The following is a 144,179-nucleotide window of genomic DNA, read 5'->3' on the forward strand; positions in this document are numbered from 1 at the left end:
ATGTCTGAGAATAAACTCAAAATTGCTTTTCCATATGTAGTTTGTTGCTTACTTCGTTGCTTCAAGACGACAACCATTTTTCTCTTAATTTACAGTGTGTGAAGTTCATGCAATCCTTAAAAGGTAAATTTCCTTCCTTTCTCGCCATTGCACTAGCTTGAGCAGCGCACAAGTTTGCTTGCTCTCTCGTTGCCTTTAATTCCGACATGACTGTACCCAGCGCAATTTTATGTTTTATCCTTGAGCTATGGCGGTTGTTATGCTATCTATAATGTCACCAGAGTGATTCCATGTTTAGAATGAAGCATGCAAACACACTTAGCCGGTATGTGTAAATAATGCTGTTTGAGGGGTGCTCACCATTTTTACTACGGCTATACAGATGGCTGCACACTCGGCAGTGAAGAGGTATGCACACTGTGGAAGCCTTTTTATTTCGTTCCGGTTCCCCTGAACCACTCCGCTTCCAACGCAAACATCTGTTTTTGATTATTCTTTGTAAAAAACGTTGGAAGTACTGCGCTTTTTCATGAGTGCAAGAAGTGCTTATAATATAAGTTGTGGTGGAGTTTGTTTTTTACGAAAATGTGTAAGAGCATAATTGCAGATTGCAGGAATATTTTAGCATGGAGGTAGTGTACCTTGTCTTTGCGCAATGCTAGGTAGTGTGAGTACACCAAGATTCTGGCATATCTCTTCGAATGGGAAGAGTATTTGCTTGGTAGGTCGAGGTTTGTTCTTAAAAAGTGTTCTAGATGGGCACTTTGTAGCTTGTGACATAGATGTTCCGGCAGCGAACACATTTTTAGATTGTACGAGCATGTGAGCGTTGCTCCTCTGTCTGTAGGTGGTGGTTCGTTTGTTTCTACATAAAGTTTGTTTATGAGTGACGTCCTGTATGCTCGAATGTAAAGACACAAACCTAGATAATGTACTAGGTCCCATTGTTTAAGGTTAGATGGTCTTGCTGACCAATACATTATGTGGTACGCTAGAACGTACTACAGGGCGGTAAATTCTAAATGACGTGTCCTGTCGGCACCCCAGTGTTTTGGGCAAGTTTGAGCGAGGAAAGAACCGCCGCTTTTTAGTGTGTGCTGAACTGGAACTCGTCCCCATTTGCCCACGTCACTAGTTTATCCAGTTTGAACTGTACGTGTTTCTCGCATATTAGCAGACTTGTGAAAGCGCTGTTTATTGGAAGACCATCAACCTTAGACATAATACATAATGGAGTTAGGGATTACTTAGTCTACGGAATCTATTTTTATTACAGTGAGCGTCGGGATTAAAATACACCCCTGAGGTACTCCATTTTCTTGAACGATGTTCCTTGAGAGCGTTGAACCTAGGCGTACGTGAAAGGAGCTGTTTGACAGGACATCGTTAAGGCAGTTTAGCATTCTGCCACGAATGCCTGCTTTGTTCTGCTATTTCGCGAAGAATCCCGAACCTCCAGGTTGTGTCGTAAGCGTTCTCTAGGTCAAAAAAGACGTCAAGGCGGTGTTAATTCTAGTATAAAAGCTTCTCTGACAGTATTTCTAAGCCGAACTAAAGGATCAGCTGTTGAGCATGCTTATTTTTAAATCCACACTGATTCATCTCAGAAATTTTACGGGTTACAAGGAGAAGCGTTACTCTTATATCGTGGACACTTTCAAAGCATATGGCGAGGCAACTGCTGAGGGCTATTGACCTGTAACAGTGGGGGATGTTCATTGCTTTCCGGGTTTCAAGAATGGTTCAATAACTGCTCTATTCCAGGATTCCGGCCGTTTTCCGAGTACCATATTTTATTAAAGGGCTCAAAAGTGCTACAGACGACAGGGAAAGATGCGCCAGCATTTCTTAATGTATACTGTAGCGAAAGGTACATTGGCCACAAACTGGGAGTTTTGCGGTGCTCGCAGTCCCACCGTAGTCCCACCACACTAAGTGACCAACCACGTGTCTGGTCAAGTGACTAACCGTGTGACGAACCACGTGACCAGCCACGGTGCCATCTCCTCGCTGTCTGGTGTGACGTCAGAGGAGAATCTCGTTTCGTCTTTAATGCAACAACAACTAGCCACAAAACGAGACAAACCTGGACTTGCAATCAAGAATAACGAAGGCCAACCAAACTATGCCTTAGCTTTCGCTACGTATATATTGGCATAGCCGAGCTAAGCCACATCTAATTTTTATCAGGGCCTATTGCAGTCTTTTTTTTCTGCCGAGAGATCTTTGTTGATTTCTTGAAATGTAATTAAACCATAGTACGGTTTGTTTTTTCAGCCAGTTGTTGGAAGTCTATGTCTCTACGGTGCGTTTTTATACTTTAAAAATCATTTTGTATAGTGTGAAAAACTGGAAATCCTTGAGAAATGATCGCCTAAGATGTTTGCTTGTTCCTGTATACTTGTATGTGTATCCGGAGCTGTTAGGAAAAGGGTCGTGAAACGAGAAAAGCTGCCATTTGGCTTCGGACTTCTCACTTTTATTTTGATAATATAAATTATTTATTTATGGATGATACCTAGTTTCTCCACGATGTTTCTTCCGCATTGCGACGGCTGTGCCGTGCTTTATTCTTGCCTTTTTAAAATATATAAGATTTTCGCGCACTGGAAATCTTCGGTAAACTCCCCCGGACTTTATTTTGTTTTTTTTCCTTTCTCGGCATTGTAGTGTGTAGCACACGTTGTAATTCTTTCATACTATACTTCACGACTAAGGAATAGGTTAGCGCGCGCCAGTAACAGTGTAAGTTGTGAAAACTTTGTTCAGGTCGTCAGCGCTAAGCTTGTTCGAATATATTTTCTCCGGTCTGGTCCTTTTTCGAAGCAGTTGCCAGTCCGCAAAGGATAGATCTCAACGGCGTGGTTTACTTGGGATGATTGTTGGCAGTGTTGAAAAATTAATCACGCCAGGAAGGTGTTCGCTTCCGTATGCATTATCACGGTGGCATCCTGGGAACAATAAGGAGTTTGTTCACGGGCATAGAGCATACATATATAGGAGAAGGTGACGTCACGCACTCAAAACCGGGGTGACGCTTCCGCGGCTGATAGCGCTCTGATAGCGCGTGCTGGTTGAGAACACGCGCTACAACATTCCCTCCTTCCAACAACCAAAAATTTATTTCGTGAAGTCCTTATGCTTAAAACGGTCTGAGGGTTTTCACGCACGGGAGCTTCGCCAAAACGTTTTCCTTTTCGCTGTTGTGGCTGGAAGGAGTGCTCCCTCGTTAGACAATGGAGACTTGTAACTCAAATCTGCCATAGGAGCCACCCACAGTCTGGCAGTGGTTCGGTATTTGGCGGCGCACTCGCAGACTCTTCGGGAGCAGCCGCGGTTGACGGCACCTGCGCGGAAACATCTGTAAGAGTCTAAGCTCGTTGCTCTTCCAGCTCTGGATGCGCCGCACTCGAGATGGGATCTGCATGCCGAGGACGCAAGTGGTCGGCGTGCACAAAGCAAAGCTGATTTAACACTTTGATAATTTAGGTCACCGCACTCACTACTTGACACAATATGCCTTCTCACCATAACACTCTCTCTCAGCGCACTGCTTTCACGAACACATGGTCCCCCACATCAAACGCACGATTAGCCCCGCACTTCATATCGCGCTGCTCCTTCAAATGTACCTGCTTCTGTTGCATGGAACTGTGAAAGTTGGGCTTGAGTAGCGACATTTACGAGGACGCCTTAAAAATAACTCTGTGGGTGTGCGTCCAGTAATGCTGTTTGAAGCATTGCGGTAGACAATTAGGAAACGGTCAATACTCTGCTGCGCCGTTTGATGCTGCATGATGAGGTGGAGAACGAATTTGCTTGATCTCATTCCGAGACAAGAATTCGGTAAACGGCGAGGATGTGAATTGACGGCCGTTATCGCTCACTAGGACCTCAGGCAAGCCGTAAGCTACTAAAACTAGAAACACACCAGGATCCTTCGAGGCAAAATCTAGACGCACGCGTGACCAACATTTCACCGGATAGTTCCAATGATGCAGTAGTACGGGATAAGCGGTTGGCTGAACCGTTTGGCAGATTTTGCACCTCGCTACATGCTGCTCAATTGCAAGATCAATGCCAGGCCACCACACGAAGCTCCTAGCCAGCATCTCCATGCCGCAAGTTCAGTACGCAATCCCACATTTCTTCTAGAATCAAAACTCTAACACCCCACGTTACACAACCCTGTTCTCCCCGCACGGGGGCGTCTGCAGCTGCAGACATACGGGTTCCAGAGCACCCGCGCTCCGCCGTGCGGGGCATCGCCGTGTCCGGGGAAAAGGGGGTCCTGGCGGTTCAGCCGATGCTGATTGTTTGGACCTTTAAGGCCCCTCGGCGGAGGCAACACACCACTTTGGCCTCAGCTTCTTTTAAACGGCACCTCCGGCCTGACCCGACGAAGGGGAAATCGGCAGTCGCCTTTTCCTATCCTCCCCTTAATAGTTCACTTTCCTATCTTCTTTCTGACAACTCTCCTGTCCTCTCCTCTCTTAATTACTTTTTCCTTCTTCCTGGAGGCGAGGGTTAACCTTGTGTTATAAACTACCCTGAGTTGTGTGATATTTGGTTATAGTTGCGGTGTACAGCTGGCGTGGGCAGGGCATGGTATCAAGTTCCTGTCCCGTCCCCTATTTGGACTCCATGCAAGGTGGCTGGCACCGTAGCCGAAAAGCAAAAATATACTATGGCTAACCTTCTCTTAGGAACTGGTCGCCCTCTCAAGTGAGGGCGGACCGAGGTAACTCGAGATTTCATGCAAAAAAAAAAGTTTCCCTAAGTTACAGGTGATTCAAAGCAAACAAACAGTAAAATCTGGCAGAATAATCTCGTTCATCGTTGAAAAATATCTAATGGGTGCCTTGGGCTTGGGCTACAAGGTTACAGAAATGGCTAGGTGAGACCGCGTGCTCGAACTCCGAGATAGTGTCCAACACTCAAAATTCCAACATTGTGTCGATGGGTGACATACCTGTCTCCTTCACTGCCCATGGATCCCTCAACACAGTCCGTGGTGTAATCTCTGAAATTAACTTTCTCCACGTCATAGATCAAGAAATCAAAGAAGGGCTTGCAGAGCGAAACGTCGTTGATGTCCACAGGATAAAAATAAGAAAAGAGGGCAAGGAGATCCCAACAAAACACATTCTTGACATTTGCCCAAAGTTCTCTCCCGGCTCATTTGAAGTGGGTTATCTGAGAATAAATGTGAGACCCTTCATTCCTAACACTCGATGATGCTTTAACTGCAAGAGGCTCGGCCACGGTTCACAGAGTTGCCGCGGTCGCAAAACTTTGCGAAATAGGCTTCAAAAGATCACTCTTATGATGACTGCGAGGCCACCCCACGCTGCGCAAAACTCTGAAGGAGGCCATGCTGCGTACTCCAGGGCGTGTCCGTCCTGGAAGAAAGAAAAAGGAATAATCACATTGAAAACTACTGAAAACATTTCCTTCAAAGAAGCAAGAGGCCGATACACGCAAACAAGCACATTCTTCTTCACCGCAAAAACAAACTTTGCTGATGTCCTGCGTTGCCGCGGTACGCTACACCAGGCTTCGGCACCTGCCCAGGCCACTCGCCGAGCCTGGCGCGGTCAGCCGCGCCCCTCGGTGGAGTTGCTAACACTACCCAGCCATTCTAAAAGGAGGCCTCGAACACCTCTTGGTCGCAGGCACCTAAGATCTCCTCCACAGCTTGAGATTTAACTCTAACATCTACGCGCCCTCTGCACGGTCATCCAGTGCTTCTTCAGAGGCGATGGACACGACCCAGGGCAGCCCCGTGCCGTTCACGTCGGACGGTCGGCAGAGCTCTCTGGATCGGTCAAAAAAAGTCAGGCCCCCGATCATGGAGCCATAAATAACTTTATCTAGTTTTTCAATAGGCAGAAAAGCAAAATTAAGATGGCTTTCATAATTCAATGGAACTGTAGAGGACTAATAAATATCTACAGTGACATAAAAGAACTTTTAAACACACTGTCACCGGTGGCTTTATGCTTATAGGAGACCAACTTAGGTCCTAAACCAAAAAAAATAATCTAGACAAGTACAATGTCTACCGGTGTGGCTGAGAGCAAGCAAACAAACCGTCTAGAGGGGTTTCTATTTTCGTTCATACTGGTTTTGCAACCCTGGAAATCAAACTTATTACCAAATGCGAAAGTGTTACAGTCGCTGTCATTCACATCAAGACGATGACAATATGCAACATATATCTTGATCTACTTCGCTTTTCAGCAGCGCAAGGGACAAAGGACGAGACAAGTACACACACAAAGGCTGACCTTACAACTGGTTTGATTGGGTAGATTTTCACTTCTTAAATAGAGTGGTAACCAATCGCAAATGAAAAAACACAGATACACAAAATACAGATGCACAAAATGGCGAGAACGAAAATTCCTGAGCACAGGGCTACAATGGCGCAAGACCAGCTTCGCGCGTTTTTATATCACCATCAAGAAAACGCAGTTCTTTTGCGGACAGAGCTATTGAGCCAACAGTTACACATTCATCGTTGAATCTATGAATGTCATGAGCTTCAGTGATTACCCGAGCGATTTTTGTTCGATTATCTGACAGCACGCGGCACTGACTGAAACTTGGATAACACGGCGCTTTCTTGTCCTTTTTCCTTTCCTCTGTGCAATCTCTGCAATGAATACCAAGGTGACGGGATGCTGTGTTGCTCACGTTGTTGTTGTGTTCCCGCAAACGGTCGCAAAAACCACTCACTCAATTTATTCTTCCTTGTGCTTTTCAGTGCCTTCACTGCGGCCTGGATTTAGGATCTCTCTGAACAGGTTCTCTGAAACAACCATCAGAAGGTCTGAAGGGTGTCCTGCTGCCTGTAAGCGCGCCACCTAATTTTGATAGCTGTCTTGCATCACATGATGGCATGATTTTTCTAGGGCACTTCGGAAACACAATTTACGATGCCGCGCTTTAAAGCATAGAATGTGAAGAAGCAAAAGGCGAGAGGGGCTTCTTCGCCAGCACACATGGCTATCGCTAAAGCACATGGAAAGATCTAAAAAACGTTACATAATTTCAGACGGCGTTTCATGCAAAGAAACAGGCGGGTGAAGACGTGTGAAAAATTCATAAAACTTTTGAGACCGAGCCCACTGCGACAATATTGTCAAATCTAAAAAAATCGCCGACAAACCTAAACACACGAGCAGCGCTTTTATCTTGGTTTACTGTCAAGGAGCCTGTCATGGTGCGCAAAATAAATGTCGCTTAGTATCGGAGTTATGCACGAACCAATGCAAACGCCATTTCTCTGGAGGTGAACCGATTCATCCCAGGTGGGAAACGTCGACTTAAGATAGAAAGTAAGGATTTCAAAGAAGTTTCTTTTGCTGATGCTTGCAGTATTATGGAACGCTACCGCACCCAAGGAGCAAGGCCTTTTTCAACGCATACTAGCAGTTTATTTTGCGGAAGGGCGTAATATAAATCTTTTATATCGATAGAGCAGGCCGAGAAGCCTTTCCCTGGGTTTTCATGCAAGAAGTCGATTACTTGGTTAGAACTCTTCACCTGCAAAGGGTCGTCAATGGGTAAGCTTGTCTCAGCTTGTCTTGCCAGAATAACGCGACATACTTTTTCCAAGTGCAATTCTCAGTGACAATTGTTCGAAGAGGGCAATACAGCATGTGTGGTTTTTCGTTCAAAAATATTTTCAAGCATGGTCCCTTGCTTTTCTCTATACACTTGGCTAGGTTTTCCAAGTTCATTTCTAGACACATTTTTCGTTCTCGGGCCTTCACTTTACTTAGTGCGACACCACTCCTCTTCTAGAAAGTTTAACTGATAGCATTTTCTGCTTTGCATATGTAGAGCACTTTTGGCATCACTGTAAATCCTCCTTCTTTATCAGCCTGTAATAGGGCTAGCGAGTTGTTCTTTATAAAGGAAACGGTGAATTTGAATGGAATTTTACACTTGGTAGGTTTAAACTTTCACAAAATGTCCACGCTGTCCGAAACACATCGGCCCACTTCAGGAGCCGCTGCTAGGCTGGATACTTGTCTCATCATAGTAAGAAGTTCCGGTGCCGATGAGCAAGTTAAAAAGGTACAAGATCTAGCTCTACACATCCTTGTAACACGTCTCAAACAACGCAATATAAGGCACTTTTGCCCATGAAGTTTGTGCTGAGAAAAAGGAAGACTGCACGTGAGGAGTAGAATTGAGCAGAAAAATATATTGCTAGCTCATTTTTAATCATTATGATATATATTAACAAGATCCACACCATAAGCTGAGCAGGAACAAACTCAATTAAATTAGGTCGAAATGAATGTACAATTCATTCGTGGTTTTTTAAACGTGTGACGCTGTGCAGCTCTCATAGTCATTTCATTACCTCTTGATAGTACTGCAGCGATGGACGGTAAGCGTGTTCACTCCGCAAAAGAACTGAGGACGGTCTCGAACATAAAATATAAATTGCTGCTCACTTACCCTCGCAACCTCAACTATTGCAATGTACTGAGCGCGAGTAGATGACTAAAATATCAGGACTCTATATCTTCTTTTAAATAAGATATCATAAAAACTATGTACCTTAATGACAAATTGAGCCTAACGAATATCCGTTTGAACCTTGTCTTGTAATGAATGAGCTAAAATTTGAAATAAATTCATTTCATGTCTCTTCGTTTTTCCTAAAATGTGCAAAAGTGACAGCTACGACGAAGTCATTTTTCCGCACCCCCAACCCTGTAGGTATCTAGAAGGCATTGATTTTTGGAATCGTTCCCAACACCACTTCAACAATGAACCCATCATTCTATACGGCGGGAACGACGGAGTGCGTCCAACCTGCACCTAACAAACGAAGTTAGATGAAACGTTTTATTACCATCAAAAGTGACTTTTCCCTCTAGTCTAGGTGAATCTCCTTTAGGTATTTGGTATCTTGTGGCCATTAAAAAAACGTAAATGCAAGAAGTGTCTGAAGTTTGTCGACATAGCGGCTTGGCTGACGCATTTTGAAGCAGTCGCAAACAATGGGGCATAAGCGACAGGAATATTCTTTTCCGTTGCAATGAATAGCGCCCCTTGTCCCACCATGCAACCATTATTGGTTATATACCAGAGCTTGATTTCAATGATAGCAGTAATATTCTTTAAAATGTAAGTAAATACATTTAGCTTTAATTAGAAATAAGAAGCATCTCCCGAGTAAACTTTGGTCTTGAAAAGTTCTTATTATTAGCGTATTCTTCGCTCATGAGAAGTCACCTTACTTGAAAGTAACGTCTAGACGAAATGTACACTCAGCCTTGCCTTCGATTCGTATTTTTCGTTACGTTTATTTAATCTACATGTTTAAACTTGCATACGTATCTTATTACTAGAATTTCAGACAATTTTATTTCGCGTATTGTGCTGCAAAAATGCATGTGTTTAAGAACTGCCTTTGTCATCCACCGCTTTGTGTGTCAACTGCCGGGTTGCTATACACGATATCAGGCTTTTTTGTTGTGCTTATAGCCGAACAACATCAAGGTATTCATAACTGACGCGTTGCACAGAACTGCCGCCTCGTATGCGTTTCACATAAGTCAACTTATCTCGCTTTCCATATCATCTGTGTCAGAAAAACATACCTTTCAAGATAAAACCAAAATGTCGCCTTAGCGGCTATGTATTAGGGGGTACAGCTGATTTCCTGTTTTTCAAACTGCCAATCCGCTGGGATATTGAACGTAGATACCAGTTGTGCTGCTAGAGCAGATGTGCGTTTCGCTAAAGGAACCGACAAAAAAATTGTCTGTGGTTTAGCTCTGGTTGAACCTGGCGTGACGAGCTGAGTGCAACTTGGTCACGTGACCAACCATGTGACGAACCACGTGATTAGCCACAGCGCCGCGCCGCCGGCAGCTGCTCCGCACCACTTGACCAACCACGTGACAGCGTGGCGGCACAGCCACGGTGTTGCGCGCAGCCAGATGGCGGCGCAGCCCTGCTGAACGCTTGAAATGCTACCGTAATGTAGCTAAAGCTACAAAAAAATCATCTCTTCCTCTATTTGTCACGTCAAGCTTGTAGCTGCATACCACTAAAACTGCTTACGGCTTGCTTCAATATGGGGAACTTGCGCTGAAGTTTGCCGTGCCGATTGCAGCGCCCTAGCACACTGCCTAGCGAGAAGATCAAGAAGTTTTGGGTAGTGCTCTTAGTACTTTTCCGCGCAACCTTCAGGCGCTTATTGGCGTCAGCCTCCGCGCTCTGTCGAAGGCGCACGTGCAGTGCGTCAGCTATCTGGGCTACGCCGAGAGAAGCTAAGCAATGAATTCTGTCAGCCAAACGCGGGTATCTAATCGCGTAGAATGTGTTCTCGCGTTTGCAGCGGACCAAGCGGTTGGCAAAAGCAGTTTTGAGTCACCGAATGGAACAATTGCAGTGCCACCTTGGCAGCGCAGGTTCCCCGAAGTCATCAAAGGGAACCCTTTCTTTTCGCCCATAGAAATGATAATAAAAAAGTATTTACTAAGATGCATGAAAATAATTAAATTTGAGGTTTCTATTATCTGTACATTTGGCAGCCCAGGAAATTTCACGTTATCATTCTCTCTTTTAGTGAACCGAAATTTTACAGCCTTCAAGTGCCGTAACGCCGGCCTCAATAATAGACTCACACATAACAAAAGTCAAGCAGTATCAATTCAGCTTTGTAATATGAACATATATTGCATTATAAAAACAGCTGAAATCTCAAACCCCGAAACTTTCCACCTATCTTCACCGAGAGGGGCCAACGATATCAGCACACGTGATGAATGCGTGGACCAAAGACGCCGGCTGCCTAACTAAACAAAGGACGCCCTCTTCGGAGCTAGTATACTCTACGGAGCTCGTCTACAAATGCCAGAGCTCGTCTACTGAGCCGATACCTTGGTTCAAACCCGACTGCGGAAGCTGCGTTTCAATGAAGGCGAAACGAAAAAGGCGCCCGTGTGCTGTGCGGTGTCAGTGCACGTTAAAGACCTCCAGGTGCTCGATTACGGCACCTCTCTTCCTTTCTTCTTTCACTCCCTCATTTTTTTTCTTATCTCACGGCGCGCCTCGGGTGTCCGCCGAGATATGTGAGAGTTATTTTGACATTTCCTTTCCTTAAAAACCAATTTTCAGTTTTCAAGTTCCTGAGTAAAGGAAATGTCAAAGTAACTGTCTCACATACCTCCACAAAAAAAAATTCCGTTTTCAAGTAACTTTTTATGGAGGCAAAACGCTAAAGCGCCCGTGTGCTCTGCGATGTCAGTGCACGTTAAAGATCCCCAGGTAGTTGAAATTATTCCGGAGCCCTACACTACGGCACCTCTCTCTTCGTTTCTTCTTTCACTCCCTCCTTTATTCATTCCCTTACGGCGCGGTTCAGGTGTCTAACGATATGTGAGACAGATACTGCGCCATTACCTTTCCCAAAAAAACAATTATTATTATTTTTTTTCAAGGATCTGCCGCGGTGGCTCAGTGGTCAGGGCACTCGGCTATTGATCCGGAGTTCCCGAGTTTGAACCCGACCGCGGGGGCTGCGTTTTTATGGAGGCAAAACGTTAAGGCGCCCGTGTGCTTTGCGATGTCAGTGCACGTTAAAGATCCCCATGTGGTCTCAACTATTCCTGAGCTTTCCACTACGGCACCTCTTTCTTCCTTTCTTCTTTCACTGCCTCCTTTATTCCCTCCCTTACGGCGCGATTTAGGTGTCCAGCGATATATGATACAGCCAAGCTGGCCGAGCTGGCCGAAAAGCTGATGAATACTGCGTCGTTTCCTTTCCCCAAAAACCAATTATAATTATTATCAATTTTCAAGTCACAGCACGACCAAGGCAGACCCACTTGAGAAAGTTTCTTGTACTATGAAACTTGGTGGAAAATTGCGGGAGAATAACATGCGGATTTGTTGGTGCCAAAATTCCTTCTTGAACCCACTCAGTCTTAGGTGACGATGACCATAGAAGGACGGCGGTGTTAATCTTGAATGCGATAACTCCTGTGCACTGCCGTTTACAACAAGCAAAACGACGGCTTTTCTGCCGTGAGTACAGGTAGCTACTAGTTGAGCTATTTGTTTATATCTTAGGAACTCTAAATTCTGCGTTTTAAATCAAGCCTGCTCTTTCTGCTCTGTATGCAAAATACGATACCTTTCAGATAATGTAAAATAAAGTGCCTTGCGTAGCCAATCCTTCTTGCATAAAGAGCGAAGCGCAAAAGAAAAGAAATTAGGTATGGTTTAACTACTGCTGAAAATGGTTAGAGAGCAAAAGCTGTGGTGTATCTGGGAACTAGACGCGGCTTGGCGTCTGTAACATGGAGTCGTTCCGCACACTGGATAGGCAGCGTGTTCACCCTGCCACCCTGGCATTTAAATTAATGGTTGATCGCGAGAGGTTGGTCACCCAATGAACGCTCCGGCCTTTAGCTGAAGTGCCGCGTGTCTGACACAAAGTAGTAAGCGCTAATGCATGCAGCCCGCATCTCTCTCTCACCACCGCCACGTACCTCAAAGGACGATTGAGGAGTCCACTGACCAAGGGAGGCAGTTATAGGTTCTTCCTTTCATCAAAATCGTTATAGAACGTTGTAAACGCCAACGCCACTGAACACAATGAACGCCGACGGCCTATAGCTTCAGTGGCATGCACCTCACATCTCTCACTACCGCCACGTAGCTTTAAGTGCGTCTGTCGAGGGGCCAGTTATGCGCTTTTCCTTTGCTTTCGGCGCTCCCGCTCTTCGTCGGTTTCGGCGCAGTTTTTCACCACCACGCGCTGAAGGTCGCTGAAGGTGAAATGTGCACGGTGGGCGGAGTTCGTGGAACATGCCGTAGTGAAGCTTTCGATTTAATATAACATGAGTGGGGAAAATAGCAGCGCAAACCAAAGGAGCACCCGAGTAAAATAAACGAAACAGCAGCAAAGACTTCGCTGTAAATTCTTGGAAGCCAGATTTTAGGATAAGGTGCAAAATATGCAGGCTCAGTTTTACAATACTGGGGATGGAGGTATGAAAGCAGAGACAAGCCTCGGCATTTAGTGGGAAACCTGTAACGCTTTCGCACATGACACCACTAGGAGAAACAAATTTCCTTAATCGTGCAAACCGATGAACTTCAATTAGCATATGAGATAACGCCTAAGGAACGTACATTTTCAGTATTTGAGCATAGGAGTTTGAAGATGCTCTTCAATGTAGGAAACTCCAAATATATTTAACTGACGGTGCGCTGAGAATGGGAACCTGAGATGTCATTCATTCTTGTCTGTTTAGGTGAATATAAATTAGCCACGCCTGACACTGTGGAAATTATTGGTGAATTAAATAATATTAGCCATTATAGGAAAAGAAAATATATAACGGGACTTGGTTCGTTTCAGGTTTCAGCATGATGAATAGTATCCCAGGACAAGAAGAGAGAGAGGCGCAACCAGCCTGTGTGGCCTTTGTCGCCGCTCGAAGTGAACTATAGCGAGCCCTGTACATTCGCTCTAACTCGAGCGAAAACTGCGCTTCTTTACTTTTTCAACAGCAATGTGAATGGCTTCACTTCAATCAACTTTAGATATTTAATCCTATTTCAATTTTCTTCCAAATAATAGTGTGCATTTTGCCATATGGATCGCCCAATAACTGTTTTCGGTGCTACATCTGATGATGTGCCTAATCTAGGATGATATATTGATGCCATGACTGCTTTTAACTTAGCGAGAAACAGTATGCAATATCAAGAACGTAATTTATGAATATATATTGTCACCGACCAACGGTTGACGTATGCAAGGCAAGTTTACTTAGAACTTACTGGATGCGCAAGACAGCAGGGAGCTCGAGACAGGAAGACAAAAACCTGTCGCGCCTAGAATGCCCTATGCTTGCCAAGTTCCTGATAAGGCCGCTCGGCCGCAATACAGGCCACTCGAGATGCAGTTGTACGGCATTACTCCCCCCCCCCCCCCCCCCTCTTAAGGGCACTGACTCGGTGCCCCAGTAATGGTAGGCAGGACGAGAAGGGAGGCCGCAAGTGTCTGGCACCTGGTGTATACACGCGTAAGGCGCTAGCGGGCGTGGTACGCCTCCATCCTGGCGATGCGGACAACTTCGGCCGCCTAAAATCTTCCTTGGGAAGAACTCCGTAGTTGATTTCACTCAGTTTGCGCAGCACACGTAGGTCCAAACTATCGGCTTTCAGGCTTTTCAGAGCGCCTTCGAATGCGCATTGGGCTTCGCAGCCAGACATGTCCGCCGGGCGGGTGTTTCACATCTCTGTGGCGAAAGTTAGATCAACGGGCGTCGTTCGCTTCTGCTGCCGTATTTGCTGTCGAGCGAGTTGGCGAGCGGCTTCGGCGTGACTAATTGATCAGCACCCGCAACTGGGGAGGTAGTACTAGCTGGAGGCAGCATTGCGTCCGGTATGGTTGTGGCTTCGCTACCATGCACCAGTCGAAACGAAGTCAAGCGCGTCGTTTGTTGGATCGCAGTGTTATATGCAAATGTGACGTAAGGGAGTATTGTGCCCCAGTTCCGGTGGGCCGCCTCTACATCTATGGACACCATTTCGGCGATCGTCGGGTCGAGTAGTTCGGTGAGTCCGTTAGTTTGAGGGTGGTGGTCGGTTGTTTGGAGGGGACTTGTGCTGCTCACTTGCTTAACCTCCTTCGTAAGGGCTGAGATGAGCGCTGCTCCCTGTTCGTTAAAACGCTTGAGGGTGCATCGGGACGAAGATCAATGACATATTTATTAATTTATTTTACACTCAGAGATTACAAAATCATTGTAAAAGAGAGGGGCATCAATACAAATGGCACTCTGCAATTTCATGAAAGGAAAGAAAAAATAAAGGTAAAAGAATAAAAAGAATATAAACGCTACAAGAACAACGAAAAAAACGACACGTATCTAAAACAAACGGGTAGGTTGCAATTACGCAATAATATAGTTGAACATAATATGGTATATAAAGTTAGGCGCTTTACCACCAACATAAAAAAAAATTTAAGGAACAGCCATCAAGAACATGACAAACGCCAAGTGCAAGTAATGAAAGAAACTGCAAAAAATGTTAGTAAGTGAAATACGAAAGCGATGGTTGTCGGTGATAGATATCAAAGCAGCAGGTAGCTGGTTCCAGCCGTGGAATGTTCTTGGCAGAAATGAATGTGCATATGTCATGGTGTTTTGACGAGGTATGGCCACTTTCTACTGGTGGTCGACACGGGCAGAAACATCAGCGGCATCTGTGATCAGGCGCGATCTGAGTTGGTCGTTATGATGATAAATCTTATGAAAGAGGCAAGCACAAGAAATCTTACGACGGACAGCGAGAGGGGGCAAATTTAGACAGGTTCATGTGAGAAACAGTTGGCGTGTGGTGGTAATTTCTGAGGATTAAACAAGCAGAGCGATTTTTTGCACTCTCCAAGGTAGTATTCAGTGATACAAAGTCACGGTACCACATAAATAAACCGTACTCGAGATTAGGTAGGAAATAGGTAGTATAAAACTCTTCTTGCGGCGAAAATAGAGCTAGTGAAAAGTTCCAATATAGATACCCAAGCATGCGATTGGCTTTGGATGTTATGTAGTTAATGTGAATCTTCCAGTAAAGGTTACTAGCAGTCTGTAGTCCAAGGTACTAAGAAGTCGAAACGGAGTGAAGTGGAGAATAACTAATAGAGTAGCTGGGAGAGGATGATTGGGTGTTAAATATTCGCATTGTTTTGCATTTCGCAGCGTTCAGTTCCATCTGGCAAAGAGAGCAGCAAGAAGCGATAACATTTAATGCCCCTGGCACACGGGCACCACAATAGGCTTTGAGAATCGGGTCCGTATATCCAAAGGCGTAAGGAAGTGCAGCTACACGGCACAAATGTTTCACCTTTGTCGCTAAGTGCCTTAGAGGAGAAGGCGCCCGTCTGAGACCTTTGGAGCCCAAAGGCGCGGCCTTCGAGAACCTGCGATCGCAGTGCCATCTAACGTCAAAAAGTAAAAGCAATGAAAAAAAAGATGCAGCCAACAATGTTTGAAAACATATTTTAAAAATACGAAAGGTGTGTCTGGCTTTCCTTTGTGTACGGGTGTTTATATTTTATGCCCAGATTTTAAGTCAGAAATATGTTGCAGCAACACCGAGTGCGCCTCGTGGCCAAGGCAATACACAAAACGTGCTGCTGCTGATGAGAGCAGCTGCTGCAGTTCTTGAAAGGAAGCGATTAGAATAAAAACAAATTGTGTGAGCTGAACGAATGAACAGAATTCATTACTTTAATTTTAAAACATTCTCTTCAGCCGGCTCGAGCACAGCAGCGGGTACTAAAGCCTCAACGACTGCTTCACCTTTGTGCTGCACCGTGTAGCGGCGTCGCTGCTCCTTTAAGCTTTCGCTCCTTTGGTGAAAAAAGGTGCCTTTGCTGTAAAGGCTTTAGACGAATGCCATGTGACAAGGGTATTAGTCAGTTTAGATTAACGTCCCATCAGAAGAAGCAGCGAATATACAAATAGGGAAAGAAACACAGTTGGGTAAGTCATTAATATAAATAAAAAATAATGGAGAGAAGACGGATCCCTAAGCACTCCTGATTAGACGGGTACCTCAAGGGAGCCCTTGTCGTTAGCTGGGACGTATTGGTTGCGTTTAGACAAAAATGCGACAATCCAGTAAATTACTACAGGATCGATGTACAGGACTGAGGTTTATAATGCGTAGTTGATTATTAATATTAATAAATGTCTTGGAAATATCTAGAAACGAGAAATCACTGAAGAACCCTGAGTCTAAAAATGAATCTAGATCGTTGCTGAACATAAGTAGCCCTGTTTTTCATGCGTATAATTTGCGGCATCCATGCTGGGAGGGATGGAAAAACTGGTTTGATTCGAGAAAGTTGACAAGGTTGGTGAACATCATGTGCTCAAGTAATTTGCAGGTTATTGGTTCCAAGGAAATTCAGCGATAGATGATTTGGTGAGTGGCCAGATTTGTAAACAGGAGTAACTTTCCTAGTTTTCTAGTCTTTGGCTGGGCAGCTTTTATTAAGGGATTTGGTAAAAAAGAAGCTTAATAAAATGGGGCAGTATTCAGTAGTGGTCTGAAGGAGTTTTGATGTGATTCCATCGACACCACATGATGGTGAAATTTTCAGTTGACAAATGATGGCTCTGATTCTGGCTGGAACAAAAGCGACGCGGTCTTTAGGGAAAAAATGATCATGACGGAAATACAGTTGTTGAATGGCTTTGGGACTAGAGAATAAGCGTGAAAACGTGTTATTCACTAAGAGAGCACATACATTTTCAGTGCACTATTGACTGTCTGCTAGATTCTTCGGTGATTTGCGATCGTTGGAGCTGTTTAGAATGTTCCAATTTTTTCGGATTTGTATATAGTCAGGAAGGAGGCGTGGTGTTAAACAAATCGAATTTTGCTGTTTTCAGAACGTTTACGTAGTTTTTTGTTGACGGATTGTATACTGTCCATCATTTAGGGCTACATCTCATTTTAGCTTGGCGAAAGAGCCTTTTGTCTTGTTCTAAAACCGTTTTAGATAGGCGCCGTACCAGGGACGTCAGATGAGTGATGGATCGTTCTTAGTGGAATATATTTGTCAGTTAGATGTAGAAGTTTTCTTTTAAAAGATTACCAGAGGTCGGCAGCCCAAAGCCTCGAGTAGGTTAGCAAAACGTCATAGAGAAATGAGGAGACCTCCATGTTTATAGCGTCAAAGTTGGGTTTGTTATAATCTCAGATAAGTTTTTTTGTCGCTTTGATCATGTAGATGGAACTGAAAACGAGAAGTGTAGTATGTCGTGGTCGCTGCGGCCTGGTACGTGTGACACCGCTGAACCGATGTCAGGAGCTGATGTAAAGATGAGATCAATCAAAGGCGATGACGATGATGTTAAACGCGTTGGTAAATTAACAAACTGGAATAAGTGAAATCAGAACGAACAGCGAGAAAGCTAAAAGCTGCAGCAGTAGTAGAAATTGTGCTAAAATCTGTCCAGTAAATGCTTAGAAAGTTAAAGTCCCCAAGGAAAAAAATAGGTGTACCAGGAAACCGCGCAATTATTGAGCGCAAGCATTGTGTATACCTTCACAAAAGCCTTTCTGGAACTTCGAGAACGGTAACAGGCACCAATGACAAGTTTTTAAAGCAACACTTACACAGCACCAAACTGTTCAGAAGTCAGAAACAACCGTTATTGTAAAATGCTGAGAACGTTCACTGATAGCAATTGGAACTCTGCCAACCGTTCTATCAGCTCGACCATAACGAAGCATAACGAAGTATTTGTTGCAGTCGAACAGTTAGTTTGATGATATTTTCTCAGAGAGCCAAGTTTATGTTAGGGCAATTATGTCTGTGTCATAGTCGTTGATTAGCGCATTAAGATCGTCCGCTTTCTTGTAAAGGCTGCGAATGGTCGTGAACAGCACGGATTCTTTCTGTGCTGATCCGCTTCCTCTCGAAGGTTCCTAACTATTTGAGGAGTAAGTACGGCCAGAACGTGAAGTCATAGCAAAAAGCGCCTCGTTGTGAACTGTTCAGCTGTCGGGTGGCATTTCGCGTATGTTGGTGGCAAGCGCTTTCATGAAGGTAGCACTTGTCGTTAGCAAGCCAGTTATTGAGACTTGTCTTGTACTTCGTTTTGAAGGAATTGGTGAACTCAAGAGGTTTCGAGGTTGTCGAGGAGCTGGGCAAATGTCCTCGCTCATGCTGAAACCGCTATTCTGAAGGCTGAACCGCTTGGAAAATACCACTCCTTTGGTCTTGTAGGTTAGGAATTTAACGATAGGCGGCCTGTTTCTTTCGGATTTTTGTCGGCATGTTCTATGAGCAAACACTACCGCATCTGATGTTAAGCGCAGTTCAAGTTCATCAGACAGTAAGGCTAAAAATGTTTCCTTAGACTGCTGGGGTGTTTCTGATTGTTCATTGCTAATTACGGAAAAACATATCGCCGCGAGAATGGCCCTCCATTTAATCAAGTCGAGTACAGAGGACTACGGAATATTGTTCAAGATGGTTAATGCTTCCTCGTGCTTCATTCATGTATGACTGCAAGTTTGCTGCTCGAAACTTGCTAACCGGTCATTTAGTTCAGATATGGTGTTCGAGAGGGAGACCTGCTCCAGCTTGATTTCGGTAATAGTCTTGGATAAGTTAGCTTGGTTTTCTTCTATCCTGATGCATCTTTCGTTCTCTTTTTTATATCAGGAGTAATCAGTCATGTCGTTACCTTTCAGTCTCGCGGGTTCTCTTCAAAATCACTACGCATAAACAGAAAAAGCCATCAAAACGAGGCTGCCATTGTTCCATGGCACGGAAGCACAATAATAAATAAATCATCTGATTAATAGCATCTAGTAGAGACAAATTTACGACTACTTTGCGCAAAAAGGACGATAACGTGTGAGTGCATTATCATCGTCGAGGTGCCTCTATTATGCCCACTAACGAAGAAGCACTCGGCGCCGGAGAGAGAGTGAGAAAAACGTTTAATGCATAAAAAGTTTGGGTAGGATCTCATTCCAGGAGTGCATTGAAGGGGCTCATGCTCAACACCGGCTTTTAAGCTCTCCGTTTTTGAATATTTTTATGTCACAGAGGATGGACTACGATGGATGAAGCCTGGCCCAGCAATCCTGATGGCAAACAAACCCTGGGATATCGGTCGAATGCGGCAAACCAGCGAAGCTTTCTTCCCCGCAATTCAGAAGCCATTTCACATTAGTAGCAGGCTCCGGCTTTGAAGAGCGTTCCTGCACCATGATTGCAGTAGTTAAAAGATAGCAGAAAGTTGTGCTTAGAATACGATAATGTGTGAGTGCATCACTGTCGTCGGGGTTTTTCCATGCTCATGAATGGAAGAGGTCGCAATTTCTTCAGCGGTATCATGCTGGAGAGCCTTAGTTTCCCAACATCTGTTGAGGTATTCGGTGGCGACCACACTGCAACTTTTACCCAGCGAGGACTGCGGACATGAGCCGAGTAAGTCCGTGCCGTCGTGCTGGATGGGTAATTGTGACGGATCAATAAGCTGCAGTAGTCCGGCAGTCTTAGTCAACGGTGTCTAGCGACACTCGCACTCCCACCAAGATCTGACGTAGCACTTCACATCTAAGGTGCCCGTGTGCTGTGCAATGCCAGTGAAGGGTAAACATTCTCAGATGGTCGAAATTAATCCGGAGCCCTCCACTACAGCCCATCTCTCTTCCGTTCTTCTTTCACTCCCTCTTTAATCCCTTCCCTTACCGTGCCGTTCAGGTGTCCACTGAAATGTGAGACAGATACTTGCTGATTTCCTTTCCCCAGAAACCAATTTTCTTTTTTTTCATATTCAGCAAGCCTGGGCTAGTAGTAATCTAGGGTATCCTTGCCAACGTTTGGGAAAACACCAGGTGACCAGAAGATGGGTGATCATGGCACGCTTGCAGGACTTCGTCGCTAAAGGCCGTAGGTATGGCAAGCAGATAGCTAGCTTCCGTGGAGCTGTATTCTTCGTATACAGGACGCCATCGCATAAACAGAATGACGACGAAAGGGGAGAGTGAGCGCTTCATTCAAGATGCTCAATGAGGGGCCGCAGTTCACTGTCATCTATTCGGTGTTGAATAAGAGTGAACGTGCAGATGGCGCAAGACAAAAAGAATCTTCTTCGGGGTCAGCTTGGTTGCTTGCGATAGGAGGGAATGACACACAGTCGTAATCACTGTGCCTCCTTCTGGACTTATGATCGCGACATCGAATTTTTGCAGCCGAAGGCTCCAGCGTACAAGCCATCCCGAGGGATATCTGAGGTTCGCCAGGCAACAGAGTGAGTGGTGGTCACTGACGACTCGGAATCGGCACCCATATAAATACGGGCGAATTGTGGCCAGTTTTCACAGAACTGCTGGGCGCTCTTTTTCGGTAGTGGGATAGTTCACCTCGGAACGCAACAAGGTGCGGCTTGCGTATGCGATCAGGTGTTCGAGATCGTCCTGCCACTGCACAAGTGCCGCATCTAGGCTGATGTCGCTGACACCGGAGCGAAGTTCAGTGTCTGTGGACTCGTCGAGGAGTTCAAGTATATGGGCGTACTTTGCAGACGCGTTCGACGTCTTCCAGGGCTTGTTGCTCCTGGCCCCAGAAGAACAGTTCAGCATCTTTCGTAAATGTGGGGGAGGGGCTCAGCGATATGGAAGTAGTTCTCCAGAAAACGCGGATATTAGGCGCAGAGGCACAGTAAGCCAAGCAAACTTCTCTTATCGTTTGGGGCGGCAAAAGCAGTGAAGGCAGCTGTCTTATCTGGGTTTGAGTTTAATATCTGAGCGATTACAATGTGGCCCAGAAACTTCATCTCTCAAAAACCGAAGGGACACTTTTCAGGCTTAAGAGAATGAGAGTCGGACGAATTGCTTCCAACACAGCGCGCCGTCGTCTCAAGTGCTCTTCAAGCGTGTGGGAGAAAATCATGACGCTATTCACGTACACTAGGCAGGACTTCCATTTCGAATTGGCAAGTACGGCGTCCATCATCCGCGGCAAGTTTGCAGGAGGAGGAGGAAGAAGAGAAAAGGAAGGGAGGTTAATCGGAAGAATAACCGGTTTGCTACCCTGCATAAAGACAAAGGGGTGAGGGGATAACATAATTGGCGGTGGTTTAGCTTTGGTTAAACCTTGAGTATAGCTGGCCAAGCGGAACTTGATCACTTGACCAACCACGTGGCAAACCACGTGATCAGCCACGGCGCCAGCAGCTGCTCCGCACCACGTGAACAACAAAGTGACAGCGCGGCGGCGCAGCCACGGTGTGGCAGCGTAGCTACAGGGTGGCGGCGCCGCCACCTGTTTGCATCACCGCCACAGGGTAGCAGCGTTACGCTGAAGGCTTGAAATGCTACCGTAAGGTAGCTATCGCTGCAAAAGATGAAGGAGAAAAGAGAGTAGTAGGAAAATGAAGTCAGCGTACTAAGCCAGTGCTTCATCATTAACTTATCACGCAGACAACATGTACACATTTCTTATTGTGTAAATAGTGCGTGTATATTACCTCTCCCCTATCCTGTCTTCCTGTCTCCTAACCACTCTCATTTTATTTCTAAATTCTGCCTGCTATCCTTCATTCCCGATGCGCCAGCTGAGGTGCTTCAGTATCGATGACAGATGCCGGGGCTAGCAAAAATCAAATCCTTTTTATTATTATTTTAATAAACCACTACAACTACTGCAAAGTCAGCAAGCGTTCGGTAAAGTTACATCCTATCGTGCAGGCCAGAAGTTCTCAAGAAGCGAAGCAGTACCCGAGAATCTTCATTTCCTTCAGTGGCCGTGGTTTTAGATGCTACAGGGCACGGCGGAGAGACTGCCTTTCGGCACTATAGAAAGGTCATTCAAAAAGTATAGCCTCGTCACACCCGCTTATGGAACTTTCAGGACTATCAGCAATACCGATTAGGAAGGAATAATGCTTGGCGAAAGCTACACCAAGCCACAGGCCACACAGCAACGTTGCCTGACGTCCTGTAGGCCGGATGCAAGCCGTAGCTTGAGATCTGTCTCCAAGGATTTTAAACGCGAATTCGAAAATTGGTCTGAATACCACGGGAAAAGCGTCATCTTTTGTGAAAGTGCACGAAGCATGCCCGCTGCGTCTGATCTTGAAAATGGGAATCACACGAAATTGCCGTTGTGATGAGAAATTCGCGCGACCTCGTCCGCGCGGTGATTCTCTGCTATGCCGCTGTGTCCCCGTACCAATTAGTAGTTAATATTATGCAATTTATTGATGGCATAGTGATGTAGCTGTCGGATTTCCGCGACCGGTTGTTCTTGGGCTCCACGGTGAAGAGCAGCATGTGAGCCTTCGAGGGCTGCTTTAGAATTGGTGAAAATAGACCACTGCTGAGGGCGGTGGTGACTGATGTGTTCATGTATTGAAAAAGCACACGGGGATTGTGCAGGCTCCAATGTGGTGAATACGGCGTAGAGGCGGGCGTAAACTGGAACCGAAGAATTTCGCAATGTGCAATATTGTTTGTAAACGATGTGCGCTGAGCACAGACCCAAAGAGAACAACTGGAATTCGGACAAATCGTCCAGTCTAATAAAATCGGTCTTTTCCTGGTATGGTTTGTCCAGCTCAATTTTCCAATATCTATTGTTTAATCGAACAATGATAAATATGTCACCTTGCGCAGACCTTCCGCAGAGTCATCAATACATGCCAGAAGGAAAAAGTATTTTTGATTAACTTTTTAGACACCTTTCAGTTATATCCAGTTATTCAAAACCAGGACAACAAGCGACACCCGCGGGCTTGTCGACGGCACTATCACATTGTCCTAGGCAATTTCTTGAACATGGACAACAGCGGTGGCCAAGTAAGTGGTTGTGCATCCGCCTCGCATGCGGGAGGTGCGGGGTTCGATCCCCAGTGCCGCCGGGTACCCACCGGTGATAAAATCAGTACAAGCTTTCCCCTGGTCTGGTGCTCGGCTTCCTTAGGGTTAAACGCTTGGGAAATGGGTCTTTGACCCCACCTTGAGCAGTCGAAAATACCTTGTGCCATGGCGCTGGCCAAAGATGCCCTTGCGCCATAAAAATTCATTATCACCAATTTCTTGAACTTGTCGGGAAATGACATCACGCTCCTTAGAAGAGTTCAATAAGGTGGTTGACAACGGTAGCTGCTTTGCGTCTGCTATAATGCGGTGCTTTGTGAGCGGAGCATGTCTAACGTTGGGGGTCGAGGCAAAAAAGTAGCGGCAAGATTCAATAATACTATCCAGGCAGTTTCTGATTACTCTGTAGGACTGTGTTCACGTCAGCTTTTATGGGAGTGGGCTGTGCCTGCAGTGATGACAAGTTTTCCGACAATGCGTGCTTCCCCGCCCATTCGCTTAGCTGATGATCGGGATTTTTTATGGCGCAAGGGCATCTGGGGTCAAAGGGCGTCATGGCGTAAGGTGTTTTCTACATCTTATGGTGGGGCAGCGACCCATTTTCAAAGAATCTTAACCTAATGAAGCCAAGCACTAGGCCAATGGAAAGCTTGTACCTAATGTATCACCGGTGGATACCAGTCGGCACCGGGGATCAAGCCCAGGACGAATACGGACTTTCTCTGGCTGCTTTGCGGTGCTGCAAAGGAACTCCACATAGTACTGTAAGGGGAGCGGCCCACTAGGAATTTCTCCCCACGCAACCTCTCTGTAATTTTCAAATAAATGTTTTCACCACCACCCCGGACCTCCGCATGCCATGCGGATGCTCAAACCACGAGGCCACCGCTGCGGTACGCAGCATTGGTTGTTTGATTGGTTTCTGGGGAAAAGAAAAGCACAGTATTTGTCTCACACCTTCGAAATACGCAATAGCTGTTTTGCGAGGCAAACATTGTGGTTCACCGCCAAAATTGCTCACCAAAATTTCGGTTCGCTCATTATTCAGTTCACTAAGTCTGCGAACTGCACGGACTTGCCGACCAAGAAGCAGCGACATCTTGGTATCAACGATGCCACGATTACCGGGACTGTTACCGCACTATACGGTAAAACCCATGCTGGCACTTGAAGATATCAATACGTGGTCGGCACTGACGCGTAACTTAGTCCTGCGCGGCTCACTATTTTTGTCAACAGGAAGTTGGGTGGAAAATAACACGGCTAGTTTCAGAAGATTGATAACTCCCCGTACACCCGAAGGAAACTCGATTGGAGCATCAGTTATTTGGAGCTCTCGGGCAGCACCGCAAAGCAGCAAGAGAAAGTAGCTCCGCTGATCCGTATTCGTGAAGAAGGGAAGCTAATCGGCGTAACCACAGGGCAACTGGCTGTGCGTATCTGCAGTCTAGACCAAGGGGTCAGAACCTTTCTAAGGGCGGTGGATAACATACTGCTCATTACAGAAAAATCCATTTCGATATCCACGCCTTTGGTCAAGTCGCAGTTGTCGCTGGCTACCGGGAGTTCGGCTGTAACCATTCGGTCACAGCACGGCGTTGTCATTGAGATCGTCGGGTCAGCTTATCGTCGGTCGGATACGTCACAGCGAAGATCGTCACCGCGAATCGTCAGAAAGAGGCTCTTGTGTCGGTATAGAAGCTGCGGCCCTACCCCCGGAGGACACCGTGTTCAGTTGTTCTGATGTGGGGACGTCCCTATAAACTGGCCAGAAAACAACGGGCGGCTGGACAAAGAGAACCGCCTTGAGGATGGCGATCCTGACTGGCATCACCGCGGGGTCGATGTCTGAACGTTATAGGACAGGTACTGTTCGCTATTCCGTGCACGTTCACCGTAGCGCGATGGAGGTGAGTCAGGTGAAAACACTCTAAAACCCATTTTGTGGTAGTGGCAGTGACGGAGGATGTCGCCGGGCTCGCCGCAGTGGAGTCTGATTGTTTGGCGTACGCCAAACCTGCGCTTTGCTCCTGGTGGGCATATTCTCTTGCGGCACGGCGGGTACAGGTGCGATTGGGTACCGCACAGAAGGCGCACGAGCGACGGTGGAAAAGGCTCGCATTACTGGCACAAGACGACTTCTTAATGCTTCACTGTATGCCATCAATAAAGCGCCGGCTGTGACGCCGGTGGTGGCTGTACTACTAGCCATATTTCATTAATGGCCACGTCCGTTGCCCGCCTCGGTGGCTCAGTGGTAAAGGCGCTTCTCTACTGAGCCGGAGTACCCAGGTTCGAACCCGGCCGTGGCGCCCGCGTTTCTATGGAGCCGAAAAGCAAAATGCGCCCAAGTTCTGTGAGATGTCAGTGTACGGTAAAGATCTCCTGGTGGTCGAAATTATTTGGAGATTCTCAATAATGCACCTCTTTCTTCCTTTCTTTCACTCCCTCTTTTGGCCCTTCCCTAACGGTTCATTTCGGGTGTTCACCCAGATATGTGAGACAGTTACTGCGCCACTTCCTTCCTTCAAAAACCAATTTTAATTTCCAAGTCCGTTAGGGCAGCAACAAGCAGACTGCCTGTCGCCTCATACACAGGAATCCATCTCCCCTAACAAGCATTGCATCGTGAATCGGGCATATCAAATCCAAAAACTCGCCCTGGCTGGATACATGTGCATGTGTCCCTCCCGTCAAATAGCGCGTTCATGTCACAGCCCGAGATGTTATCCTCCGGGCGCCAGTGGAAGGCCATTGCAACAAACAGATTGCGGATCCCCCACTCACCTATCCGCACCTACTCCAACACAAGCGACACTCCCACAGAACGCATCACCTCACAAAAGCTTACGTCGATAGAAGGCTGTCTGCTTGCAGACAAATCAGACTACCACGTTCCCCATCTTCCGCTTAGGCATGGAATTAATCCCATACACTGTACCCTAAACTACCCTTTTTGTCGCACACATCGAACTCTCTACAATTACACATGGGAGTGTTCCATTTGCCGCCATTGCCATCTATATCCAACCCGTACCTTTCCCAGACAGAAGCCGTCCTGTCTAGCATACATAGCCCGTGTAACTGATATAACCACCGATATAGCTAAGGCATACGGGGCCTTCAACTAATGGTTGCATCTTTTGGCGGTGGCGCTCTAAAATTTGCTCATTATAAAAGCGTTTCTTCTCTCTCTTTCGAAAAGGACTGCAAAAAATTGTTTTAATGGGCTCAACCGCATTCTGCGAATATGGGAACCCGACACTGCTGCTGCGGTACGCGCGGTATGACCTCTCGAGCAGTAATAATGCAGCTTGAAAGAGCTCATCGGACATAGCATTTTTCTCTGAGCAAAAATCTTGAACAGTGGATGAAAGTGCACCTACAGCGGTCGAACAGTACCATGTAGCCTTGAAAGGTGCACCTACAATAGCAGCTGGAAAGCTGCTTTAAGTAGCAATTATTCCAATCGTACACCGTCTTAATAGATTGTTTTGTACCCCTTCTAGAATTCAGATTCTCCAGAGCATATAGCATATTCAGCAATAGAAAGAGCTTGTAGGAACATGCACTTTGGGCTATCTGTAAGAACTTGACTTGTTACGAAGATAAAAAAATCAAAGAAAGAAGGAATTGTTTTCTGGTGCACTGTTTCTACGCACGACAGGCCTAGAATTTGAATTACGATGACGGTTCTCTTCTGTACAAAACTTCGTTAGCCAATTTAGTTCAGCACTTCCATTGAACGGCAGACATCACAACCAATGAAGACAAAGTGATAGAGTTGCGACAAAGGGCTCCATAAGTAGTTAAATATATATTCAAAGTCTGCCTGTGTGTGTTGAACATCCTGTGCCTTTGTTAGCTGCTGGCTTCCGCTTTCAATAAAGACTTACAGTCGCTAACATCAAGAAATAAAAGGGAAGCAAGTTTGATCGTTCATATAACAGGTGTGCCTGCGTAATGTGCCCAAGTTCCTAAAAAACACGGAATGTTTTAGCCCAGTGAAGCCTACTGAGAACTATTTAGAATAACATGGCCTCGTATGAAGTATTTATTTCGTTCTTTAATTAAAATATTTACTTAGTTGTAATTAGATCCGTTTTTAAACATTGACTTCCGGAATAAAATGGCAATGATAAAGTTGTATATCGCCTTGAAAAACAGCTGATTTAAACGATTTTCACCAAGGTATTGTTTACTTGAGTATTTTTTTACCGGCTTTAAAGCATAACTCGCTCAATTAAAGAACACTTCCACGTGAAAACGCTGCCACTTCAACGTCCCAAGTGGCGCCTTAGGGAACAAAATCTGGCTCTTTCTGAACAGGTCTCCATGATTAGCCCTTGTGGGCACATTGGGACAGATATATTACGCAGCAGCTCGTAACGTGATAGCTCTCCTTTTAGGGCAATAAATAAAGGTACGCAAAGCGTACCATGATAGAAACAGCGCTGCTTCCGCTTTTCTGAGACGATCCACAACTTTGCTTTTGACACTTTGTTCTTGAAGGCAGTAATAAAAAGATAGCTAATTAGGCTTAACTAATTAGCTAACTTTGAATATCAAAAAAATACTACAGACTATGCCACACGACTTTAACAACCCTCAGTTGGTTTTACAGAGCTAGAACACTTCGTCTTTTTTTGAAACATGGGTTAAATTTTCCTGAGACAACTGGTATTTACTGTATTATCGATTAAAATCCAACATGGGTGCCGACGATACCAGCCCCGAAGCGCTTTTGGTATTAATGACGAGACGTTAGAGAAGCTTTGCGCCCGCGGTTCGGACAACGCTCGTCGCGTTGTTTTTGACAAGGCAGCACGGCACGCGAAACATTCCGAACAGTGTTTGATAAGGCGCCGGTGCAGCAGGTCACGCACAAGCTTTGGATACTGCTCTTTTTCCCTGCGGTAATTGCTTCCTCGAAAAACGCGCCCTCTTTGAACAGGAGGTGTTCTGGGGCTAAACCGCAGTGTTGCAAGAACAAAAACTGTGCGACAAAATTGTCCATCGATTACTCCGTTATTTAGAGTGACATAATAGACCACTAGACAATATCGCAGTTACGGAATTTCTATACCTGTGGGCAATCTGAACGTCTCGAATAAATATTAATTGGGTTCCTACTTAGGTTGTCAGCAACTTTTAAAGTAAGCTTCTTTAGTTCAAAGTGCGCTTTCTTCAGCATAGCGTAGTCAGCGGTGCAGTGCATCACAAGACAGCTAAGATGTGCTAATTAGCGGTGAACGGACAAAGCGTACATGGTAGGCTTGCTGGTGTAGATCCGGCCCATGTGTTGAAGCTGGCTGAAGCCTGTGCACTGCCGACAGTTGCCTTTCTCACCTCATGAGTGCATTTCTCCTATTGTGGCTGCCAACATGTAACAACGACGCAGAAATTCACTGAATTTAGCGAATCCGCCCTGCACTGCATCTTTTGAACATTGCGTGTTGTTGGCCTTTAAGGTGAGGATAAAAGATAGTTCATGATTAGTATTCAGCGTTACAAGGCCGAGAAGAAAGAAAGGAAATGAAAGTACGAGCGCTGGGTGTTTGCACAATACTGAAATTACAATCACCTTCATAATTGTCAGCAGCAGCGTAAATTAGCCCACTGTAGGGAAAAGGCCCTTCCCATGTGTCTCTAATCACCTTGACCTGTGCCAGCTGCTTCCAACCTATATCCTCAAAGTTCTTATCTCACTGGCTCCCATAAACTTCCGCCGCCCCCTGCTATACTTGCATTCTCTTGGAATCAAGTCCGTTACTCCTAAAACTATCGGATATTTTGCCTTCGCATCATAAGCCCTGCCCAAGTCCATTTCTTCCTCTTGATTTCGACTAGGATGTTTTGTACCGAAGTGTTGCTAATCCTGCTCACCGTGACGCTTTGATGTGTGACCTTGATTGAATTTCTGGACGGTGTGATAAATGGAGCATGACTATTAATCTCCGGAAAAGAGTTCATAAGTGTTTTCCTATAAAATTGTCACCTTGTAATTTTCTTTAAAGCATTAACGCTGAGAGCTTCCTGTCCGTCACCGAATACAAATATCTCGGTGTGTACATAACAAGAGATCTGTGTTCGCAAAGCCACAATAGTTACACAACAGCAAACACAGGGCGATTTTTGGGTTTCTGACGCAGGGATGCCAAGTGTTTTTTTCTTCCCAGTCTAAATAACTGCTATACACCACTAATTTATGGCCTTTACTGGAGTATGCATGAACAATATGAGACCCTAAAACTAAATTGATATTGATATATTAGAAAAGATCCAAAACCTGGTTGTAGGATTTGCTTTAAATACTTACAAAAGAAATTATAGTGTTTCTGCAGCGTTGAAGTCGTTAGGATGGGTTTCACTGCAGAGACTCAGATACGTACTTAGGCTTAAATTCTTCCATAATATACACCATTTTAAAGAGGTATTGACCGTGACCATTACTTATTTGCGCACACGATATACGTGCATGAAGGGGTCACACTTTCAAAGTAAAAGAAATAAAATGCCGAACAGGTTTACTAAAAATGTCATTTTTTCCAAAAACAAGAAATCAGTGATATAAGTTGCCACTGGAAGTCGTCTCAACAGCATCTAATGGATTGTTTGCCGCGTTGCTGTAACTTTATACTTGCTTGTTTGTACCAAATTATGCTAGAATGTATTTTTTGCTACTTTTTTCTTCTTTCGCTGCCAGTATGTCGTATCATTGCTGTAACTCTCTCCCCCCCCCACCCCCCCCCCCCCCCCCGCACTGTAATCCCATAAAGGTGTTGTGGGTAATGTGATAGATAAATAAATATCCCGCCTTCCTTCCCTGACCCACTCTGCCCTCTTCCTGTCTCTGAAAGTTAAACTTTTCATTTTCCTTTCCACATCTCGCTTCGTTGTCCCTACCTTAAGTTGAACCCTGTTCGTTATCCTGCATGTATCTGCCTCATAGCTGAGCACCGGTAATATACCGCGGTTATATACTTTTCACATAACGGATATTGGTAAACTGCCATTCTTGATTGGAGAGAACCTGCTATATGCGCTCCGCGCCTTTATTATCCTTCTAGTTTCGCTCTCGTGATTCGGGTCTGCGGTCACTACCTGCCCTAGGTAGACGTATTCTCTAACCACTTTCAGCACCTCGCTAACAATTCCTAAATGCTGTTCCAAACGATTCGGATTCTTTAGTCAGAACAACGACGACGGCAACTCCAACACCACCACTGCAGCAGAGCGTGATTATGATGATTGCACGTATAAGCGATTACCCCACACGTATGTAGCAGTCCCGATGAACCGTACCCAGCAATTCTGGACAGTGTTTTTGAGCAAGTGGACCTTAAAGGACAGTGTTTTAAAGCAAGTGGACCTTAAAGAGGCAAAAAGAAATTGTGGTGGTTTAGCTCAGGTTAAACCTGGAGTGACGCGATAGCTAAAGCTGGCTGAGTGGAACTTGGTCACGTGACTAATCACGTGACGAACCACGTGATCAGCCACGGCGCCGCGCTGCCGGCAGCTGCTCCGCACCACGTGACCAACCACGTGACAGCTTGGCGGCGCCGCCACCCTGTTTCTGTGCCGCCACGCTGAAGGCTCGAAATTCTATGTAATGTAGCTATCGCTACAAAACATAAGCACTAGGGGATAAAATATAAATCCAAGTGAGCATATTTTCCTTGAAATAAAACGAAGAATTGTGGAAGAAACAGGAATCACCTAGGACTAGCTGCATCTTTGTACTGCTATGTCATTGATACGAGCAAACAATAATGTAATCGCGGGCAACTCAAATCCAGAGGCGCCGGAAACGTAGAACGCTTACTCCAATTACAAAGAGGGAGATTGCGCGGAATTACCGTAGTTGGTACGGATCTCCTGCAGCGTGTCCTAGTAGGAATTGATAACTGATAAGATCAGCTCCTGTTTAGAATGCTTTTCAATGGAATATCTGTGCACTATAATGGAGTTATGACATGTGCTTGATTTTCCTTTAGAGAATTTTTGTTTTGTGAAAGAAATGGGGCTGCTTTTGATCAGGGTGATTATGCAGCCCGAACCTACGGTGAAGTGTCGAGGGCCATTGGCCGTCGTAAAAAATACAGGTAAAGACTGAGCAATCTGTTTTTGCAAATATATATTCGTATACAATTGCAATCCGCAGTGAGGACAGTGTTCGATTTTTTTAAAACTGTACGAAAAACATATTCATTCAAGTAGCCGGAGACTTGAAGGTGGCGCTTTAAGTAGTGCTCTTCACGTCGAAGTTGATTTATCACAAACGTCCTGGTCGTAAATCAGAACTCCTTCGCCGCAGCTTTCTTCATACTTGAGGGTGCACTCTTGCGGAAAATTGTTTTTAAATTCGCTGTTCACCCACAGTATGCACACTGAAAATAGAACATGTTTTTTTGAAAGACTTGTCACTGCACAGAAGCTCGATCTAAGAATATTTTCTCTCAGAGGCAGCTCAGACTAGCTTAAATGGACGGCAATCAGCTCTTTATCCTGTTAGTGTGGTAATATATTATAACAGCGCAACATCCGTCTTTAAAGATGCCTATTTCGCTGGAAATGAAAACTTACGAAGGGTATTTTAGGCAACTTACGTCCTCTGAATACAAAATGAATTTCTGTTTTTATTTCCTGTGTATTTTATTCTTAATAATATATATTTATTATTTTTTCTTATAACGGCAAACCTACTTTTCAGTATACAGCCATAAGGCATAGTATATACAAGACTAACCTTATGTCGCTAACAAGCAGCGTAGTTTTGCGGCATGTGGTTTGAGTGCTAGCTCCGGAATCTTAACGTCCTCATTCCCCGTATCTTCTGTAGAAATCCTATATTTCTTTGATACCACGGGTGCGTCGTCTAAGAATTTAGGACAGTGCTGCTGGTCAATGCCGACGACGAGTTTCGTTGCCCATGAGTCATGCATTGCTTTCGCATTAATGCTGCAGCGGTGGCCTCAGTCGTATGAGCGTCCGCATCGTATGCGGTAGGTACGGGGTTTTATCATCAGAGGCACCGGTTACCAACAGGTGTTAGGATATATTTCCACTAATCTTTGCACAGTTTGTTGACGCTCATATCCACCAGAACTCGGCTCTATCATTTTGTTTGCTGGGCTCTATCATTTTGTTTGCTCCAGACTGATCTCGAATCACTGCAACCAGGCATGACTGCTTTCACGTTGTGCCAAGATTTTTGCAGCAGCTTTGGCGCATTATCTCGATGATCCCTTGCGAGCTTAATTCAGCGCGCTTGACAGCGGCAGGTAAACCGGTTCGACGCCTGCTGATCACAATCGCTGCGTACGCTGACGCCAAGTCAGTTTTTTCTGTGGACGAGCCGTCACGATAAACAGTTCCTTCTGAAAGCCCTTTTCGCTTTCTTCCTGAATGGCGGACTTTTGTCCCCACTACGTGATGATGTACACGCGTTCCTACGGCCTTCTGTTTGGTGAAAAAATTTAGAAAAATACGACTTCGACCCCATGTTCAGCGCAGTGAAATATCTTGTATCATGGCGCTCATTCGACACGCTGCCCTTGGGTTATAAAATCCTTCATATTCATTACCATGGCTACACGTCAAGCTTCTTGTTTTCATCATTTGACGTTATTTCTGTGGCAATTTTAAAATTCCTGGAGATTTACTTCTTCAGGCCAATTTTATAACGTTCACCCGTGGAAGCTGGCTGCAAAGTTTGTGTATGCTTTATGGTTTACGATGGTTTAGAGTCCCGAAGCGACTAAGGCTATTGGGGACGCCATAGTGAAGGGCTCCGCATATTTAGACCACCTGGGCTTCTTTACGTGTATCGAAATTCGACTGTTGGGACTGAGATCGAACCCGCGTTTCGTGTCACCGGCAAATGCCATAACCACTGAGCCTACGCGGTGGCTGGCTGCAAAGTTTGAAACTAAATTTTATCCGCGTCACAATGTTATTACGCCCTGCTAACTAGTACGGTTCCTACTCTTCATAGATCTAACCAGCCGTGAAAATGATCTTTGCTACCCCCCCCCCCCCCTCCCCCCACGCGAGAATTTTAACAACAAGCAATATTAAGGAGATCTCTACATGTTAACTAATGTTATCACTGCAGCATTTTGGCCTTGATATGAGATCGGATGTAACAACGTTCTTTCCGGCACGACCATTTCTTCTATGTGTTTTCACCGTCGACGTTCAGGTGTTCTGATCACTGATCAGCTGAGAAAATGAAGTTGAAATAAATTTTACATGCAACTTTTTAAAAGCTGCAATGGTTCAGCCATATCGGCACCTAAGCTTTCGCTAGCGGTCAAGGGCGGCTAGCTAGTTTAGATGCATGGTTGTTCAAAGAACCTGAGGAACGAACTATTGAGTGATAATGAATTATTCGTGTAAATGCAGAATTCGTACATAACTTTTACGCGTGCACAACAATTCGCAAAACCAGGCTTACGCCTTTAAATATTTAATGTTTTGATTATTCCCATTGCTGTTCTCCTACGGCGCAGAATTTTCGGCGGCGAGAGGAGGCGCGCATTTACTTCATGTTGCGCGGCGGTGATGGCGAAATTGTACAAGGAATCTAGAAGTGAAGCTGCGGTGTTCGCAGAGATTCCTCATTCTGTTCCAGTCAGTAAGACCATTTCTTTCCGCGGTTCTCCGAGAAGCAAAAGACAACTTTCGTCTATAAACGAAATAAGCTTGATGAGAATTCGATACTATTCCTTTTTTATCCTAAATGCTTTGAAATCAATATTTTCGCATGTGAGGAAAACGCATAATTCCATCATCATCTCAGGTGGTAGTTGCAGTGACTGCAGTCACCATGCGTGAATTTTCAGGCCTGTCATGTACAAATGATGTGGCAGCCCAGACAAAAATTGAGTATTGGCTTTTTCAGCTTCAGTTTGAAGGAAAAATAGACTACGAGGAAGGCTACAACATTAACCTCTTATGACCTGTTGTCGCGATTTCGCATCATACCGGTTTTAAGCCGCTCCACCAGAACAAAACATCTGTAGCCGCTACCCCTGCGCTCAGAGGGAATCCACAGATCTCTGGCAACACGTGGAAAAGGCAGCGCCATCTATCGTCAATTCAGTAAAGAGCTGGCGGCTGCCATTTCTCCAGTTGATGCCGACGAAGAACAGTTCTCACTATCCGTCCATTGACATCCGTCTCCATTCAAGGTATGTAAGTTTTTTGAATATAAAAAAAAATTTGCATAACGGGCACTTGGTTCAATAATGCACGCAGATCAAGTAAATAATTTGTTTTTGAAGATTAGTTGTTTTTTCAAGCATGCGTCGCTTTGTTGCGTTTTCGCATCAACAGGCTGTAGCGTCCCGATTTGTGCACAACTTCGTCTTCCTCGGCATGTGGTCAAAAAACTAGTAAATGTTGTTTTTTGCAGTTATTTGATGCGTCTCGTTCGTGATGGACACCAGAAGGTTCTACGGGATCAGGGTTCCACCCGTTGAAGAAAGCGAAGATAGCTGCCTCAGCGACAGCGATTCGGAATACAGCCCTGACACAGAACACGCTGCCCCATCAGATCAATCTGGGCAGTCTGGGAGTGACACAGGTGTGCAATTTTTTGTTTGTTGGGCGAGTTGCATTCGGCTGCAATGTGAAACACCATCAGCGTTCTTTCGTGTTGTATTGCAGTGGCGCGTCTTTTCCTTTTGAACCGAAAAGCATCACTACGCTAGTCAACACCGCTTTTCGCGTGAGCCGGCGTTCGTCGGAGCACTAGTGACGTCACGCACGGCGCAGGCTACTGCCCATGTGTGCCGTCGCTTCTCCGCGCCACCGTTTGACCTTTCGCCGCAGCCGTGCGCAGTGCGCATTTGAAAGTAGGGGTATATAAGGCGCGCTTGCCCATAGAACAGGCGCACGCTGCCGCGCGCTATGCGTCATCGTTTGACGTTCGCCGCAAGCGCGTGTTTATCGCGGATCACCGCAGCTTTTCGCTTCGAGATATCCAGGCCCTTAGCTAAGCCCCAGCCAATTTTTTCAAGCCAATGTTGTATGGCTTCTCATGTGTGGTTTGCCGACCTAGCAGTGATTTCTTTTTCTTTTTTTTTGCAGATGAAGAAGGTGAAACGGAAGAGCCGTCAACGTCAAGCGCAAGAAGTTTCCTCTGGAAGCAAGTGAACCATCCGCGGACATGCCACCCTCAATGGGAAGACGGTCTTCCAGACCCTCCAGATGAGCCGAAAGCTCCCATTGCGTACTTCCGGTATTTTTTTGACGACAAGCTTCTTGACGAGATTACAGACCAGTCCAATCTCTATGCAGTACAGAAGAATTCCAACAAAGCACTATGCCTAACACGCGCTGAACTGGAGCAGTTTCTTGGGGCCACAATGTATATGTCCATATACAGGCTTCCGCAATCGCGCATGTACTGGAACCGCGAGATGCGAGTAGAAAAAGTGGCAGAAGTTATGTCACGTGACAGGTGGCAAGCGATAAAGAACAGCCTTCATTTCAACGACAACAATCTCCTACAAGCAAATGCTGGCAAAGACAGGCTCTTCAAAATTCGACTACTCATTGACAATCTGCTGCTCAAATTTCAAATCCTTCCAAAGTGCGATGCTGGTGGTCGACGAGCAAATTGTTCGGTTCAAAGGCCGCTCGTCACTTAAGCAGTACGTCCCTAGCAAGCCTCACAAGGGGGGCTACAAGATTTTTGTACTTTGCGACACCCACGGACTTGTCTCTGACTTCTCTATATACACAGGGGACATCCGCCCTGTTCCTGGATTACCTGACCTTGGAGCAAGCTCTAATGTTGTGCTCGAGCTTTCGCGCTCCATCCCAGAGAACAAGAGCTACTTGCTCTTTTTTGACAACTGGTTCACATCCATAAAACTGCTAGTAAATTTTGCATCAGCGCGGTATTCCAGCTATGGGAACTGCACGCGCAAACAGGATTTCTGGATGCCGACTGCCCAGCGATGCAGAAATGAAGAAGAACGGTAGAGGAAGCCACGTGGAGAGGCAGGCTACTATTGAAGGGGTCGAAGTCCGAGTAGTGAAATGGTACGACAGCCGGGGAGTGAATATTGCCAGCACATTCGGGAGAGCCCAGCCTCTAGGAAGCTGCCAGCGGTATGACCGCAAAAAGAAAGAAAGATGCGAAGTTCAGCAGCCAGCCATTGTGAAGACTTACAACACTTTTATGGGTGGGGTCGACCTTCTAGATGGGCTCATGGCGTACTATAGAATTTTTCTGAAGTCGAAGAAATTCTACCTGCGATTTTTTTTATTTTGTTGACATGGCTGTTGTGAGCAGCTGGCTGCTCTACCAGAGGGATTGCGATGTTCTAGCAATACCAAAAAAACAACAACTGGATCTTTTAGCGTTCAAAGCTTCTCTAGCCAGCTGCCTCTGTAATCAGAACAAGGACATGATGAAGAAGAGGGGCCGGCCGTCTCTTTCCGTGGAAGCAGAGCTTGAGAAGAAGAAAAGAAGAGGACCAGCAGCTCCAACACCTAATGTTGAAGTCCGTCAAGACAATGTTGGCCACTGGCCTGAAGTGTCGCAGCAACGACAACGGTGCAAGATGCCTGGCTGCAAAGGCCAACCTGTTTCTTTCTGCACAAAGTGCAAAGTTCATCTGTGTATAAAAAAAAGTTCAAATTGTTTCATTTCTTTTCACAAGAACTGAGATACAAATGTGTTGAGCTCAAAGAAATGAGTTCTGAAGTGTTTTCTGGAAAAGCAGCGCTTTTGAAAATAAACATTTTTTGATCCATTACGACCTGTTGTCGCGTTTTCGCGACATAGCCGTAACTTTCTTCCTAAACCCCCGACATGCATAAAAGTTGCTGTGTAACTTCCTCACAACAAGAACATAAAAAGCCACAGCAAAAATAATTTTTTATGCAGTATGCTAAATTCAGGCTAGAAGAAAGACGCTGAAATGGCCTCCCAATTAGGTGTGGTCTTTGTGGGTTGTTCAAGGACGCTAGTTCACAATTATCCCCTGCAAGAATTTTTAACAAGTTTTGTAGAAGTGAGTTACCTGTAGTCAAAATTTGAATTTTATTTTCTTGATCTTTTTCCTTTCCTATCGTCATTTTTTCTACACTTTAACCTAGGCGCTCCGCCGCCGGCCCCACTATTTGGCCCAACCTCTGGCTGCCGGCGCGCGCGGGAATTCCGCAGGGTGTGGAGTTTCATGCTACGCCGGAGAAGCGACGCGAGGTTCTAGCCGCGGCCACGGCAGTCGTGTGAAATCGTAATCTAATCAATAGCCAAAAGATATCTTAACAGAGTTAGCGAAAAGCGTTAAACGGAGGTGACTGTTAGTATGAAAATGCCGCCGCAAAGGGCTCTCTGGCTTTCGCGCGCGCTTCTGGGTTCTCTGCTGCCTGCGGAAGTGCTTTCTTTTGCAGCAGGTGTTCTCGACGGAATGTTATAGAAGTTTATCGAGTTTATGTGCTGCTGTCCACATAAAATACAGGAACACAGTTCTGACGCAGGCAAGATCTGCGCATGTGCGCATTGCGTAATTGGCGATGCTCACAAGAGTATGACTGCGCTGCTCTTGTCCCAGAAGGGAAACGCTAGGGGCCCTTTCCGCGTTCCGCCAGGAGGTGAGGGGTAAAGGAGATCGCGACAATCACGCTGTGCGATTGATCGCTGCGCTCCTTATCGAGCGCGTCATGCTTTTGGCAAGGTATAATCGTGTTGACAGATTTCGTGTCTGGTGTGTTTGATGCCATTTAAAAAACTGAAACGTCTCCAACCAAAAAGTTTAGTAATTTAAATCCCAAGGTTTCTAAGTCGGCTCTGCCCCTTCTTCAGGGATGACAGGCGGCACTAGCTAGGGTTTTTAAGTATGCATGGAGGGGCGGAGAACGTCGAAAGAAGGAAAGCTGTGATGCGTAAGGTGCGGCGGAGTGGGCAGATAGGGGCGGTGGGGTTAAGGCTGTGTGTCACGTTGTGGTACTGCGCAGATGCGGTCACTGGCGACTTTTCTGCAGGGCGAGCTACACGGCGAAGTCCCTGCAGCTGAAAGATGACTCCGCACGTTTCTTTTCGAGCGGTTCTCCCTGTGCACAAATGGCGTAGAGGCATCCGCTTGGCCGGTTGGTGTACTACCGCACAACGGGAAGTCTGCCAGCTGTATATGCCAAGGGACTGTGCTCTTCAGCTCAAAGACGAGAAGTCGCCATTAGCGTCCTTTGCACAGTCCGACAACGTGACTCACAGCCTTAACCGCCTTCCTCCCCCCTCCCACGTGCCTTTCGCATCAGCGGTTTCCTTTTTTAGACCTCCTGCTCCCCTCCATGCACACTTATATACGCTAGCTACTGCCCTCAACAACCACTGAAGGAGTCGAGCCGAATTCAATACGTTGGGTTTTAAATTAAAACAAAAAATTTGCAAAAAACTTCCAGAGTTTATAAGAATTTTTTTGGCTAGTGCGCCTTAGGGCTAGTTTATCGACGCTAACAGAACAATCCACTCGATGTAGGGGCGACGGAGACTGACTCGAAGATGAGGCTTCTGAATGCCGAATGCTGCGGAGTAAACGGAAAATGATGTTTTTCTGCATATTTTGTTATCACGGAAATAATGAAATTGGCATTGCTTTCTGACACAAAGATTCAATGTGCTCTTGACACTATTTGCTTCCGAATTTCACATAGACTCTCTTGTTTTTTATTTATGCTTATAGGCAGTGCGACCTTACTAAGCAGAGGATCTGTGCCGACAAGTCCGGACCAACCAGTGATAGTAAAGCTGATAATATTCACCGCGTCGAGAGTCGACGGCAGCGAACAGCAAATGTGACTCATCAAAATAAACGTTTGCAAATCTGGTTGAGACTGCGGCCTCCAAACGCTTGGTTAAAATGGATCAAAACGCAGAGGATGTCTTATAAAAGAAGAAAGCGCTCCGCAGTGGGCGCCTTCATTTCCATCCCCACCATTCCTGGACAAACGCATTTTTGAGCGGGGAACCATTGATGAGATCAATTTTTTCTATAATGAAATATTTCACTACAACAATGAATATATCCACAGAAGAGCAGGCGGCAGTCTTGTATTTGCTTTTCTATTCACGTTTTTCCTATTGACAAAAACGTTCCCCGTTGCTTTCCTATGCCAGTTTTAACTGTTCGATGCGATCACTGGAATCACTTTAGAAGAAAGTTTTTGCTAGATACCAGAATAATGATCCATTACCTTTATTACCTCCATAGCAGTGTCTTACAATTTTCTAATTTTCAACATTTTTTTCTCTAGAAAGCTGGATTTGAGAAAGCTCGTGTGAGTATGTTTTTAGTCTTGTGTTTTTTTTCGTGTTTTTCTACAGAATGTCTGACCAACTTGCCCAACAATACACCTTGATTCTATCAACCATTATATCACGGCTATTTAACCCCTGGTAACCGTTTAACTGATAGCTCGCTGAAAATTGTTTCAATTCTCGGTGTAAAAAATTAGATAACTTGTCAAACGAATTCAGGAGCAACAAAAAAAGGTCATCGGCAGTGTGATGTTTAGGCACATCACTCGGTCCATCATTTCTGTAAAACGCCATGGGCAAGTGAGTCTTGTAAGAAGCCATTGTTATACGTCAGGAGTGCGTGGAGTTTGTTTCACTCAACTCTTGGTGTCAATTCGGCACGAGGAGCGTCCAATTGATTTTTTCCTTTATTTCCTTTCTATCTGCACTCTGTGATGGCACACCTATGAAATTGATGGCCTCTGCACCATCCGCTTCTTTCTTCAAGCAGCCATTTAGATTTATTGCCTTCTTGTTCGCCGCACTGAATGATTGGTACTGAATTTTCTCTGCATCGTGTGAACTAAGTAAAATCGATTATGATAATCGTTTTTTTTTATGCCGCAAGGGCATCTGTGGCAAAATGGCGTAATGGCACAAGGCTTTTTCTTCTACTTAAGGTGAGGTAGAAGAACCAGTTCCAAAGCATTTCACCTAAAATAAGCCAAGCACCAGACCTGGACAGAGCTTGTACCCATTGTTTCATCGGTGGCTACCCGACAGCACTGGCGATCGAACCCCGCACCTCTCGCATTTGATGTGGATGCCCTAACTACTATACCACCGTTTCGGTGAACTAAGTAAAATCAGCGGATAGACGGGGAACAGGTGAAGGACCAACATGAGCGCTCAGTAAAACTTTTACGCGTAAGCGAGCATTGGTGTAAGATCTTGGCCTTCTTTGCGCTTAAACGCTGATTTTGCTATATTTATCGTTGCATATGCAAATACTACCCACCAAAGGTATGAATTAAATAAAACTTGTGAATATAATTAATAGTCTCCATTGCACGTTGGAGGTTTTGAATATATGACGTTTGAAAATAGATCGTCTCAGTTTAGCTTTGTAAGCTAAATATAAAATTACGGAACACCTATATATCCCGGCAATCTTTTCTATGGCACAATATACCCTGAAAGAGAGAAAAGGGCTTCTTACGGCCTCCCAGTTCATTTGTCTTCATAACAAAGCAAGTTTCGGAGTCCGTGTAGGTTATCGTGGCAGTGGCAGGGCTGCTTGGGTCTGAAAAGGAGTAAGGATACCTTGAGAGAATAATTTCATTTGTGCTGCCAATGGCCAATGACGCAAAGTGCTTACGATGTCCAATGTATGCAGATAAAGTTTATAGTCAGAAATTTATTCATTTAATGTTAATATCGGCAGTAGCGGGATAACGTGAACACTGCATCAGAGCATACTGCTTCTGATGATCAGCCCTAACGTTTAAATCAATATTGCGATATTTTGATACGAGCTATAAGTGCACATTAAATAGCAATAAGGAACAGAAAAGTCTTTGGAGCAGTTGGAGAAAACTCATTGACAAAAAAGCAGCTCCTACGCCTTGTGGACAATATATTTTTGTTTCTAATTAGGGCAAGGAGCGTAGTTCAAGAACTCCTGCCTCCTCTATCGTAACATTTTCCTTTAAGGATGAAATTAAAAGGATATAGTTTTTAATGCAAGTTTTAAGAGGGCCTCTTCATCGAAACTACATCAGGGCTCAACATCAGGGCTCCTCAAACAATTCGAGACATATTTTCAGTCTATTCTGACCACCTGTGCCCTACGTATTGTATGGATCCATGTGTTGAACGGTGTATCTGAACTGAATATGAAAGCAGAGACATCAGGCCACCGAACTCTGTGCTTTATGCTAGAATGAAGGCTCTTTGGAAGAATTTCGTTTTCGAGTCGGACCAAGAGGACACGTGCAATGAGCGTTATATCTGCAACACTTACCGTCAGAACTAAAATCTTTGACTTGGTTGGGGGCGTCTCCTTCATATATTCTGTGAATGACGGGCCTTCAAAGGGAGAGAGAACACTTAAAATTGATTTGTGCACAATTTTGTTCAACTTATTGCGAATGACGTAGATGCCATCAGGCTGATTCGTTTCCACTGTTCGTCCGCAGTTAGAGTCTCTTCTACAAATGATATACGAATTCAGTTATTGTCACATAGCTGGAAATGCCGGAGTAAACGTGAACTTTGCCTGTGCATAAAAGTGGTATAATTCAATAAACAGACTCGACGAAATGCTCTCCTGGCATCACCGCTGTCTTGTAGTGTGCTTTGCCGAAAATATTATTTCAAAATGTATGAAGAATCTCATCATTTTGTTTCTGGCAGTTTCCCTCCCGTCTCGACTGGAAGTGGATAAAGAATTTTCTATTCACTGTCTACTTATGTCTATCATTTTTCCTTGTTAAGCTTGCAGCAATTTACGATGCAGTTGGGCATATGGTAGGAGTTGCTTAGCATCCTCATATTTCGGGCGCACTCTTTTGTTTACAACATTTGTTTTCCGATATTCTTTATACATCACCACTGGCAGATCAATTTATCACTTCATCTTTCGTTACGGGAGATGCCACTTAATCTGCCCTTGAACGATAAAGACTCCGCGTGAGACCATTTGTAAAGTTCAATATGTGTCTCGTTATCTTAGGCAATTTATGTGGGAAGTTAGCAAATATCTCAGAGCACTTGGAGACGAGGGGAGGATTCTTATCCCTCTGACCGGCTTGTACACCAGGTTACAACATCAAAAGCGAGTTGCTTGCTTTATTTACGTAAACATTTGTTCGAAGAAGCAGTGAGGCGGAATTCTTTCTCTGCGGGCTTATCTTCAGTGCTTCAGAGCTCTTTCCGAAACCACAGCGTTTAGATTTCAAAACCATTGTTTCAATGAAGGCGCCACTACCACTCCGTGGCACTATTCTACACTTATAACTAGCCACAAACTCTGGGGCCTGCTTTGAACGCACGGCAGTGGCGGGCCCCCACAGGCCGTATGTCAAGCAGAGGCGTCCCATTCTGAACGAAAGGGCGATCAAGAAGAGTCGCTGGAAGTTTACAGTCGTTCTTCAAAAGCAAACAAGGAACCACGGCCTTGAATTCAAGCCCCCAACGATGCTGTCATCTTGTATGTTGAATAAATGTGGGGTAGTAGCAGCAATCAGTGCTGTTCGAGGATCTAGCGGGCATTAAATTCGATATCAGAGGGCTTAGTAAGGTGAAGAGGACAGATGTGAGGCGTATACAATACTAAAGAACGAGCACGTACTGTGCTATCGTAGATTAGCGGACAGACGAGAACTAGGTGTGGGATTGCTCGGCAATCATGATATAGCTGGCAACATATAGGAGTTCTACAGTGTTAACGAGAGAGTGGCAGCTATCGTAATTAGGCTTATTACGAGGTACAAGCTGAAAGCGCTGCAAGCCTACGCGCCTAAAACCAGCCTTACCGACCAGACCGTTGAAAGCTTTTACGAAGACGTGGAATTGGCAATGAATAAAGCAAAATCATAGAACACTTTACTGATGGTCGACTTCAATGCGAAGGTTGGCAAGAAGCAGGCTGGTGACCACGCGGTAGGCGACTATGGGATATTTCGTATAAATAGCAAGGGAGAGTTATTAGTCGAATTCGCAAAAAGAAATAATTTACGGATCAAGAATACCTTCTTCCGCAAAAAAAAAAAATAGGAAATAAACTTTCAAGAGCCAAAATGGTGAGACTAAAAATGAAATCAACTTCATACTATGCGCTCAACATGGCATCGTTCAAGATGTGGCCGTCATCGGAAAGGTGGGCTGTAGCGACCACAAAATGGTACGGCATCGAATCAGCTTAGACTTGAAGAGGGAACGGAAGAAGCTAGTGAAGAAGTCCATTAACGTGTTAGCCGTAAGAGGGAAAGTACACGAATTCAGGTTATCGCTGCAAAACAGATATTGGGCTTTAACTGAGGAAGGCTATTTTATCTTCATACAATGAACGATAATCTGGCAGCCATCATTGCGGAGTGCGCAGTAGAAGTAGGCGGTAGGACGGTTCGACAGGATACCGGAAGGCTATCTCAGGTGACGAAAGATCTGATTAAGAAGCGCCAAAGCATGAAAGCATCTACCCCTACAGACAGAATAGAACTGGAAGAACTGTCAAAGTTATTATGTAAACGCAGGGCAGCCGACATCAAAAAGTTTAATATGGAGAAAGTCAATCGTGCTCTATAGAAAGAAGATAACCCAAAAACAGTGAAGAAGAAACTAGGCGTAGGTAATAACCGGACGTATGAGCTAAGTGATAACGAGGGCAGTCTCCTTGGAAATATGAACAAAATAGAGTAATCGAATAGTTCTATACAAAAATATACAATAACCAATGTAATAAGACTGTTAATTACAGATGCAGTTCAGCACAGCAATGGGACATCTCGTCATTAACGAAAGAGGAACCAAATAAAGCCTTAGGAGCAGTGCAAAGGGGGAAAGCAGCTGGTGAGGAAAAGCAACAGTTGACCTCTCGAAGGATGAAGGGGAGATTTTGCTAGAAAAACTAGCCACTCTGCATACGCAATGCCTTGTGACCTCTAGTGTGCAAGCCTGAAAGAGCGCTTCTATTACCTTAACTAATGGGAATGGACACGTGAAGGAGTTGAAAAATTACAGGCCGATCATCTTACTGCCCGTTGCGTATAAGGTATTCATTGAGGTAATTGCTAATAGAGGCAATGCAACCTTAGGCTTTAATCAACCAAATGATGAGGCGGGCTTTCGCAAAGGATATTCCACAATATAACGTATTCACACTATCATTCAGGTGATAGAGAAATGCGCAGAATAAAGCCAACTCCATATATAGCCTTCATTGATTACAAGAAAGCATTTTACTCTGAAGAAACCTCTGCGGTCATAGAGGCATTTTGAAATCAGGATGTAGGAGGGGGCTATGTCAAAATACTGGAAGATAGGAACTGCATAGCTATAATTGTCCTCCGTAAAGTCAGCAATAAAATTCTAATAAGGAAGGGTGTCATGCATGGAGACACGATCTAGCCAATGATGTTCATCTCCCGGTTACATAAGGTATTCCGAGGCCTGATTTGGGAACAGTTATGGATAATAGTTAAGCTTTCTACACTCTAGTCACATTAAAATGACTTTATTAAAGGTACCAATGAAATACTTGAACAACTGTTTATTTGGTCACAGTCGAAGAAACTAAAGTTAAAGCAAAAAAAAATCTGGATGAGTTATTTTGGGACAAGAAACAAGCCACTCAATTTTAATCATGTTATTAAATATGCCTCACAACAAATTGCTATTTTGCATGAACAGAAGAATCTTGTAGTTAATTTTTCATCTAATCTTAGCTGGGATTCCTAAGTCCATAGCCTCTGTAGAAAACTATCTGCAAGAACTAGAGCACTCTCTCGTCGCCGAACACTTCTCCCTATGAAAGCAAAGCTGCAATCGTATTACGCGCCATTTTCAGCTCATTTATTTGCTGTAGTCCTATTTCGCTTACCGCATTCGTTCTATTGCCAATGTTCCGTTCCTACTGGCGACCCAAATGCTATTTCCCTCGTACAAAATCTTCAGAGCTAATAACGTATATTATTAACGATTTCCTTATTTTGCGTTCTTTCTTTCTTCTCGGCTACTGAACAGAATATTTTACTAGAAACTGCGTCTTACACCCTACCCCCACCCAAAAAAAAATATTTTACCTGCTCGTAGTACTGACGAATGCATGCTCCGAATTTCCGCACAATCTAGAACTTGTACTAATTACAGCTCAATCTCTTACAAATACTCAATCAACGTCAAGATGCAGAGATAACTTCATTTATACAACTTCAAGAATCCTTTCCCAAACTATAAATTGTAGTGATTTTGAAATATGTTTGCTTTACTGATATATTATTTCTCGCACCTGTTAAGGTATGATTATATAAATGTGCAGTTTTATTCAAATATGTATGTATGATGTATTCCTGTATTATTTCTGATAAAATTTTGAAACTAAGCTTGTTTTTGTTTTGAAAAGTATGCAACGTATTATTGTGCAGTATCTGCTATTATCTATATTGCCACTGTTTAGGTTTCCTATTGTTAGTAACTATGTCGGCACTGGCCTGTAGAGGTTTTCTGGGCCATTTCAAGCTGTGAATTACAGTTTTTAGCCCAGTTATTCTTCCAAATTTCTGGTAAAATAATTTTAATTAAGTTGAGTAGCTAATATCAAAGTAATTTGCGATTCGCTCATGACATTGCTTTGCTAAGTCACTCATGAGATGAACTTGAAAGTACGGCCACTGAGCTAGACATGCACACTACAAAGGTGGGTCTAAACTTTAACACGAAAAAGCCAAAGTAATTTTGAGCAGACTCGCAGGGGAACAGAAGTTTGTTATTGCTAGCGAGGTGCTGGAAGTGGTGAAGGAATATGTCTACTTAGGACAGGTAGTGACCGCTCATCCGGATCGTCAGGGGGTCATAACTAGAAGAATAAATATTAGGTGGGGCGCATATGGCACGTTCTCTCAGATCATGAACGGCAGTTTACCAATATCCCTCAATAGAAAGTTGTACAACAGTTGTATCTTACCGTATTCACTTACGGTGCCGAAACGTGGAGGCTTGCGAAAACGCTTAATCTTAAGCTAAGGACAATGCACCGAGCTATGGGAAAAATTGATAAATGTAAAGTTAAGAGACTGGAAGCGGGCAGATTGGGTGAGAGAACAAGCGTGGGTTAATAACATCATAGTCGAAATCAAGAGAAGAAATGGGCTTGGGCAGGGCACGTAATGCGATGACAAGATAACTGCTGGTCCTTAAGGATAGCGGAGTGGGTTCAAAGAGAAGGCAAGTGTAGTAGAGGGTGGCAGATAATTAGGTGGAGACATGATATTCAGAAGTTGGCGAGGATAAGTTGGTCGCTGATGGCAAATGACAGGGCTAATCGGAGAGACATGAAAGATGAATTTGCGCTGCAGTGGGCGTAGTCAAGATAATGATGCTGAGCAGCTTGAGAGTGGCCGACGTATCTACAGAAGGAACCTTTATCAAAATTGCGGGCCTGGAGCTGTTTTCCTCAGTGACAAACTGATTGATTGAATGAATAATTTAAGATTTTTTTTACAGAACAAGGGCTACCAGAACCAGTCTCGGATTTACGACCGAAAGAACAGAGAACTGTACGACACTTTTGGCATTGCCAGCGTCATTGTACGTGAATAAATCTGCTTTGAATGATTCGATCTTAACATTACTGACATGCAGTAACACTGCCAGTCATGGTCTTCTATGAAACAAGGAGACCAGCAGAAAATTTCAAGTAATGAATGGAGCCCCAGCGGTTCGACACCCAACGGAAAAATTCGCCAGAACATGTTACCATGAACAGCGTTAATATTACACCGCCCGTTTTACTGCTAAATAAATGTTATATCCTAGACAGGTGACAACAGTACCTTACCCAAGGAGCTGAAAATGTTTTTGTTCTGTCCCTTATTTCGCTTGCTATTTTTTTAGCTCTCTGCATCTGCGGTATTTTTTTGTTTTGTACAGGCAGCATAAATTGCCTATCAGAAATGCACGTAGGACCATGAAAAAGTTCTCCCTGACAGTAGTTTCCTCTATTTATGCGATATTGGGGTTATTGAAACAGGCAACTTCGTCGAGGTAAACTTGCTTCATTGTATATTGCGACTGGCCGCTGGCAATGAGCGAATGCCCGTAACTGAGAAACCTGAAAAAATAATCTACGCTGCAAGTATAAATGTTCTTAATCATCAAATCACGCTCAAATATACCAGTTATATATCTCAGCAGCTACAGTTATGAGGTATGGCCAGAAAGAAACATCAGTTTTCCAATATGACGTCGCATGCTAGAGATGTGCCGCGAGGTGGTGCACACATTGACTTTTTACCTTTCAGTGCCGTCGTCCTCTCTCAGTAGCCAAACGTACGTAACGTTGCTGGCTTCCGGGTTGTATTGCGTTAGCACAGCGCTTAAGCACAGCAGACTATCTCCGCCTGCCGTTGCAGTGGATGAATACACCGCCGTCAAAAAGGGGAAATTTCCAATGTTCTGCAAAAGAACAAAAGTTTGGATATTAACAATAATGCATATTCTAGATAACAATTATTGCTTAAAAAGTGGAGGTGAAATTTTTTTTTAATGCCACCGCTCGGCAGGCGGTCAAGAAAAGCGGAACTAAAGTGCTGGTTAAGACAATTAAAAAGACATGATCAAAAATAAGTCTGAATTTGGCAGCACGAAGCACTTTTCTGTAATTTGAACAGACGCCACATTCACTGAGCTACCTTAGAGCTTCTCTCTCTTTAATGGCGCTCCACTTTTCATATTGTATGAAGATGTAAAATATAAGGTTTCATAGAGAGAACCCTTTTTTGCTCTGTTGTATTGCTTACTACGGTTATGACATCGATATACTCCTGGCCTATTAAGCAGAGTTTTGTGGCAGATGACATTTGCAACTGGCTAGACATACTCAGCAAAACCATGATAAATTTGATCAGGAGATTGATAATTTTGGGTTTAATGGTGCAAGCGTGGCTTAGGCCACAGTATATCGTTGCACGAGTGTGTAGTATACTCAAGGTGAGGTCAGATATTCATTTAGAAAGCATATATCCATCAAGAACACGAGCAAAATGCCACCGGAAAGCTTTTACCTATTCTTCCATTGGCGCGTGCCGGGCGACCGAGAGGATCGACCCCCACCTCCTGTATATAAGGCAGATGCTAACAGGGCTAGGCGGCTATTGCGGCCCCATATATACAGCATAGGGCAAAGCATGCTCGCAATGATTTGGGAAAAAAAAGATTTTGACGCACAATTGCTATTAATGTTTCTCCAATCCTCAAAATTATTTCCCGTTGCCTTCATATGGCAGCCTTAACTATACGTTGCTTGTGATTGAGAAACTTTAAAGGAAAGATTTTGCTGTGCACGAAAAGAAGAGACCATTACCTTTATTATCTTCATAACAGTGCCTCCACATTTTCCACATTTGCCGCACAGTTAAACTGTATGTCCAAGGATCTCGGACTTGGTTATGACAATGAGTGTTTTATTTCTGGTGAGCGTACAGATAGATAGATAGATAGATAGATAGATAGATAGATAGATAGATAGATAGATAGATAGATAGATAGATAGATAGATAGATAGATAGATAGATAGATAGATAGATAGATAGATAGATAGATAGATAGATAGAGATAGATAGATAGATAGATAGATAGATAGATAGATAGATAGATAGATAGATAGATAGATAGATAGATAGATAGATAGATAGATAGATAGATAGATAGATAGATAGATAGATAGATAGATAGATAGATAGATAGATAGATAGATAGATAGATAGATAGAGATAGAGATAGATAGATAGATAGATAGATAGATAGATAGATAGATAGATAGATAGATAGATAGATAGATAGATAGATAGATAGATAGATAGATAGATAGATAGATAGATAGATAGATAGATAGATAGATAGATAGATAGATAGATAGATATAGATAGATAGAGATAGATAGATAGAGATAGATAGATAGAGATAGATAGATAGAGATAGAGATAGATAGAGATAGATAGAGATAGATAGATAGAGATAGATAGAGATAGATAGAGATAGATAGAGATAGATAGAGATAGATAGATAGATAGATAGAGATAGATAGAGATAGATAGAGATAGATAGAGATAGATAGATAGATAGATAGAGATAGATAGAGATAGATAGATAGATAGATAGATAGATAGATAGATAGATAGATAGATAGATAGATAGATAGATAGATAGATAGATAGATAGATAGATAGATAGATAGATAGATAGATAGATAGATAGATAGATAGATAGATAGATAGATAGATAGATAGATAGATAGATAGATAGATAGATAGATAGATAGATAGATAGATAGATAGATAGATAGATAGATAGATAGATAGATAGATAGATAGATAGATAGATAGATAGATAGATAGATAGATAGATAGATAGATAGATAGATAGATAGATAGATAGATAGATGGAAGGCGCGAAAGACAAGAATGTTAACCAGAAAGGGGATCCGGTTCGCTACCCTGCACTGAGGAAGAGGAATAAGGGGACTAAAAGGAGGAAGAGAGAAGGGGAAAAAGGCATAACACACACACACGCACGCGCACAACGCTGTCACAGTTTGTCACTCAATCCAGTCGCTCTCAACTAGGCAAAGAGTGCCTTGAGTGCCTTGAGGGCAGTCGACCGAGGATCTTTTGCTCTGTTAATGGGCGATGATCGAGGCGGTCCAGGGCACAACACAGTGTATGTCTTGCACTCGAAAATGCAGGGCACTCACAGAGAAGATGAGCGATGGTCTCCTCACAACCGCAGCTTTCACAGGCAGGACTGTCGGCCATCCCCATTCGGAAAGCATAGTGGTTGATAGAAGCAACACCGATCCATAAACGACATAACAATGTTGCGTCGCCACGTGCTAAGTTCCGTGGAAGACTAAGGCGCAGTCCAGGGTCCAATGCCTTGAGGCGGAGGTTGCAAAACTCCCGTGTCCCACGCTAAATGTGTGAGCTCCAGCGCCAAAGGGCGAAACCCACACGCTGCGTCAGGTCTTGATATTGGGATCCTCACTGGAAGTACGTCGTTGTGAGCAGAACGCGCAGCAGCATCGGCCTGGTGATTACCGTTATTACCACAGTGTCCTGGCAGCCAAGAGCAACTTGGCCATCACTGCCAAAGCCTTCTACGCCTACAGTGTCAGGGATGTTGGCGCACTCAGGGAAGTGTGCAGCACCTAAGAATGATCCAGCCAACAGGCACGATCAAGGCCATGGCCCAGATATGCAAGTGATTGCAATGCTAACGTCACTAATGAATGCCATGCGTGCTCTGCTTTCCAGCCTACGCACGCCAGCAGCAAAAAGCGCACTTCAAGTGCTGGACGAGCTACATCCAGTTCTAGCAGCTCTACAGTAGAAGGCATCATGGCTCCTTCGGACCTGTCTTTTCAAAAGAAAGTCAAGCAAGCTTTCATTTTCCAATGAAGCATACAGAAAATAAAAATAAATTCAATTGAATGTTGGGGATAAGCAGTGGCCCAGTATCTGTCTCACATCTCGGCGGGCAACGAACCGTGCCGTAAGGAAAGAGATAAGGGAGAGAGAAAATAAAGGAAGAAAGAGGTCCAATAGTCAAGGGCTCTGGAATATTTTTGACCACCTGTGGATATTTAACGCGCACTGACATCGCACAGCACACACACACACGGGCGCCTTTGCGTTTCGCCTCCATCGAAACGCTGCTGCCGTGGTGGGGTTCGAAACCGGGTACTCCAGATCAATAGCCGATTTCCCTAACCACTGAGCCACTGCGGCGGGTTACACGAAATCAACGAGTCATTTTTTAGAAAATCAACAAGGAAGTTAATTATATAAATCCTATTTGCAATGAGTTTTATTTGTGCCAAAATACAATCTTGTTCCCGCCTCGTACAACCTGAGCACGCACAACGTGGCCTGTTTTTGTGTTCTTTATCGCAGTAATTGATATCGGGTGAGAGACGCGCTCATAAGACGCCGCCAAATGGGTTGTAAGCGTATTTCCCGCGCTCTGGGAACGCCTTAACAGGGATTATATGTAGTTATAAAGAAATGCGAGATGAGGGTGTTATTTTTGATTAGAGGAAAGAAAAGATAAAGTAATTAAAGATTGTGGCCCCAATCCATGCTGTGAAGGTGGTCGGAGAGCGAAGCTGGAAAATGACACCCAATTACCCCTCTCCACATCACTTGAAAATTCACACATGTGGCTCTACAACGAGTGCAACCAGAGACAGGTGAAATGAACTTGAGCTGTATGCCTGAGTTGAAAGTAGTATGCTGTTTGCATTCAATTTTTAGTCTGACATTTCTTGCTTAAGACAACGACAGGAAAGCGCAATTATAATTTTTACTGCGAAATACTCGCGGGGAGAAGGAACGTGCTTCGCATTGTTTTCAGGCGTCATTATCGTACATTATGCGATTTGCACCTCGCACGAGGGCTTCGAATGACGTCACCCTTTTCAAAGCAGCTGCAAGCCTAATGTTGACAGGAACGCGTAATTGCAATTGCCGGCCCCGGGCGTCGTTGGAAATATTCTTTGCCTTACGGCGCGGTTCGGGTGCCCACCAAGATATGTGTGACAGGCGTTATTTCCTTTCGTTACATTGTCCAACGGGCACGGCGCCACGCCGAACAGACGATGGCGTTCCAAGGACTTCTTGGCCGCGCAACAACACGCTGTCGCGCCCGCGTCCCGCTCTTAAATACGAAGCTTAAGTGTCCTCGAATTTTTAAAACTTCTTCACTTTATTTATTATTTTTAGCCAGTTATGCCGGCCCTGTTATCATACATTATGGGGTTTGCACTTCACATGAGGGCTTCGAATGACGTCAGCTGCGTTCGAAGCAGCTGCAAATGTAATGTTTATCGGTACGGGTTGGACGGTGTTCCTATTGTTCACACGCACCTGATCATCGGTCATGTGGTTTTGATGCTTGTTTGGTGTTTTTTTTAACGAAAACGAGTACTGAGCCGCATGGTGAATGCCTGATTTCAAAGGAGATTTACCCTTTATTTATAAAGCTATATATTTTCGTATATTTATTCTTCTTATTTTTATTATATATATATATATATATATATATATATATATATATATATATATATATATATATATATATATATATATATATAGTTGCGAAGACATGAGGTACTTGACTGCTTAAAATAATATACATCGAAGTATACGCTTCATTTAAGGAAACATTTTTATTTTACTCGACGTTCCGATCGGAGGACCAATTTTTTTCAAAAAAATCGATCGGTCAAAAAAAGATCGGTCCTCCGGTCGAAACGTCGAGTAAAATAAAAATGTTTCCTTAAATGAAGCGTATACTTCGATGTAAATATATATATATATATATATATATATATATATATATATATATATATATATATATATATATATATGTATATATATATATATATATATATATATATATATATATATATATATATATATATATATATATATATATATATATATATATATATATATTGTAAGGTGGGGTTTATTCTGAGAAGCTTCCTAACGGGAGCAGGGCCAACAGCGGGTCAGCTAGTCCAGCCGAGAGCGTTGGTCAGGCGATGACCATGAAGCTCGCGCGTATGCTAGTCGTCTTCGTTACAATGGAGCCAGGAGCATGCACCAGGCGATGACCATGCGGCTTGTGCATATACTCGTCGTCTTCTTTACAATGGCCCCCGGACAGAAGAGGAGACATCCTGGCGACTTAAGGAGCGGACAAGACAGCGGGGTCGTAGTAGCTCTTGAGGCGCTGGACATGTACAGTCTCACGGCCGCGGCGTCTGAGATCGGGTGACGGCGTGAGGGACTCAACAATATAGTTGACTGGAGATGTTTGTTCCAGGACACGATAGAGCCCTTGATATTTAGCCAGCAATTTCCGGGAGAGGCTCGGAGTACTGGAAGGTATCCATAGCCAGACAAGAGAGACGGGCGAGCAATGTTGGGGACGTTGATCTTCATCGTGGCGCGTTTTTTGAAGGGACTGGGTAGCTGTCGTGAGCGACCGGGCGATCTGGCGGCAGTCTTCGGCGTGCCTGGCGGCTTCGGAAACGGTGGTGCACTCAGATGCGTCAGGGTGGTAGGGGAGAACAGTATCAATGGGAACAGAGGGATGGCGGCCATAAAGGAGGAAGAAAGGAGAAAATCCTGTCGTAGATTGCGTAGCAATATTGTACGCGAACATAATATACGGGAGAATAAGGTCCCAGGTCGTGTGGTTCGAACGGACGTACATAGCCAGCATGTCCCCCAGAGTGCGGTTAAAGCGTTCAGTGAGGCCGTTGGTCTGAGGGTGGTAAGCGGTGGAAGTCCGATGGATGGCGTTGCACTCACGTTGCAGAGATTTGATGGCATCAGATAGGAAGACACGGCCTCTGTCGCTGAGGAGTTCTCGAGGGTCACCGTGTCGAAGGATGAACCGACGCGGAAGAAAGGATGCCACATCCTGTGCCGTTGCAGCAAAGAGCGCGGCGGTTTCAGCATACCGCGTGAGGTGATCGACGGAAACAATGATCCATCGTTTGCCAGAAGCAGTATAGGGGAGGGGCCCACATAAATCAATGCCAACGCGGTCGAAAGGGCGAGGCGGACAAGATAGCGGCTGCAACTCGCCAGCAGTACGGGTAGTGGGTGTCTTGCGGCGTTGGCAATCGAGGCACGAGCGTACACATTTCAAAACGAAATTGTACATGCCACGCCAGTAGTAGCGGAGGCGGAGGCGCGTGTAAGTCTTGAAAAGGCCTGCGTGACCGCATTGCAAGTCAGTGTGAAAACATGAGCAGATATAGGACCGTAGGTGGCGAGGAATGACAAGGAGCAATTTTCGTCCATCAGAATGATAATTACGGCGGTAAAGCAGGTTTTCTCGGATCTCAAAATGGGAAGCTTGACGGCGCAGCGCGCGGGATGGTTTTACCGCCGATGGGGCGGAGAGAAAGTCCAGAAGAGCATGAATCCATGGATCCTAGCGCTGTTCTGAAGACATGTCACTGACGGTGGGAGATTGCTCAGGGGCTCTGATTTCGAAGAGGCTGGCAAGTTCAGCGGGGAGCGGGGAGCGAGACAAGGTGTCGGCGTCCTGATGTTTGCGGCCCGACCGGTACACGACTCGGATGTTGTATTCTTGAAGACGCAGCGCCCATCCCGCCAGGCGGCCGGAAGGATCTTTCAAAGAGGAAAGCCGACAAAGGGCGTGATGATCCGTAACGACGTCGAAAGTACGGCCGTACACGAAAGGGCGAAACGTGTCTAAGGCCCACACAATGGCGAGGCACTCTTTTTCAGTCTCAGAGTAGTGAGACCCAGCCTTTGTAAGTGTGCGGCTGGCATAGGCAACGACATATTCGTCATATCCATATTTGCGCTGAGCGAGCACTGCATCGAGACCAGTACCACTGGCATCCGTGTGAACTTCAGTCGGGGCCGCCGGGTCGACATGACGCAAGATGGGAGGTGCCGTGAGGAGACGACGTAAGGTGTAGGTGTCGTCGCAGGGGGTTGAACAAGCCGAAAAATTGACATTGGCGCCGAGGAGCTGAGTCTAAGGGGCAGCAATTGAGGCAAAGATGCGAATGAAACGCCTAAGATAATAGCAGAGCCCTAGAAGGCTGTGAAGTTCCTTAGTGGTAGAAGTTTTAGGAAATTCAGTCACGGGACGAAGTTTTGCTGGGTCAGGGCGTACACCGTCTTTCGACACAACGTGACCTAAATTTGTCAGTTCACAGGCTGCAAAGGTGCATTTTTTTAAGTTTAGCTGCAGGCCTGCGTTTGTGAGGCGTGTCAAGACGTCCCGCAGGCGAGATAGATGCGTTTGGAAGTTAGGTTAAAAGATAACGATATCGTCCAGGTATCACAGGTACGTCTTCCACTTGAGGCAACGCAAAACGGTATTCATCATTCGCTCGAAAGTATCAGGACCGTTACACAGGCCGAAAGGCATGACGGTAAACTCATAGAGGCCGTCAGGGGTCACGAATGCGGTTTTGGCACGAACTGCAGCTGCCATTGGGACCTGCCAATAACCAGAGCGCAAATCAAGGGAAGAAAAGAGCTCCGCGCCTTGTACACAGTCCAGGGCGTCATCAATACGGGGCAGAAGGTTGCGTGTGATCTTATTAATGCGGCGGTAATCGACGCAAAACCGAACGGAGCCATCCTTCTTTTTGACGAGGACAACCGGGGAGGCCCAGGGGTGGGTTGAAGGCTGAATAACGCCGCTCTGAAGCATGGTGTCTACCTGTTCTTCAAAAACTCTTCGTTCAGCGGCGGAAACACGATATGGGCGATGTCGCAGAGGGGCATGGGCGCAGGTTTCAATGTGATGCTCGACAGTCGACGTACGCCCCAAACCGCTTTGGTGGAAATCGAAGGACGAGCGAAAATCCTCAAGTGGCGCAAGAAGCTGAGTTCGCTGAGTTGGAGGTAGAGCGGCGTCGATAGAGCGAATTAATAGGTCGGTCAACAATGGGGCGGGCGCAGGAGTAGGTGAGCTGAGGGCGTCCATTGCGACCGGCGGTGATTCTGCGGCAGCGTCGGGATAGTTGAAAACAGAATCAAAGAGCTGCACGGTGCCGACGCATTCTCCACGGCGCAAAGTGAAGGGGCTTGAAACGGGTTGAAGACCCACAGTGTGGTGAGTCCGGCGGAGAAAGTGAGCAGGGCATAAGGCAGCGGTAAGCAATGGCGACGCAGAAAAGTAGGAGACGGCGTGAAGAGGACACTGGCATCGCGAACACAAGCACAGGGAAAGGCACAATCACGGAAGAGCACGCAGGAATATCGGTACTGTCGGCGATAAAAGCTTTAGCAGGAACAGGGGCACCGCAAATTTCAGTCTCTGGCACGGGATTGGGCAACGTGCAGAGCGCTACTTGAGCCCGAGCACACTCGAAGACCGCGTCATGAAGCGATAGGAAGTTCCAGCCCAAGATGATCGAATGCGAACATGACGGCAGAACAATGAACTCAACCAAATATAGAATGTCTGCTATGACTATTCCAGCAGTGCACGCTGCTAACGGCTGGATGAGGTGCGCACTTGCAGTTCGTAACGACCGGCCAGAAAGGGGCGTCTTCACTTTCTTCAAAGGTCGGCAAAGCGCTGCATCCATGACAGAAACAGCTGCGCCGGTGTCCACAAGCGCCATCACAGATACGCCCTCTACAAAAACTTCAATTAAATTGGCGGCAGACAGACGAGGCCTTTCAAATTTCGACGACTGCGCAGTTCTCGCCTCAGGAACTGCGGCACATAGTTTTCCTCTTGAGTGGTCGAGGGACGCCGTCGCATCGGAGAAATGGAGCGCCGACGTGGAGAAGAGGAACGGCGTCCATAGATGGAGGTGCGCTCCGGAGACAGAGAACGGCTTAGGGACGGTTCAGCAGCAGGTGAGTACTGACGCTGGGACCAGTAGCCGGAAATTTCAGGTGTTCGTGAGATGTTCATGCGTCGACGGCAAAGCCGCGCCACATGAGCTGGCAAGCCGCAGAATTAGCAGATCGGGCTGTTGTCAGGCGTGCGCCAGGAGTTTTCCAGTTGAGCAGGCGGTCGATTATTATCAGGCGTTCCCCAGGAGATTCTCAGATCAGCAGGCGGCAAAATAAAAGCAGCGGGCTCTCCAACGGGACCAGGAGGCGGAGCATAGGCAGGTGGACGAGGTCGCGCAACAACGTCCGCATGTGTCAGCGGGGCCGCAAGAGGTGTGGGTTCAGGGGCCTGCGGGAAAGCGTCAGCGACCTGTTCTTGAATGATGTGCAGCAAATTCGGAGTTATGTGTGGTGATGGCTCTTGATGGCGGGAAATAAGCGAGAGCTGGCGAGCAACTTCTTCTCGGATGAAGCTCTTGATGTGCGGTAGGAGCGATGACTGGTCTCTTGCATCATTCAGGCCAGCGAGTCGACGTTCGTGGTGTGTTCACGTGTCAGAGCCCTCTGCTTGCGTAGTTCGTCGAAGCTCTGACACAGGGTGACGACTTCCGCGAGGGTGCGCAGGTCTCGCGCCAAGAACATCTGAAAGGCGTCGTCATCAATGCCCATGAGAATATGCCTGATCTTGTCGGCTTCGGGCATCTGAGCGTTCACCCTGTTGCACAGATCGACGACATCCTCGATGTAACTCGTGAAGTTCTCGCCAACCTGATGTGAGCGCGCACGCAAGCGCTGTTCGGCACGGAGTTTTCTGACTGCCGGGCGGCCGAATACCTCTGAGAAGTTAGATTTGAAAACAGACAATGATGTAATGTCCGCCTCGTGGTTCCTATACCACAGATTCGCAACGCCCGTTAGAAAGAAAATCACATTGTTCAGTTTGGTTTCCGCGTCCCACTTGTTGTATGCGCTCACCCGCTCATACCATGCGAGCCAATCTTCAACATCATGGTCGTCCGTGCCACTGAAGATAGCGGGGTCTCGCTGGCGGAGAGAACCAGCACAGATGACGGCGGCCGGGCTCACTTGGACGGCTTGGTGGTTAGGCATCGTGGTAGAGGGTAGCGTTCGGTTGCGGAGCTCCAGGGCGAGAGGACGTACCCAGCACCTCCACCAAATGTATGGTGGGGTTTATTCTGAGAAGCTTCCTAACGGGAGCAGGGCCAACAGCGGGTCAGCTAGTCCAGCCGAGAGCGTGTGCCAGGCTATGACCATGCAGCTCGCGCATATGCTCGTCGTCTTCTTTACAATGGAGCCAGGAGAAGAGGAGAATGCGAATATATATATATATGTGTGTGTGTGTGTGTGTGTGTGTGTGTGTGTGTGTGTGTGTGTGTGTGTGTGTGTGTGTGTGTGTGCGTGTGTGTGTGTGTGCGTGTGTGTGTGCGTGTGTGTGTGTGGTGTGTGTGCGTGTGCGTGTGTGTGTGTGTGTGTGTGTGTGTGTGTAGAAAATAGAGTTGTGGTATTGGGCGGCCGCGCGATAATTTCGGTCGCCTGGTGATCTTTACCATGCGCTTATGTTGCGCTGCACATGGCCACATTTTGCTCTTCTTCTCTGTCGAGATGTGGCTGCCTCTACCTCAACTGACACTTTGTTTTCGGGCGGAACAGCCGTAGGCCTTATCTGGTCATTCACCATGATTGGTAGCGGTGCAGCAGCAGCATGCATTGCTGTGATCATTTCGTGATAGAGATAAAAGGCCAAATGCAAAGAAAATGTTTGTCCAGTAAAAACACCTTTTTCTAGTGCTATATCAAAAGACAGCCATAAAAACAAGACATTGCAGTAGTAAAAGAAGCGAAGGCATCAAAGATCGCTCTCAAAGATTGGCGTTTTTCAAACCGAAACTCGAACAAGGGTTGCTAAGGTCAAGCGCTGGAAAGGACGCAAAACAGTCCGCTCGGCCACAGGAGGTGCTGATATGCCCCGTAGTGTTGGGATTTGCGAGGCTTACTGCTTCCCATCGAAACCACACAGAGCAGACACGCCTTTAAAGCCTGCACGTTTAGGGACGCGAAGGTGAGATCGCGATCGTTTACAGTGCTACGAACGAACCCCAGCGCATCTGAGAGCGGATTTTGTTTCAAGGCGTCTGCTTTCGTCTTTCTGTCACCGACGAGACGTAGCGCTTCTAGTACCGCATTTGCAAAAACCCCCTTTTTCGATCGAAGCGCGACGTAAGATAGGGACCTTCTCTTATTTATGAATTAATAAAAAGAACTGACAAGAACTCCAGGTCAAGGAAAAGCGATCGCCAGATTCCGCACAACGGTCACAGTTTTCCGTACTTCAAAAGCGGATACTGTGTGAGCGTTCGTATGCGACGTCTACGCCTCCGACGGCTACACACACTTCAGTTCAGCATGGCATTGTCATCTAAGATCTCTAAACATATTTCCCCAGTACCAGATTGTGTCTGCCATACTGCATTTGAGTTGAAAATATTTTAATCCAGGCCGTCTGCAATCCTCTCATTCCCAATGGTTCCGGCTTGAGAAAAGTTATCGGTGGACAGTGCCTCCGTCGTGCTCGTTAAGTTGCCTAACTGTGCGATACATCGCCAGGTGTACTCATCATATGCTACTGTGCTTCTCAAAACGCTTATAAGAACATAACTGGCTCGCTAAAAAGCGTAGTACTTTGTCACTACAAGGTTTACCACGTATTCAGGATATTAGTAGAAATTGTAGCTGTAGCCTTGCGAACGATTTATTTCAGTTGGCGTTGAGGAAAGACGTGAAAAGTTGAAAATAAAAAAAGCTGTACCATATAAATTGGCTCTGGCTTATTTTCACAACGTAAAAACCATGCAGCGAGTATATACTTTTTTTTGCGCTTGGTGATAATATCGATAAACATGGCTCCGATTGCAAATTCTCTTTGCATAGGCTTGAGCGCAGCGAAGGGATGCCGAAATTTTCAGACCGAGAGCTTTCAGCGACTCGATTCTCTTGACTACAGTGTTGTAGTAGTGACGACGTCGTCCACAGACAGAAAAGATCATCAGATTTGATGAGTGTAAAAGAGCAGACTAGTGAGGGGGAAAAAGAACGCACGCCGCCGGTAGAGGAGAAAAATCTCAAGCCATGTGTCAAATATGAGGTGGCCAAGGAGGCAGAGGGCGATGACGAAGGGAGGACGAGTAGAAGTGGGTTTGGGAGAAGAACAAAAGGCAAGAGTTGATGCTAGCTTGGTCAAAGCTGAAATGATCTAAGCGCGGCACCACCGCGTAAACCGCGTGTGTAAATGCTGTGAATCATCGCAGTGGCAATATCAGAAACGAGTGCCGGGAAACTCCGGCTTAAAAGATGGTGCGTCTTTAGCAGGGGTGAGAAGAAGGAATAAACAAAAGCACATTGACTTCAACATAAGTGAATCTTAAGTGGAATTAACCGACCGATTTAGTAAAGCAGAAACTCTGTCTGAAATTTGTATTGCAGTGTCGAAGACCTGGTGTCTGGTTATTATTTCATAATCGTGCAGTTTATAATGTCCTAGCAATGAGGGATGAGGATAACGCGGTGGAGTGGTTTTAAACACGAACTTAAAACGACATCAGCTATTTAAGTTGCACTGTATGTGGCACACCGAAAATGATGTATAAAGATGCCCCAACAGAGAATAAAACAAACCGCGTGAGGTGTATGAAACCATGTCAACGAAAAAACGTAATTGAATATCTGTACGACAGAAAATATTTTTGAAGCGCCTGTTTCTCGTCAGCTGAGCGAAAGTTGGATCGAGCACGTGAGTAATAACAATTTGGCTTGTAGCTAATTTTTCTTTCCGCTTTTTTAGTTGTAACGTTCTAGTCTTCGTGGATGAGCACAGATGATGCAACCATGTGAACAGCGCTGAGGCCAGAGACCACGTTTGTAAAGCGGATGCTACAGGCAGAGTTTGCGAACTGTGCGGTATTCGTGGGTTTCCAGTAAACGGACGTCACTAGGTCGGTTGTTGTCCACTCCACTAAAACATTGTTTAAACCGACGCGACTGCTAATCACTTCTTTTATTGAGACTGGATCAGTAGCTTCCAGGAGTTTTGGTGTTGCAGCAGTGCTGGCACCAGCGCTAGTTATGCGCTCTGGTATTATGAGCGTTTACCAGAACCCACACAAGCCGAGCATTATCCGGACTATTTTTCTGCGCAACCGGTTAGAACAAAAGACGTTTATTGAACTAGGCGCACTTCACACATGCGTACTGTGTGTGATAAACCATACAACCCGGTGGAAAAGGTAAAAATAAGAGACTAAAGAAAATCTTGCGGGAAAAGGCTACCTGAGCCAAAACATTAACACTCTAGAACGGCAATCTGCAAGCACTTTCATGCAATCGAGGAAACAAAAAAAGCGGGCCACCACCCTGTACGCAATTGTATCCGCGGACTGCTTGCATGAAAATCCGAACAGCGCAATATTCGCCCTTACCATCCAGTTCATAAAGCATTTCGGAAAAATGCTGCCAACTCAGCTATCTGCATTGGAATTTTCCTCCTATTGACAAAATCAGCCATAGAAGCGTAGATGGCGCTCAGAATTTTTCCAGTTCCTTAAAACACTTGTAGAAACGTTTTCGCTTGGGACAGTCATGCGCGCTGAGATGATGTTTTTATTCGCATGTAAATCAACATGTTTTTGCAATTTATGCTTTCAGACATCTCTAATAAGAAGTGTACCCTTATTGCTTTTGTGCCAACTATTCAAAATGCAAAGCCCTTTTGGAATGCGCTCTTGAGGTTTTCTTCACCAGTTACAATATATTATGTCTGATTCCTTAAATAAATGATTCCAGTTCGGATGACTTGATCAGAGCCCATTTCTTGCTCATATGTGAATGCACTTAATAAATACTGATGTACATGTGCAGAGTTTGTCCTGCCACTGAATTCTTGGCATAAAACCGAAACATATATGAGCATCTGTTTTTTTGTTTTTTGTAACATGAATAGGGAGGAGCCGCCGAAAGACTACACCTGTAGCTGTCGAAGCCAGTAAAATTTCTCTTTTGCTTACCCACACGTTTTCAGAGGTATGTTCTTGTTGAGGAATAAAAAGCTTCATATCGCTGCTTTAACATCCAATGTTTTTCATTACTACCAGATTGAGGAAAATGTTTTTATAACAAATGAACTTCATGAGTAGGATTCCGGCCAATTTTCATAGCTGCGCGGAATTTCGGCAACTGAGTAATTTTCAGCGCCTCAGAGACAATTGCGGTGCACTTCTTTGGATTTTGTTTACGTTAAAGTACACGCCTTTTAGTCTCCCCATATTTTCTTCAAGTGACCGCGGAAATCTTTACCTCCGTAAGATCTGCGCACTTTTAAGAACACAGCAATTATTTAACACAGCAAGTAACTCACCTTAATGGCATCTATTGGTTGACATTCTGCAGGCGTACTTGTGGAAAAGAGGGAAAAAGCCAATACAAGGAGCATGTTCCGATATTTGAGTTCCATAGCTGCTGGGACCGTGCGTGGTCTGATACTGAATCAGAAATAACGATATTGTCCCGGGGCAAATATCACAACCTTGTGAATTGTGCAGGTGTGCTGCATGCGTGCTAAGGAGAACAAAAATACTCAATTAAAGAAAACGCACACAATATACGCTAGATTGGTTTCAAAGTTGTCGGTTTCAAATTTGAAAGAGATTGCTGTCGGCGGAAACGAGGATGTTCCTGTACTTTGAGCAGTCGACCGAGCAACATTTTTTTTTTCAGCTCAAAAAAGCGCAGCACAAAGCTGACAGCTGATGTGCAGGTGACGAGAATGGAGTGTTCTTTTTCCTTTTTGCATTTATGCACTGAGGTAGAAGAGAAGAAGAGGAAATAAAAATAACGACGCAAACTGGACGAGCATAAGAGGGAACGTACGTCAGCGGATGCTGTGCTAAAAACAACATAAGCAGATCAAGTATTACCAGTGCCCTAGCCATCCTGTGAGAGCGTGTAAGTGCTCTTAATTACAATACCCTCGCCGCTATCCCTTCAGCATGACGACTCTAATACAACTGCAAAAAATTTAATCACGGAATTCCTGCGGAGGTGAACGACTTTCATGGGGTGGACCAAGAGAAATATGAATCGCCGCGTTAAAAATTCTCACATATGGACGAGCTAAAACAAACTGTGCATTGGCTGTACGAAAAAAAATCTCGTTGCATCAGACAGAAACTGTTCAATGTTTTAGGTGCTGTATCTGATTAACTCAGACGGGTAATTTTGTCCTTTCAAGTTTTAATACATTATAGGTGTTATGCTTCTATGAGTGTTTGTTGTGTACACTCTCAAGGAAACAACACATCAGCTCGCGAATCAGAGAGATCGTGTTTGCCGAAATCTGAGTTGATTAGATCTAGGGAGACCACGAGAATACCGGAGCAGTGCGCTAACAGAATATATTTTCAGCGCAAGAAGTAAAGTGCAATACCCTGCTCTCTGTGTTCGCGTGGTCAAGAGCGCACACACCACTCCAGCTTCGTTACATCTTTGGAAAACACACAATAACTAATACTGATCACGCTTTTAAATAAGTAATCATTAAAAATTTGCACTACATTAAATATTGCATGTATTACCATTTCTTACACTTTACCAGAAGGTTGATTTATTTATATATTACTGCACCGGCAGCGCCCGGAGTTATTGAAGTGTTTGCGGGGGAAGGGGATGGCAAGATAAAAATAACACGACCGCGAAAATATAGCGAAATTCATTAAAAGTTAGGAAGCTACAGAATATACAACCATTTAACAACCGAGGCCTGGGCTATGAGGACAACACTAAAACAAAAGCAAAACACTCTGTACGCTAAAATAAAAACAAACCAGGAACCAACAGAATTTGCAACGATTGAGGGAAAAAAGGGTTAATTGCATTGCTCTTTCAGAAAAGAGTAATAAAATACATAAGTGGAAGTAATTGTTGCAATATCATGCGGGATTGCATTCTATTATTGAATTGCTTCAGGGAAAAAGTTTAGCCTGAAGAAGTTGGCTTCGATTTTATTTCTTCGACGTCAAGCCGCATGATCAATCCGCGTTGCGACGTAGTCCCGACAGCACACAAAATGACTGCAATCAATTCCAGTTTTATTAAGATATTTTCTGCGGAGAAATACGGCCTCAGTCATTTTCTATGCTGCATTGGTTCTCCTCTTTCCTTTGCACATCAAAGCACTGAGATAGGCGCCGCGGTGGCTGAGTGGTTATGGCGCTCGGCTGCCGGCCCGAAAGACGCGAGTTCGATCCTGGCCGCGGCGGACGAATTTCGATGGAGGTGAAATTCTAGAGGCCCGTGTGCTGTGCGATGTCAGTGCACGTAAATGAACCCCAGGTGGTCGAAATTTCCGGAGCCCTTCACTACGGCGTCCCTCATAGCCTGAGTTGCTTTGGGACATTAAATCCCCATAAACCATTCAAAGCACTGAGAGGATATGTCTGCGGGTTCAGACTGCATGTCATTTAACTCCAAGATGCGCCGTCCGGAATGTACATTTTCCGAATTTTATGCAATATCTGGATAATTTATATTGTACCAGGGCCGTTTTTGAAGGAGTACAGAATGAGGAACTACGTGAAAGGCTTATCTGAATTCTAAATTCAAAGACTAAATACTGAATTCTTTGTCTAAGGCACCAGCAAGATGAATATGCAATTGCGGTCAATTTCGAAACAGGAGAAAAAACTAGTGCGGAAACTGTGTTGCAGGGGGTTTGGTAACGAAAAAGCATTACCTAACGCGGAAGCTTAGGCATCTTGGTATTGCATGACAGGACTGAACCGCACACAATGAACGACGGGACACATGTGCGCCGGTCTCTCGTCGTTCCTTTCCTTGTGTCTTCCTTGGTTCATTGCACGATGCTCAACCCTGTCATGAAAAAGAATTCAAATTACTAATAATATTTGTGAAGAAAATGAGTTCAAGAACTTCCAGCTAATGCATTTTAAGTGATATCTTGTGGTAATTCGACAAAATATTATGGGGACTTATCTTCGTCTCCCCCACGACATGCGCAAGTTTCAATTCATCGGGCAAAATACTTTCTCGCTGCGATTTTTTGAAAATAACACTGTAGTTCTTAGAAACAGGGCGTGCTCATGATGAAAGTATTGCAGTTGGTAAGCCGTACGACCGATTGTCTTTTGAAGGAGTCAGTTGCTCTAACATCGCCCTGGATTCCGCACTCATAGAAAACTAGTTTTCATGGGTTTTCCGACTACATCGATTATATGCGCTTCAAAGTGAAGGCGGCTGGTGCGACCAGCAAACACCGAGCTTAAATATCAGTGAAAGGGCATTGCCTTTAGAAAGGCAATGGGGATCAAGTTGTCATCATTGTCGAGCGGTGGGACTGATACTGAATCTTTGTCATTCAATTGATTAAGCAGCCACAGATTCTTTGGGTGCCTATGTATATTTGAATGAAAGAACTCAAAGAACTTGGCTTTCTCTAACTTTATGACAGCTGTTACGTGTCTAGTTATAGACTTATGTGTTTTGTTCAAGCGCATATGAGTAGGGCTACTGTAGGAGGTGTAAGCTGGCGCTCTTCTCGCAATCTTGCGTTTTTCGTAAGTACACCATGGGTTTGATCTGCTGCGGCGCACCGTATTTATCCATTATTGAACATATCGATCAATCAACTCAAGAGATCAGTTCTCAATGCGCTCAACATTGTATGCACAGTCTCGGTTTCCGCCCGAACTTAAAAGACACCGTAACACCACATAAGAGGGACATGTTTATAAGGGGCGCGCAAAACCAACTATCGCAACGAAATATAATTAACTGAAAATATATCTGAACGATAAATAAAACATCTGGTTCCTCACGCTAAATCTGTGGCCGCTACTGAAATGTTGTAAAGAGTAAAAAACAGATAACTTAATACCACGAGAGGCCGCGGCTCCTCCGTCCAAGACAACGTCCGGGGTATTATGGAAAATCACGAGCCACTGTCATCTTAAGCTAGGAAATGGTTGTAGCCGCAGGTGGAAGCAAGTACAGTTTATAGATGCGGTGTCTTTTTATGGTTTATGGCAATTGTTTGCGCCAAAAAAATGTGGAAGACGCCTAGCAGGGAAAAGGGTATTTCTAGTAATTACATGCACAGGTCGCCGTCATGCTGTTAAAGGAACTATACCTATATTGTTCTGTTAATTTACGCAGTCTGGCAGCCCCTGTTGTGGGCCACGGCGTTGAATTGTTGGCGAACACACTGTTGGAGGAACAAAGCAAAACGGCTTTGCCAGCTTGTAATAATTGTATAAACTTTCCGCATATGGAGCACGAATAGGGCTGGAAATTCACAGAATGAAGTGTATTAACAGCTTCCCTTCTGGTTAGCGGCATATACTTTATTGATCGCGAACAAAACCATGCAAAATCGTGCCTTATGAAAGTGAACCTAAGCCGACAGCTATATTTCAACTAGAAATGAGATGCTTTCAAAGTTCAGTAATTTTAAAATTTTAATTATTATGACTGGACGGTAAGCAGCCTAAAACAACTAGCGGGTTTTGAGGGAAGGAAACAATTTCAACAGCTCCCATTCCCATTCACAATGGTTGATCTGAACTCCTCTAGTAACCTAAATAGGATTACCGCTCACATTGAGTCCAAAGCAAGCTCAGTAGTAGAGCTGGTATACTCAGTGATAACAGGCACACCATGTAAACTTCCCTATATTGTATTACTTCCCATATTATTTATGCTCAGTTCGTATTTTATTATATCGTAAAATTTAACGATATATTAGTGTTGAAGAAAAGCTGCCCAGTTGATTTATCAGCGGAACAGGCGCACTTTTCATCTTCGCTTCAAATATTACTTTATAAATCGTTACGAGCTTCCCAAATTATTTATGCTCATTTAGTACTCTGTATATCAATTCCGCCCAACTTAACAGTGTATATAGCATTGCAGAAAAGGGCACTACGTTTTCGTGCCAGTACATTTCGCTTAGAGCGCATAGACGCATTATGCAAAAAGTGCGGCGTACACACATATATACAATCGCAAGGGAATTGTGATTTGGTAATAAGGAAAGAATTTTAGGCTAGTGAGTATCATCCACTTGCGTCAGGATATCCTTGGTTATAACACACGCCACACAGCAGTGCGGAACGGTGTGATACGTAGAAATATTTATACCAATCAAATACTTGGAAATATTCTACGACAATTGTTCATTCTCAAATCAAATACGCCTTGATGTCTCCCATATGAACCTTTCAAGATTTATTCTTTCCTAGGATTTTATGTTTGAGTAATGCCACACGAAATGTCAGTCGATCAGCTTAAGTGCGCTTTCATATGCAGTACTTTTTCCTGGTAGTGCCTGTAAAAGGGGTCGAGGTATTTGCAAGCAGTATTTTAGCAACTTTTATATGAGCCTTGTTTGTTATATTCGTACGCAATAAAACAACAGAAGAATAGAAAGATTGAAAGAAATATAGGTAGGAAGAAACGAAGAAATTAAGGAGAAAATAAAGGAAAGGAGGAAATAAGGAAGACCAAAAGAAAGAAAGAAAGGAGTAAATAAATAAATAATTGAATAAATAACGAAATAAATAAATAAATAAAGAAGAAAAGAAACGAACAAACGAACGAACGAAGGAAAGAAAATAAGAATGGAAGCAAGGAAGAAAGAACGAGAGAGAATAAGAATCGAAGGAAGAAATCAAGGAAGACAGAAAGAAAGAAACAAAGAAAGAATTTTCTGTCCTTTTTTTCTGTAAAACTTGGACAAGATGATGCGTGCAACTAGCATCTAATACGATCAGAACAGGTGTCATCTGTCTGGTCTGGCAAATCTGTTTCCGATACATTGTGGACGACTCTCCTTCAAAGGCAGCAAAAACGCAAATGGTGTGTTTTACTTCAAATGATGTACTGTTATGGTTGGATTTAGCGGCAGGCTGGTGCGGTATATTTTAAAGAATAAGAAATTATTTTGATCAGTTCTAGTGCGACTCTGTTCCGTTTTGGTATGGATTTTGGTTATTATGCCTCAAAATACTTTCAGTGGATGTAGCGAGCATTTCTATGTGGAAAAGAGGATGTTATTACTGCAATGGTAATAAATTATTCGGAAGTAGTTTATTTTATCATTGCTTTGACACTATCATGACCACAAAAATCTATTGGTACGCATTTTTATTTCGCTATCATGGAGCTCGGTCTTGATGAATTCCACAGGAATATTGGTATGAAAATAGAACTCACATAACTGCAGTTGTGAACAGAATATCAGAAATAACTGCGGCAGACATGGTTCTTAAACCTTTCAGTCGGTTGAGTTGTGTATGTGTAAAGTATTAACTACCTTACGTGAATCTCTGCACACACGAAATGTACGCGATATCGTAGATTGGCTTTATTATGACACCTTTGTATGAAGATTGGTTGAAAGCGTGTTTTATAACCAGTGAGAGATCATGATACTAAAATTTCAAGAATTTTTTGTCTTGCCTGGGGTGCTAGGAAAAGCAGTGCCTTCAATGGGTATCCGAAGTGCCGTTTATAGCGATAGCTAATCGGCTGGAAATCACGATGCCAGTTCCTTTCGCAGCATTCTACCCTTTATCACATCTGGTCCAATACACTTCACTGCCGTCTTTTACCTCTACATTTTGCAGAGTCGTGGGGTGCAGGTTATCAGCCCTCAATATTTTTTTCAAGCTTAGATACAGCGGTCAGCGCCTCTAATGCAAAATACATGCCAATCACTTTGTAGTCTACGGGGCCACAAGGGCCTTCTTAGCAATCTTGATGCGAGACAGATTTTGTATGTTATACAGGCAAGGTCAAAATCCCTTATATTGCGCCTTTAGATGATTTAGTTGTACGTTGAAGTTGTGTTACAAAACCATAATATTGCCAGTGGGCACTTCATATCAATTTTGTGTGTACGAGTACTTCTTTATTCTATACTCTCTTTGTTAATGTAACCTTTATGTACATAAGCATGCTGTTTGTTGTGGCTGCCGAATGCAGTAATTGCGGCTTTCCTAGCAAGCTGTACAACATGGTAAAATATTACTGTTGTTAAAACAGGAGAATTATAAAATAATACCCCCCCCCCCCCCCCCCATAACCACCATAGCATTTACTACTAAGTGCCGCACATGTATAGATGTCTATTATGATTTTGTAATACAGTTTAGAGACCATACCACGTAAGTCGTAGCATCCTGATTACAGAACGAATAAAGCATTCAGTCTACAATGCAGAACCACAACACGTTGCTTGCTAAAGCTAACACAGGGGCACAGTTTATTGTACCCGTTAATCTCAGGGATGAAATACAGCCCATATTTATGACAAAATATGATTGTGCGCTTTAAGCGACTGCCATATTTCAAGCGCTGCCTATAGGACGTGCACTTTTCTATTGGGAGAAGTTGACGTCGTTCGTAACTGCTCATGTGGAAAGGAGCACAGGTATGGAGAATAAACAGGTCACTAGGCAGGTTCTGAGACGCCGTTTCGTTTCATCATCTAAAGAACGTTAAAATGGACAGGTATTCAAATTTTGCGGGAACTCGTCAAAGTCACCAGCAGTTTAGTCTAGTCGTCAGTCCTGCGAGTGACGCTGCATTGATATTCGAGGCTGTCCACGTGGCGGTTGTGTAAGCGGCGACAGCTGCCCGCGTCACTGGCGACAATGGCCTAGCTTTTCCTTGGAGCCTGCTGGCACGCGGTAGCCATCTAATATTATCCGCCACGTGGATTGCGCCGACAGCGCAGGTAGGTGCAAGGCCATCTTCGAACAACAATGGTAGAAATTGAGTGGGAACGTAAGAATGTTGTTCGACGGATAAGTTTTCCACGCGCCCACAAGTGACAAAACACAGCCTAATTGGACAGAACAGCGCTAACACAGTCTTTTACATAGGATTTGGGCCTCCATTTTTTGCTTCTTATTACCAGCCTGCAAACTACAGCAGAATTTCCTAAGTAATTTACAGCTGTAAGCGTACATCCCTCCTGCAAATAGAGACCTCATTACTGCGTGACGAGAAATTTCCAGGATATCGGCGATATTTGTTGGAGTCACAAGATACATTTGTGAAAACTCGTTAACATCAGATTTAGTCTCTGAGGCACTATCATCACTGCGAATTTTAATGATATAACCTTGAGAAGGTAAAAAGGCGCAAATTTACAAGCTTTATCAAAGGAAAGTAGTGCGAGTGCCAAAACCAAGACATCGATCGTCACACAGATTTCCGCAGTCAAAGAAACCTTCTGTACGGCGATGACAATATTTAAACTAAAATCAAAGGCTCATAAGACTCTCAACGTGTACGTGTTTCCAGCAGCTGAAGCGCACGCGAGCTTAATAAAAGAGAAGCAGAAGTGATGTTTTATTTTAATAATTTATTTACATAATACTGCAGGCTGAAGCCCAAGAAGGAGAGGTATACATGAAACATAAAAAGAAAATATTTGCAGCAAACACATAAAAAACACAAAATTTTCACCAGGAAGTGGGATAGCGTAGGAGTAGAATTTGTACAGTAGAAAAGATACCGACGTAGTATGTAACATTGAAGAAAAAGTGCGAAGTACAGAAGTACAGGCATGAAATTCTGCAAAACTGCAAAAAAGCAAAAATAAGAAGTTCGGTAATTAAGCACAGGCAATAAAATACAGGCGGTAAATGCGTGCTCAAAAGTAATAAAGAGCAAACATGTTTTGGCCGCTACTCCCTGGAGTTTAGAAAATGTATCTCAGTCATACTCAAGATAGAAGACAGTTATCGGGTAAGTTGTTCCAATCAGTTACAGTTCTTTGAAAAAGGAAAAAAATTGGAATGCGTTTGTCCCTGCGCAGCAGGGCGTTAAGGGAGGGGAACGAGTATGTCGTGTCTGTCTTTTGTAAGGGGTGTTAAATAGAGGTTGCGGTGCTTAGCTAGTCTACGGTTTAATAATTGGTACGGAAATTATAGGCGTAAGAACATGCAGCTCGAATGAAGGGTATGACCTTGTCTGGATCAAATTTCAGCAGATGCGGAAACTGTGCGACCGTGTAGAGAATATATAATGCGAACAGCTCGGCGCTGCATCTTTTCTAATATATCGGTATTGTGGCGATTACAAGTGCCTACTCCCACTTAGTCGCAATGGCAGACTCTCCTGCGTGTGAGGCCGGTGAGTGTGACGAAACAATAGAACACCTTCTTTGTACCTGCCCTCGGTTTCAGCCTGAGCGTGCCCTCCTGGCTGCAATACTCAGCCGCTTAGATCCTGGGCCCCTTACTGAAGCCAAGGTGCTGGGTTCTTCATCGCAAAGGACAGCTTTGAAGGCAGTTCTCAAGTTCTTAAAGAACTCAGGACCGAGTGCAAGGTTGTGAAATATCAGTGTGTGCCCTGTGTACCCTGCAAGTAATGGCCAACAGACATGTGGAAAAGTGCTCATCTCCCTTTTCTCAGTACCCTTTCTATATCTCCCTCCGTTCCCCTCACCACGTGCAAGGAAGCATACCGGGCGTAGCCTAGTTAATCTCCCTGACTTTCCGTTCCTCCTTCTTTCTCTCTCTCTCTCTCTCTTGTTTTCAGTGAAGGGTTCCCAGATGAGACAAGATTATTGTAGTTTAGGGCATATGAGAGGTATATGCTAGATATTTATCTTGAGATGTCGCGGCTTTATGCTTATGATGTAGTAAACAGTTCTTTCAAAAGTCTTATGAAGAGATATTATTAATATGTGTATTCCAGTTCAGATCTCTTGTTATCATCCCTCCCAAATATTTGAACTCATTTACCTCAGTGAGTTGACGGTCCTAGATGGCGTATGGGAACTTAAGGGGACCTTTTCTCCACGAAATGCGAAAAAGACTGATTTGTCGAAGTTTGATCTCATGCCTCACTTATTCGTCGACTCGCCTTTACTGATTTGTCGACGTTTGATTTCATGCCTCACTTATTCGTCGACTCGCCATTATAATTTAAGGCTTTCTGAGCAATTTCATCAGTTTCGAAGTTTATTTCACTGAAAATACGATCACCTGCGAACAAACGTATAGATATGGGTTCATTACTAAATTCTTGGACATCGCTACAAGAAATAAAAAAAAAGGGGACAAGGACGCGTCCCTGCTTTACTCCTGACGTGACTGGGAGAGTCAAAGCACTCTGATTGTCAATGGTAACATACTCTGTACGATCGTTAAAAAAGCAGAAATCCAGGCAGTCAGTAATTGAAGAAGCCAAAGTATTGCTAATTTCAGATTGAGTTTGTCCCGATTCACGCGGTCGAATGCTTTCCTGAAGTCTAGAAATATTAAATCAACTTGACCTGCTTTGTCAAAAACAGAACAAAGGAAATGAACAACCCTCAAAAGCTGAGGGATGGTGGAAAACCGTTTTCTAAATTCATGCTAAAATGATGACAGAGACTCGGCAGAAAGTCAGCAGTGTGGCAGTATGTTGCGTTCATCCATGAAGTCTGAGATGTATGTGGCAGCTATATGTTCAAGCATTTTGCAATGGCAGTATAACATAGACATACGGTGGTAGTTAAGGACAGAAAGACAGTCATTTGTTTTGTTTATGGAGGTTTAAAAACCCAAAGCGACTCAAGCTATGAAGGTCGCTGTAGTGAAGGGCTCTGGAAATTTCTTCTACTTACGGTTATTTGACGCGCACTGACATCGCACAGTACATGGGCCTCTAGAATGTCGCCTGCATCGAAATTCGACAGCCGCGGCCGGGGTCGAACCTGTGTCTTCCGGGACAGCAGCCGAGTGCTATAACCACTGAGCCACAGCGGCGGCACAGACACCTTTTTTAAAGAGGTAAAACTCTAGCAGACTGCCTGTACGCTGGCAATGTCGTGGACTGCAGCGGACTGCAGCGGACTGCAGCGGACTGTAGTGGACTGCAGCGAAATCTGAAAAATCACTATGAGGAATTCTGCTAGCGCATCAGCGTAACGTAGCAGGAAAGCATTCGGTATTCCATACCGAATACTAAACCAGGACTAGATTTGTAGTTTTTTTTGCAGTTAAAGAGGCTAAATGCTATGTCAGAATTGCGTCCTTCTCTTTTATAGTAATCACTGGATGAGAACGGTTTATGGCTATGGAGGAAAATAAAACAAGAGGTTCAGTGGGATGAATGCAAAAAGAGAAATGATGATTACCTTTTGGAGCGATGTAGAATTTGGGTCACTAACAAGCCTTCGAAGGTCATCGTCTTCTTTCGGGACTCGGTGTTATTCAGCGTTCAACTGCAATATTAAGAACAAAAGTACAAATCTCCGACAAGAGCCAATTAAATGCCTATCCCATCAGCGTGACGAAATAAGGCGTTATGAAGCGTTAAGAGAAAAGCTAAAGCCCCACCCCTACGGCATACCTTCCACGTGTGACGCGAAATGACAAAGAAAGCAGTGCCTCAACGCAGCCTATACACCATATGAGCCTCCTTTTAAATGGCGGTGGCTCCTTGTGCAAGCCAACAGCATTCTTATCGACAAGCGTGTTAATAATAATAATAATAATTGGTTTCAAGACTGCGCAACTTTATCAACATTTTTAATTATTTTATATACGGTTGCTGAATCCTGGTAACAAGAGAGCAAATAAATTGTCGCCGTCACATTGCCATGCAAATTAGACCATTATGGTGATTTAAATAAAAAAATTATTGTAGGCATAGCTGTTGTCAAAAAAATTTGATGGAACTGCACAACGGGAATTGGTAAAAAGGAAAGAACACACAATACCAATGCTGAGACTGCCAACTGGCAGATTAACATCGCAGATTTCTGTAAGAGTACACAGTCCCATTTGACAACTCTGAGTTGCTATACTAGCTTTTCGGAGCAGTGTTTCTCAAACACAATACAAACTGTTTGAATGTATGTTAGAAGTTAAGGAACATAACATTGCCAGCAACTTCTCCTTTCGCTATGAATAGCATATTTCCCTGTTAGTTTCTACCTGCCCTGAGTTTACTTCTCTTAGCCTCCACCATATTGAATATTGTCACTTGGTGGTGACGTTGAAGAACACAGTAGCAATACTGTGAAAGACAAAACTGACTTTTATTGGGCGAACCTGTGCCCACAAAAGAGGCACCACTTACAGCACAACGGTTGCGGCGAGCACGGACGGCGATCGTCGAAATTCCGATCCGCGGGTCAAGCGCGTCGGCTGTTATATAGCAGTCGTCGAACGTTCCAGACTAATCGTTGAGACCCGCGTGCCTTTCTACACCATTCGCGTCAGGCGATGAAATCAGAAAACATAAGGTTCGTCTACAACAGACAGCGAACAGAAGCATCGATGACTTGCCAGAAACTTCGGATAGATGCAGGCGCGTCCCGCGCTATGCGATAACACTTGTTAGGCGGCGAAACGTGGTCGCCCGGCAAAGATAAATGACACGTGTCATTACCCCCCCCCCCCTCTTGAAAAGCATCGACCCGATGCTGCAAACAGACGAAATAAAGAAAAGCACTCTTAGCAAAGAAAACAACAAAAGTAAGGAAGTTCGTCAGCATCCGTAAAAGGGTTTAAGGCGCACCACGTGGATCACTTCAGATCGTGCGCAGCGCCGCTGTGAATGCGAAATGCCGTCTCGCACGACCTCGTAGTCCAGTGAGCCAATACGTCGAATGACCTTGTAAGGTCCGAAATAGCGTCGCAATAGTTTCTCACTGAGTCCTCGTCGGCGTATCGGGGTCCATACTGAAACACGGTCGCCGGGCTGGTACTCGACGAAGCGTCGTCGCAGGTTGTAGTGTCGGCTTTCGGTACGCTGCTGGTTCTGGATCCGCAGGCGGGCGAGCTGTCGAGCTTCTTCGGCGCGCTGGAGATAGATAGCGACGTTAAGATTTTCCTCGTCAGTGACGTGCGGCAGCATGGCGTCGAGCGTCGTCGTCGGGTTCCTGCCGTAAACCAAATTAAACGGCGTGATCTGTGTTGTTTCTTGCACCGCCGTGTTGTAAGCGAATGTTACGTACGGCAGGACAGCATCCCATGTCTTGTGCTCGACGTCGACGTACATTGCTAGCATGTCGGCGAGGGTCTTGTTCAGGCGCTCCATGAGACCATTCATCTGCGGATGGTAGGCAGTTGTCCTCCTGTGACTTGTCTGGCTGTATTGCAGAATGGCTTGCGTGAGCTCTGCTGTAAAAGCCGTTCCTCTGTCGGTGATGAGGACTTCTGGAGCACCATGTCGCAGCAGGATGTTCTCGACGAAAAATTTCGCCACTTCGGCTGCGCTGCCTTTCGGCAGAGCTTTAGTTTTAGCGAAGCGGGTGAGATAGTCCGTCGCCACGACAATCCACTTATTTCCGGAAGTTGATGTCGGAAACGGTCCCAACAAGTCCATCCCGATCTGCTGAAAAGGTAGGTAAGGAGGCTTGATCGGCTGTAGTAATCCCACTGGCCTTGTCGGTAGTGTCCTGCGTCGCTGACAGTCTCGGCATGTCTTGACGTAACGGGCGACATCGGCGGTTAGGTGCGGCCAGTAATATCTTTCTTGTATCCCTGATAGCGTCCCGGAGAAACCGAGGTGCCCAGCGGTCGGCTCGTCATGTAGGGCGTGCAGTGCTTCTGGACGCAGCGCCGACGATACAACAAGAAGATAGTTGGCGCGGACTGGTGAGAAGTTCTTCTTCACGAGTAGGTTGTTTTGAAGCGTGAACGAAAACAATCCACGCTTAAATGCCCTAGGAACAACGTCGGTGTGCCCTTCCAAATAATCGACTAGGGCTTTTAGCTCCGGGTCTCCTCGTTGCTGTTCGGCGAAGTCTTCCGCGCTTATTATTCCCAGGTAGGCGTCGTCATCCTCGTCATCTTGCGGCGGTGGGTCAATGGGGGCGCGTGATAGGCAATCGGCATCTGAGTGTTTTCGTCCGGACTTGTAGGTTACAGTGATGTCGTATTCTTGTAGTCTGAGGCTCCACCGTGCCAGCCGTCCTGAAGGGTCCTTTAAGTTAGCTAGCCAACACAATGCGTGATGGTCGCTGACCACTTTGAATGGCCTGCCATTTAAGTAAGGGCGAAATTTCGCTGTGGCCCAAACGATGGCGAGGCATTCCTTTTCGGTTGTGGAAAAATTGCCTTCCGAATTTGATAACAACCGGCTAGCGTAAGCTATCACGTGTTCATGCCCATCTTTTCTCAGGACTAGGACGGCACCGAGGCCTAGGCTACTGGCGTCAGTGTGGATTTCGGTATAGGCGTGCTCGTCGAAGTGCGCAAGTACGGGCGGCGACTGCATGCATCGTTTGAGTTCTTGAAATGCGTCGGCCTGCGGCCTTTCCCACTTGAATTCGACGTCACATTTAGTGAGCTGTGTCAGCGGCTCAGCGATGCGTGAAAAGTCCTTGACAAATCGCCTGTAGTAGGCACACATGCCAAGAAATCTACGCACTGCCTTCTTGTCGATGGGCTGCGAGAACTGTGCGATGGCAGCTGTCTTCTGTGGGTCAGGGTGGACTCCAGACTTGCTGATGATGTGGCCTAGGAACAGAAGCTCATCGTAAGCGAAGCGGCACTTTTCTGGCTTCAGAGTGAGCCCTGATGACTTTATGGCCTCTAGTACTGTGGCAAGTCGCCTAAGCTGATTGTCGAAATTTGCGGCGAAGACAACGACGTCATCCAAGTAAACGAGACAGGTCTGCCGCTTCAATCCTGCTAAAACCGTGTCCATCACGTGCTGGAACGTTGCAGGCGCCGAGCGCAGTCCGAATGGCATAACCTTGAACTCGTAGAGGCCGTCTGGGGTGATGAAGGCGGTCTTTTCGCGATCTTTTTCGTCGACTTCTATTTGCCAATAGCGAGACTTGAGGTCCATCGACGAGAAGTATTTTGCATTGCAGAGCCGATCCAATGCGTCGTCTATCCGTGGGAGGGGGTATACGTCAGTCTTCGTGATCTTGTTCAGACGACGATAATCGACGCAGAAACGGAGGGTTCCGTCCTTTCTTCACCAGGACAACAGGGGATGCCCACGGGCTTTTCGACGGCTGGATGATGTCGTTGCGCTGCATTTCGTCGACTTGTTCTCTTATCGCTTCACGTTCTCGCGGCGAAATTCGGTAAGGGCTCTGGCGGAGTGGTCGAGCGCACTCCTCGGTGATTATGCGATGCTTGGCGACTGGTGTTTGTCGAATCCTCGATGACGTCGAAAAGCAGCCTTTGTATCGTCGGAGCCGACTTCTGAGCTGTTATTGCTTAATCAAGGGGAGACTTGGATTAATGTTGTAGTCTGGTTCGAGAACCATGGTCGTCGGGGTAGATGCGGCGGAATCCGAGAGGACAAACGCATTACTGGTTTCCAGAATTTTCTCGATGTATGCGATCGTCGTGCCCTTGTTGATGTGCTTGAACTCCTGGGGGAAGTTTTTCAGCAACATTTCAGTTTTCCCTCCATGCAGTCGAGCGATCCCTCTTGCGACGCAAATTTCACGGTCTAGCAGTAGACGTTGGTCGCCTTCGATGACACCTTCTACGTCAGCGGGTATTTCGGTGCCGACCGAAATAACAATGCTGGAGCGAGGCGGGATGCTCACTTGATCTTCGAGCACACTCAAGGCGTGGTGACTACGAGGGCTCTCGAACGGTATCGCTTTATCTTCCGACAGCGTTATTGACTTCGACTTCAGGTCGATGGTTGTGCCGTGTTGGTTCAGGAAGTCCATACCGGGAATGACGTCTCGTGAACACTGTTGGAGGATAACGAAGGTTGCAGGGTAAGTGCAGTCATGAATGGTTATTCTTGCCGTGCAGATTCCAGTCGGCGTGATGAGGTGTCCTCCAGCGGTCCGAATTTGAGGGCCTTCCCATGCGGTCTTAACTTTCTTCAACTGGGCGGCGATGTGTCCACTCATTACGGAGTAATCAGCCCCTGTGTCCACTAAGGCGGTAACTGCGTGGCCGTCGAGAAGCACGTCGAGGTCGGTGGTTCTTTGTCTGGCGTTGCAGTTAGGTCTTGGCGCCGGATCACGGCTGCGTCGTGTTGAGCTGAAGTTGGAACGTCGCGTCGTCAAGTCGTTTTTCGTCGGTGTATTCGTGTCTTCCTGACTTCGTCGGGACGACGGCGTGTCGTTATTATGTCGTCGAGGTGGTCTCTGCGCCGTCTTTGTCGGGGGCGGAGGATCTTAGTCAGTTCGACGAACAGCAACCGCACCTCCATCGATTGCTGCATTTAGTTTTCCGTATATGGGCTCGCAGAGCGGCCCCGTGCTGGGCCAGTGTATGCACGGCGCTGCGGCGACAGGTAGCGGCCTGGTGACGGCGACCTGGATGGCCGTCGAGGGCTCCACTGAGTAGCGGCGAGGTAGTCGGCGATGTCACGAGGGCGTTCGTCTCCACGAGGGCGCGGTGCGTCGACGGCGAACCCTCGCAATATCAGGTCACGGTATGGGCATCGGCGGTACACATGGCCGGCTTCCCCGCAGTGGTAGCAGAGCGGGCGGTGGTCAGGAGCGCGCCAAACGTCTGTTTTCTTCGGGTAGCTGCGCTGGTCGACGGGTGGGCGTGTTGGTGGCGGCAGCGGTGGTCGACGGAATTGCGGCGTTACAGGGTCCTGGCGCGGTCGTGGAGGGGGACATTGACGGCGGGCGACGGCGGCGTAGGTCATCGCTTCTGGCTGTGGCTGCGATGATTGTGGCTGTACCTCGCAAACTCCCAGCGATCGCTGGACTTCTTCTTTGACAATTTCGGCGACTGAGGCCACTTGTGGTTGCGATGAAGGGAAGATCCTTTGAAGCTCCTCTCGTACGACTTCCCTGATGGTCTCGCACAGGTCGTCGGTGGCCATTGACTGAACTCCGGCGTAGTTTGTCGAGTTCGTGCGGCGGTTGTATTGTCGGTTCCGCATTTCGAGTGTCTTCTCAATGCTGGTGGCCTCGCGAAGGAACTCTTCTACGGTCGTCGGTGGGCTTCGTGTCATTTCGCCGAAAAGTTCCTCCTTTACACCACGCATCAGTAGGCGGACTTTCTTCTCTGCGACATTTCCGGGTCGGCGTGCCGGAACAGACGGCTCATTTCCTCAGCGAAGATTGCGATCGTTTCATTCGGCAGCTGCGCTCTGGTCTCCAGGAGAACTTGGGCTCGCTCTTTACGCAGGACGCTTGTAAATGTTTGCAGGAAGCTGCTTCGGAACAGGTCCCACGTTGTCAAGGTGGCTTCTCGATTCTCGAACCACGTCCTGGCGGCGTCCTCCAATGCGAAATAGACATGTCGCAGCTTATCGTCGCTTGCCCAGCTGTTTTAACGTAGCGACCCTCTCATACGTTTCCAGCCAGCTTTCCGGGTCCTCAAATGTGGAACCGCGGAACGTCGGTGGTTCCCTGGGCTTCTGCAGCACGATGGGGGACGCTGGGGCTGCCATTAGGGTTGCCTTGGCCACAATCTTCTTGGTCTTCTTAGGTAGAAGTCCGTGCGCCGGGGGCAGCTGTTGGAGACGGCGGCTTGCTCGATTGTCCGGGACTACGTTGGTGGTCTCTTTGCCGTCCGGGCTTGGATCACGGCTTGTCGGGGGCGTCCGGTACATGAACAAAACAAAAAAGAAGCACATCCACCAGATGTCACGTGGTGGTGACGTTGAAGAACACAGTAGCAATACTGTGAAAGACAAAACTAACTTTTATTGGGCGAACTTGTGCCCACAAAAGAGGCTACACTTACAGCACAACGGTATAAAGAGAATTTATTGGTACACCAGACCACATTTACATAAGAACACTGGCAGTCACGAACAGTACATAATGTAATTTCAAAAAGAAGCAAAATATGCGCAAACGAGATCGGCCGAGATCACCGCCGAGCTGAAGGCTCTCGTTGCAGGTGCGTGAGAGAGGGAGCTGAGCAAAGTTGACATTCGTTCAGCTTATTTGAAAAACTGCACTTCAGGGGGAGAGCAAGACATCGAAACGGTTTTTACTCCATAAAATACACTAATGACCACTTGGGAAGACATGCATATCACCACCAAAGGTAATATGTATATGGTACCTCACTGCGAAGCTACATGTACTGGACGCTCTATAGCTCTCCTAACAGTTTTGGAGAAAGGAGAAAATACCTTGAGTCGGATACAATTCATGTACGCCGCGGCTTTTCCTCGTCGAGTTACTCTCTTCCAGGAAACGGCCTCCACCGATTCTCATTCATCAACCTGTAAGCGTGACAACGCAAGGAAGAGCTCCACAATGGAGAGGGGTGTATCCCCGATCATGGAAGGGATTGTCCCCTTTCATCTACCACCCCCTGCTGTGTAACGCTAGCATGGTTATGAGTAGGGGGTCATCTGACGGGCAGAATTCGTTGCGTTCTTCAGTTGTATCCAAGTGTAGAAAATTAGAATTTTGCTGTTCGTTTTTTTCTTTTTTGAGATTAATATTGGTCTACCCAGGTGGTTTACTGTGCACTCTTAATACCTGAGTCCATTTTTTTATCAGATCAAACTGAGAAATGCAAGCATCTGTACGGTGGAGTAGTGTTTGTCGACTGCTTTCCCAGAAACACCAACGGCAAAGTGATGAATAACCAGCTTAAGGCCATGTACGAAAAGTGTAATGTTTACTGAACCGCAAGCCATGTCCTGCCACAACGATTTAGACTGACAAATAAAGCGCTTGGTGCATGTGCTGCTTCACGTGGTGAAAGTAAAAAGAATCGCAACATCGTGCGTTATTCAAAGACTTGAAAGTTTCAAAAGTGGTGATACAGGACGAAAATGACTTACAATTTATTTCTACTTTCTATATGCCATATGCACTAACAGACTGAAAGAGAGTAAGACGGATATACTTCTTCGCAGAGTGTATATGCAATAGGATGAGTATATTAGTGCAAATGACAAGACAAGAATATGGACGACACGAGCCCTACTAACAACTGAAGCTTTATTGCAAGCGAAGGATGTGATAGAAGCGTTTCAACAACATCTCCAAGCACAAAAACTAAAACAAAGAAATCACTCGAAGGTGATACACAGCGGTGGTTAAACGGGACGGAAGCTAGCTCTCTAGACGAGCCATCTTCTACATAAGCCATCCCCTTATCTAGCAGGTCCACCGCAGGCGCACTAACACAATTGACTAACTTCATATTTTGGGCGTGTTGGTATCGCACGACATCAAAGGTTAGCCGCACAGCCAAACGAGCACGGTGTGCGACCTATCTTAGCCATTGTCCGCTGGTTGTGAGCCTAAACGTTTATTGTTAAGAAAGTTTTTGCCTCTTTTGCTTATGGTAAACGCTTACACAATTTCGCGCCCGAGCTGATCCCAATTAGATTTCTCCTGCGCTTGACCTCCTGGCAATCTCTGCATGCCGGCTGATGTTGCTTCCCAAGTCATGCGTTTGCAGTGACTCGGCGAGCTCTCTCAGGCGATAATTGTGCCATCATCCACACGCTTTGCACACGTGAGGGTCTGGCTTTCCATCGCCCAGTTGGCATTCTAGATACTGAACCATGATGCCGCCTTATTTGCGTTTGGTCTGGAAATTAAACTAATGCATGCGCAAGGTTGTGTCTCAGTACCCGCATTGTGCTTGTTGCTCTGCCCTCCTCAAATGAAAAACTGAAAAAAAATTAGGAAATGAAATGGCGCATTATCTGCCCCACATATCTTGCCTGACACCTGGATCCCGCCGTAAGGGAAGACATAAAGGAGGGTGTGAAGGATAAAAGGAAGAAAGTGGTGCTGTAGTGGAGGGCTCTGGAATAATTTCGACCATGCGTAGGTTTTAAGGTGCACTGACTTCGCAAAGCACGCGGACACCTTTTCGTTTCGGCTGCATCAAAACGAGGCCACCGGTGCCGGGTTCAAACTCGGGAACTTGGCCCCGGCGTCCGCGTTTCAATGGAGGCGACATGCAAAAGAAGATTTTTTGTTACCTTGGACGCAAACAGCACAAACTGACTAAAGACAGGCACAAATAACACAGAGACAAGCGGTGACGAGCATGTTTAAAGTTGTACGCAAATGCATAGATGAAGGGAATGATGAAGCAAGGTTTGTGGGTTAGCGCAGTGTTGCTGAGTCTGCATTTCTTTAAGTTGCTCTCGTTATTCGCAATCAACAACCGTAGGGGGGGGGGGGGGGGGGGAGGGTTATATAAGTGTTTAAAAAAAGCGTGTATGTGGAGTTGAGAAGATGCCGCCAGCGCTCAGCAATAACTTTCTTTCTCATGTAGACAAGGCAATCAATAAGACGATAAACGTTTCAAGGTACGTTGATGACTTCTTAGTTTGATGAACAGGGCCAGTTTTAACATATGAGTTAATGATATTGTTACGTGGCGGCCAGCCGAAGAAAGAGACACGATGATCGATGGAAATGAGATGATTTTTAATGGCTGCCGGCCTAGCGCGAGCGCTCCTGCCCGCGCCACTGCGCAGTTCGTCGTCTTCTTCGTCACACTACTCGGGGCCACCGAGCGATCGTCCGATCGCGAACGAGAAGATCGGCACTGAAGATGAAATGCTGCAGATGACGATGGGCTTGTAAAATGGTTGGATACAGAAGAAGGAGGTGAAGGGCTTGCCGCCACGGTGAATGAGACGATCGGCGAATGAGTCCCGGTCCACGAAGCATCCGGGCCGCAGGTGGCCAGGAGCCGACGGCCGAGGTCCTTGGACGCACCGAACGGCAGAGGCAGGGGGGGGCGGTGTCCTCACGTGTGGGCAGCGTCTAGGGTCGGTCGGGTCATTCCGGTCGCGGCAACGTGGTCAGTTCGTCGTGTCTTGTGGTCGGGGCGGTGGACGGGGCTGGGGTAAGCGGCGAGGTCGGTTCAGGTCTGGCGGGCTGGGCACAGCCGGGCGGTGCGGACCAGGCACACACCGCCGACGACCACGGCAGGCGCAGGACGCCGAAGCTCCGGGACCAGGATGGCGATGAAGGGACCCCAGCACCTCACACCAAATGTTACGTGGCGGCCAGCCGAAGAAAGAGACACGATGATCGATGGAAATGAGATGATATTTAATGGCTGCCGGCCTAGCGCGAGCGCTCCTGCCCGCGCCACTGCGCAGTTCGCCGTCTTCTTCGTCACAATATTCTACAGATTTGCAGAAGTGGTAAAGGGTTGTGTTTCGCTTTAGTCTAGTTTAGGGGGTTTAACTTCCCAAAGCGACTCAGGCTATGAGAGACGCCGTACGCAGTGAAGGGCTCCGGGAATATCGACCACCTGCGGTTCGTTAACGTGCACTGACATCGCACAGTACACGGGCCTCTAGAATTTCGCCTCCATCGAAATTTAACCGCCACGGCTGGGATCGAACCCGCGTCTTTCGGGCCAGCAGCCGAGCGCCATAAGAACTTTGCCACCGCGGCGGCTGTGTTTCGCTTTTCAGATGCCTTTGAAAATGCTCTTTAGTTGTTGAGTTTAAAGCTGTTTTGGTAAAACGACCACAACTGCTGGATGTACTCAACCTGGTCCCAGAAACCACTGGGTTTTCGCACGGGCACTAAAAACTGGTAAAGAATTTGGTACATGACATAAAGTGGCATAAAAAGGAAGACACATACCAGAACTGGTGAAGGTTCGTTTTTCAATGTCCTGTCTGTTGCGCAGCTAATTCCGTGAAATGGAATTGCGATGACCAGCACTCTTTCAAGCCTGACAAATTCGTGCCGTCCCTGCAGAGTGGATAGTGTGCAACTGCTAGTACGCAAGTTATAAGTCGCAGGTGTTCCAAAGGTACTGATTTCAGAGAACATGCGAAAAGCTTTTGCGCGCTGTACGGGTAGGGTTCTCAAATTAAAAAGTGTAGGGAAAGATAAAGTTGCAATTATTCCGTAGGACGATCGAACAGCTCACAATCTCATTTAAAAAAATTGGGGGACGTTTTCGCGTGAGCTGGTGTCTTCTGCGCCACACAAGATGGGGTTGGGGGGAAGAGGTGGTGTGCGGAATGATAATGAGCCGTTGTGGGAATGTAAAAAGAAACAATGCATTTTACTGTCCAGTATTGTTTAGATCAAGATTTGTACAATGCTAATGTTCAGTGGTGTATAATAATCGTCTGTAATGCAAAAAGTTCATATTCGACACACTGACCAGTGTTTCAATATTCAGCTTAGGGAAAATCTTAGGTTAATCCCGTCTAAACGCAATAAAGAAACAACTCCCAACTGGGGAAGCGCTGCCACAATTGCAAGCGGAAAAACAAGAAAGCGTGAAGAGTAATCCTTTTTTCATTCCGTTATAAAAATTGAACAACGGAGTTACTGGAGGAATATTTTAATCGAAAAAGATAATAGGAATGCGTAAGTCAGTCAGTGTTACTGTTTTTAAGGAAAATGTTTATTTCCTTCACAATATAGTTTTTTAGTTTTGTTTTAAAAGTTTACCATTCAATTATGACATTGCTTTTTAGGTCGCGTTCTAACTGTGTCAACCACAAATGTAGAATGAAGTGATTTTAGCTGTAACTATGACGCTTTTATGAACAAAAATGTCGAGGCGAATCAGCGCTAGTCCGTGTGTTCCTTTTCAGTGCCTTAGCGCTGTTTCCACCCAAAACGCACCTTTACCAACTGGCCCGATTGTCCATCCAACTACAGTCTTTTGGCTACTTCTTTGCTCTCGTTATGTTCCTGTTTCTTCCTCTGCCGCATGAAGCAGCAATTGAGTTGTTCGCAAACGCACCATCTTCCTTTTCCTCTGCGCGCTCTATTCAGTTTTGTAGCCTACTCAGCTGCAGTCGTTGTCTTGTTTTTCTTTTTCGTCAGCGAAGCAGAGCGACATCCAAGCGCGCTTGCTCCAGTTCAAACAGCGGTGTTCGTCCTACATCTGGTTAGAGGTATAAGAGTGCATGCTACATGGTGTTGGGATTCAGGTAGCGTGACTGGGCCGGAGAAGAGACGAGGACGATCGGAGGAAGAAAACTTGGAAAACTTTATACAAGGACTATTTACATTATGTACAAGTACGGGCAACTGAGAGTGCTTCTCAGTAAAGAGAGCTTCTTAGCAGTCGGGAGTCTCTGATACCTCTCAAGAAGGGGGCTCTCTTGGCATCAAACCAGCAGCTCCTTAAATACTCTTCGTATTCCCCAGATCCCTAGCGGGGAATACACTTCGAAGAGTGACGTCCAATCACACGATGGCACTGATAGTACCATCCAAAGCAGGGCGGTCCTGATGCTTCTCCGCAGCTCGGTCGAGTGAAAGGGAACAGGACCCGGTCACGTTCTCGTCCCCGCGGCTTCCAGGTGGCCGCGCAGGGCGCCCGGAGGGTACCTGCATGACACAGGAATGCAGGCTGTCTCCCCGCAGGTGTCGAAAGATCCTGCACTGGGGACCGGAACGAATACGCTTATGGGTTGTCGAAAGATCCTGCACTGGTGACCGGAACGAATACGCTTATGGTCGTCGCTGGCATTCCTCTTGAACACTATCGTTGCCATGGGGACGCTATCGTCGCTGCTTCCGGCATTCCTGTTCGAACACGTGAGGACGCTTTTGTTGTCGTTCCCTCTGGCAGTCCTGCAGTCACGTCTCTTCGCCGAATTCCACAGCAGGAAGCTAGCGCGATCACAACAGCACCCCCACCGCCAGATATTGCGCCCGGAAGATGAACTGCTCGCACGCAGCTTGGCTGACTGGGCGTGGCAGGAACCAGATGCTCTTTGGGAGTCTTCTAATGACCTTCAGTGCCGAAGCTCGGCATCGCTTCCCCTCGTCAGATGGCAGTTTTGGGAAATTCTCTGCAATGCTAGCCAAAAGGGATCACAGACGCCAAACCACACCTGAAAAAAGCACGTGCCCTCAGAACCCACTCATACCGCCAGACCAAAACTCAGGGTCAAAACTGCACTTAGCAAAAAACTTCAACTAAAACTTGAAGAGATCAAATGTCTTGCCTGAATGAACACATGGTGTCTCCCGACGAGTAGTATTGACAGGGCACCTGTCCAAGGCATGTGCTCCCGCTCGAGGCGCACTTGGATAGGAAAAAAAATTCGCTAAATGAAATCAGGTTGGTGCTTAGAGGGCACACGGTACGGGAATATGTCACTTGATTTGACCGACGTAGCGTTCAATTTTGCCCGCCCCAATACCTAGTGTCAAGGTACGTCACACCAACCGCTCTTATCCTTGGCCGAGATAAGGAAACGTACTCCTAGATATGTTACCTGATTATGAACAACATTACTGCGAAGAAATTGGGAGATATGCGCTCTTCATTAGGAACAGAATATGAAATAAACCTCCAAACTACAAATTTGGGGGACATCCCCTTTTGTAATATCTTTAATAGCTAAAAGCTTCGGCTTAGCCCGTCGGCATTTGTGTGGAGCGTGCTTTTTTTGTAGCGAACCTCGAAGCTGTGGTGCTGGAGTGCCAGGCTCCACCTCAGTAGACGACCATTTTTGGGCCACATATTGTGCAGCCAAGTCAAAGGGCAATGGTCCGTTTCTACTGTGAAACGGGACCCGGAGATGTAGCATGCCAGGTTGTCTATCGCTCAAATGAGGAGTGCGCATTCTTTTTCAGACATGCTATACGCCTCTTCCCTCGTGCTGAGCTTGCGGCTCAAGTAAAGGACAGGCCGTGTGAGCCCGCCATCGCTTTCCTGGCAAAGAATAGCGCCTAACCCGCGGTCTCTGGCATCACATTGTATGATAAAGGGCTTCGAAAAATCTGGCGCAGCTAGTATTGGGCGCTAGCTTAGGGCCGTTTTCAGACTCTGAAATGCCTTCTCTCTTCTTTGGTCCCAAGAAAGATTGGCAGGCTCACTTTTTCTCAGCGCGTTGTCAGGGGGCTGGCCAAATCAGAGTAGCCCTTTACGTAATGCTGATAACAGCCTGCCAGGTCAAGAAAAGCCCTGAGTTTCGATTTTGTGGTTGGGCGATGGTACTCTACCAAGGCAGCCACTTTAAGTTCTGCAGCTCTGCGTTGGCCTCGTCCAACCAGGTGCCCATGATAGTTCACATCGGCGCGCCCCAGGTGGCATTTTCCCGCCCTTACCGTTAAACCAGCCTCAAGTAGTCGGCTCAACACAATACGAAGGTGTTTAATGTGCTCCTCCCAGTTTTGTGAGAAAACGGCCACGTCGTCAAGGTAGGGGAAAGCGAAATCTTCAATTCCCCGCAGCACTTGGTCCATTAACTTTGAAAAACAGTACGGAGCATTTTTTAAGACGAAGCTCAAAATTACAGGGTAAACGTGCCCGCGGGGGACACGAATGCTGCGTACCTGGTGGCGCGCTTCGTGAGTGGCACCTGCCAGTAACCACGAACTAAATCCAGTGTGGATATATATTCTGATTTAGCGACAATTTCAACCCTCTCTTCGGTGTTCGGAATCGGGTAGGTCTGGTTCACTGTGGTTGAATTCAGTCTCCGGTAGTCCACGCAAGGTCTCGGATCGTTGCCTGGAACCTCTACAAGAATGACTGGTGACGTATAGTCACTTTCACAGGGAACTATGACGCCAAGTTCGCACATACGGCGGATCCCCGTCTCAATGATTTCTTATTGTCTTGGAGAGACACGCTACGGTTTGCTCCTGATTGGCTGTTCGCTGGACAGCTGAATGTCGTGTTCGACGAGGGTTGTTTTTCCTGGCTTGTTTGAAAACACCGCCTCAAAGTAGCGGACGACGTTTTTCATGTCTCCTCGTTGATTTTCCGACAAACGTGGCTCTTAGTCGATTGAATTTAGCAGCTCATTCGCTGCCTGTTCGTCCTCATGTATGACATAAGGTATGTCTGAGATCTCTTCCTCTGGCATGTTCAGCGCCATGTTAACCATGGCCTGACGCTGCACATAAGGCTTCATCAAATTACTGTGCATTATTAGATTATGTTTGTTCTTAAATTTGACCTCATAGTTGGTGTCCGAAAGCTTGGACACCACCTTAGCCGGCCCTTTCCATTGCACTCAGGCTTGTTCCTTTTTGACGGACGCAGCAACATCACCTGGTCAACAGGTTGAAAGGTGCGCTTGCGTGCCGATTTGTCGTAGTAGACTTCAGACAGTGACTGCGCAGCTCTCACATTTGCTTCCACGAGGTCTCTGGTTTTCGCAAGTCTTTCCAGTAGTTTCAGGACGTATTTCACTACGCAGGGATCCTCTCCATAACCCTCCCAAGACTCCCTTTGCATGCGCAATGGGGTCCTCAAGTCACGCCTGTAGACTATTTCAACGGGGCTAAATGCTGTGCTTTCGTGGGGGACGGATCTCACTGAAAAGAGGGCTGCTGGAATGCAGCCTTCCCAATCTTCCTTATGCTCAAAACACAGAGACCTAAGTATCCGCTTTAGCACTGAGTGCATACGCTCGACTGGATTTCACTGAGGGTGGTGAATGGAACTGCGGATTATTTTAATCCCACACCGTTCAAAGAACGTTGTTGTCAAGCAGCTTGTGAACACGCTCCCGTTATCGCTTTGTATTTCTGCAGGGAACCCCACGCGAGAGAAAATAAACAAAAGGGCGTCTACAACACATGCAGAACTTAGCTCCTTCAAGGGAATGGCGTCGGGAAATTTGGTTGCCACGCAAAGTGAGGTCAGAATGTAGCGACAGCCAGAGTTGGACGCTGGCAGTGGGCCGACAGTATCTATTACAAGACGCCGAAAGGGCTCTGTAATTAGGGAACTAGTGTCATGGGTATTTTCCATCTCTCCGTCGACTTGCCGACCCGCTGACAGGTGTCGCAAGATATAATAAGCTGTACCACATCATTCCAGCAGCCAGGCCAGTAATATTCGAGGGCTAATCTAGCTTTTGTTTTCTTTATGCCCAAGTGGACCGCCCATGCATTTCCGTGTGCGAGCTCTAGAAGCTGCCGCCGGTACTTCTCTGGCACTAGGAGTTGCTCATATGCGCGCCCCTTTGAGTCGCAGTATTTCCGGTACTGAAGGCCTCTTTTTCATGAAAGCTGATGTTCGTTCTGGCGACTCTCTCTCTCACCTTATTGCTTAGAGCTCTTAACGATGGGTCGGTTTTCCGCTCTGAGATGAGTGCTTTCCTATCAACCTTAGTCAACTCCTCCAAACAAGTCGAAGCAGGTGTTAATGTCGAACCCTTCGCGTTGGTTCCTGTTGCCCCATTCTCTACGCAACCGGCAGTTCTTTGGATTTCATGAGCTATCACTCGCTAGGGAAGACCTTCATGGTCATGCTCATGCGGTTTAGACGGATCAGTTTTTCTGCAAGGATCACCCTGCTGCTCGGGAGAGTGGTTCGGTGCCCTCTCATTTATCGAAGCGCCGTCGAGTTTTTTTTGCGAGCCTTCGCGCTCGAGAACGTATTAGCGCCATGCAAACCAAGCCCGAGGTGAAAGAGAGACCTTTCTCTTTCAGCAGCTGCTCGGATTTGTTCGAAACCAGGTAGGGCAAGTGTGTCGGCAAGTTTGCGCTAACTGCCGCTTCTGTGTCTAGCCTGCCAAAAGTTTCCTCTAGGGTCACCTTCGCTATAGGCAAGCATGCACTCTGTTCTTCTGCACCTGCTTAATCCAGGCGCATTCGCCGGTGTAGTCCATTGAGGAAACACAGGACGGGTGAGAAAAATCCATGGTAGCCGCCGAATCCCGCAGTACCCTGAATGTCTTGCCATTTATAACCACGTCCCGCATATATGGCTCCAGCAATTTAAGGTTTTCCTCCGACTCTCACATGCACGCGAACGCCATCTTTTGCTGTTTGCAGTTCACTGATATATGACCCTACTTGTTGCAATTATACCAGACAATGGGCTTTCGCGCTTCAAACGCGCGAGCTACAGGTGCCTGCTGTTTCGGCGAATCGGCAGATTTGGGTGACTCCATCTTGTTTTCGCTACCTCCTCCTTTTGATCCCGCTTACTCTGTTCGGCGTTTTCGGCGTGCTGGTGGCACCCTTCGGTCGTGGATTCTCTTTAAATAGGTTTCTCCCTTTCCTAACCTGTTATCGTACCCTGCCTTGCTTTGGAGGCTTCGGCGAACGTAATACTCGTCTGCGAGCTGTGCTGCTTTGTCTAGGTATATATCTGCTAGCCTATCTTTTCATCCATATCCTCAGATCTTCTGGAATCGCGCTATAGTACTGCTCTAGTGCGATGCACTCCAGTACCTTGTCATGACTTCCGTGCACCGCAGCGGTCTTGAGCCACTCGTTTAAATTGACTTTAAGCCGGTACGCGAAGTCAGTATGTGACTGTCCGCCTTTCTTTGCCCGCCTGAATTGCTGCCAAAAGCTTCAGCAGAAAGTCGTTATTTTTTAAGCAGTGTGCTCTTTACCTTCTCGTAGTCATCACACTCTTACCGTGAGAGGCGAGCCTCCACTTCGGCCGCCTCGCACGGAAGGAGAGGAAGTAACTTCTGAGACTAAGTGCTCTTGTCGATGTGCACCTTCCCGCATGCGCGTTCGAAATTTACCAAAAAGAGTGCAATATCGCCTCCCACGCGGTATGGTGAGAGGAGATCCTGCAATCTCTGCCTCCCTTGCTCCTCTACCGAAGCTGCAGGGCTAAGACGCGTCATATTTCCTCCGTTCGACGGGATTTCGAGCTCCTTCATATTTCGAGCATGTTCTCTCACTTTTTCCGCTGCCTCACCGACCTCCCGTCTCTCTTGAGCCAAACGAAGCTCTTCTTTTTCTTTCTGCTCGCACAACTCCCGTCTTTTCTGATCTTCTTTGCGTCCAACAATCGTTTCCCAAGCCTCGTCGACCTCCTCAGTAGTCACCTTCTCCTGCCGCATGACCTCGAGAATTTCTTTTTTTTTTCGCAGAACGTAGCGAAATCCCCAGCTCCTTGCAAATTTCGAGCAGCTCCTGCACTTTTAACTTCTCCATCGTGAGTTCCACCATGCGTTAGCAAGCCCACTAAAACAAAAGCCCTAGCTTGAAGTGGACAAAGCAGTTTCCCTAAATCAATTTCCCAGACAACTAGAATCCGCACCTAGCATCTGCCTGTGCTAGTACGGTCTGGCGAAATGAACGGAAAACATTGGGCACTCACCATGCCAAGGTATAGCTGACGCCTGTCAGTCCCGTAGGTGCCGAGGTCCGTTGGAGCCGGTAACTTCACGTGAACGTCCCACAGCTGCCATCCAGTTGTTCGGATTCAGCTAGCGTGACTGGGCCGGAGGAGAGACGAGGACGATCGGAGGAAGAAAACTTGAAAAACTTTATACAAGGACTATTTACATTATGTACAAGTACGGGAAACTAAGTGTTTCTCAGAAAAGAGAGCTTCTTAGGAGTCGGGAGTCTCTGATACCTCTCAAGAAGGGGGCTCTCTTGGTATCAAATCAGCAGCTCCTTAAATACTCTTCGTATTCCCCAAATCCCTAGCTGGGGAATACACTTCGAAGAATGACGTCCAATCACACGATGGAACTGATGGTACCACCCACGGCAGGGCGGTCCTGGTGCTTCTTCGCAGCTCGGTCGAGGGAAAGGCAACAGGACCCGCTCACGTTCTCGTCCCCGTGGCTTCCAGGTGGCCGCGCACGTGCGTCCGGAGGGCTGTTGCATGACACAGGAATGCTGGGGGTCTCCCCGCAGGTGTCGAAAGATCCTGCACTGGTGACCAGAGCGAATACGCTTATGGTCGTCGCTGGCATTCCTGTTGAACACTATCGTTGCCATGGAGACGCTATCGTCGCTGCTTCCGGCATTCCTGCTCGAACACGTGGGGACGGTATTGTCGTTCCTTCTGGTAGTCCTGCAGTCACGTCTCTTCGCTGAATTCCACAGTAGGAAGGAAGCGCGATCACAACAATGGCAACACAACAGATGGCGCTCTCAGAGAAATTCTGACTTCAGGCTTATTAATGTGTGTGTGTGTGTGTGTGTGTGTGTGTGTGTGTGTGTGTGTGTGTGTGTGTGTGTGTGTGTGTGTGTGTGTGTGTGTGTGTGTGTGTGCGTGCGTGCGTGCGTGTGTGCGTGTGTGCGTGTGTGTGTGCGTGTGTGCGTGTGTGCGTGTGTGCGTGCGTGTGTGCGTGTGTGTGTGTGCTTGTGTGTGTGCGTGTGTGTGTGCGCGCGCGCGCACGTATTGCGTGTCTGCATTGCGTGGAGCAACAGTAAGATTCCAGTTTCTCATAAGAGATATCTAGTATTTGTAAAGCGCCAAGACATGCGTGGACATAGCACTGAAGCACCTCTCAGTGTTGCGTTTTCCTTTATATGTGTCCTACTGCGAAGCTGCGTTTCAATCGCGTACCTGCGCTGATGTTTACCGTGTCGACTGCAGCGCCGTAACAGACAGCATAGCGAGACAAGCAGCCGTTTGTGGCGCATTCGATATGCTTTTCAACGGCACCTTGATGTGCTTATTGGGATGATCTACTATGCTTTGTCGAAGCCCCACGCGCCATTCTCCATCTATCTGGGCGACGCCGAGCAAAGCTTTAGACAAATATTGTTATCAGCCAAAGTGTTGCAAAATGTATGAAAGTAATTTAAGATGGATTTTGTACTCGTGCCGGCCGCAGACAAGCACCGTTCGCCACGCGCCACATTATAAAACAACGGCCGCGCCTTTCGCGTTCTGAGAAATCGTCCTGTATTGGTGAATGTAGTTCTGAAAGCCTCATGGAAGGAGCGATTTTGACGGCGGTATGCTAAACATTTCCGTCGTAAGAGCCTTTCTTCTCCCGCAAAGTATTTCGGGGCCTGTATTACAACACATATCATTTATGTAATATCTTTAAGATGTATGAAGCCCTGACTATTCTGCAGGCGTATATTGATGGAAATGTATAGGAGTTCTTACTGATAGAGGCGTACATCCCGGCAAGCGGTTTACGAACATGCTTGCCTAGTTCTTGTCCTTGTCTTTGCCGCGGCTGCAGTGAACATGTCACACTCCTCGCGTAGTTCATATTGTCACGTAGTGGTGACGGAAGTCGAAGCAGCGATGAAGACGGACAAAAGGTCTTCTAAAAGAAAACTGTTTATTGGGCTGACTTGCACCCAACATGGACTGCATCACTCGGCGGCGGCGAAGCGACAAGCTTGCTCGGCGGTCATCGAACGGAATGCCCGCCGCTGTCGGCCGTGCTCAATTTAAAGCTGATAGCGAACTTTCGAGATAAAGCGTGCAAAGGTACTTGAACATTCCGGAACAACGTAGAATCCGCTCTGCCTGGATGCGATCAATCGAGATAAATCTAGTCGCGTCTTGCGTCGCAAACAAAGCGATAAAGTTGTGTGGCGGCAGATTTGAAGAATGAACAAACACTTCAAATGTTTGCGGCATTACTCCCCTCTCAAAAAAACATCGACCCGATGCATTAAAAAAAATAATGAGACTAGTTAGAGATAAAACGGATCTTGCGAACATAGAGTATGGAAATGCTGCGTCATTTAGCGCGCATAATACGACTTCAGACGGACTACATGGACAAGTTCTGGTCGTACGCGGCGTCGCTGGGATGCAGTCATAGCGTCAGGGATGACTTCATAATCTAGTTCACCTAGCCGACGAAGAACCTTGTACGGGCCGAAATAGTGGCGCAAAATCTTTTCACTCCATCCACGGTGGCGATTGGGCGTCCACACCCAGTCTTGGTCTCCTGGCTTGTATTCCGCGTTGCGTCTTCGCAGGTTGTAGCGTCTGGCGTCGGAGCGCTGCTGACCTTTGATCCGTAATCGGGCAAGCCTTCTAGCTTCTTCTGCGCGTTGAAGGTAGGCAGCAACGTCGACGTTCTCTTCTGTAAGGTTGGGCAGCATGGCGTCTAGCGTGGTCGTAGCCTCCCTGCCATGGACGAGCCTAAAATGCATCATCTGTGTGGTCTCCTGCACTGCGGTGTTGTAGGCGAAGACGACGTAAGGCAGGATGACATCCCACGTTTTGTGTTCGGCATCGACATACATGGCGAGCATATCGGCGATGGTTTTGTTCAGGCTCTCGGCCAGTCCGTTGGTCTGCGGATGGTATGCAGTTGTCCTCCGGTGGCTGGTTTGGGTGTAACGCAGGATGGCTTGCATTAGTTCCGCCGTGAATGCTGTTCCTCTGCCCGTGATGAGCACATGGCGGGCGCCGTGTCGAAGAAGAACGCACTCCACGAAAAATTTGGCGACTTCTGCTGCTGTTCCTTTCGGTAGGGCTTTCGCCTCGGCGTAGCGGGTCGGGTAGTCGGTCGCTATGACATTGACTTTGGAAAAGGGTCAAGCAAGTCCATGCCGATCTGCTGAAAGGGCCTTGAGGGAGGTTCAATGGGGCTCAGAAATCCTGCAGATCGTGTGGGAGGAGTCTTCCTTCGCTGACAATCTCGGCAGGTTTTCACATAGTGTGCGACATCGGCAGACAGTCGGGGCCAGTAATACTTGTCTTGAACGCGTCGGAGTGTGCGAGTAAAGCCGAGATGTCCAGCGGTCGGCTCGTCGTGTGAAATGTGTAGAACGTCTTCGCGGAGACAAGTAGGTACAACAAGGAGGTAGGCTGTTTTGGTCGCTGTAAAGTTTTTCCCAAGGACCTCATTCTGCACACAGAAGGAAGACAGTCCTCGCTTGAATGAAGCGGGTGGTGAAGAAAGCTTGCCGTCCAGGTACTCGATGAGGCGGTTTAGGTCGGGGTCCGAGCGTTGCTGCTGAGCAAAAGAGCTGGGGCTGATGGGTCCCAGGAAGGCGTCCTCATCGTCGTCCGGCGGCGGTGTATCTACAGGGGCTTGAGAGAGGCAATCGGCGTCAGAATGCTTGCGTCCGGACATGGAAACGACGGTGACGTCAAACTCCTCGAGACGCAGACTCCATCGAGCGAGGCGGCCGGAGAGGTCCTTCAAATTGGCAAGCCAGCACAGCGCGTGGTGATCGCTGACTACCTTGAACGGTTGTCCGTATAGGTAGGGGCGGAATTTTGACGTAGGCCATATCATGGCACGGCACTCCTCGGTTGTCAAATAGTTAACCTCAGCCTTGGAAAGGGATCGGCTAGCGTATGCGATGACTTTCTCCAGCCCGTCGCTTTTTCGAACGAGAACGGCCCCTAGGCCCACGCTTGAAGGCTTCTGCTTGCGGCGCTTCCCATTTAAACGGCACGTCTGCTTTCGTCAGTTAAGTCAGGGGCTCGGCGATGTGCGAAAAGTTTTTCACAAATCGTCGGTAATATGCGCACAGTCCGAGAAATCTGCGCACTGCTTTCTTATCGGCCGGCGGTGGAAACTGTTCAATAGCAGCTGTTTTCTGTGGGTCCGAGCATACTCCCTCCTTGCTAACGATGTGGCCTAGAAACAGCAGCTCTTCGTAGGCAAAGTCGCACTTCTCTGCTTTCAAGGTCAGGCCAGACGACTTGATGGCGTCTAGTACTGTTCGAAGTCTTCTGACGTGCTCTTCAAAGTTCGAGGCGAAGAAAACGACGTCGTCTAAATATACCAGACAAATTTGCCACTTCAGCCCTGCCAGCACTGTTTCCATTACTCGCTGAAACGTCGCTGCTGCGGAACAGAGACCAAATGGCATCATCTTGAATTAAAACAGCCCATCCGGAGTGATGAATGCTGTCTTCTAGCGATCTCTTTTGTCGACCTCAATTTACCAGTAGCCGCTCTTGAGGTCCATCGAAGAGAAATATCTGGCGTTAGAGAGGCAGTCCAGTGTGTCGTCGATGCGGGGGAGGGTGTAGACGTCCTTCTTTGGTATGTTGTTCAAGCGGCAAAATCAACGCAGAATTGAAGTGCGCAGTCTTTCTTTCTCACTAGAACAACCGGTGCCGCCCATGGGCTGTTTGAAGGCTGGATGACGTTGTCGCGAAGCATTTCTTCGACTTGGTCCCGGATGGCTTGTCGTTCTCGCGGTGACACACGGTACGGACTTTGACGGAGAGGTCGGACGGTTTGGTCCGTTATAATGCGATGCTTGGCAATTGGCGTTTGGCGGACCATCGGTGATGTCGAAAAACACTCACTATAACTTCGAAGCAGATAGCCGTTCTGGTCTTGTCTGTTCCGGGGCAGGGCTGGGTTAATGTCAAAATTGGGCGAGTTCTCTTGGTCAGGTGAATCTTCTGCGGAAGGGTCGGAGAGGGCAAAGGAGTCTCGTACGCCGGATATTTCGTCGAAGAAAGCAATCGTCGTTGCTCTCTTAATGTGCCGGTATTCTTCGCTGAAGTTAGTCAGCAGTACTTCGGCCTCGCCATTGTGAAAATGTGCGATGCTTCTTGCGATGCTGATTCCTCGGTCTAGAAGCAACTGCATGTTCCCCTCGATGACGGCTTCAGCGTTAACAGCTTTCGTGGCGCCTACGGTCACGATAACGTTTCATCGGGGTGGGACGCTCACTTATTCCTGCAGAAAACTCAGGGCAACGTGATTTTCCCCAGTTTTCATCGAAGCAATGGCTTTGTCCGTCAAAAGCACGATCTGCTTGGATCGGAGGTCGATGAGCGCCTGATGCTCATTAAGGAAATCCATACCCAAGATCACTTCGCGGGAGCATTGCGGTAGCACAACAACGGTCGCAAATAGGTATGTCATTTGACAGTCACTCGCACTGTGCATCGTCCTGATGGCGTAATGAAGTGGCCTCCTGTGGTTCGAATGTGTGGGTCGTCCCAAGCCGTTGTGGCTTTTCTCAGATGCGCAGCGAATGTTCCATTAATCACCGAGTAATCGGCTCCTGTGTCGAGTAGAGCGGTAACTTTCCGCCGTCGATAGTCACTTCTATGTCTTAGGTCCTGACTCTGGCATTGCATGTCGCTCTCGGCGTCGGGTCACGACTTCGTCGCGTATGCGAGTCGCGGGAGTGGCGTGTGGTCGAAGCATTTCTGGGTGGCGGCGTCGTATTGAAGGCAGTTTGCGTCGTGGTCGGGGTTGTCATTGGTGCGGCGTCGGTGCAGCGAGTGTCGATTCTTCAAGCGGCGTCGCGGGTGCAGCGTCTTCATGGGGCGTGGTCGGTGGAGGATCTTCGGCGTTTCGCTCATGAGCAACCTCACCTCCAGAGGTTGCTGTCTTTTGATTCCCCTACGAGGGCTGGGAGACCTTCCTCGTACCGCGGTTGCGTAGTTGCGGCGTGGCGACGCAAAGCGTCAGGTTGACGGTGATGATGAGCGCGAAAAGTGATTCGGTGTGTGCTCCTCTCGACGCAGGTACTCGTCGATTTCCTGCGGACGTTGACCGAAGTGTGGACGTGGGGCGTTAACGGCAAATCCTCGAAGACTGATACGTCGGTACGGGCAGTGACGAAGAATATGGCCGGCCTCATCGCAATGGAAGCACAACGGACGGTTGTCGGAAGTCCTCCAGGCGTCGCATTTCCTGGGGCTTGAACGTCGATCGTAGGCTGGGCGGGCGAGGGCAGGGAGGTGGCGTTCGGGAACAAGAGGTTCATGTCGGACAGGATGCAGGGGTTGTCGTTGGGGCTGAGGAGTCCTTACTGCAGCGGCGTAGGTCATAGCCTGGGGTTCTGTGGCCGTCGGGGTGCCAAGTGCCTGTTGCACTTTTTCCCATACCACATCCATCAGATTCGCTGCTTGTGTCTGTGGCGAGGAAGTAATCGGCGTAGCTCCTCTCGGATGATTTCGAGGATCAGTTCCCGCAAGCTGTCGCTGGTGGTGGCCGTCGTGTCCGAACGGATTGCACAGGCAGCGGAAGGGCGATTGTACTGCCGAGCTCGGCCGTCGAGGGTCTTCTCAATCGTGCAGGCTTCTTGCATGAATTCCTCGACTGTTTTTGGCGGCTGGCGGACGAGGCTGCCAAAGAGTTGCTCTTTTACGCCGCGCATTAAAAACTGAACTTTTTTTTCCTCAGTCAGCTCGGGTTCGGCGCGGCGAAAGAGGCGCTTCATCTCCTCGACGTAACCGCGGACGGGCTCATTCGCAAGCTGGATCCTGGACCCGAGGAGCCGTTCGGCTCTTTCTTTCCTCACGACACTGGTGTATACCTTCAATAGTTCTCTCTTGAATAGCCCCCTTGTCGTGAGGGACGACTCGTAGTTTTCGTACCACGTGTGTGAGGAGCCATCCAATGAGAAAAGCACGTGTCCAATTTTTGCCGCATCATCCCACTTGTTGAATGACGCCACGCGCTCAAATTGGTCCAACCATTCTTCAGAGTCTTCGCCTAGGGATCTATTGAAAGTTGGCGGCACCCGTGGCTGCTGCAGTATGATCAGTGTCGACATCTTAGCCGAGGTTGCGGTGCTCGTAGCAGCGTCTTTTCGCTGTCTGGTGCTGTCCGCCAGGGTCCCGAACTCAGGCTCCTCTTCCTGGAGACGTCGACTGGCTCTCTGATCTGCTGGCTTGTCCTCGGGTGCGAAGCGCTGAGGGCTGGCTTCACGACTTGATGGGGGCGTCCGGAACACGGAAGGCTACCCAGCACCTCTACCAGATGTTATGTAGTTGTGACGGCAGTCGAAGCAGCGATGAAGACGGATAAAAGGTCTTCTAAAAGAAAACTGTTTATTGGGCTGACTTGCACCCAAAATGGACAATCACTCGGCGGCGGCGAAGCAACAAGCGGGCTCGGCGGTCATCGAACAGCATGCCCGCCGCTGTCGGCCGTGCTCAATTTGAAGCTGATAGCGAACTTTCGAGATAAGGCGTGCAAAGTTACTAGAACATTCCGGAACAACGTAGAATCAGCTCTGCCTGGTTGCGATCAATCGAGATATAGTCGCGTCTTGCGTCGCAAACAAAGCGATAAATTTGTGTGGCGGCAGATTTGAAGAATGAACAAACACTGCAAATGTTCGCGGCAATACGCCGTAAACGACTGCTAGTAAGTAGGCCAACTAGTTTTCTATTTCGATGCTGCCTGCTGTTTTTCGGTAGAGTAAAAGAGGCCAGAACTTACACAACTGGATTCAAAGCACAAGTTTTTTGCACTCTCAACGAGCATGAAATTTATAAGACAGTACACTTTGAATCGCAAGAATGGAAAGCTTCAAGTCCCCGTGTTGTGATGAGCTTTCCTGGCTACTGCCGCAGCCTCATTATGAGGCGGTGTCTGGGTGTCCTTCCGAAGACAACGATATTTTAATCTCAGGGACCTTGCTTAATTCTTTAATTGTGTGGTGTATTAAAGTACTACTGCGCAATTGCTGGCAAGCAATTTTTGTATCTGTAGCGAGTACTTGAGGAGTGCGCACTGGCGCGAAGGCTGTGGCATGTTGCAAGTTGCGCGTCCGCGCCCTTGGTGCCGCCACTGTCGAAACGATTGCAGCGATCCTGGTATCGGCGGTAAACGCGGCTGAAGTTAAGCCTTATAAAAAGTAAAATTTCTGGTCCACAATAGATAGTAAAACATGCTTTTTAACTACATTATAACCAGCCATAAGTATTAAATATAAAATATCAAAGAAATGACTTTGGAAGATGACGCATCGCGTCCGCGCCGCAAGCGCCGCCGCGAGCAGCGCAGCCATTGCAGGTGCAGACGCCCGCGCGGGCAGCGTTGGCGAAAGTAGGAGAAAGGAAACTTTCCTGTCCGACGCTGCGGACGCGACGTATGCACGGGAGCAGCGCATAGTGGTACAGCACTTCCGAATAGAGTGGACAACGAATCTTCAATGTTACTACCCACCTCAGGTATTTATGAATTCACTGCACATGATATCCCTCTTGACTTAACAAGTTCACTAAACCGTGGCGCCCTTCTTGCCTTTGTTTTGGTCGCCGTTGACCGTTGCGATTTTAAATTGCACATGGAATACAACGAATTTCGCCTGGTGCCGTTTACTGCAGCGGCGTTGCTTTTGCGAGATGCGTTTAAAAAGTACGCTTAGACTCATTAAACCAAAAATAAAGGGCAGTGCTGCAGTTCTAGATGGCCCGACGCGGCATTGCCTTTCTGTAGCGTGGGACCGTTCGCTACTTTGGTTTGCTTGCTTACATTTTTGTGTGTGTATGTTTGTGCCTCACTGCCTGGCTTAATCTTAAGTGTCTCGTTGGTATAGTTTGGTTTAGGTTTTATAGAATTTAGCGCTTGCATATATATTATGTGCGTGTTGTTCGCGCGTGTTTTCTGCAGCCGCGATGTGAGCGCGATGAAAGTCGAAAGCGCGCAATGAGCTGCATACAGAAAAGCCGTCGGAGTTGTTTTTTAGATGCACAGGCAGCTTTTATTGGCGATATTCGTGCTGAACTCACCAGTGTGCCTCGCGGAAGCGTTGTTCGAAACTATTGTGTACCGTAGTGCTGCCGCCCCATACACCGCTTTTACGTGGTACAACCTGTCGCCTGCTCTAAGCATTGTAAATTTACCTCAGCCATCCACCCCGGATGTCCCTGGCGTTTCTCGCTCTAAGCGCGCACGATCGACCATATAATGGAGGGCACTGAACTCCACCCAGTATCCCTATCTCGTGACGTATCTCTTATCTCGTTCCTTTCCGTCGTGTCCGCTTTCTTGAAGATCCGAGAAACAGTTTCGCCTAGTTCGTTGTGGCTTTTTTCGCGGTTACGCGTCTCTTCCGCCAGTTGGGGGAAAGTGAGGACGAGGGTGCTTTAAGGTCTTTATAAGCGAGGCAGCGCCTTTTGCGCCGGCCGTTTTTTTTTCACTTTTTCTGCACCCATCTTCATTCTCTCCTCCTTTTTTTCACATACGCGATGCAAATCTAGTTTAAGAAAAATTACACCTGAGCATTAAAAAACCTGCTTTCGAGCCTCCTACAGTGCAAATGTTCTCTTTCAACAGGTGCTGGCCCAAGGACACCCATGAGAGTGCCCACAACAGTACCATGCAACTTAACCTATGATGGTAAGTGCACAAAGTAAACATGAGAATTTTTTGCAAAATTCTCATTTTTTCACTTGCATAAATAACTGTGGACCGGTAGTCTTGGTATTTTTGCGATGGATATCGAGAGGTCTGTAATAGTGCATGAAATTATACATTAATGCAAAAAGTTATTTCTTGATTCTCCCATTTGCATAACTCATGCGTGTCATGAAAATGTACACATTGTTCAGACACAGCTGCGTAAATGCTTAAGCTGTTTATTGTTTTCAGAACAAAATGTATAGTTATAGGCATACGTTCAGTCACTTTGTTCACAAATTATTTAAATTGCTGATAATGCAAGATATATAGAGCACTCGAGATACCGGTTGTCTCGCAGCCACATTTACATGAATTTGACCGGTCTCGACTTTCTAACATATCAGATGTGGGAAATGCGCACCCATCCCCTGCCACCTGCACTTGACACCAGCTGCAGCTTGCCGTTCCACAGCCTACACTGGGCATGGCACCACGAATCTTGACGTGGTGCATGTAAACGATGACCCAGCAGCCGGAGGAGATACATGAGGAAATACAATGTGCCGCAGTCGCATTTTTGTAAACTTCGCTTATGTAGCCGCGTATTAACTAATACAAAAACCTTTACATTGCTAGGGTTGTTGCTTTTTGTCAACGTTTCATAAAATTTTGCTAGTTCTTTAATGAACTGCTTTCTTGCCACGTTTAATTTCTGTGGTTATGAATTTGTGGTCCTTAGATGGGAAAATCTTCCGACCAATACATGATAAACTTCACCTAAGAATGCTCATTTCTCCGTGATTATATTCATGACTTCAAAAAAACATGACACAGCATTGCACGGTAGACAATTAGGTTCCATGTGATTGCACCCTACCAGTAATTTGTATGGGATCTAGGCTGCCCTGTGAGGTTTACTAAAAGATGTCTCTTTGTTTTCTTTCATATTTTTTTAGGTGAAGCTGGCCCAGTGGCCTCAATGGTGCCAGACAGGCCAGCGTTGGACAGGCAACAGTGACATCTGCTCCAGAAGCACCAAAACAATGGCAGAGGAGACGCACATGTGCGTACACCGCTCAAATCCTCAAGCGGATTGAGAAAATGCATACTCAAAGTTACAGATACAAGAAAGTACCAGGGCAGGATTAGAAAAAGGCATCAGAGAAGGTCAGTAACACATCATGAGGCTCTAAAAAAGCATAAGCCACAATTGCTACTTCACCTTTTTTTCAGATGAGGCTGTGTTCTTTTACAAAATCCAAAAAGCGTTTTCATATTTGCTGCCGCGACATCTGAAGAATGCGTATATTATAAAAGAATTAGATTCCGCCTTCGGACAAGGAATCACGTAGTGTGCCCAGTGCCCACATATCGAATCTGTGTAAGAATCTGGTTGAAAGGAAGCCAAACCGGCAAGGTATGTTGTGTTCAGTAGGCTGAAGTCATAGTTTCTTAAGTTACTGTGCCACACAAGGCTACATGGGTACACCTCATTTGTCAGCAGAAACACAGATACAAAGTCGAACCAGATGCTCCCACCAGAAAGAATCGTAAATATACTGTTTATAGTCATGAGGCATCGTGTTACTAAATGATTAAAATATTTAGTTCTTGATTGGTGCCTACTGCTTATGTGTTCTATCTTTGTTGAAGTATTTATTTGTCATGTTCATAAGTGTTTTGTATTTCTTATGTAAGGGAGGTTGCGGCTCTTCTCCTGAGCCACAAAATCCTTGTGCTAAATGTCTTTCACACACGCAGTTCACCACAGTACGCGACGTGGCTGCTATGCTAGTTTATAATTCTGCTCTGGTTGCGCACATACTGTACTTGCTTTTGCTCTTGCTGCGTTAGTTCTTTTATGAAACGTAAGGTTGCTTCCTGGAGCTGTTGTGTTTTATGTTAGTCTGCGCATTGTTATGACCAAGGATTTTGAATATACTTATTACTGACACATACTAACAGCTTACAAAAGGTACCAGGGAACCCCATGTTATATGGTTTCTTTCTCCTCCTGTTCAACAAGCACGTAGCCCAACAGCCACTCGAGAAATGTCATAATTCAATTAATATTGATTAGCTGCATGCTGAAATCAGTCTCTATAAGCAGTTGTAGCGTGATTAGTAAAAAATAAAGCAGTGAAACTTAATGTTGAGACATGCATGGCTTCAGCAGCTCAAAAATTCCAAAAAGTACTCTGTAGAACACAAGGGTTTTGTGGTATATAATTTTCCATCCCCTAGTCATGACTGTTGCACTCTATTTTGCTGTTGGGGAAATTAGTAGTATCCGGAATTCAGCGCCAGCAAAAATAGGCTGGCTCAAGCGTTCGTCTCTTTAACAATTAAGAGGGCATACGCATGAGATATGACTAGGTTGACGTGTATGCTAGTGTCGAAAACAGGCATTTTCAAACTATGATAAAGTGCTACTTATACTGGCCGTTTTAAGAATTTCTTCTGCAAGTTGTAACATTGCGGGTTTTACGTCCCCAAGCAACACATGCACTAGGAGGGTTGTAGTACTTGTGGCCGGCATGTTATATTGGACTCTGTAACATGTGCGGACACTGTACAGTACAAGGACCACTTGCAGTTTTACCATTTACTAAATCACCCGACATTGTGGTAGATGCAATATAATGCCACACAGTGAAATAGTGGCTTGTTATGCACATTTCCGATTATATTTTTTATTTCTGTATGAGCTATTTAAACACATGCATATTTTAGGTTACCCTCCGGTGACATTACTGCTAAATGAATTAATGACCGCTGATTATTTTTGTGTGCCAGCCACGACCACAACTGTTCTGCGAATTTTCAAAAATTCGTTTCTCGACTTGCCTTGGTCATATTTTCATTCCCTTTGCGTCTGCATTAAACAAGTAACCGAAATAGGCCGCGGCAGACGAGCCAAGCCCTTAAGCGTGCAAGCCGGCAACTCATTGGCCAAGAGGTAAACATGTCCATTGTTAGCAGAGTTAGAAGGTGAACTTTTCTTGGAGTCTGTAATTGAAGGTGTACACAGCACTGCATCATATTGTGTTGTCCTTTGTCTACTTATGTACTTTGAATTCTGCACAAGTTAAAGTTGGAAACTTTTGGCTGGCTCACTTTGTGCATACCCATTGCCACACATTGATCAAGGACTACTTATGCACTTTGAACTCTTCTGTACAAGTTAAAGGTTAAAACTTTTGGCTGGCTCACTATGCGTGTGTATACTCATTGCCACACATTCATATATTTCAATACATGTGAAATGTTTTACTTTTTTGCCACTTACCTGAACCTGCACAAAGTTATTGTGTATGCACATATATTGATTCGTGTATCATTTGGTTAGGCATACGATACTTTTTTTTATAGTACCGTACCTTTTTGCAGAATACTGGAGTTTTCCGATACTAAATCTTTGGAGTGGCTATCACTGATATTGTCATGCCACTGATGCCTAGAATCACCACTTTTGTACATCCATTGAGAATACTTATGTATTCCTTAATAAACTGTCGTTTCCACTGAATTGTTAACAATTCAGTGCGAACGAAGCAGCTGCTTAGGGCGCTCGCTCGAGAAGCAAATGCGTAAATTTACGCTTTTGCTTCTCGAGCGAGCGCCCTAAGCAGCTGCTATGCAGTCGCGCCGCTCGCTACCATGCACCATGCCACCTCAGCAGACACGTCGAAATACGCGCTGCACATAATGTAAGTACATGGAAAGTAGCGCGAGAGCAGTTAGTGGCCAGTATTTACGAAGCTTGAATCCAGCTAGCGCCCGCCAGCACCACAAAAGCGCTAGCAACCGGCCGCGACCAGCCGCCTGAACACGCACCGCCATATTAGATTTTTTTCTGGATTGGTTTGGCTGAGCTTGTCTCATGGAGTTTTGAGCAATCCATGTGTTTACCACGGCTCCCAGGCACCTCCACCGTCGCATTCAAAAATCGTCCCCATTGGCTCTATGGAAATGTCAAACCCTTGCTGTCGCGGTCATCGCACATGAAAGTCACAGCGAGCAATCCCACATAAATCCTAACAGTTCGTCGTGTTTTTGAATGCAAATAACAACAATTACTTGTCGCTAATTCACGATACGAAGCAGGAGTGCCATGGCAAATAATTTTTCGCTAGAGCCGTCAGCCCGAGCATACATGCCAAACAATTCTGGACAAAGGCATTTTTGAAAGGCCAAAATGTTATGAACGCAATTTTTTCATATACCGTATGATTTCCCTATAACAACCAATATACCCACAGATTGCCCGACGGCAGTGTTGCATTTTTTTTTCAATAAACGATCTTGCTATCGTCTCAAGCGTTCCCCGTTCCTTTTCTAAGGCAGCCTTGATTGTTCGATGCGATTGATGGAAGCACTTAAAAATAAATATTTCGCTATCCGTACAACGAACCATTGCCGTCAATATTTCCATAACAGTGTCTAGCAACTTACAAATTTTCAAAATTTTTGACCGAGAATGTTGGACAGGATTGTTATTAGGTACTGCATGTATACCTAGTAGAACACTAAGTTCTTAAGGAGAGTATCAATCTTGTCACGCTTTCAAAGGATCCCTTCTACAGATAATTAGATGCTAGGGAACACCAGATGGTTTGAGAAATATGCCGTATCCCTGATCCAAAGTTCATAGCTAGGGTATATCGTTTCCACGTCGTTTCTAAAGGTCACCAGTTTTTGTGTACGCATGATACTGCGACACAACACAGAAAATGGGTCTGCAATTTTAATTCAACTGAAGTATCTTTAAATTTGACTCGAGTATCTCGTCTCTTGAACTGGAGCCTATTATTTCTTCAATATAAATGGGTCATTTCAAAATATCTGTCTAGGCTGTACGCTTCAGAAGGCTGCAGAACGCCTAGAGGAAGCACAAAAAGTTGCTCACAATATCAGTTGCCCTTAATCCTGTCTAGAATTGGTAAATATTAAGGATTCCCATTTGTGACAGCAGTTCAAGAAGAATAAAACAAAACCGCACAAGGCAGGAGAAGTACGAAAGCATTACACATCCGGCAGGGAAAACCATTCGATGTAGGAATAAGCCATTTCTTGCATAGCACAATATGCTCTCGACATTGCCACATAACGACACAATATTTCTTGTTTTCCGTGAGCATACATTAATTTATTGAAAAAGAACCTCCGCTCAACATCATATTACGAATTTATAAGCCAGGCAGCCATACCAGTAATACGATTCGGTCAGCCGACAGAAGTAGACCGATATCTTTTAGGCTCCCACTTGTGATGCACTGGCCTAAACTGCCACTTGTCCAGATGACCGACGTGGTTATCGGGCAAGCCGCTCGTGCTCCACTGGAATGCAGGCTGTGTTACCGAATTGAGTCCACTGACGATGGCGAATTCTAGCGACCCGAAGAGCGCACAGTTAGTCATCTGCACATGCAGAAATGGTTTGGTTTATGGGTGTTTAAGATCCCAAAGCTACTCAGCCTACGACAGACGTAGTAGTGAAGGGCTCCGGAAATTTCGACCATCTGGGGTTCTTTAACGTGCACTGACATCGCACAGTACACTGGCTTCTAGAATTTCGCCTCCATCGAAATTCGACCGCCGCGGCCGGGATCGAACCCGCATCTTTCGGGCCAGCAGCAGAGCGCCATAACCATTCAGCCACCGCGGCGTATGCACATGGAGAAATTTCCATGCGCCAGCTCCTAAACACAGCCAGAAGTCCATAGAGCGTCACCAGCGCAACAATCACGGGAAGGAACGGAGACACAGACAAGCACTTTCATGAGCTTGACTGTGTCTTTGATGTTTCGCTTTCTTTAATGCAACACACTGTTTAAACGCACCATCTCACCCGAATGTCACTGATAATAAAAATCGGAAGTCCGCATCGTCCTCCCACCGCAGATGCTGTAAATAAGACTTGCAAATCCAACAGGCAAGTTTTGTGGAATAGTTGATGCATCATTATTTTGTTACTGCGCTGAAGGCATACTTTGTGACGGGACGAGAAGAATAAGGAAGCAGGGACACGGATACAAGACTGCCGCTAGTGTCATGTCAATGCACTTGCTTCCTTATACCTCCCCTCCCGTCACAATGTATGCTTTCAGCGCAGTAACCAAATAAATGTAAATTCAGCTACCGCAGTTGCCGCGTGCTGAAGTCTGGCACTCGCACTGGCTTCATTTATTAGTTTCTGCAGGTGGGGAGATGTCGCCTTTACAATGCTGCTAAACACCATATTAATTAGGCTGCAGGAAAATCATTTTAAGCTCTCTAGAGGGGCACATGAGAATACCTACAGTAATGCAGCTGCTTTGACATAAGACGCAATAGCCAGAGTATTTTCACTCTACACGAAAGAGACCTTGTCCTCCTGTAGCCAAGCGCAGTACCTTATCCGAGGAAATCTTCGAATCACAATTGAGCAATTGACTAACAAGGAACCAAATTGGTAATTGGCATTCATCCAAGCGCAGGCATGCGAATATAAAGAAGAGCTATACAGCTTCCACGGGTACTTAGCAGTTAAAGAAAAATTTGCCCTGGTCCGTGGTTCGACCCGGGACCACCGCTTCACCGGAGCAGTCGCTCTACCAACTGAGCTAACTGGGACGGCTAGCATATGGTAGGAGGGCGAGAGCGAATTGATCAATAACTAGAAGTGGGAACAGTGTTTGTCAAATATATAGCTAGGAAAGCTGTATAGCTTTCATTTGTTGGCGTATGGCTGCGCTTGGGTGGATGCCAGTGAGTGATTTTCTGCCTCATTAAAATTTTGTCCACCTTTGGATATTCCCCTAAATATTTGACCACAAAATAAAAACAAATTAACTGTCTGTTCGACTCGAGAACGATTGTCTTAAATTGATCTCTCTTCCTCTACCCTAACAGTGACTGTGGTAACATTGATCTGTTTCGAAAAACGAACAGAGTCTATTTTGCGCCCACGGATGTCAACCCCACATCTGTAGTAGTGTTGAAATCTAGGTCAGTTGGTACATGTTCAGGAGTAAAACCAGTCAAAAGACGGGACACAGCGAAGAGACGAGGCACACACACGACGACTGGACTAGCAACTGTGCTTTATAGAAGAAAACAGACTCCCAGAAAAAGTGGCAAAGTTTGCGCAGCTCAATTAACAACAATCTACATCTAAAGATAAGCTGTGATCTAACGCCGTTGCGAAAGGAAGCTAAGTTCCTTCTGCATGATGTAGATAGAAGGACTGCTGATACAATCATCTCCTTGAATACTAATGAGGAACGCTTCAAGGATTTCGTGCTCAACTTTTCCCTTGCCTCTGCCGACAATACTAACATAGGAAAATAGCGGGTAGCAACCGCATTCCCGGCAATTAGTATTGTCGGCAGAGACAAGGGAAAAGTTGAGCGCGAAGTCCTCGAAGCGTTCCTCATTAGTATTCAAGGAGATGATTGTATCAGCAGTTCTTCTACCTCATGCAGAAGGAACTTAGCTTCCTTTCGCAACGGTGTTAGGTCACAGCTTATCTTTAGATGTAGATTGTTGTTAACTGAGCTGCGCAAACTTTGCCACTTTTCCTGGGAGTCTGTTTTCTTCTAACAAGCACAGTTGCTAGTCCAGTCGTCGTGTGTGTGCCTCGTCTCTTCGCTGTGTCCCGTCTTTTGACTGATCTCACTCAAATCTGTAGCTTAACCATTGCCTCTGATCCATCCTGCTATTCTTTTGGTCTTGAACACTGTACCAATCATTCTAGTTTGGCAGCTCGCTATGTTCCCTTGTTGTTGTTGTAAATCCAGAATGCGGCTAACATGACCTTACTGTTATAGAGATATCGCTTGGGTCCTGTTGGTAAACAGCGAGCACCTGACAACGGAACTCCATGTGATACTTATGGTATGATTATTTCGTTTATATTGGAGGTTTTAAGTGTCTTAGATGCACTAGCGTAACACTTAAATGGCATCGCTGTCAATCAGAATGTCCACACTGCAAAACGTTTGACATTAGGTTTATGCAAAATGACGTTTTGGCGTTAAAAACCTGGAAACACTCTCACTGCAGCTTCCAAAAACTCACTGAGAACAGGAACAGAGATTGAGAGGAAATGCTGACGGAACATCACTTGATATTTTCCTTGTTAAATATCCTAAAACAGATAGAAGGCCACGCCGACCAGCTGAAAGCAGAACATTACTATCGGAAGCTGGACCTAACTTCATCATTTGAAAGTAAATGAGTTCTAGCTTTTAACCAGTGAACTACTCAGGTCGGTCACTTCTATTTGAATGCCATGACATTACCTTGGCGTCAATGCCGCCCACACCACGGCGGTTCATTTCTGGGAGTCCATACTTTCCCCGCGGGCAGAGCAGATCGTGGCGTGCAGCGATGGCGAAGACAGGGTTGTACGGCGGAGTGCAGTTGCAGAGTGAAAGCGGGTCGTTCTTGTAGTCGTTGTACCTGCGGGGGAGACACATGCACACTGAGCAACTGCACGGATTAACTTCAGGCTTTTTGAAAGCAAACGAGTGCCGCCAACAAAATATTTTAGAGAGCTTCCACAGTGCAACACCTTTGTTTAAGATGGACCAGGAGTACGCACACATGTACAAAAGTGTAGCACTGTTCGTAGATAAGGGGGCTTTGATACCTGCACCTTAGGCAAAGATGGTGTCCAGCACGTCCGGGCCCGCGCATCTCTGCCAGCGGCCTTCTACCATCTTCGATCCCGCGGTAATAGGGACATAAATTATAGTAAGGCATAAAAAAATAAAAAAAATAAAAGAGCCTCTGCCTGCGCCACAAGTATAACAGGCTAGGGACAGAGGGAAAGATTTAACAACCTTTAAGTTTAGCTGCCTTTTTCTTAGCATAACAAGCTGCCAGCGACCGAATGCAGTATGCAAGACGCCGCATGCAGTGCTGCTAGTACTGACGATATCTTCCGAAGCGCATGAACGCTGAAATCAGTGAACTCAATAAATGTATCGTTCTGCAGCTAGTAGTCAGCATGCCGATGCATGTGCTTCTTGTATCTACAATTTAAGCTTGTCAAGCATGTTCATGGCGTCCTTAACCGGCAATGACGTTAGTGAAAAGTATAAACAATGAGAGAATTATGCGGATTCTTAAGTCAGTCTAAGAGTGGAATACTATAGCAATACATTTTACACTTGTCGCAGCTTCAGTTGAAGCGTGTGTGTGAGTTTGCATCAGTTTTTTTTTTAAGTGGCGGGCAATGAACCGCCATATTTGTGGCGCTAATTGGAGCGGCAAGTATCCGCTATGCTGTGACGGGAGGCCAACATTTACATATATCATATTGTTTTCGGAGCTTTTATTTGGATTCTCTACCTAGGTTGCTGTGCAGAAACTGGATTGCTCACAACCAGGTGGGAAGGTTGTGAGGACGTCAAAGCTCACGAGACCTCTCTCGACCAATCGCTAATTAAATTGTCCCCTGCCACGATTAGTAGGTTTGAGGACGTTACAGGTTCACGTGACCTCTCTCGAGTAATGAGCTAATTTCGTCACACCGGACATCGGCGGTGTTTTTGTATGACGGTAGCTGAAGTATCTGCGCTCTAGTGTTAAAAAGACGTCTCTTCTCCGAGGAAGGAGTTCAGCGCCAGACTACAAGCATCTCAGCGTACACTTCTCGAAACAGGAACCAAAAATTTCCTGACGGGATAGTACATAAATATCTCGACTTAAACTTGTGCCATATTGCCGTTGCTACCCTTTTTAGGTCGAAGAATTTATTCCGCTCGCTGACTCCAACAATGCAGATGCACTCAAGGTACGGATGACATTTATTTCCTCGACATGCTCATCATCGATGCTGATATCACCTTGATAATAATACGGAATACGCCCACAAACTAAGATCCCAGAGTATGACGTTCCGCAATCGAATTCTGGCAGCGGCAGTCACTTTTCGCTTGAATCGAAGTGAAAAAAAAATGTTCGAATGCTGTGCGATGTCAGTGCATCTTCAGGAACCCCAGGAAGCCAGCATTATTATGGACTCCAGTAGTGCGGCAGCTCATTCTTCCTAATTCCCTCACTAAACTCAGCCTTGGCGAGGATATGGCACGCTCATGTCTGTTTCCTGTGAACCAAGGGTTTATGACCAGGCTGCCGGCTGGCCTTATTGATTTCTCTGCACGGACGTAAAGTGCTCAGAACTGTAGTTTACCGCGTGAAACTATTTACGTGACACACCAAAGACACAAACAAAAAATTACAAATGAGTGCCGCTTCTCCTCAATGCACCACAACCCCCCCGCCTTCTGGAAATTTAGACTCGAATGTTCAATAACTACACAAGTAATGCAGGCTCGCTTGCTAGACTTTGCCCCCTGCTTCCACCGTAACTTACTTTCCTGAAACTGCTCCCCGGCACTTCTGTTGTTTTCACGCAGCGCGCTTGACGATAAAAAGGTGTCAGCGAGATGGAGAGGAAGGAAAGCGGGCGAAGACACGGCTACCTTGCTGAGTCGCGGAGGACACGGCGGAGGTTTTCCCACTAATTACAGTTGTCCACTTTCAAACTTTTCACCTGTCACGAATCGCAAAGGAGAGCGCTCAGGCAGGCTGAAGGGGTAAAACAACCTAGTTCCGGTACTACCTGACGAATAAAAGAGTCCGCAATAATAGAATGTATGCCGATCGTAGCAGAAGTACTTTTCACCCCTATATAGCTGGTTTAAATTGATATTGTCACGTGCTGGTGACGTTGAAGAACACAGTAGCAATACTGTGAAAGACAAAACTAACTTTTACTGGGCGAACCTGTGCCCACGAAAAGAGGCTACACTTACAGCACAACGGTAGCGGCGAGCACGGTCGGCGATCGTCGAAAATCTGATCCGCGGGTCAGAGCGTCGGCTGTTATATAGCAGTCGTCGAATGTTCCAGACTAATCGTTGGGACCCGCGTGCCTTCCACAAAGTTCTACACCATTCGCGTCAGGTCAGGCGATGAAATCAGATAAGAAGGTTCGTCTACAACAGACAGCAAACAGAAGCATCGATGACTTGCCAGAAACTTCGGATAGATGCAGGCGCATCCCGCACTGTGCGATAACACTTGTTAGGCGGCGAAATGTGGTCGCCCGATAAAGATAAATGACACGTGTCAATATCAAAAGCATTTATTTCAAGCTCGCGCCCTTACCTGCTCGTGAAAGTCAGTAGGTATCTTCCTTCAAAATAAAATTTCCACAATTTCTCTTAAATCAGGGGACGCAGTAGAAGCAACTACTATGTAGGCCCAGTCGACCAGGCATTTATGGTTTTCATTGCTGGGCGGGTGGGCTGAACCTTCGCACAGGCATTAGTATGGTCCGTTGAAGAAGACAGGAATGGAAGTTATGGGCAGAAAAATAAAAAGGCAGCTGGCGAACATCGGGGAAAATGCATCCCTAAATTTTCGCGGCCGGGTGACGGAACCGTCTTTTGTGACCTGATGAATATGCGTTGCTGTAGAAGGAAGGCTGCGAGGGTTCAACTACAATAAAACCTGGCTTATTAGAGGGATACGAGTCAAGCTGCTGCAATTCGCACCTCTTAATATAGTGGAACTGTGATGGCGTAAGGAAGCGTCAACACCAATCGGAAAAAGCGTTTGGCTTTGCAGTAGTAAATCGGCCAAGTGGCAGATAGTTTTCGTCGTGAGGCACTGTTCGCTGAAAATTCATCTCACTGCCTGCGCCCCACAGTACAAAACCTGAACGTGATGCTCTGCATCCTACAAGGCAAGAGGCCATGTGCAAGCATCAGTCTCTCAGTCGCGAGTTGCATCTCTTATAGCAATACCGGTCTAAAGGAAGTTGACAAAACACCATTTTGCTCCCACAAGGGCAAAAGACGCCAGCATGCACATTTTCATTCTAGTCATCATCATCATCATCATCAGCCCTACTACACCCACTGCAGGGCAAAGGCCTCTCCCATGTCTCTCCAATTAACCCTATCCTTTGCCAGCTGCATCCACCCTTTGCCTGCAAACTTCTTAATCTCATCCGCCCATCTAACCTTCTGCCGCCCCCTGCTACGCTTACTTTCTCTTGGAACCCACTCCGTTACCCTTAAAGACCAGCGGTTATCTTGCCTTCGCATTACATGCCCTGCCCAAGCCCATTTCTTTCTCTTGATTTCGACTAGGATGTCATTAACCCGTGTTTGTTCCCTCACCCACTCTGCCCGCTTCCAATCTCTTAACGTTACACCTATCATTTTTCTTTCCATGGCTCGCTGCGTTGTCCTTAACTTAAACTGAACTCTTTTCGTTAGCCTCCACGTTTCTGCCCCGTAGGTGAGTACCGGTAAGATTATGCTGTTGTACACTTTCCTCTTGAGGGAAATTGGTAAACTGCCACTCATGATGAGCGAGAATTTGCCATATGCGCTCCACCCCATTCTTATCCTTCTAGTTATCTCCCTCTCATGATCCGGATCAGCTGTCACTACCTGCCCTAAGTAGACGTATTCCGGCACAATTTCTAGGCTCTCGCTGCCAATTGTGAACTGTTGTTCCCTTGCTGGGGTGTTGAACATTACCTTGGTTTTCTGCATGTTAATTTTTAGACCTATCGATCTGCTCTGCCTGTCTAACTCGTTGATCATGATTTGCAGTTCACCTCCTGAGTGACTCAGCAAGGCAATGTCATCAGCAAATCTCAGATTATTTAGGTATTCTCCATTTATTCTTATTCCCAACTGTTCCCAATTCAGGCCTCGAAATACCTCCTGCAAACATGCGGTGAACAGCATTGGCGAGATCGTGTCTCCTTGCCTGACGCCCTTCCTTATTGGAATTTTATTGCTGACTTTATGGAGGACTATAGTAGCTGTGCAGTTGCTATATATATCTTCCAGTATTTTGACATAAGGCTCTTCTACCCCCTGATTACGCAATGCCTGTATGACTGCTGAGGTTTCCACTGAGTCGAATGCTTTCTCGTAATCAATGAAAGCTATATATAGAGGTTGGTTATATTCTGCGCATTTCTCTATCACCTGATTGATGGTGTGAATATGATCTATTGTAGAATATCCTTTACGAAAGCCTGCCTGATCATTTGGTTGATTAAAGTCTAACGTTGCCCTGACTCTATTAGCGATTACCTTAGTAAATACTTTGTAGGCAACGGATAGTAAGCTGATCGGCCTGTAATTTTTCAAGTCCTTGGCGTCTCCCTTCTTATGAATTAAGATAATGTTTGCATTCTTCCAAGCTTCTGGTACAGTCGAGGTCATAAGGCATTGCGTATACAGGGTGGCTAGTTTTCCTAGCACGATGTCCCCTCCATCCTTCAACAGATCTGCTGTTACCTAATCCTCCCCAGCTGCTTTTCCCCTTTTCATTGCTTCTAAGGCTTTCTTTACTTCATCTTTCGTTACTGGCGGGATGACGCATTGCTGTACACTGCTGTCTTTCTCATTAGCGTTCTGATTACATTGGCTACTGTACAGGTCTGTGTAGAACTCTTCGGCTACGTTAACTATCTTATCCATATTGCTAATGACATTGCCCTGCTTGTCTCTTAATGCATACATCTGGTTTTTACCTATGCCTAGTTTCCTCTTCACTGTTTTTAGGCTACCTCCGTTCTTTAGAGCATGCCCGATTCTCTCCATATTAAACTTCCTTATGTCGGCTACCTTGCGCTTATTTATTAACTTTGATAGCTCCGTTAGTTCTATTCTATCGGTAGTGTTAGATGCCTTCATGTTTTGTCGCTTCTTAATCAGATCTTTCGTCACCTGAGAGAGCTTCCCGGTATCCTTTCGAACTGTCCTACCGCCTACTTATACTGCGCACTCCGTAATTATTGATGTCAGGTTATCGTGCATTGAATGAACATCAAGATCATCTTCCTAAGTTAAAGCCGAGTATCTGTTTTGCAGCGCTATCCTAAACTCCTGTGCTTTCCCTCTTACGGCTAACTCGTTAATGGTCTTCTTCTTCTTCGCTAGCTTCTTCCGTTCCCTCTTCAAGTCTAGGCTAATTCTAGACCTTACCATTCTATGGTCGCTGCAACGCACCCTTCCGAGGACGGCCACATCCTGAATGATGCCAGGTTTAGCGCGTAGTATGAAGTCTATTTCATTTTTAATCTCACCATTGGGGCTCTTCCAGGTCCACTTCCTGTTTTCTCGTTTGCGGAAGAAGGTATTCATGATCCGTAAACTATTTCTATCCGCGAATTCGACTAATAACTCTCCCCTGCTATTTTTAGAGCCTATCCCATAGTCACCTACCGCGTGGTCGTCAGCCTGCTTCTTGCCCACCTTCGCATTGAAGTCGCCCATCAGTACAGTGTACTGCGATTTTGCTCTATTCATTGCTGATTCTACGTCCTCATAGAAGCTTTCAACGGTCTGGTCATCATGGCTGGATGTGGGTGCGTAGGCCTGCACCACTTTCAGCTTGTACCTCCTATTCAGCCTAATTACTATAGCTGCTACCCTCTCGTTAATACTGTAGAGCTCCTCTACGTTGCCAGCTATATCCTTATTAATGAGGAAGCCCACACCTAGTTCTCGTCTACCCTCTAACCCGCGATAGCACAGTATGTGTCCGTCCTTTAGTACTGTATACGCCTCACCTGTCCTCCTAACTTCGCTAAGCCCTATCACATCCCATTTAATTCCCGCTAGTTCCTCGAACAGCACTGCTAGGCTAGCCTCACTAGCTGAAGTTCTAGCGTTAAACGTTGCCAGGTTCAGATTCCAATGGCGGCCTGTCCGGAGCCAGAGATTCTTAGCACCCTCCGCTGCGTCACAGGTCTGACCGCCGCCGTGGTCAGTTGCTCTGCAGCCGCTGGGGACTGAGGGCCGAGGGTTAATTGGTTTGATCTTAGAAGGTTGTGGCCAAGTACTACACCAGGGTGGCCAAATCCTGCTCTGGTGAGAGAGTGCGTTGTCGGTTCTGGTCACCGAGATAAGGCCGCACTCCAGGCCTGGTTATGCAATTCCATCGACACGCGGATTTTTTTTTTTCCAAACCCGGTGGAGAATTGCGCGGCACCAGGATTTGAACCCCGGTCCTCTTGCACGCGAGGCGGCAGTTCTACCTCTACGCCATCGCTGCGTCCACGTATACCATTCTAGTACAATTAAATAAAAAAATATGTGCAGCGTAGTTTCCCGGTGCCGAGTTGAGATTTTCGATCAAGAGCTCTAATGAGTTGCTCGAAACGCAGCCATAGAAATGCCTGTGTAAGCATGTTGAAATGAAGGCAATAAGGTGAAGCCATCGGCGTCCAACGAACGGAGCTTATACTGTATGTCTCCTCGTTGTGAGCTACTATGCTGCCCGGTTACCCAGCCGCGTTGCTTCCCTGGAGTCTCAGCTGGGGAAAAGCTTACAAAGCGTAACCGAATTACTAGAAACAAAACCAACCAAGGTAACACATTCCACAAAGATTCAAGCGACTGATTAAAAAGAAAAAAACAACTCTATCTTTCCCATGCCAGGGTGACTTAAGGAGAGATACTTAAGGAGCATTGCAAGACAAGACGCTAGCTCTCTGCGCCAACAGCAGACACTAACTGCACTCTTTGCTTAAAGGAATGAGCGCATAGAAGCCGTAAAATTTTGAAAGTGCAATAACCGAACAAGGTGATGGTTCGGGCTAGTGGGTATGCGTTATGATCCATTGTGCACAACATTAACGCTTGTGTTTGTCCCCTGTTTCGTTGTGAGCTATGGATTTTAATGCAATAACCTGTTGATCTCTAGCCTGTATTTAAATAAATAATGTTTTGGCCAAGGAAAAACGCCTGAAACACACAAATTACTGTGTGCTGAAGATATAATTCCTGCCACCCGTCTAGCAGCTACAAGCTGACTATATTCGTTGATGCTTAATGTGCGATAAAACTCAACCTTAATAGCTTCGTCAAATGGCACCCCGATACTTCAATATATAGGGGGTAATAAAATAAGTACAGGCCGCTGAGCCGTTGAACTGTTCTCTTTCTTGACGCAAACGTTATCAGCCAGACAAGTCTCTTCAAACATGGCTTCATCAGTCTTCGTGACTACTCTTGGCGCATCAGGCATTTTGCTTGGGCAGCTATCGAAGGAAAAATTTCTCAACCGATCCGCCTGATTTTTTTTTGTCTTCCTGCCATTATAAATTTTAGGATTATTATCAAGCTTCCCAAGGCCTTTTAAAAACCGACGGCAAGTTTGGGTGTTATATATGCTCTTGTTAAAATAGCGTTGGTTCATCACAAATATTCATATCTCAGCAAATGACGTAATTATGTTCCATACATCAAGTCTACTATTTTTCAGTCCTCAAACGTTGTTTAGAGAATTTGTTAAAACAGCGTTCTACGGCAATCCGAAACGCAACTTCAGGCGCATAGAACGACGTAATTATCATTCCTTCTGACTTTCGTGCACTGGTCTGGGATTAGCGTTTACCGTATTATCGCTAGATGTTTTACCTTTAAATGTTTCCCTTTTCTGAACAAGTGGGTTCATGAGTTTTGTTTCTCTTCTCATTCCGAGATGTGCTTTCTTCTTCAGGATTCTTTCCACTTAAATTCCGTACGAAATGCCAAGTAGTGGATTTTATGTTTCTTTTCGTGTATTAGACCTTTTTTGTATATTTATCTTATTTTCTAAAACGTACGCTGTCGCCTCTAATGAAACGCCTTCGTGCCATTTATTTGTATGAAATCATGCGTAATCACTTCATAACAGTTATTGAAGGAAGGGAGCTCTAAATGGCGTCAATCCACTAATATTCACGCAGCCAATGGGTTTTTAGTACCTATTTCCATGTTATACCTCGGATTGAAAATTGCATTGCCTACAAACACAGTCCCAAAGAAAACAGCGGCGCTTGCAGCTTTCACAATTCAGCACGCGCACGCAATTGACATGATCTTATTGAGCGGTGACATGATACCTGTCTCGTCTTGCTCATGAGCTTAGAGCCTCGAAATATAATTGGTAAAAATGCTGCCGCTCATTTTGTCATATCCGATAAACAACGCGTTCTTGATAAACAATGAGCGAAAAGCCATTGCGCGCAGGCTTTTTTTCAGTTCGAGAAAAAAAAAAACTGGGTGACAATCATCTGGCTAGTCACTTGTTTAAGAAAATAAAAGAATATAAAAATGGCTCAAAGCGGCGAATAGCGATATAAAACGTTGTTTTTAGGGATGAATTCTCATTCTGATTTCATTTCACTTCAGTGAGGTAAGCGCTGTATATAGGTGTGCGCTGAAACGTGCTTACGCCCTTCTATACCCGGTGCATCGAGAACAAAGCATATCTTGTCCGTATACGGAACAGTGGACGTGAGTCGAAGTGTCGGATCTGTAATATAGAAACGGCATGAGGAATCATTAGCACCTTTGCGATCTCTTCCTACAAGAATATTGTGCACATGCTGCAATGTTTAGTACATAAAAACAAAAAAATGGGCAAAAAATGGAACATTTACAACTATAAAGAAAGTAGCTTCTAATAATTGCAAAATATCAAAAAGATCAAATAAATAAATATCGTCCACAACTGCACCAGAATAACAGGCTTGCGGCGTATCAACTAACCGCGAAAAAAAACAGCTATCAATGAAGGCAACATTGACATCATCATCATCATCCTGACTAGGCACATTGCAGGTCAAAGGCCTATTCCGTGTCTCTCCCATTAACCCTGTCTTTTGCCACCTGCGGCAACCGAATATCCGCAAACTTCTTAATCCAATCCGCCCACCTAAATTTCTGCCGCCCCCAGATACGCTTGCCTTCTCTTGGAATGCACTCTGCTTCCCTTAAGGACCAGCGGCACTCCATCATTCGCGTTGCGCGACCTGCTTAAGCCCATTTCTTCCTCTTGATTTCGACTAGGATGTTTTTAACCTGCGCTTGTTCTCCCCGCCCCTCCTTCCGCATCCCGTCTCTTGATATTAAATCTATCATTTTTCCTTCAATAACTCGCTACGTGGTTCTTAACAGAAGCTGAACCATTTTCTAACGCCTCCACGTTTCTTCCCAAGAGGTGAGTGCCAGTAAGATACAGCTGTTGTATGGCATCGGAAGTCTAAGCCAAAAGTAGAGAGGTGGCGTATCTGGAACTTGTCTAACCATTATTTCTTTTCAGGTAGTCTCCTGTAAGCTTGCTTCTTGAAACAAAGTATAGATAGATAGATAAAGAGGAGGAGGGAAAGACAGAATGTTAACCAGAAAGGGGGTCCGGTTGGCTACCCTGCACTGGGGAAGAGGGATTAGGGGGCTAAAAGGAGGAAGAGAGAAGGGGAAAAAGGCATAACAGACACAAACACACGCACAACGCTGTCAGAATTTGTCACTCAATCCAGTCGCTCTCAAGTAAGCAAAGAGTGCCTTGTATGCCTTGAGGGCAGTCGACTGCCGTGGCCACGGACCGAGGATCTTTTGCTCTGTTAATGGGCGAGGATCGAGGCGGTCCAGGGCACAGCACAGTGTGTGTCTTGCACTCGCAAATGCAGAGCACTCACAGAGAAGATGAGCGATGGTCTCCACACAACCGCAGCTTTCACAGGCAGGACTGTCGGCCATCCCCACCCGGAAAGCATAGTGGTTGGGAAAAGCAACGCCTATCCATAAACGGCATAACAATGTTGTGTCGCGACATGCTAAGTTACGTGGAAGACGAAGGCGCACTCCAGGGTCAAGTGCCTTGTGGCGGAGGTTGCAAAACTCTCCCGTGTTCCACGCTAAAATTGTGAGCTCCAGCGCCAAAGGGCGAAGCCCACACGCTGCGTCAGGTGTTGATATTGAGATCCTCACTGGAAGTCCGTCGTTGTGAGCCGAACGCGCAGCCGCATCGACCTGGTGATTACCGTTAACACCACAGTGTCCTGGCAGCCATTGAAAAATGATGTCATGACCTTTGGAAACGGTGCCGCGGTACAGTAGACGGATCTCAGCAACAAGTTGTTCCTGCGACCCGCGGCATAGCGCAGCTTGCAGGGCTTGAAGGGCTGCTTTAGAGTCGGTGAAAACCGTCCAGTCATGTGGAGGTTCCTGACTGATGAACTCTACCGCAGCACGGGCTGCGAGTTCCGCACTAGTTGAAGATGTTGGATAGGTCGTCTTCACTTTCATGAATATGGATCTGTTGAAACAAAGTAGATTTTCACAGCAAGAAGCAGCCTTGTGCAAGTGCGAGGCAGCAGTTTCTGGCAGCTTCCAAAGTTTTTCCTCTTTGGCCTCCATAGAAAGCTCAATTATCCCTTTACATTCCACCATCCGAACGAGTGCAACCGTTCCTCCTAAATGATTGTGGCTCCCTTTTATGAGCCCACGTCAAAAGACATTCCACCAGTAAGAAAACACTGTTGCAAACCAAACCGAACAAATCCTAATCAAACGAGTAAGCGAAGAAAAAATAAAATCTGTGCTTCGTTTTCAATGTCGTTCGTTTTACGCTTTGCGCTGTTGGTGCTATTTGGCCGACAAAGTACAAAAGCCGTTATTGTTCAATCGAATTTTTGATATACCCTCGTTGGACAGATTGTAATCTAATTGCATTTTTAAAATTCAAAATGATTCTTCTAGGGACACTTACCTATATATAAGTCAGTGCGGAATATAGCTCAGATATCTTTAGGTTCAGTTGCGAAACAGTCTTGAATTTCTGTAATTTTTCCGCACTATTACACCTGGCTAATGCGCCCCGCTAAATTCCGGAATTTTAGGCAGATAGCACTGGAAAAAGTGTCTTATCAGTAGCCAAGATTTGGTTTGGCTTTCCAGGCTTTGTTCTGTCGCTGCAAAAGCCATTCTGTAGACTTGTGCACGTTTTTGTCCTTAGTCTGGCCGGAGTGAACACATGGCCTTGCCCGTCAACATGGCAGACATGCGATCCCGTTTCCACCATGTAGTCTCTGACTATGCACTTTAGTACGTCACATCTGCAGAGCTAGCTCTTTTGCATGCGACGTTGAACGATTAACCCTCAATATATCAACAAGCAAGGTTCTGCTTTAGTGGGCATGCCGGACCACGCTGCAATACTAATCTGCTTGCTCAGCATGTTTGTAATTATCATTCTTCGATCAATTTAGACTTGTGCTGCAACTTGTGCTATGCCATGAACAGTCCCTTTCGCCAGGGTATGATGTTTGCTTGTGTACGCATTCACTTCCACGGGGATATTAAAAAACTTCTAGTCCCAACAAAAGCCGTGTCAGTACATGAGAACTCAAGAAAAAGCTGCTAGTACGCTAAACAAGCTGCCAAAAGAAATAGCTATATTTGGGGTCGAAGAAGTGGAGATAGGAAACCAATGTCGCATGTCAATTTTAGGTATACGAAGCTAGAAAAATGCATCGCTTTTTGTAGACACCATGACGCCGAAAGTTATTGCACTGCAGGAGAAAGTGGTATCCATGGGACACTGTAATGGCACTCCATTCATTTTTTTTTCTTGCCTGCGCCTCGAAAGGCTTGCTTGATTGAATAAAAAAAAGGATAAAATAAATTATCTTTTCTTATCTGTTAAGCCTCAGGCACCAGCGGAATAAACTACAGAGTACGCCGTTGAACCCACATCATAAAATAAAAATCCCGCCTCGTTATCTGCCTTACCGACAGTATTAGAAATATTTCGCACGAAGTAATAATGCAAGAAATGGTTGAAGCGTTTGTCCGGTTTTAAACACTATTAATGAAATGTGATACCTCGAACACACCATCTAAGTTTGTTTCTTTTTGCCTAAAAGGTTATAGAGAATATTTAAGTTACTGAAAGCGCAATTCTATGCCTATTGTATGGGGTCTCTTGGCTTAGAGCTCGCAGCCGCGGGGATGCCTGTCCTCCCGTATTCCACCTCCTTGGCCCTTCCACAACGGCAGTGTTCTCAAAGTGATTACCATTGATCTCATGAAAAAGTCTCCATAGAAGTCTTAGCAATAATAAAAACATTTCCTCATTGAAACAACCCGGGCTTAGGTCATCTTTCACGCTAAGAAGTAAGGAAAGATTCAATAAGACCTTCCTGGTGTACGTCGCAAACCACGGACAAAGTGCGTCTGCATATAGTGCTGTAAATGGTGTAGAAAGCAATTTTTACCAAAGTTGTAAATTCTGGTTGATTTGGTGAATCTTTCGTTAAACTTACAAATGTGGTCCTGCAAGAAAAAAAGAACAAATGGCATTTTCAAACCTTGGGACTCTATGCTCTTCTGGTTGAATTTTTAGTGGTTCCGAGTGGTCTATTATAAAAGAGTAGAAGAGAGGAAGGAAGGTCTAATGTACTTTGGTGTATTCTTTCAGTGTTCATATTGGATATTCTACCTAAGCTTTAACTGAGTGAACGCAGTAAGCATACTGTATGAAAATGGAAATATATTTTTTCAGTTGCGATGAATTTACTGAAGTTGATGAGGAGAGCGTGGTTCTCCCCACTTCAAATATCTGCTGGAACGAACTTGAATTATGCTATCTGAGCTCAGAAATATTGAATTGTGTAAAAGCATTCACATTAAAAGACATATGTCATCATTGAAACTGCGACGACAACATAAGTAGCAGTGACGAATAATTCTATTAACGCTTTCAGCCTTAGTAGATTATTATGCGTTATAATTTCACAAACTTACACGAACTAAGTAGGTAGACATAGCCTGCACATGTACTCAACTCCACTTTGTATGCCGCCAAGAAATAATAATTTGTCTAGCGTGTATTTTGAAAAATCCATATTATTCCTGGTAATTGAATTTTGAGCAATTCTGACCGGCGAATGGGGCTCAAGGAAGTCATGTATTCTATAGGTATCACATGTGTTTGTTGCTTCATGACAAAACTCACCTCCTAAAATTTATGATGCCACTCGCTTAAGTTGCATTCACGGTTGAGTGTCGTTCCATGTCGATTTCTGACTGAAGAGACCTGGCTGCCAGGCTGTACCTCTATATTTTGCAGCCTCAAATGGCAAACGGTACCCACCTTATAAATTTATTTCATTCTTAGAGAGAGCGGTTAGAAAACGCATTACATTATTTCCTTATCGGCTAGTCAACATGCCACAGTAGGCTTTCATTTCAGCTAGGTGATAGGTGAGAGATACCTATATTAGGTTCTATAGAAAGAGTGAAATATTCCTAATATGGCGGCTTTATATCGTTGACTTCTACGCCTAAAAGTTTCACATCAGGTGTTACGAGTCTTACTGGGTAAATCAAAAAGATTACAAATGAATCAAATTAGCCCTAACATACTCGCATACTAAATTGGATTTTTTCGAGGTGACTGCCAATTGTCCTATTGAATAGGAGTCCCATATCTCAACAACAATAAAATTTACTGCTCGCAAAGCATTCTACAATATCTGTGTAGTAATATAAATTCAGGAGAACAGCATCTTTTGTGAAAGAAAATTTGGGCAATCATTGCCACTGGAACTGTTTTCATGCCATAAACATGGTTGCTCACGTTTGGTTTTGACTGTCAATGCTGAGCAAATGGTTAATTGGAGAGACGTCGGAGAGGCCGTTTCCCTGCAGTGGGTGTAGACGTGCTGATGGTGATGCAAAACAAATAAATTCGTTTTGACACTTGTCAAATATTGTTAATGATTCTGGTCCAAAATAACGAAAAGTGGGGATCAGGCGAAAGTGGCTACGGTGTAAGTGGTATAGAGGAATTTGCCGGTTTTTTGTTGTGGCATAACTTTGTTCGGTCTATATGAAACGTACTTTTTTGGAGGGGCATTTTCTTGCTTAGGTCCTACAATTATAACATAATTGATAAAAAATACACCCTGATCCGCAGTAAGAAGCAACACAAAGTTCAGGCAGGAATCTTTAGACTATGTTTTACTAGAGGCACTTTCATTCTTAGCAGTGAATACAATTTACTACATCAGCAAGTATGATATAGGCTTTCTATTCGAGGTTACAATACTTATTAGTATGGAGGCTGAAAACAGGAAGTCTTCTTAAGTTTACATTTTTGTGCGCACTTGGTTTTACGCCTCTTGGCAGACTGAAGCAGGCCCACAATGCTAATCTATTCCCTAAAGTGAAGGTACCGCTTCGAAGGTAAAGAAAGCTATAGAGAGGAAATAATTATGAGGGTTTACCTCTAAAATTCCGCGTCGCCTCCCAGATACCATTAGTAAGCGGCATTCCCGGCATCCGTGTCATAGTCTATTAGCACGGCCTTTAAACACTGTAGATTATCTCCGCTTGGTGTAGCGGTGGGTGCCAGGAGTGCTACCACATTTGGGAAATGCCCAATCATCTGCAGAAAGAACACAACCCAAACGTTAGAATTATCGTTACTTAGTCAAAACCAGGAGAAAAAATCAGAATTTTAACATTGATCAGTGGTGTCCCTATTGGACTCTAAAAACAATTATGAAGTTGGAAAGAAGCTATTGAAAGCAGTAACAAGTTTCCTTGTAGGGCAAATCATTGGTTTGTTTCCAAAACAGAGGCCATACCTTACTCTGTTAAACTAAACAGCTGGTTTCTAGGAGCGCATCTGAAGGCGACCCAAATGCTGTTATTTTTTGCATTTATTTACGAATAAAGGAGCACTGGGATGCATAAAACAAGCTAAAATAATGGGTCGCTGCGTGATATTTGCACTGGAACGAATAGATAAAGCACAATTTTCAGTAAATAAGACTTTGGTGAATGAGGGCTTAGAGTTTTTCTGTGCGTCGTATAAAAATTGATCAATCTTAAGTTCTAATGGGTGCCTTATTATTGGCAATTGCGTTTAGGCATTACGGTCCACAGTTAATCAATTCCACGTCCTTTGGCTTACTTAGCACACATATCTACAGCCAAACAAATTTCTTATGTGGTGTTTTTGGTGGCGCTTTCCTTAACATTTCAACGCCTTCGGTTAATTTGAGAGACATTGGAGATGGAGACATAGGAGTGGGCGTAGTCAGGCTGATGATGGTGATGATGAAGGTTAGCCTGAAATAACCCTACAAGTGAGATGCTAATAGACACAGGTTTCGTTAGCAGAACCGCGGGAAAGCAGGGTACCTTTCGAGAAGAGTATCTGCAGCGAAAAATATTCGCAGCGATTTGCGTTATCTTAACTTGTGTACTGTCGTAACATGTCCCTCCGCAGCCCATTAGAAGCTATCATAGCTGTTTAAAAGCTCATGAAGCTGATCTCGAACACCCAACCTCCGATTTAACTAGCGAACGTAGCGGTTATATGAAATGACTGAAATTTTGTCATTTTTGTGAAGAGGAGGAATCCCTGGAAAAAATTTGGTTTCGCTCAACAATTATTTTCACGGAACAGGTACGGAGGTCGAGCTATATTTCGAAGATGAAGACAACAGCCACGGTATCGTAAGCTGACGCTCACTGACTTCCATTACACAGATGCGAGGGGCCTGAACAGCTACCATTTGCCGGCCATGCCAAGGAACAATAAAGGAACACAAAGGAATAAAGGAACATGCGTAAGCTACACATGAACAGAAACGTATTGTTCAGACTACCGAAACGTAAAGCAATCTCAATATCCTCCTAGCAGACAGCTTCGCGAAGGTAATGCTTTATGCCGGACAGGTGGGTATTTATTTTTTGATTCTGAAAGAAGTTTAAATCTTCTTGTCGCACCTTCCATAGGTCCCTTTTTATTAAAGAACAGATGAAATGTTTTTGCGGGAATATTGCATCGCAAAGGGTTGCGTGCCAACAGGAGGGCACATTTTTATTTTGCTCGATTGTTTTCCGGAGATCACTTACTGCACACATTACAGGGAGAATTTTGGCAAGTTATCAGCGACTGGTAAAATTAGAGCGCTGCCGGGAGGAGCTCGAAAGTCTAGAATATTGCTGTCACCATGCATTTTTCAAGATCCTTGTGGCGTTGGCAGTCCGAGAATGTTAAAATGGGCTGGTACTGAGGTTTGAAGAGATCGCGTCAAGGCCACGAACAGCGTTGTCCGGGCATCAGCTTTGTGAGAGTAAACGTAACAGCTGTGTGAGCGGCCGTAGCTGCGCCTGCCAACGGCGGCGACCGCCAGGACTTGTCTGTAAAGCTTCCTCTCGCGTGCTCGCAACGTCTTGTTCTTTTTCACATTGTTTACGAAACTAACGGAGGTCAATACAGGCGCATCGCAAAGCTTTTTAGTGTGGCAAATTGGACAATTCAGTAAACTGGTAGACTTCCGTAATTTTATATCGTCCATATGAGAGGAAACAGAAACGACTGAAAAAGGGCAGATTTAACGGCGTCTTGCATCGACAGGTTTGCGGCCTGAGTATTTCGTGATTGTTCTTCGAAACAAACTTGTTTCAGCAAGTTACTGCAAATCAAATAAACCTGGAAATGTGGGACCCTACGCAAGTAAAGTTGTGACGATTTAATGATCATACATTTTATAACACGCAGGCGATACATGTGCGGTCGCTGGAACTTGTGAAAGCCCGTTATCCCTAGACTTATGCACAAAGACACTGACATCACTGCATATGGTTAATATGGTTACAGTCTCTCCTTTATAACGTCAATGGGCTGACATTATACAGTTGTACCCAAGGAAAACAATGCGAGTGCCAAAACTATTTGCGTACTCTTGAAGCGGACATCCATATTGACAGGAGTGGTGCTTGCGACTGGTTATAATGTAAGAGCAGAATGGATAGGCTCATACAAATTTCAACGTATATTGGGCAGGATTTGTGCAGCTGTAGAGCATGCGCGGTTAATTACAGAGAGGAGAGATGCTACTAACCTCTACACATAGTGTCAATGTTTTAGTTTTACTCAGTTGAATACATGTATTTTATTCTTTCTGGTTATATTTATATTATTGTTTATATCTGCAAATACATTTCTATTCGCATTAATCACTGAAGCAGATTGTTTTTTCCTTACAGTAGAAGTAAAAGGAGTTTCAGAGAGACAAATTGAAAGAGAGAAATGGGTATTAAAGTTAGGAGTTAATTAATCTAGCCATGAACAAGCCTTCTAAGGTCGTCGTCTCGTTTCGGGAGGTGGTATTATTCAGCGCTCAAATGCCGCACTGAGATCGAAAAATTGAATCTGATACGCTGCACAATGACTGTGCTGCCACTTCAGAGCAAAAAATAAACCAACCTCAAGCGGCAACAGAACAGCTGCAGTTTCATGCTCTAGGGGACACAGTCCACGTGCAGTACGAAATGAGAAAGAAAGCATCACCGCACCTGCGACCCAGGCGCAATCAATGCTTTGACTTGAGAACAGCGGCAACGTTTGTAAATGAACAGCAGCCTCATAGGCCAGGTGGGTAATGTTGCAGTTTGCTTTTGAAAGGCTACAAAGACGTTGCAAATAGACAAAGTGCTCTATACAACTAAAATTGTTCAGTAATAAAAGAATAGAGGAATACCATCCAAAATGTATTTTTGTTAAGATGTAGGAACAAGTCATGAAATGTTTAAAATCTAGCAGATTTTTGATTTCCGGGGCAGAAGAAGTGATAAACATGTAATAAAGCATGACCGTCCTGCCTTTGAGAACACCCAGTCCTATGCGGTCTACTGATCGCATGTGCGCAGACCACGCGTAGTTTGAAGCATTCTCTACTTCATGCAATTTCAGCTGCCCTGCGCAAAACGACAACAATATATGCCACAGTTATGACCCAAATTGTGGAGCATTCGCTTCGCCCTATGACAGCCTGATTACGGCATTTTGATACTTCTCTATTTTCTTCCCAGCTTCCCACAATATTCGTTTATTGGAAGAGCCCTGTGATATCCGTAATGGAAAAGTTTGTGGGAAATACACTGAGATTCACAGAGATCAACGATTTCAATTTGATATTGTTTCAAGGTGTTCGAATCGTTGTCGTAGAGCTTCCAGGATATGTCGTAAAACTTCAAAAGAACTCTATGTTGCCTCCGTAGATATGAACAAGGCTAAAACGGCTTGTAAGAGATGCCTTATAACTCGCGTAGGAACACGTAGACGCCATATATGGTCTCGTGCAACACACTAAGTCTCGTAGGGTTCTACGCAGGGTCGTAAAAGACGTCATGCTGCTGCAGAAATATCACGCAGACGCCTTTTACGGTGTCGTACAGAGAGTCTCGAAGGCTCAACCACAGATCCTTGGCGAGATCACAATATGCTCTCTGTAGGCAGGCCATGTAATCTGCTGACTCAGGCATGTTCTAAGCTTGACAAAACAGTAGTAGTAGTAGTAAAGACTTTTATTCGACCATAATTTATAGGCCGAGCATGTCGACCGCCTGGGCGACCAGAAGCCGCTGTTCTTCTTCCCCTTCAGCGCCAAGCTAGTCGAGCCAGGTGGTGATGGATAGAAAGGGTGGGGGGAAGGAACCCGACTGCTGAGCAGCCGGGCAATAGAAGAGGCAATGGGCCAGGTCCGCATAGATGCAGGGGCAGTTGGGACAGGAAGGGTCCGATCGATAGCGATAGTGGAAGAGGCGGGACGGGGTGATAACTGCATTCATCTGAATGTGCCGAAGAAGGCGAGACTCCGGCACCGTGAGTGATGGATGAGGAGGAGGGTAAAGGCGTTTGTCGAGGCGGAGCTCAAGGTAGACCTCTTTTATGGTGCGGCGAAGGGTGAGCCTCCCACCGTCCTCCGAGGGCTTGGGCCAGGGGATCAACGGTGCCCGGAAAAGTGTGTCGCGGGCGAGCTGATGGGCCAGCTCATTGCCGTCAATCCCTGAATGCCCAGGGACCCAGCGGAGGAAAACGATGGAAGGCTGCAGTGCGGAGACCGCTCGCTCGACCTCCTGTTGGAGAGAAGGGGTCAGGGTGCGTTTCTGTATGTGGTGTATAGCGGCTTGTGAGTCTGAATAGACTGTGTACTCTTGGAGAGAGGGAAGGAGGGCAAATGACTGGAGGGCATGCGCAATGGCGAGGACCTCGAGGGACAATGCGTCTGGAGGGTGTAGATACGGCCCGCTGGTGTGGGTTTCAGGAGAAGGGAGGTGTGGATGGTACAGGGCGTAGCCGCAGGAACCTCGAGGAGCCACGAAGGAGGCATCCGTGTAAGCTACACCCTGGGTATCAAAGAGAGGGGAATGGTGCTGTGCGGCCGCATGACGACGTCCGGCGTGCAGGACGGGGGACATGTTGGTCGGGAGGGGAAGGATACGAAGATTGGGAGCGGGGGTGGGAATAGGAGAGGTAAACGGGGAGATTGGAATGGGCGAGATACCCGCTTGAGTCAATAACCACTGACCCTGACGGGTAAGGGAAAGCCGGGCGAGTTGTGAGTCACGATGGAGACTGAGAAGAGAACGAAGAGGATGGAAGAGGCCTGTGGCAAAGAGCTTAGTGGTAGAGGTAGTGATAGGGAGGTTGAGAGCTGCCTTGTAGAGGCCCACAAGGGCAGTCTCGAGAGCGTTAAGTTGAGTCTCATTGAAGGAAGCGTAGGGTGCAAAGTACAAGACTTTGTTGAGGGCCAGCGCGTGGGCAACGCGGCACGCGTGAGCCTCGTGGAGACCTGAGCGTCGAGTGACCACGCGCCGCAGGAGGTGAGTTACAGAGTGGCAGGTGGTGACAGCGCGGTGGAGGGCTTGCACATTCTTAGCCGCATGCAAAGGGAAGCCAAGAACTTTGCACTGTGTGACGACAGGAATGGGAGAGCCAGAAAGGTGGAGAGAGACGAAGTGGTTGTGTGAGCGCTGGTAGGAGGAATGGTTGAGAAGGAGAAGCTCGGATTTCTCAGGAGCAGGAGAGAGGCCAGCGGTGGTGAGAAAGGAGTCGATGAGATCTAGGCCACGTTGCAGGGTGTCCTGTACGTGACCGGGAGAGCCAGATGAACACCAGAGAGTGATGTCATCGGCGTAAAATATATGATGCAGGTCGGGAATTTCAGCTAGCTGGGAGGCGAGAGGGGCCATAGCGAGATTGAAAAGGGTAGGAGAGAGAACAGCACCTTGAGGAGTGCCACGGGTGAGGTGGTGTGGGTTAGACAAGTGGGTATCTACTCGAAAGCGAGCCACACGTTTAGAGAGGAATGAGCGGATATAGGAGTACATGCGGGAGCCACAATCCAAAGAGGCGAGTTGAGAAAGGATGTGATCGTGGCAAACACCGTCAAAGGCCTTGCGCACATCGACAGTCACAAGTGCATAAATTTGAGTGGGTGTAGGGGACAGGAACGTTTGCTGGAGAATCAGAAACATGTCCTGTGCACAGACGCGGCGTCGGAAGCCAATGAGAGAATGGGGGAAGAACTCCCGTGCCTCAAGGAAATCAGAGAGGCGAGTCAGAGCCATTCGCTCAAGGGTCTTACCAACGCACGACGTCAGGGAGATGGGGCGGAGGTTAGAGAGAGAGGGAGGTTTGCCCGGCTTTGGAATCATAGAAATAAGGGAGGATGTCCAGGAGCTCGGCAAGCAGCCGCTCTCCCAGGCCTCATTGTAGGTTTGAAGGAGGAATTCTTTGGCGCAGTCAGGAAGGTTACGAAGTGTGGTGTATGTAATGGCATCCTCACCGGGAGCCGAGCGTGTAGAATTAGCAGCCAGAGCAGATTCGAGCTCCCGGAGAGTGAAGCATTGGTCCAGATCGGGGTTAGGTCCACCTGAGTACACCGGGTAGGAGGGTGCCAGAGGGGGCGGGAGGTAGAGAGAGGCGAGTTGATCAAAAACTTCGGAGGGAGTCCCCTGAGTGAGGGCTTTAGCTAGAGTGGGAGCAAGGGCAGGCTTACTGCCAAGGAGGGATTTAAAGAGAGACCATGCGGATCGCGAGTGCAATGCAGAATCAAGGCCATCACAAAGAGCACTCCAACGAGAATGTTCGAGGGAGGCGCAGTGGGCGACGATCTCAGCCCGCAGAGCAGTGATCCGGGAGGAAAGTTGGGCATTGTGTGGTTGGGAGCGAAAGGAGCGTTGAAGACGTTTACGGCGACGCCATAAACGGATAAGGTGTGGATCTGGGTCCTGGATTGGGTAACGAGAGCGAACGCGACGCCTACTGGACGTGAGCGCTGCAGAGATGCGCGACGTCCAGTCGTCGTAGGATTGAAAGGAGTCGGAGGCGAGATTTGTGCGAAAAGCATGCCAGTCAGTGTGAATAACCGGATGACAGCGAGGGATGTGGGAAAGAGAGGTGGTGATATGGATGAGAAAGTGGTCACTTAGAAGAGTTTCGGCTGTCACCTGCCAGTAAAAGGAAAGTGATCCCCGAGAGAAAGTGAGGTCGGGTGTCGTGGAGCGTTGTGAGGCAATACCCGCTCGAGTAGGAGAGCCAGGAGTATTAAGAAGGGTGAGGTGGCGTTCCTGGGCCAGACAATGCAGGAGGCGGCCGGGTTTGAGGGTTTGTGGGTAGCCCCAGAGTGTGTGAGGGGCATTAAAGTCACCACCAATGAGGAGATGGGAGGTAGAAGGAAGAGAGTGAAGGAATTTGCCCAGAGCAGAGAATAAAGAGGAAGTGACAGGGGGGTTGTAAAAAGACAAAAGGACGAGTGAGATGCGGGAAGAAGGGTGGTAATAAACCACACAAACTAAATATTTAAGGAGGGTGGAGGGGATGTCAATTTGCTCTACGAGCACGTCACTGCGTACATAAATAGACGCAAGTGGCGTGGCCGTAGTGGCATGGTAGGCGCGGTAGCCTGGGACCCGGACGGCCCGCAATTGACAAAACATATCGAAGTAATACATGCACGCGTACTTGTTGGAGTACATTATGGAACACCAGGCAGAACAACGTGCGCTACTCGATACAGTGGCGGGCGGGCAGTCGGGAAGGAATCCGAAGAGGAATGCTCAGAGCGTCCTCAAAGGCTGGACATTCGGTGCAGTCACCTTGCGGATTTGTGTTCCAACCTCAAACAGCCATGGCGCAGGTTAAAGGTGGTTTAGCATAAAAATAGAAGTGATGCGGCTTCATGAACAAAGAAACTGCCCACTCGATCATCTGTGTGAAATTGGTAACGTTTCCTGTAGCTGCAAAATGCTTTTAGTGGCAGGGGCTGTGAGAAAAAAAAATTGGGGAGAACACTTAAGCTCAGCCTTAATAGTTTTGCTCGATATCGTAACAGGTTAATTCCCATAAATGCAGAAGGTCGTTCTCTAATTTACATCCATAGTGCTCTGGAAGTCCTCATACCCTTTCTAATGCTGCGGTGCAGCGGATAACCAATGCACCACTGCGCTGCGATGGAAGGCGCTCCCAGCAGTTGACCTTGCGCGATCCAAGGTTGGTCTTCACGAGAGAGCAGTGATTAATTTAACTGCCCTTGACTAGGTGGACAACTTAGTCACTATCTGGCGGGAAAGTTGTGGCGACGCCGCAAGGTAACTTGGTCTAGATGGCCCACCTTCATTATTAGTTGCTCCTTTAGCACCACCTTCCAGAGTCATGCTCGCGATTTTACCCTCAAAATGCAAACGCGGACAACGTCGACACTGGATTTTCTGAACAACGCCGCCTTCAAGGCTATCGCGTATAAATCATTACAGGATGTTGAAAAAAACTAGGTAGAGAAAAAGACCTGTCTGCGGTTTTTAAAGCAGCCCTTTCATATATATGATTTTGAGGAACGCCAAGTGCAGAGCTTGCTGTGAAGACCATTGTGAGCGAGCGGTGTGTGTTTAATTTTTTGTCTTTTAAGCATTAACCACTAACTAAATTTGTAAAGTGCCAGCAATACAAAATTTTACCAGTAAGTGAAAGCCACTGTGCGTATTTCGTATTTCAGTGCAGGAAGCGCTGGGATTTATGATGTTTTGCAGGTGATGTGTCTCCTGCTAGCTTGTGAAGAGGCCTGGGAAGAGCAGTCATCGAAGAGGGTCTCTGCACGTTCCATATTTCGGACTGTTCTCCTTGTCTCTGCCCTCTTAACGTGGAATTCTGACCATATGTTTGTTTAGGTCCTTATAGAGTTTTTTAGACCTCCGGGTTGAGATCAATGAGTTTCATTGCCTTCTTTGAAACAAACTGCATTCCCCGTTTAGAAGTATTGAATGTTCGTCTGTTCTCAATACGTGGTCAGCAAATACTGCCACGTTGATGCTCAGTATGACGTGATAGGCGACACGACAGCATTTTAAGGTGATCTTACAGCATTAGAACAACCCTGTTATCCTTCTACTGGAATACACGTGTCACATGCCACTCCACAAAGGCAATGATACTTGCAGACGGATTACCTTCGTCCTTCTACTGTATTCCAGCTGTCAAACGGCACTTCTCAGAGGACTTTCTAGCAAAGGCATCGTATTTTACTTGAGGGTCGAAACATGAGACATTTTACAGCAGCTATGAATGCAGCTCGAATGTTAAACATTCATTGAGCTGTAAGCCTTACTAGGTCTCGCTTTGATCACAACTTCTCTTGTGCAGGCACATAATTTAAATTTGCTCCTGTAGCCTGTAACCGTAGATCCAATACTGTTACTGCAACCTAGATAAAAAACGACATTTAAAGCGCTTGTCTGCTGACCCGAAAGATGCGGGTTCGATCAAGGTTGCGGCGGTCGATTTTCGATGGAGGCGAAATTCTAGAGGTCTGTGTACTGTGTGATGTGAGTGCACGTTGATAATAATAATAATAATAATAATAATAATAATAATAATAATAATAATAATAATAATAATAATAATAATAATAATAATAATAATAATAATAATAATAATAATAATAATAATAAAAAGTTTTTATTTTCTCATTCCAATACAAATGCGGGCCTGCCAAAGTCTTAGAAGGCTTGAGTGGCAGCGCCCGGCAGCAGACGGCACCAAACTCATGCACCGAGCACACAAACAAAAACAAAAAAGGGGGGGGCGGTGAGAAAACAAAAAATAATTCGAAAAGTGCGGACGCAAAAAATACACACAAGCAGAGAGAAAACAAACAAAGAAAACTAAGAAAAACGTAAAATCATAGTATCAAAACAGAGTGCTGGAGCTAAGAACGTAATTTGTCAAGGCAAGCTTTCACTATTTTTTTGGAGTTAGAACAAAGAACCCAAGGTGGGCGAAATTTTCGGACGTGACTTGACTTATATTTCTGGTATCTATTCTTTCTTTACAAATGAGTCTGAGGTAGATGTGCGAAAGAACCCTAGCGAGAAGACTCCTGAAGGTTAGCGGCTCAAAACTCTGAATAAGCATCTCGCATCGATGCTGCATTATACCTATAAATAAAAGTGGACGACCACGCAAGTTTTGATATCGTCCAAGCTAAGCTTTACACGAGAACGCTATTTACACACCAGTGGAGAAAACAACGATGCCATGGAGATTAGCAACACTATGTTTATTCAAATAGCAAAAGGTTAAAATTGATTCACAAGATGGACCATTGTCTATACCTTGGCCCAGTGTCATTGGACGTTCGATGCCAGTTCCTGGAGGTTAGCACCTGGACCCTGATGTTGGTGAACCTACCACAAACAAAGAATAACAGGGAATGGCGAGCTAATTAGCGGTTCGTACCTAAATCCAGGATGGAGAGGTTCTGCAGTTCGTCGTGCCTGTTTCCTTTTTCGTCTGTTTTCGTTCGCGCGGTTAATATATGCATTCAAGCACATTGATGGACCTCGCATGCCTAGTCGCCTTATTGCCAGCTCCAAAGAATAAGGTCGGACCAGGCGGTGATAAGGCGATTAGACCAATTACACATTTTCGCGGCCTTTCGATATTTTTTATTTTTTTTATTTTGGTCGTTCTTTTCCTCATTTTAAAGTGTATAGCGATATTCTAACCTTCACTGAAATATGGCTTCCAGACGAAGGAACTAAAGCTTCCTATCATGGCTAGTTGTCAAAACACCAATTTGCTAAGCAAACGATTGGCAAAAAAAAAACGTCAAGGATATCTTATCACATTAGCCGTTCGACAATTTATCAGAAATGAACGAAGATATTGTAGAGTTCAATTTTCTTGCTGACAAAAAATACTTTTGACTTCCATTTACTCTCAACCCACAGGGCATAAAGTCACCGGAATTTCTGGATTTCTGCTTGATGGCATACCTTTCTGATGTTTCGTAGTTATACAAATATTTACTTGATATCAAATGGCCCTTACGCAAAAATTTTGCGGGACTACTTTTTTGTCCGCAAACAGTCTGAGTGAGCCGTTCACTATAATCACACAGCTGGGCACCACAATTCTGGGTCTTTTCATGACACCTTGAATCCATGCGAAACCAACATCAGAATACCTTTGCAACATCTAATCGACGTTAAAAAATTATGCTTTTGTTCAGTTTTACTGAATCACAACAAGCGTAACGATAAAGTAAAAGGTTCGGGAACCGTAAACACTGCAACACTGAAGAACTGACTTTTGTCTGACTAAGCTAGCTGATAACTGTGAGGCATAAATGAAGTTAGCACTTGCCCTGTCACTCGCCTAGTCCTCGTCCTATCGTGATTCCGTGCAATGTTTCCCATTTAACGATGCAATGCCAGCATGGCCAAACCTATTTACTTTTATGTATGGTTTATTGGGGTTAACGTCCCAAAGCGACTCAAGGCTATGAGGGAGACCGTAGTGAAGGGCTCCGGAAATTTCGACCACCTGGGGTTCTTTAACGTGCATTTACATCGCACAGTACACGGCCCTCTAGAATATCGCCTTCATCGATATTCAGCCGCCGTGGCTGGGATTGAACCCGTGTCTTTCGGGTCAGCAGCTGAGCGCCGTAACTAGTGATCCAGCGTGGCGGGTATTAACTTTTAAAATGACAATACTTGATAAATATATCCTGCTTTTTACAACATGCCTGCTATATTCCTTCATCTTATGTTTAAAGTCTTTTCACTCCTATGAAGAAACATGCAGATCGATAGCTTTATTCTGTTCATTATCCTCGTATCAAGATAAAAAGAAATAAATCTTGTAATTACAAAGTCTTTATGCGGTGAGGAGAAGATGTCTCAGATGCATATTTTTCAGGTACTGAAATGCATTAACGGCCATGTAACGAAGTGCGAAACGGTTTAATTATCCACGCTTTGAATGTCTACATGAGAACCGAGGTGAATATGGGAGGCTGTAAGTTCACTCAATAGCGCGAAGTAAACGATCGATAACAATGCAGGGACCGTAATTTATTATGCAATTCTTAGTGTCTCTGTTAACACCAACATATACATCTGCGTTTACCCTTTAGTGGATCGTGCAATGTCGAGTCGCTCTCATCTGATGAGACCAATATAACTATTAAATTCCGAAAGATGTTAATCAAACTTCAAAATAACGAGTAGTGTTGCTAAACTTGGTCCAAGTGACATAAAGGCAATACCACAATTGCTATGCCAAGACCAGTTAAAAAGTTAACCTCACTCTGACCACACGAGTGTTTTCAAAAACAATTTACCATAAAAAATTATTACTCCTATATCTAACAGTGGTGACGTAAATATTTTCTGTAACCACGAGGGCTATGTGAGGACTTCGTACAATATCTGAATTATTTGAGAGCAATGTTTGTTAGAAATTAATGCCATTTTTGAAATATATTAAGGAGCAACAAAGTTCCAGTGTGAAAAACGCGGTCGGATGAGCAGGCTGTCCTTACATTAAGGATACAAATATTAGAAGGTTGTAAAAAGACAATATGCATTTCTTTCTTTTTGAACATTAGGATAGCAGCTGAATGTATGCACCTTGTTGATTAGTCCGGAAATTGAGAGGATACAGTGCGAGGCATTGAACGTGACATTTCTATTACTTATTTTACTTATCGTTGTCCCACACCGAAAAATAAAATTCTAAATTATGGAGTTAACGCCCTGAAGTGATGCATGGATTTTGAGGCATGTTCTATAAGAAAGCTGAGCGTAATTTAGGCCTCCGGCAGGTTTTTAACCTGCGCATAGCTCACACAGGAGAGATACGCTTTAGTATTTTTCCTGCGTTAGAATGCGGGTTCCCCAGCTGCGATTGAAAAAGCTGTCATGAGATCAGCATCCGAAGGTGAAAGCCACTAAACCGGTTTTGTGAATCAGTTGAATAGAACGATTACGATCTATAAATGCGTTGGAAGTTACAACAAGGGAGTGCCGCAGGGATCTATGTTAGGTAGATTCTAACTTCTCATTTATATAGATAGAATGTGGAAACAGTGGTTTCCTGTCAAGTTTTAACGCATGCTAATGGTACCCGCATCTCATTGTCTTTATATGTTCGGCTACAATAGCCTCTATGGTAAATAAGTGCACGGAATGACTCTAAAATTGGTTCAAGAAAAATAACGTATCAGTCGTCATCATCCTCCTTACAGCACCAACTGCAGGGCAAGAACCACTCCAATTCACCCGGTCCTGTGCAAGCTGTGGTCGCCCTATCAGCGCAACCTTTTTAATCTCTTCCGCTCACCTAACCTCAAGCCACCCCTTCTCTTGCAATCAAGTCCGCTACCATAAGGGTCATCTATTGTCGTGCCTTCGCATTACATGCCCTGACCAAGCCCCAATTTTTACGCTTGATTTCCGCAAGCTTGCTATTATTCTGAATTTGTCCCCTTGCCCACTTTGCCCTGTTCCTGTCTATAAACGTTACACCTATAATTTTTCTTTCAAATGCTCGCTTCGTGGCGCTGAACTTAGGTCGCACTTTTTTCGCTAGCCTCCTCATTTTTACCCATAGCTGAGTACCGGTAGGATACAGCTGTTATATTCTTTTGTCTGCGGAGATATTAGGAAACTTCCGGTCATGACCTTAAGCAATCCAACCAAATGCGCCTCACCCATTCTTTCTCTTTGTCATCACTTCACGCAGTTTTGCGTGCGCTCCCAGACACCTTTAGTGCGTGGGCAGGGGGGGGGGGGTAACGGTCTCGGTCACGAAGGAGATGCCCTCGACTCAGCGTGGCAAGCTCAGCCGGAGACCAGCTACCAAGTGACAAGGGGGCTGGTCGTTTGGTGCTCAGCTTCAGCCGGTCACAAGCTAGAAATGGGTAGGAGCCAAAGGTTCACAAAACAAAACAAAGTTTATACAGCAAAGAGACGATACAGGGGAGTTCAGAATGACTAGTACGAGCTGGTACGAAGTGATTAAAAATACAATGCAACTCGAGCAAAGTAACAATAGAGAGAGACTACAATTCAACACAATATTAGCACCTAAAGTGCACTCACACAGAGAGATACAAATAAACAAAACACAATTTGTTCACCGGGCACTACGGCAGTCCGACGACCTGAGGACCACGACGGAGCCTATCCGCAGACTGGCACACGTTGCCTCGCTGGTCCTTGGCTGGTCGAGTGGTGTTGTCCCGGGAGTCGAGCGGGCGCGCTTCTCGGAAGCTTAAACGGCGGCTCGGGCTAACAGACAGCGGTTGAAGCCCCTCAATTATAAGCGCAGTCCGCGTCTGTTTGTTCTTTATGCCAAGGAAGGTGCGCACATACACGCAGTATCAACTGCACAATTTCCTGCTGCTTGCTCCGGGCGCGCGACCCCATTGGTCGAGCGCGGAAACCGCCTTCCAGAAAAATCTGGGTCATTCTCGCGTCGCGAAGTCATCAGCGCAAGAGCGAAGAGGAGAGGGTATCACTTTAGCCTTGTCATGGTCACGCCCTCTCCGACGACGATGAGTAGAAACTAGTCACATATTGTAGAGAAATCAACGCTGCGCGTGGCTATCTTTACTTTGGCGCCGCGCCGGTGAGCTGAATGGAAAGAGCTGAAGCATACACAAAGTTTTGCGCTCTCCGGGGATCCTTCCCCGCTGGTTTTGTTTTATTTTATCGCGCGCGGCCGCGATTGCTTACGCGCAGCGCCGCTTTTTTTCGAATATGCGCCGAATTTTGTGACACACTTAAAGATATGTCTATACGTCATCCGCATCTGCCGTCACTACGTGCCGAAAGTATATGTATTGCGTTAGCTCTTCCAGCAAGTCACTAGCAGATGTAAACCGGTAGTTGTAAACATTTTCGCAACATCTCTCGGTTTCTCTCTCACCATCTTGCCAGAAGTCTTATTACGAGGCCGGGCACATCGTTTACAAACATCCTTGATGCACATGGGACTCTGGACCGTCCTCCCCTTTGCAGCCTGCACAAAGGTCTTGTGTTTCTTTGAATACCTGGCACCAGGAAGATAGAACTATCGCCGATAGTACTTAAACTTGTCAGTCTTGAATATTTCCATGAGCAGCATGCAAACCCGTTGCATGTCTACATCGGCGGCTTAGTCAACCACATCAGTTCTTCGGGCTCCGTGGTCATCGCAGCAAAGAGTATATAAATCACAGTGAGGATTGCTGAACAGATTTCGACGGGCGCAGAACTTAATGCTTCTCGTGTCGCCATTGAACACATCACGCAACCAGCAGTGCCTACAGCAATGATCTATTTTCACCAATTCCAAAGTAGCGCTCCAAGGCTTTCAAGCTGCTTTTTGCCATGGAACCTATGAACAACTAGTCTCAGAAATCCTACATTACTCTGCCATCAATAAAGAACACGACATTATCTACCAACAGCTATCAGGACACACCGGCATAGCAGGCTTTCACCGCGCGGATGAGGTCACGCGAACTGCTCACCGTGAGGGTGATTGTGTGTCCATCACCATTTCGACTTCAGACGCAGCTGTCACGCTTCGCGCACTTGAGCAAGAGATCACCCTTCCCGCTTGGAATTCAGGAAAATTTTCGAATTCGCGTTTAAAATCCGTGGACCCAGATCAGAAGCTCCGGGTCCATCCGGCCTACCGCGACGTAAAGCAGCTTTGCTGTGTCGCCTGTGGCCTGGTGTAGCTTTCATCAAATATTGCTCAATCATAACTGATATGGTTGATAGCCCTGCATGTGCCATCTGCGTGTGTGACAGGTCTACAGCCGACATTATTTTTCAGTTCACTACCTACAGTGCCCAAAGGCAGCCGCTCTGCTTTGCGCTGGAGCGTCTTGATCAGCGCAACTGACGGAATTGAAGCTACTCGGGCACTGGCCACGGCGATAGTCTTTGGTGAAGGCCTACAAGGCAATGCTCCGCTTCTTGAAAACTTCTGCCCTGCACGATTGGCTGTGACTTTTCCGAACGCCTGCTGACTTTCCATACAGACTTTATTTTCCTGCTACTCACTTTTCTCCGTCATCTTTTAACCCTCACCACTTTGTCCTTATGCAGGGTAACAAACCGATTTGCTCTTCCTGTTGACCTCCCTGCCTCTCCTCGCCCTGCTCCTGTTCTCTTCACAGATTGTAGAACATTACTTTGGATTTCAGTATGCTGATTTTTATACCCAACGTTCGTCTCTCACCGTCTAAATCATTGATCATGCTTTACAGTTCATCATCTGAGTGATTTAGCAAGCGAAAATCGGCAGCGGCTCGCAGGTTACTAGGGTCATCATGATCATTATCAGCCTGTCAATCTCCCTCGTCTGTCTAATTAACCCTGTCCTTTGCCATTTGTGGCCACCGTATTCCTTCAAACTTAGTCTTATCCGCCTACCTAACTTTCTGCCACCCCCTGCTACGCTAGGCTTCTCTTCTACTTTGTTATTACCGCAGCGGTGGCCAAGTGATTGAGCATCCGCCTCAATGCGGGAGGTGCGGGGTCCGATCCCCTGTGCCGCCGGGTACTCACCGGTGATACAATGCGTACAAGCTTTCTCCTGGGGTGGTGCTCGGCTTATTTAGGGTGAACTGCTACGGAAATGGGTCTTTGACCCCACCTTGAGAAGTCAAAAAATACTTTGTGCCATGGCGCTCTTTGCCGATAGATGCCCTTGCGCCATGAAAATCTATAATCATCATCTTCTACTCCGTTACCCACAAGGACCAGCGGTTATGTTGTCCTCGCCTTATATGGCCTGCCCGAATAGGAAGCAATTAACCCTCATTTGTTCTCTCACCCACTCCTTCCACTTCCAGTCTTTTCATCCTTTCAAGCCCGGAGATTCCAAGCCAGTGTGTCCAGTTGGAATCACTAAATTTAGAGGCCACCAGTCTTGAATTAGTTGATATGTCCTGCTGTTTTTGCAGCAGTTTTGACATTTAGAAACTCGTCAGCATAAGTTGGTGGCCTTTTTCCTGACTGACGTACGCTAATCGGTAGTAGAGCAATAAAAAAACTTCGTACGCTTTGCTGTCGCCATCGCCCAGTGCCACATCCTCCCTTGCACCGTGTAGAAGAAAAATTTTAGCTTTTCTGTCATCACATAGTAGAGTACAAGCCACCGCACGTTACTCCTACAAGATAATTTTTTTGCCCAAGGACATTTACAAGGGTTAAAAAGTTACGCAAAAAATAATTATTCCAAATGTAATCACTGGTTCCACAAGGCCCTTTGCAAGTAAGCTGCGCGCTCCTATTTAAATTTCCTGTGAGTTCTTGAGTCCTGTAACTGTTGTCTCTTTCGCTATCTATATGTAACAATAAGCGTTTTTTTTCGAAACAGATATGGAATGGAATGGAAGAAGTGCCAATAGCAGTAACAGATGTGTTGAGGTGTCGATTCATCCGGTGATGAAGAAAGAGCAGTCATCGCACGTAGATCAGCAGGAACAACCCCAAAGCAAAGCACAAGACCGAACAATTGAACCTGTATAAAAAATCGTGCCAGCAAACAAAACTGCCGGACGATGCAGAACCGAGTAGTAGCAAAGCTACAACGAAGATTGAAAGCCATACAGCTTTCAACCTGCTAAAGATCGACCATATTATCCAACTGCTTGTATTGTGCGACAAAAGCCATCGCGGAAAAATGCCTATTGTGAATGCAGGACGATACTGCTGAAAAAAGCAGAAATCATGTATAGTAACCCACACTGAAAGGAGCACCTTCGCCGTACGAATGCTTCAAATATTTTTGCCTCGAATCAATCTTTAAGATATACACATTACAATTTTTAGTTTGTGCAGTATTTAGGCGCCGCAATTTCGAGGCTGGAAATTGAATACTGACAGCGTGGCTGCCCAGTCTCTACACTGCGTGACAGAAAATAACCAGTGCTTGTCTTAAACCAGCTGAAGAATTACGCTTACGTAGGGCTGCAAACAATGAGAACAAGCAGCAGAGGCACACGCTGTTTGTCTTGTAATTGTCGCGTATTCTTGATAAGAACTGCGGCATCCTCTACTCTGGCAGAGACTACCGTAGTTTCAAAACAATTGATATTTATTGCAAAAATTTCAAAAATTAAAAGCATTAAAGATTCCGCGCCTCAAAAATCCAAATAATTTCCATTGCAATCATGAAAACCTGTAAAGAACAAACGAAAGTTTGTTTTTATGATGTTCTAAAATTATCCTCCAGTTACACATGTCAGTTCCAGGTTATCTATTTTTTCTATTGAACAGTTTTAAATTGAGCGAGAATTGGTTAACTTTACCTGTATTACTTTCCTTTTCATAGCTCTCTGCGTTGTCCTTAAATTAAGCTGAATCAATTTTATTAGCCTGAGCGTTTCTACGCAATATGTGAGTACCAGTAAGGCATAGCTGTTGTATACTTTTTTGTGCAGGAAGATTGGTAAACTCCCAATATTTGTCTGACAATACCTGCCATTCCAGGTGAAAAATTTCAACTGGAAATTCAACCGGAAATAACTGGTTTCAATTGGAAGTAAATGGTTCCAGTCGGACAGCTACTGGTCTCAGTTGGAAACCAACTGGTTCTACTACGATTCCCGGCTGAAACCCAACCGGTGCCAGTTGGGGACAAAATGGGAGGCAAATGGTCCAGTTCTCACTAATGAGTCCACTTTGAATCCCAGTTAAAACCGAGCTGGTCCCATTTGGGGACCAACTGGGAGGCAAACAGTCCGGTTCCCATCAACTGGGAAGTATCAATTCTCACTTGAGAGCCATATGGTAGGAAATGATGGCCAATCGGGAAGCAATTGGTTCTTTTTTTGGGTCAAGTGGGAAGCAAAAATTTCCAATTGAGGGCCGACTGGGCAGAAGTGGCTGTGGGTAAAAACCAAATCGGAAGATTTTTTACTTGTTTGAGGGATGTCACGAAGGAAATATGCTGCTGCGGCTCAGAATATCGTACTGTCATAAGCGAAGTGAAGTTACTATGATCTTAGATGGAAGCCGGATTATCGGTGAACATCAATCCAATCGCATGCACTGTGTGCGCTGCACGCAAAAATGCTCATAGAGACTCTCCTGGCGAATAAAACCACTTCCCTCAAAACTCTCCACTGCGTATTTAGCATGGGCCGACACGCTGCAGGGAGCATATCATGTACCGGCGTTATTAGCATTACAGCAAAATTTCTTCTTGTTAGACCTGCTTCATTCCTATCTCCAGCTCATTATGACATAGGCACTTTGGGCAGGGCGACATTTTACTTGTTGCTGGCCTCATCACAGTTCTACATACATGGCCCAAGCTTCAAATTAACTGGGAACATTTAGACAGAAAGGACATCTTTCAAAATACCAATTGAAATTGAAATGGAGGTGGAATAAGAACTGATGTACAAGAAATCTGCTCGAATCCAGCGAGTGTCTCGCCGGAGTTGAAGTAGTAAGTAGGGCGTCACAGCAGAACATTACTTAGCAAGCAGCTTTGCTCTGAACCCGGAATCGTGCATTGTTTATTCATTTTATAAACACATTGAAAGTCAGAGTGTGAGCTGAGGGAATGCTGGAACTTCAACTGGGTTAAGAGAGCTAAGAGAATGCTGGAGACGTTGGAACTGGTCTGCACCCTGGAGATTCGTTATTCACCCCTTTATCAATATAAAGTGCTACAAGCTTCGAACACGGTATAAAGTTATTGGGAAGGCATATTCAAATCTGGTTGCAAGGTTTACACTATGCTTTTTATTTATTTCTCTAGAATAAGGATGGCAACGGCAATAAGCATTAGATAACTTTGTTATTAGGGCAGCACGAATGAAAAACAATCAGAATGCTTTATTTCATTTTTTTTCACACTATAAAAAAAACATTGTACAGAAATTCAAGCAACTCCTGTTCCAAAGCAAAAACTGGCATACAATGTACACTCTCTGCATAGCCTGGCAAAATGTGGAGAAAAAACTGATGAAGCTGTGACAACGGGCTAGAACTCTATGCCAGGATGACTTTTTAACTACGAATTTTCTGGCGAAGGTGCACAGCGTTCCTTTGCAGCTGTATGACTACGCTTGAGTGGAAGCCAATGAGCAATTACTCCATTAGTCAGGGAAATCATCTTAGCAAATTGTCTTCCAAAATTGTTAAATATTTTAGAGGATGGAAATCTAGATATAAAGAATACCACAAGAAGATACTGGAAATAATATGTCATTTCTAGAACAGATCTTGCAACTTAGCCTAGCAATGTAATTAACTTACGGTCCTCAATGACAATTTGTGGCGATTTTATCGATAATTTGTGTCCTCCGTCAAGCGGGGGCTCTATATGATCTGCCTTACATTTCACTGTATCAAGTCTTACGTTATTTTGTTTTATTTTTTTTCTTCTGTGAGATTGCAGCAAAATGAACATGGTGCGTTTTTTATTATGTGTATTATGGTATAATGACACGCCAAGTACTTGGGTAGCATTGCAGTGTGTAACATAAGCACGAATGTATGTCCAATAGTGTTTTTAGTTGTCTTATTGCTTGTCATATCTCTCCATTTACGCCTATGAAAAGTGAGCTTTATTGTGTCCAATGAGAATGTCTACAACATATGTATAAGTGATCTCTGCTTTTAATCCAGGCATCTATAATTGTTTAATGAGGAGCTGTATGTTAGCGCCCTTCAACCTGTCAAATATACGGGCAGCAACCTTCGTCAAGGTGCTAATTAGCAGCTTTTTGT

At 45.8% G+C, this 144,179-nt stretch overlaps 1 protein-coding gene and 1 pseudogene across 1 annotated transcript; both read right to left on the minus strand.

Annotated features, from left to right (window-relative positions):
- Window positions 1-31,539: 31,539 nt before the first annotated feature.
- LOC144134764 (uncharacterized) lies at window positions 31,540-62,371 on the minus strand. The gene is made up of 5 exons (XM_077667591.1): window positions 62,228-62,371; window positions 47,685-47,845; window positions 41,694-41,758; window positions 40,890-40,973; window positions 31,540-31,802 (listed from the first exon to the last, which is right to left on the minus strand). Exons 1-5 carry the CDS (start codon window positions 62,321-62,323, stop codon window positions 31,669-31,671), a joined length of 540 nt encoding a protein of 179 aa, XP_077523717.1. The 5' UTR covers window positions 62,324-62,371; the 3' UTR covers window positions 31,540-31,668.
- Window positions 62,372-78,042: 15,671 nt separating this feature from the next.
- LOC144134765 (uncharacterized) lies at window positions 78,043-79,392 on the minus strand (annotated as a pseudogene).
- Between the last annotated feature and the right edge of the window lie 64,787 nt (window positions 79,393-144,179).

This window comes from Amblyomma americanum, chromosome 5 (genome assembly GCF_052857255.1).
Source record: "Amblyomma americanum isolate KBUSLIRL-KWMA chromosome 5, ASM5285725v1, whole genome shotgun sequence".
Classification (NCBI taxonomy): Eukaryota; Metazoa; Arthropoda; class Arachnida; order Ixodida; family Ixodidae; genus Amblyomma; species Amblyomma americanum.

Coding starts and splice junctions, on each gene's coding strand:
- LOC144134764 (XM_077667591.1), bottom strand. CDS start 62,323: ATGGAACTCAAATATCGGAACATGCTCCTTGTATTGGCTTTTTCCCTC. Junction 41,759..47,684: donor GAGGACGACGGCACTGAAAG/GTAAAAAGTCAA, acceptor CTCCCTTTGAAG/GCCCGTCATTCACAGAATAT. Junction 31,803..40,889: donor GACAAATGAACTGGGAGGCC/GTAAGAAGCCCT, acceptor TTCTATTTTCAG/TGTGCATACTGTGGGTGAAC.